At 40.5% G+C, this 144,179-nt stretch overlaps 1 protein-coding gene, 2 long non-coding RNA genes, 1 other non-coding gene and 1 pseudogene across 8 annotated transcripts; 2 read left to right on the top strand and 3 right to left on the bottom strand.

The window, feature by feature from the left end:
• Positions 1–16,826: 16,826 nt before the first annotated feature.
• On the bottom strand, positions 16,827–59,813 carry LOC105864086 (uncharacterized). 4 transcript variants are annotated; one of them, XR_012915996.1, is made up of 7 exons: positions 28,360–41,037; positions 26,770–26,860; positions 21,756–21,793; positions 19,739–19,947; positions 19,351–19,467; positions 18,206–18,374; positions 16,827–17,105 (listed from the first exon to the last, which is right to left on the bottom strand). It is a non-coding gene; the product is annotated as an uncharacterized LOC105864086 (long non-coding RNA). The 4 variants fall into 4 exon arrangements; XR_012915997.1 differs by lacking the exons at positions 19,351–19,467; positions 28,360–41,037 and adding an exon at positions 59,602–59,813; XR_012915995.1 differs by lacking the exon at positions 19,351–19,467 and having other exon boundaries at positions 28,360–41,033.
• Positions 48,911–49,785, bottom strand: LOC109730253 (small ribosomal subunit protein eS4, X isoform-like). The gene has a single exon (XM_075999579.1). The coding sequence runs from the start codon at positions 49,760–49,762 to the stop codon at positions 48,944–48,946; it is 819 nt and encodes a 272-aa protein (XP_075855694.1). The 5' UTR covers positions 49,763–49,785; the 3' UTR covers positions 48,911–48,943.
• A 1,993-nt stretch (positions 59,814–61,806) lies between the features above and the next one.
• On the top strand, positions 61,807–95,032 carry LOC105864087 (uncharacterized). 2 transcript variants are annotated; one of them, XR_012916042.1, is made up of 6 exons: positions 61,807–61,964; positions 62,127–62,214; positions 64,635–64,768; positions 70,396–70,517; positions 91,875–91,941; positions 94,006–95,032. It is a non-coding gene; the product is annotated as an uncharacterized LOC105864087 (long non-coding RNA). The 2 variants fall into 2 exon arrangements; XR_012916041.1 differs by lacking the exon at positions 64,635–64,768 and having other exon boundaries at positions 61,808–61,964.
• Positions 70,883–86,485, bottom strand: LOC109730254 (non-histone chromosomal protein HMG-17 pseudogene; annotated as a pseudogene).
• Positions 95,033–143,523: 48,491 nt separating the features above from the next.
• LOC142866125 (small nucleolar RNA SNORA11) lies at positions 143,524–143,652 on the top strand. Its single transcript, XR_012916185.1, has one exon. It is a non-coding gene; the product is annotated as a small nucleolar RNA SNORA11 (small nucleolar RNA).
• Positions 143,653–144,179: the final 527 nt, after the last annotated feature.

The following is a 144,179-nucleotide window of genomic DNA, read 5'->3' on the forward strand; positions in this document are numbered from 1 at the left end:
AGTGCCGTGGCGTCAGCCTAGCTCACAGCAACCTGAAACTCCTGGGCTCAAGCGATCCTCCTGCCTCAGCCTCACGAGTAGCTGGGACTACAGGCATGCGCCACCATACCCGGCTAATTTTTTGAATATATATATTAGTTGGCGAATTAATTTATTTCTATTTTTAATAGAGATGGGGTCTCACTGTTGCTCAGGCTGGTTTCGAACTCCTGACCTGGAGCAATCCTCCGGCCTCGGCCTCCCAGAGAGCTAGAATTACAGGAATGAGCCACCACGCCCAGCCTAGAAGCTACTTTCAAATATAGTATAATGCAGGCATATAGAAGTCAATGAGATTATGTCAGACAGCATGTTTTTTTTTGTTTTTTTTGAGACAGAGTCTCGCTTTGTTGCCCAGGCTAGAGTGAGTGCCATGGCGTCAGCCTAGCTCACAGCAACCTCAAACTCCTGGGCTCAAGCAATCCTCCTGCCTCAGCCTCCCGAGTTGCTGGGACTACAGGCATGTGCCACCATGCCCAGCTAATTTTTTGTATATGTATTAGTTGGCCAATTAATTTCTTTCTAGTTATAGTAGAGACGGTGTCTCGCTCTTACTCAGGGTGGTTTTGAACTCCTGACCTTGAGCAATCTGCCAGCCTCGGCCTCCCAGAGAGCTAGGATTACAGGCGTGAGCCACCGCACCCGACCTCGTTTTTTTTTTTAAAAGTTTAATAACATATTTTATTAGAACTACCATATCCAGGTAATATCTTTCTAATATATGATAATGATAAAATTAATGAAATTTTTACATTTCCTTTTCATAAATTATGTATTTACATTATAACACATCTCACGTTGGACTAGCCACATTTTAAGTACTCAAAAGCCATATATGGCTAGTGGCTACTATATTGGGCCATGATGCTGTAGGATATTTGCTTTTAAATATTAGGCATACTCTCTATCAAGAGGCCCTAGTCAACTGGAACATGATATCACTTTCTCTTTGAAGGTAAAGCCGTCTAACTTCTGTTACTGGTCCAAATCCACCAAATAATCAATTGAAAGTAATGTTGAGGTTCCTATCTTGGAAAGAATGTACTTAAAACCCACCAAGACCATTTTTATCCAATTTATGGTTGTATTTCTGATTGTCAACTCAAAATTTTTATTTAGCTTTGCAATTTCTTTCTTGACATCTTGAACAGAATTAATTAATCCTGGAAGGTCTGGTAAAAAATAACTGCTTAGGTATAACTGGGTTTCTGGACATACCAGGCTACAGATTTCTCCCTTTGCAGACATTGGCCTTGGCATGCCTAAAACAGGCAGATAAGCTTTTTTCTGTTTACTCCACAGCTATTTAGTATGTGACACTTAGTGCATTGTAAATAGGGCCATCTATTGAAATATACATTTGATTATATTCTACCAAATACCTACTTTAAAACAGTAAACATGAGAGCTTATAGTTAACATCTTACTGTTTTAAAAAACACAATTTCATATTTATATATATATAGCCACAAACATAGTAAAGTGGTCAATATTCAAAGCAAATACTAAAAATTCAAGTAGGTCTGCACAGTTCCAGAATGCATGAATTGTGATTACCATGGTTTAAATAATACAAGTCGACCAATAACAAGGTTTCAATTTCAGTTACAATGGTATAGTGACTGTGATAGTAAGTAAAGTACAAATCTCACTGCTGGGTCTTTAGTTAAATTACTATGTACATTATAGATGTGCATCATGATCAATGACCAATCACATCACATATTTCACAGTCTTCTGGTGATTGGTCCCTGAGCATCTATTCAGTATATGTGTTGAGAGCAAACTATGTGTTTGTGTTGCTTCTTTGTTTCCCAGTGACAAACCCAAGTGACATTTCACAAAAATGTGTAATGAAAAAGGGAATCTGGCCGGGCGTGGTGGCTCACACCTGTAATCCTAGCACTCTGGGAGGCCGAGACGGGCAGATTGCTCGAGGTCAGGAGTTCGAAACCAGCCTGAGCAGGAGTGAGACCCCGTCTCTACTATAAATAGAAAGAAATTAATTGGCCAACTAATAGATATAGAAAAAATTAGCCGGGCATGGTGGCGCATGCCTATAGTCCCAGCTACTGGGGAGGCTGAGGCAGGAGGATTGCTTGAGCCCAGGAGTTTGAGGTTGCTGTGAGCTAGGCTGACACCACAGCACTCACTCTAGCCTGGGCAACAAAGCGAGACTCTGTCTCAAAAAAAAAAAAAAAAAAAGGGAATTGGCCAACAAAGATGAAAATTCCGGAAAGAAACTAAAAGTGATAATGCTAAAAATAAAATTCAAATCAAAGATAAATGAAATTAGAGAAGAAATATCTAACTGTGGGACTGTTGATGCTGCCACTGGTTGGGGAGGCTATAGCTATGAGCCAGACATCAGCATAAATGAGGAATTCAGTTGTGACCATCAACCCCTGTTTTAGACTCATAGCTAGTAGTATCCTCATTAGGGGCTGGGCTGTCAGCATACCAAAACTGTGGATGTTAAGTCTAGCAAAATTAAAACACATCCTTATGTTGACTTTTAGTTCCCAAGCTTACTTATGACTATAATGGCTGTTTTTAGTATTAGATATCACTGCCAATGGTAAATGGTCTGTGGGTAGAAAGTATGAAATTTGCATTCCTCCTTATCCAAATTTCCCAGTAGAGCCTGTAGCCCAACAATGAATACCACTTGCTACTTTCCATTTTTTACAGATATGGGATGGGGTACATGATTATATATATGCCTTCAACCCATATGTTTTCTAGCTAACTCCACCACAGAACAAAGTGGTACTCAAATTATTCTCAGCCTGCAAAATATCCACTCTGGGACACTGTCAAAACCAAACAAAGAGAGACTAAACAAGATAAACAGAGTATAGCCCATTTCTTTTAAACCCATTATCTTGTTATCATATGATACCCTCACTCATTTTATATAGAGTTACTACCGGAATGCATGAGCTAGTTCCAATTCTTATTCTCCCAAGATGTTAAAAGATTAACATAGCAAACTCTTAGACCTCCCCTGACTTGTTTGGATCTATCCCTTCTTCCTAAACTGGTTCTGGATGATCCTTTTGTCTTTTCCTTAGCTATCTTCTCTCTCCCTAGCATTTATCACCAAGGGAAACTATTTCAGACAAGATATTCTTTTTCCTCTGGCCACATGGTTGGAACTGAAGGCCCTACATTCTCTGAGCACACATCTTTCCCCCCTCTACTGTGAACCATAGAGCAGGCCTAAGGGAAGGTTCTAAAAAAGGTAAGGATGGTCTGTATTGTGCCAGCCTCTTTTAATGTCTATTCTCTTCTCTGTCGTACCCCTTCTCAGAGACTAAAGGCCTTCTGTTCGCCAGCTTCTTCATAATCTGCTTTCAAAATAGGATATGCTCTCAGTGATTTCTCCCATAGTGCTAGGATGGTAAATAAATTTTACCTTGCATGCCAACTCTAAATTATCATTAGCAGCTACCTAAAATGCTGTGTGAAGAAGGCTTTGGGGGCTATATCCAGTTGAATTAGTTATAAGGAAAATTGGCTACTTTGAGAAATAGAATCAACAATTCAATGGATTAAAGCAAAAGTTAATTCTTTTTTTTTTTTTTTTTGAGACAGAGTCTCTCTTTGTTGCCCAGGCTAGAGTGAGTGCCGTGGCGTCAGCCTAGCTCACAGCAACCTCAAACTCCTGGGCTCAAGCAATCCTGCTGCCTCAGCCTCCCAAGTAGCTGGGACTACAGGCATGCGCCACCATGCCCGGCTCATTTTTTCTATATATATTAGTTGGCCCATTAATTTCTTTCCATTTATAGTAGAGACGGGGTCTGGCTCTTGCTCAGGCTAGTTTCGAACTCCTGACCTCGAGCAATCCGCCCACCTCGGCCTTCCGGAGTGCTAGGATTACAGGCGTGAGCCACTGCGCTGGGCCCAAAAGTTAATTCTTTCTTACATGACAGCTCCAATGTAAAAAGTTCAGGTGAAAGGGGCAACTCTAAGAGTCATTCAGGGACTTGATTTTCTTCCAAGTCATTGCACTTTCGAAAGGAGTGACTGTCATCTGTATGGCTGAAACTGGGTAGTCATTAAGTCTGAGTTTTAGCTGGTGGGAAAAGGAAAGAATAAGGAGGAGACCATATCCTGTGTCATACCCAGGCATCCAAATGGCACACATCACTTGTACTCACATTTCATGGATTATAACTCTCATTTGTCTACACATAACTGCAAATGAGGCTGGGAAAGGTAATATAGCTGGACAGCCATATGCCAACCAAGAAGAGGAAATTGTATTCTGGTGGGCAACTAGTAGTTTCTCCCTCACTAGGCTTAGTAGGAATAAGTGCCATGATTGATTAATGATATCTTCCATGAATGGGAAGAAACTGTGGCACCCATGCATGTTATGTATTACCTGACCTTGCCTTAATGTGGAATGAAGGTCATGTTTTCTCCTCTAGAGGGCTCTGAAGTTTAAATCTAAAGTTAATTCAACAGCTTTGTTGAGCAGCTACTAAGAGAAAGGCACTCTTGTTAGGTTCTGTGTAGGTTCAAAAATAAAGTAGTCCTTGCTTTATTATAAAATAAAAGATTCACCTCTAGACAATGGAATTTCAGACATCAGCTATTAATACTAAGGACAAATATAGTCTTGAGAAAGAAGGCCTTGTACTTTGGAAATCATACTACACAGTCACCAGATAGCTGTACTTATATATAAGTCTAGCTCTATAAAAATGAGTTTGGGGTGTTTCAGAGATATTAGGAAATGAACAGAGACAGCAGTTGATGGGCAAAAACTGCAAATGCTAAGGTAAGAAAGGATCAGAATATAGGCATTGGTTATAGAAGCAACTAAATGGCATTTGTATCTGTGTAATCAGCCTATCAATTTAAATCTGCCCACTCCCTTCTCTACCAGTTAATATCTGTTTTGGATCTCTAGAATATAGGAATCCCTTGTGTGCCTTGTTTTAAGCCTGATACCATCTTCTGTGCCTTCCTTCACAGGCTTGTTTCCTTTAACACTGGCCATTCTTCCAGCATTTCTTTTTTTTTTTTTAATTTAATTTTAAAAAATTGAAATTAAAACTATAAAAGTACTAGAAGAAAATATAGAGCCTTTTTGGGCAAGACACAAAACCCAGAAGGCAGAAGGAAAAGAATGACAGTTCTGACTAAATAAACAAATGAACAACAATGTCATGCATTCCAGTGTGGTTGAGATAAAGAAAAAAAAAAGTAAATAATTATATTAATAAAAGAAATGTAATTCAAAAAAAAAAGAAAAAAGAAAAAAACAGTGACAACTGTGTGATGAAAAATGCTACAAACAAATGTTAAAGAATGGAACAAAATTTTTTTTTTCATTTTTCTTTTTTTCTTTTCTTTTCTTTTTTTTTTTTATAAATCAGTCAGGAGATAGAGCAGATGGAACAAAATATTTTAAACATACATAATTGACAAAAGTTTAACATCCATGATATACAAAGAGCTGATACATTAGTAAGAAAAAGAAATACCATAGATAAATGAGCAAGGATGACAAACTAGCAAGTCACTGAAGAAGAAATTCATGCAGCATAGAAAGCATGGAATGATGTTCAATCTCAGCAACAATGAAAACTTCCAGCTTTTCGTATTACAAAGATGGACACATAAAGAAACTTTGATAGAGGAAATATTGAGCAGGGATTGGCATTAAAAGAGGCCGCTGAGCACTGTCCCTGGCTCCATTAAAAATAGCATAAAAAAGGATAAGTGCCTGATTTAGCATAACCAGTGCCTGATTTAGCATAATAGAAGGAACTATATGGGCTATTCTGTTCCCCTGTCCCCGCCCCCCACCCCCCGCTAGCTGTAAGCATTGTCTACCATTCACTACTTAATTGAGGGACTGTGAGTAGATTCTGACCATTTCACTCTTTATTTGGCAATGTAGAGAGAGGACAGGAGTCAGAAGCCACTAAATAAACGGATTTCTGGTTCCAGACTATATTTGGAAGGAAAGATGTGGTTGATTGGGACTTCCTCGTAGCTTTTGCTTAACCTTTCCAAAATAGCTAAAATGCATGTTGTGCCTTTCAACCAATCTAGTGCCTAAAAGAGCTATCGTTACTTGAGCTATTTTCTGTGAACCTTAAGGAATTCCAGCAGACTCTTTTCTGCTAAAAATTATGGGATTTGCTGTTCCTTCTGGATTTTCTCTGAAGCCAACCTGCCATCTACAGGAATCAGTGGTCATTTCCATCTGGCTATAGTTCAGGTAAGTGCTATACTTCATGTCTTGCTATCAACCCTCTACTGCTCAGTGCTAGAACCTTTGTCTTAGAACCCAAAAATATGTGTCCAGTTGTGTGCAGTTACTTTACAGAAAATCCCTTCTGTCGAAATCTGGTTGAGCTAATACTAGTCAGTGCCAACTGTATTCTTCTTGGTTCATTCTCTTCCCTTTGGAGGCAACAGATTAATGTGGTGAGGACAGCTAGAATCCATTTCTATACCTTTTCACTACTTACTAAGTGATGAAAGTGGTGGCTCAAAAATCAGTTTAGTCCCTGCTAAGACCTCTTTCCAGTGATTATTCCAGTATTAAAGAGGTAACAGTGAGAAGACAGCTTTGGCATTATAGAATGGCATCATCCAAGGTATTCTAACAATCTGCCTCTCTCTCATGATCTTACTACCTCCCTGCAGACTCAGATATCCTCCTATGTTCACAATCTAAATACCTTGGGTTACCGTGCCAGACAAAACCCCCAGTTATTTAGGCAGTAGCAGCTAGAAATACTGTAGCTCATGATGGGAGCATCACAGTGACTGGAGCATTAGTCATGAGCAAGTACAAGCAGAGGTTTACCTGAGACTGTCTGCTCCCCAGTTCTCCAACCCTTGCCAGCCCCAATCTTTTCTTGTCCTGTTTTGTAGTAGAAAAGTAACAATCACAAAATGGACATGAAAAAAAAAAGTAAGTGAAAAAGTGGAGGGGGCAGATAGTACCTCTGTAGTTTCAACAGGCCAGTAGTAATAGAAGAAAAACTGGTTTTTACTTGGTTCAGACTCTCTCTCTGAGCTAGAAAGTACATGCCCACGGTAGGGGGATAGGAAGCAGTTATACTGTCTTCCTTTAAATAGTTCACATTGCTCCATTTTAGGCACCAGATTTGAGCCACAACCACCCCCACTGGGTGGGTGCAGGAGGCATAATTTGCAGGGTCCTCTACCAACTTAGTCTCTGGGAGACCAAGACTTATGATCCTCTTATAGAGTATGTTAGTGGTCCATCTTTGTCCATGACTTCAGGGCTACAAATTTATTAATATCAATGCCAAAAGGAGATCCCTCAAAACCCCTTTACTTTCAACTCTAGGTTCAATCCTGTTCCAAGATTAGGAGATTAATCTTAACTAGAGATGTCTCACTCTCACAGTGATTTGAGGGTCACTGCATTTGGCTTCCTATTGATCACTATTACAGGGTTTTGCTTGGCAGTCCTCTGCATCTGCTTTGAGTTGAGATAAAATATGATTCACACAAGAAGAGGTTTAAATAATAACTCCAACCTTCAAGTCCTTTCCTTGTTAGGAAGGCTCATATATTTTCCCTAATTCTATCCCCTTGGAACCATGCATAAATAACAGCCTTAGGACCATGAGCAAACTGTCACTTCTCCCAGATTTTCTGGCCCATCCTTTAGAGCAATGTTCACCTCATATGTCTTCTGACCCCAATTGCAATAGAAATTCATTTATAAAAAATTGTACCACCTGTAAGAGCTTATTTACAGAGCCAGGTTGAATCAGAAAGGCGGTCATATTCATTTCAACCATATGTAGTTAAAATTATTATGTCTAACATACATGTTTGCATGCTATGTGCAAACATGTTTACATGCATTTTCTAATTTAATCTCACAACTCTGTGAGGTAGGTACTGTCAACCATCCCCGTTTTACTGATAAGGAAACACAAGCAAAGGGATTTAGTAACTTGTTCAGTTTCTTAGCCAGTAAGTGGCAACAGTAAGATATAAGCATAGGCAATATGATGTCCATGCCTGTTCTCACAATTACTGTAATCCCTCCCTTTGGATATTCTTTAAGACTGTATTTCCCCATAAGCATAAAGACATTATATAGTCTGCTGGAGTTTTTAGCTATAATCAGGGGGAGCTATTCCTAACTGTAAACTATTCATAATCTAAACTTGTTCCTGATGAGAATGGACCCCTTCTCATAAAAGAAGCTATGATGATACACAGTAAGGATGACTTTAGACATCAACTACATTTGGATCTATGTTCACCTCAGCTGTATTGTACTGTGAAATTGAGCAAGTCATTTTCTCTGTGCTTCGGGTGCCTCACCTTTATTTTGTGCATTTATATACACAATTCTAATTACTATAATGAGAATTATTACATGGCTAAAACCCTCATGCACCAAAACAAAATAAAATACAGAGGAATTTAATTGGAGGGAGGGAGGAAAAGAGAATGAAGAGAATTTTGAGGACCAAAGGTACCACAAACACAAGAGTAAAGCACAGGAAATATGACAAAAAGACTGAAGTCAGTCCCTGAGTGAATCAGAACTGCTGAAGGAGGGATGGACAGGCCAGGGGCTCACACCTGTCATCCTAGCACTCTGGGAGGCCGAGGCAGGAGGATTGCTTGAGTTTGAGACCAGCCTGAGCAATAGTGAGACCCAGTCTCTATTAAAAACAGAAATTAGCTGGACAACTAAAAATATATATAGAAAAAATTAGCCGGGCATGCTGGCGCATGCCTGTAGCCCCAGCTACTCTGGAGGCTGAGGCAGAAGGATTGCTTGAACCCAGGAGTTTGAGGTTGCTGTGAGCCAGGCTGACGCCATGGCACTCTAGCCCGGGCAACAGAGTGAGACTCTGTCTCAAAAAAAAAAAAAAAAAAAAAAAGATGGGCAGAGGCAGGGAGGACACCCAAGAATAACTTCAGACATCAGTTTTAAAAGCACAATAGTTTTAATTTAAGTTTAATTTCCAAAAAAGCCTATAAAATACTGCCTACGAAGTCACCAATCCAAAGTTTGGGTATTTAATCATTCAGAATTCTAGAAACACCAAGGATCCTTCTGGGGACTGGACCTTTATATTGAATTTCCAGAACCTTATAATTTATTTATGCCTATTCCTAACCCCACTCTTGTTCCTCAATAGTTTTTTGCTTCTCACATTTTTTTATTGGTCTTATGTTTCTTAGTATCCTGACCAAAGCAACTGAAGCTGTAAAAAATGAGACCTCAAATCAGTTATCCAAACCAGGTAATTAAAGTAGTAAAAGAACAGAAAAAGAAAAAAAAAATTAAGGTAACTAGTGTGGTTAGAAAGGGACAGTGAGTTAGAAACTCTCATATCAAAACACAAAAGTTTTCAAAACAGTACATTTTATTTTACAATACACAATAAACTCCCAATTTGTCTCAGTTGTGACATTCACATGGTTTTAGATTATTTTTGGTGGTCACTCATGCTGAGCAAAATTTTTCAATCTTCAAAACACTAAATACTCAACAGAGATTTTGCATTTCACATCAGTTCACAAGTACAAGTGGCTTCCATTTATCTTAGCATTTTGGCATAGATTCCCTTTGAGATAGAATGGTAGAGATGAAGCCATTTCATTTATGCGACTAAAGCAGGTGACAATAGCATGTTCTTTTATTCTTGTTTAATTAGTAGTGGTAGTGATGCCAGAAACTGCGAAAGGAAGGCTTTATAGTTACTTCTCCTTTCCATTTTCTGGTACTGTATGCCCCCCACCCCTACCCCTACCTGAAAAAAAGGGCATTACTAAGTCCATCTGGTACCACACATTAAAAGCCAAACATTATTAATATTTCAGATGTATCTGATGCCCGATTAAAAATGTACAAAGTGAAAACCAGAAAATTTCAACCCCAAATCTTCAACCTTGCTCCCTTCACCTATTATACTTTGCTATTTATCTATTTCCTACTCCACTTATGGATGTCATTGTTGGCTTGACATGGAAACTAAACTTTAGATGTTTTCAAAGTACGTATGAACTACAATGAACAATAAAGTCCTCTCTCTTTAAAGCAAATTTTGACTTTAGCTTTAAGACAACCTTATGATAGAGAGATCATATTGATTCAATTAAGAAATTCCATTCCAATCTGACCCAAGGCTTAGTTCATAACCATTCAGACAAAATTATTTCTCAAAAACATGTAACAAATTCGTGAGAACAAAGGACTTTCTCCTCATCTCAACAATGATCAGTTATTAGAACTGCATTAAAACTAAAAACAGCAATTCCAAGTTTGACTTGGAGGTAGTAATACCCTAAAGGCCAACCCAGAACAAAGGGAGGCGGCCCTTAGAAACAGGTTTGACCTTTTCCTTCACTCTTCCTCCTGTCCCACCCTCTGTGAGTGATTTAAAAATGGAAAAGGTCAAAGCCCAGTCAGGTCTAGATTTAGAGGATTTTCTTTTCTTTTTTTTTTTTTTTAATTTTTTTTGGGGGTAGTATTTTTCCTTTCAATTTTGGCCAATTATTTCCAATTTTTATTTTATTCTTAAAACTTAAGGTAAAATTTTAAGCTGTTTTCATCCACTGACATTATTCTATTATAACAAGCCCTTCTTGAGCAGATTTTGATGATAAAAAGGATAACATTCCTAAGGTTTAAGTTGAAAAGCTGCTGCAAGAGAAATCATGTCTCCATCTCTAGTTTGCTATGTGCTGAGGATTGTTTCTGAAAGAGATCTATTTAGGCAGTGTGTATGTGTCAGCCTGTAACGGGTAAAGAATTGAAAATAGATAACTTTTAAATGTATTTCAAAACCAACTGTGGCTTGAGTATGGGTGGTTCCCCAAGGCTGATACCAGTGAGACTGGGGGTTAGAAATTAGTTGGTCATCATCCCTCCTTCTGCCCAACAGTGGTCAGACATTTTTCATGACAGATGGGCTAGGAAAATGAATTGTCTATTATAAGGAGGGTACCCGTAGCTTAAGGAGCAAGCATACTACAAAACCTGCTTATCGTAGTGGCCAGAGTGGTAGAAGAGATATGGAGTAGGAATTAAACTACACAATGTTATTTAGGGACTAAGCCATAAGTTTTAGAAGTTCTCTGTGAAGGAATGCACTTTTTTCCATGTCTCTGAGTCAACTGAGAACCTACCAAAGGACCTTATGTCCAATAGGCATCCAAATATACTTGTAGAATGAATTGAATAAATGAAAACAATGAATGAACAGTAACCTTCCTCCTATATTCTAGTCTGTGAGCCAATTAATAAGCAAATATCTTTCAGTCAAGATCATTTTTTGTTTTCTAAGATTTAATACCATGGCTCAGCATAATAACCACTTCTGTTTGATGAAAAATATTACTCCATTTATTGTGTTATTGCATCTCCAAGTCGTACTAAATGCCTTTTGGAACTGAACTATTTCATTTAGCATTTAGTGCCATCTTTATCAATATTTGTATGAATGAAACAATAAAAAGCCCTCTCTTAACACTCTGCAAAGCATGCCAGAAGGTGACCTAATATTTAATCTCACCTTCTCAGTGTCTTACATATCACAGCTGCTTGATGAAGATTTTTCAACTAAAGAAAGAAATGCAGTGTCTTATAAAATTTGTTCTTGTTTCCTCCATAAATTAATGAGATAAAGTGCATTTTGCTCTATGTCTTTTAAGTACTTATTAAGAACAGCACTTAATTTGGATTTAATAATTTTTACTAAATAATGGTAAGAAGAAAGAATCTTTCTTTTGGTAAGATGAAAGAATCTTTTTTTATTGCTCAAGCGTCTTCCTGACACTAAGCCAGGCCAATGAGCAAATACCTTTAAAACCAGTTGCTTCATCTTGAACCATTTAACTGTAATAAAAGCAGATGCTTAACTAATGAATTAAAGGACAAACCCTGAGCCCTTTTAGCAATCCTCTGGCTTCAAATGAGGCCAATGAGCAAGTGATTTTGAGGATTTCTGACACTAGAAAAAAAGCCTCCATTTTATGTTGAAAGGACCTTGCCTTTTTCCTTCTTTTTAATCTCCAAGGCAAGTCAATAGGTCTTCTGAACCAGACCTACTCAACTAACTCATTAAGCATAGTACCTTGCAGAGAACAGGCAATGAAATATTATTTACAAAATAATCAAATCAAAGATATTTTTCTGTCTTCAGCTGGATCAGTAATTTAATGCCTTTTAGACTAGGCACATTTCACCTCTCTTATTATTAGAACCCGAGTGGCATATTCCATATAAAAGATGCTTTGTTTAGCAAATGAATTAAAAAGCAAATGCGAGCTCTTTATTTTTAATCCTTTATTGTCTCTAAGTCAGACCAAGGCAGGCCTAATTCACCTCCATCATCGGCATTCTGCATTTAAGAAACAAACTGGATGGAGGACCACAATATCTTGCTTTTAGAAACATTTTCCATCTCTTCAATCAGGCCAGGGAGCATGTATCCTTCTGGACAGTATTGTCTCTCTCAAATTAGCTCAGCATTTGACACATTGACTTAATAGTAGTTAAGTGCCTTTGGTCTGGGTCTCACACCCACTATTACTTCATTTACTCCTGTGAGCACCCCATAATGATAACATCATTTTTATATCCTAGGGCATGTAGTTCTAAGCCTCATAGAAAGTAATCAGTAATCATTCGGTAAGCCAATAGTTCATTCCTATCTCTATTGAACTGAAGGCTTTGTAAATTTACACACAGATTTGTTGCAGATAATGATAATCACTTTTTGTACCCTCAGTTGCCATCTCTGAGGATAAGAATAAATAATCAATGTTCATTCTGCACATACTGCTTATATATTATGGCAGTTTACAAATTATAAACTGATGTTACACATATTTTCTTCTGTTCCCCAGAAGAGAATAAAAATGGCTTATCTTTGCAATGGCTAGCAATGAGACTAGCACATATTAGATAATTACTATCCATTCTTGCACTCATCAGACTTTGAATCCCATACATATTATATTTAGAGGATTCAGCAGTTAACAATTTTCACCCAAATTTTTCTACTTTATTTGCATAGTATAATAACTATGATATAATTTTATAAAACTAGTACTCAGCACCAAGTAAGAAAATCAATAGTTACACTTACATGGTGCTTTAGAGTTCACCAAATGCTAACATATGTATTGCCACATTCTCAGCTGTGTGCACAATTAAATATAATAATAAATCTGTGCATCTCTTCAGTGCCTTTAACAGTGGGTTCACATACTAGGCAGTTAAAATTGATTAGTTCATTTAACAGATATTTAAACCATTGGTTTGTGTAACTATTTACACTATGCTTCTCTTATTTTTTTTTATTTTTTTGAGACAGAGTCTTGCTCTGTAGCTTGGGCTAGAGTGCCGTGGCATCAGCCTAGTCACAGCAACCTCAAACTCCTGGGCCCAAGTAATCCTCCTGCCTCAGCCTCCCGAGTGGCTGAGACTACAGGCGCACACCACCATGTCTTGGCTAATTTTTCTATATTTAGTAGAGACTGGTTGTCAGTCTTGCTCAGGCTAGTCTCAAACTCCTGAGCTCAAGGGATCCTCCCGCCTCAGCCTCTCAGAGTGCAAGGATTAACAGGCGTGAGCCACTGCGCCCGGCCTATACCACTCTTTCTCATTATGGGTAAAGTACAAAAAGAATTTTGTAGAGACAATGCCTATCTTACAGAAAGTTTACTCATACAGAAATCATCTAATGTCTTACATTTACATAGTGCTTTATAGTTTAGAAAGCACATTCACAGTCATTGCCTATTCCTCTGACTTGGGAAAATATACTGGTAATAATTTAACTTGACTTCGCCAGTAAGGGCTTGATTGATAAATTAACCAATATCTCATTCCTTACATCTAAATAGTATAGAACATAAACTTTCCTCTTATTACATGGGAAATTACTTGGGAAAATTTATGTTGGATTTCACAGTACCCCAAATAATATCTGGTAGGTAAGAGGTGGTTAATATTCATTCATTCATAAATGTGTAGCCCATTGACATCTGCATAGTGCTTTGGCTTACAAAGCACGTCAATCTGCACTCCTTTCCTGAAATCTTCAGTTCTATGAGAACATTTTGGTATAGCCAGTGCCTAGCATGGTATCTGGCACAATAGGTGATCACAATAGCTTAAAAAATGACTTGTGTTTGCAGTATACTTTTAGTTTAAAAGCAGTTTCCATGTGTTTTCTTTTCTGCTACCTGGAATACTGTCTGTATCTTTACTCGAAATCACCAGAGCAGCAGAAACACATTGGCTTCAAGTATAGAAATTATTCATTTATTGAACACTTAATTCCTTATGTCTACATAGTAGATATTCTCTTGACAAAGCACTTTTTTATTCATGCTTCTTTCTTTGTATCCACTGTGCCTTGCAGAGTGCAAGTGCTTTATAGTTTACAAGGCACTTTCCATATTTTCCTTCAGGTAACCTGGATGTGACAAATAATCATTGCATCCTTAGTGCCTAGCACAGGGACAGGCACAGAGAAGGAAATTAATAATATTATTCAGACATATTCTCTGGCATTTACATCAGGGGGTGGTAAACTATGAATGGCAGGCCAAATCTACTTGGCTCCAAAGGTTAGAATAGTTCTTACCTTTTAAAAAGGTTGTTTAAACAAGGAATATGCAACAGAGACCACATGGCCTGCAAAGTCCAAAGTATTTACAATCTCACCCCTTACAGAAAAACTGGGATGGCTGATTTACACAATGCTTTACAAATTACACTGCACTTTCAAATGTTAGCTGTGCATGATTGCCAATACACTACTAATGAGCATGCCTTGCTTTTTGTTAGTACTTGCGTTTTATAGTACTTTCATATATATTATCAATCATTTCAATCAACTTCCCTTATAATAGAGGGAAAATCAAGGAAAGGATTAAACCTGCTAAATAGTCCCGAGTTCTCTCATCTGTAAGTCTAGAGATGTCCATTAAATCCAGGAGTAGGATTGGCACAGTCCACCAAACTATTTGGCCACTACTATGAGCAGGGAGTTCAGCTGTCCCTTTGGGGCCACACTCTGTCCCAGGCCCAATCACCCTTTTTGTAACCATCACTAGAAATCTCAAACCCCAGGAATCCTGCCCACCTAAGCTCAAAGAGGGTAGGTGTTGCTGGCAGGTGCTTCTTAGAAAGCTGGCACATTTGTGTATTTCTTGTCTAATTCTTCTCATTGGCCTGGAGTATCTCTTCACATTTTCTATAGATAGCCTGGCACTTTTAACCCCCAACAGCCTGAAACTTTCGTCTTCTCGCCAGCCTAGGGCTTCTGAGGTTAAAAGAGAAGACTGAAACGTAATGTCACTTATATGGGTGCTTGCTCCTGAGAGGAATAATAAAAGCCAGACTAGATATTGGCTGGATTTGAGTGTGTCTCATAAGTGGAGTAGATGTGAATAGAAATGGAAATTTAAAAAACACTAACACCTTAACAAATAGCTAAAAACTGTAATTAAAAACTTGCTCAAGACTTGCCCAGGAATAATACCATCAATCTAAAGATATGTTCCTTTACAGTAAATGATAACATCAAAAAATTACATCTCAAAAGAAACAGGCTTACATGGAAATAAGAGAACTGGAAATGTCCAAGGGGGTATAACAATAGAAAAGAGACAAGGGTTTAGGGTTCTCATCTTGGCACTTCCTTTGGTCTTGGGGCTTCAACTCTTCCTGAGTTCTGGGTCATGGACCTCCAGCTTTCAGGATTTAGTCTTAAGATATGTTTCCCTTGGTCCTTCTGTCCATCCAGGAAGGTTTAAGTACGTGGTCTTGTTTGTGTCTGGGGTCTTCCATCCTTGTGTCATAGGTCTTCAAAATACAACCTTAGGCTTATCTCAGGTCTTGGGCCTTGTGCCATAGGTTTCAGTTCTCAGGCCTTTCATGTGTCCTGTCCCAGCTCTTAGGCCTTCAGCCTCCCTCCTAGGCTCTGGCCTTCTGTCCAACTCAAGACTTGAGCCTTCTATCCAATTCAGGCTTTCTGTCCAACTCAGGCCACCTTTTGTACATCTTGGCTCTTGAGGCTTTTGTTGGTCTCAGGCCTGAGGCTCCCATCTATCTTGGGACATGGGCTTTCCATCTTAGTCCTCAGGTCTCAAAGCCCTTTGTCCTCTACTTTGAGCCATCTGTCCATTATGAGCCTTCCACCTTCTGTCCATCTTGGGATTTACTTCAGTCTAGACCCTAGGGCCTTGTTTTGGTCGTGGATCATCTCACAGGGCAGCCTGGCACAATGAACAGCTCTGCAATGCTTATTTTGATAGCTGACATTCTGCACCTACTGGGAAGGGGTTAGGAAGCCCCTTTGTCACACATGACGCACACACGTACACATGCCCACATATGCAAAGACATTCAAGAAGAGAGGATTATATGAAATGAAAGAAAGGGAGACATAGACTGACGAAGAGGCTGGAATACTCAAAGATGAGCAGAAAGGGGAAAAAGCAGAGAAGAAGCACAAGCAAGCAGAGAGATTAAGGTTGAAACAGAAAATCACAAACAGCAAAGAGACACTGAGGCACATGGGACCAGGGGGAGAGAAAACAGCCCAAGAGAAGCAGAAAGGAAATCTAGAAAAGAGAAAAAGAGAAATGTGAGATAAGGAGTAGAAATAGAAGAAAGGAGGCCAGACTCAGAAAAAGGTGAAATGTCAAAAGAAAAAGGGAAAGAGTGACAATCAGAATTCACAAAGAGAAAAAGAAGAGAGGCAGGCAGAACAAGAAAACCACACAAAGCACAGAGCATGTGACCCAAAGAAGAGACACAAAAGGAAGAAAGAGTGAAAAAGAAGAGTGAGATCTAGGAGAACAAAGACATAGAGCAACAAAATGAAAAAATGAGATACATCTAAGCCAAGCCACAGAGCACTCATGAGAACTAAGAGAAAATGGGGCAAAGGCACACACAGAAGAAATTAGCAAGAGAAAAAATGGAAATGGGTAAGACACTGTAGGCAGAGAAGAAGAGAAGAAAGAGCAAAGACACTCAAGGAAGAAAGAAATTAGCAAAGCAGTACACACTTGTGAGATAAAAGCAAAGGCAAACATTTAGGAAAAGAGGGTAAGAAGTAGAAAAAACAAGACACAGTGAGGGGCACAACAGACATGAGAACAATCACAAAAAGATTACAAAAAGAAAACAAAAAAATGCCATTAATAATTATTATAAGCAATTATTATACCAATACTACTTATACTATACCAATAATAATGAAAACAACCATGACCACCAGCATGGATGCTCTCCTACTTAAACAGATTTTTTACCATAGGGAATTTCTTATAAAGAACCAAAATGTGCCAACTCTGCGTGCTACCACATAGTGTTAGTGGTCACTTGTATCCAATGAACTTATGAAACGTCTTGGGTTACCTTTTACTTTGCCATGTGTGAGGCACCTGTATTAAGCATTTTACATACATTATTTTATTTAACCCTCACAAACAGACAAGTCTATTTATTGGGACACTCTAAATTGCCAAAATCCACACACCCAATGAATAGCAGAGAGGATTTGAACACAGAATGAGTGCCTCTTAACATTCTGCTCCAACTATTTACTAGGATTTCCATAAGAGCCAAATGAGACATCACAGATGAGTGAATATTTCCATAAAGGACCCTTACACAGCACTTAGTCAATCCCCTCATTTTATACCTTCTCCTTTCCCCCTCCCTTTAGAAAACTGACTTAGTTTTCACACCCTTCACAATTATAATGGTTGCTTCAGGGTCTAAATTTCTTTTTATACTAAACCTTAACTGCAGATATTCTCTCAAAAATGGAGATGAGAAAAGGCCACCTTTTCTGCAGAAAGCAAAAACTGTTTCAGGCTTCTCAGTGTTTAAGCCCCTAAGAATGACAGAGGACCTATGCAATGAAGACATAGGACAGACTAAAAGAGGCTCAATTCCTCTGATACATCTGATAAGCAGACTGTAATGTCTTTGAGTTGTTTCAGTGAACCCAGTTGGGAATAGGGGAGACTGCTCATCTTCCAGTCTCACATTTGGCCCTGCTCCATGTTAGGCCACCACATTCCCATCCAACACCAACTCCCCCAAACCAGCTATCAGTTCTGCAGCAATCCTCACAGGACTGCAGCACCAACAACTTACTTCATCCTGTTATTCTAAAGTGCTAGAGTGCCAGGCATGTTGATCTTCAGGTGGGAAGGCTGACTTCCTTTGGTATGTTCAAATTTCTTGTGCGTGCCGAAAAACCAACTCTCTCCACTGCTTTTGGGAAGGATAATGATTTCGCAAATATGAAAGGAACAATCAAGAGCTAAAAAAAAAAAAAAACAAAAACAAAGAGAAGCCATGTAAACGCTGTAGGTATTAAGACTTACAGAAGATTCAAATTAATGATATAGACAGTGTTTCTACAGAGCTTAGACACTTATAAAGTCAAAGCTTTTAGGTCTTCAGAAATAAAATGAGCGTAATTTCTCATTCAACAGAATAGGAAACTACGACATAAATGGGAAACGGTCTTGCCTGATATTACTTAATGACTCACTAGGAGACACTATCACCTTATACCTTTAGTTGAAGACTGGAATCCTGTTTAACATGCCAGTCAGCTAGGAAGGAGTCCCTTTAAGTGATTAATAACTGAGATCACAAAAACAAATAATATATATGAGGGGGAAAGGGAATAAGATCGAAGAATAGGACCGCCTCAAATTTGCTTTATTTAAGTCTCCTGGTTCAGGACTACCAAAGCAATCTTCCTAGATAACGTTCACCTTAGCATTCTATTATGTTCTGTTACTAACTTCCTTTATTTCTAAATCTATGGGTCTTTCTAGTCAATTATAACATTTCGAGGGTTTTACCCATGAAAACATCTCATGAAATTTACAAGGTATTCTCCACTCCCACTGCTTCACTTGAGCAACCAAAAAAAAAAAAAAAACAAAACAAAACAAGAAAGAAATTTATAAGGCACTCACTCATTATGAAGAATGCTGGACAATGCCTGTACAATCAGAATTTACTACACTGAATGGTCACCTTCATCTGCCAACCCTCACCCACTACTCAGCCTCTTCCATCACTGACCTACAGAACATAGGGTCCCAGTTCTTTAGATCTTGCCTAATGACAGAAAACTTTGTGCCATCTTCGGTCAGGTTTCCATTTATGATTATGAGGTGCCCATCAATCAGCAAACACAGCATAAAAAGACATAACTCTTATTTATCTTCTCAGACAGCCTCTTGTGTGTTATATCCCATGGCCATCCCAAGGCATCTTACATGTAAATAGTTGACAAAGTTCTCCTTTAGGCCTCAAGGAGACTTTGAGGACGAGATGGAATAGAACCATTTGCCCATGAGATCAGTGTCACTGATGTGGCAGTTGTCCATGTTCTCCTAAAAACAAGAACAATTTGGTTGTAGGCCTCTACCACTTACTACATTCCCACACTAGACACTTTTATATCGTGCAACCTGCTATACCCTCTATACATCATCATTTTCACCAATCTCTCACCCATTTGCTTCCCAGGTTAGTTAGGAAGCAGTTTTTACCAAAGCAGATACAGGATAATGATGAATATAACCTCTAGTGGAAAGCTAAGTGCAAGGTATACTGGAAAATAAGATCAATGACTTATTATGCTTTTAGGGACAGCTTACCCACCTTGACATGGGGTGGTTGTCTTCGAGACTTCATCTTCCTATCTGAGCCCAGAAAAGTCTCTTGGTAGCACCTCCTGACCTAGGGTTGTTGCCCAGTGGTAGTGAGCTTTTCCCCTGGAGGATCCTCATGCCCCATCTCCACCTAGAGATCGTCAAAGGGAATGGGTCACTAACACTGTAAAGCAACAAGCCTATTCTTTGGAGGAAGATCTGGAAAAGAAACAAAAGAAAAATAAATTATTGAAATGGAGTACACTGGCAAAGTCTGTCCTAATGGGCAACTAGTGGTTGAATTCAACTCTTTTCTTTGTATGGATTGAGGAGTGGACATTACAGCTGTGTAGAACTCTTTATTCTGGCTACCAGTCTAGCAAAACGAGACTTCTATTCATTCCAGCTTTAGTTTGTGTACTTCCCCTAATCTCCAAGAGCAATTTAGAGCTGAATAATTACCAAAATTTCCACACTGCATTTTATTCTTTAGTCCTTATTAATGAGCAATCCTCTAGAATGTGGATTAACACTCTTGTGTTCTCATCAGAAAATATAGTGAGGGGCAAGAAATTAAGGGGTTAAAACTAATGGAAGGAGAAGCTAAAACTTTTTTTTTTTTTTTTTGAGACAGAGTCTCCCTTTGTTGCCCAGGCTAGAGTGAGTGCCATGGCGTCAGCCTAGCTCACAGCAACCTCAAACTCCTGGCTCAAGCAATCCTCCTGCCTCAGCCTCCCAAGTAGCTGGGACTACAGGCATGTGCCACCATGCCCGGCTAATTTTTTGTATATATTAGTTGGCCAATTAATTTGTTTCTATTTATAGTAGAGACGGGGTCTCGCTCTTGCTCGGGCTGGTTTCGAACTCCTGACCTGGAGCAATCCGCCCGCCTCGGCCTCCCAGAGAGCTAGGATTACAGGTGTGAGCCACCGCGCCTGGCCAAAACTTTTTTAACCAAGATCATGAAGCCACTTAGAAAAGCTCCAATGTGGTCTGCTCCTATGAATTCTGTAAGAATTCTCCTTCGCATTGCCTCTGGCTTCTTTTATAAAATGCTATATTAAGAACTGAGCAATCCACCTCAATCGAAGTGCCTGTCAGCCACCTAGTTTTGCAGCATTCCCTTCTTTTAATTTGTACTGTAAGTATTACCATGCTGGAATACTGCCAAGGTAAACAGAATTGCTTTCTACTCAATCCACACGGTAACATTTCTTGAACAACTTGTACAGTAGGGCACCCCCAGAATTCTAGGATATTCAGAGAAACCAAGAATGGTCAAAGGCATATAGAACCCCAGTTATGACAACAGCTAATCAAATCTGTGCAAAAGGAAAAACGCCGTACAGAAGGCTAGGAATTCGGTTACTAGCTCATACAGGCCCTGGGGCTCTCTTTTACTTTTTAGCAATTTAATTGTTGTTCAAATTAAGAAGCCTTCAATTTCTTAAAGCAAGGAAATGGCAGTGAGAATGGAATTTGCCCTGCCCAAACAGATGGACACAGATCAAATTGGTCCTATTCATAAACAAATCCTAAGAACTTAATACCAGCATGCCACAGGAAGGCAGGAATAATTCAAAGGCCCAATCATCAAAAAGTGTAGATTCATTCTACTTCTCTTGCTAACTAGTTATGTGACGGGAAAGGAAGTAATGTATTGCTCTGAATCTCTCATTCTTCATTTATGGAATGGGGGTCAAGTATGCTTGCCCTTACAGACTTCACAGGAGCCCAGCTGAGGGATAAATGAAGTGACCCAAAATCACTATCGAAAAGTTAAAATATATGTGTATATGCAAAAAATATACTGTGTAGAAACTTCAGAAAACTGGCTTATGCTCTACTTGTAAAAGGAGAGTTGCAGGAAGTTCAAAGCCCTTAAAGGCAAAGATAGAAGTCCTACAACAATAAGCTCCCCAAACTACCTTTTTCTCCAGGTAGCTTGCAAGCCATCCGCTCAGATTAGCTAGAGCCTGTCCCAGATTCTCAAAAGGAAAAGATCTGCTGAATTTGGAGCCTCTTACCTGCTTGCAGTTCTCAGGTTTCACATGCTCAGAATGTCCTTGAGAAGAAAGACAAGGTTCAGTAGGCTACCAAAGCACCAGAAATCACTTATTCAACTCTATTCTCTAGCTAAGATGTCTAATAAGGCCAAACAGTGTTCTGTGATTTCTCAATATGAGCAGAATAAGCTTCAGAATCTCTTGCCAATATCCTTCCCCATCGTTATCTAACCTAAGACAGATACTTCACCCCCATATAAGGCTTCTGGTTAAACATGGCAGTTTATACATATTTACTCTGTTCCTTCCTGAAACTCCATTAATAAAATAAAGGAACACTCCATGTGCAAGTGAATTTACTTGAAGAAATTTTAAATGAATGGATTCTAATTTAAATTCATTTATGATATCTAAAAGGAAACAACCATTCCAGTCTTCCCAAACCTTCTGAGCCATATTTACAGAGCATGGCTGCTGTAGCTCCAAAGTCCTCTGGCGCTGCCTATTACTATGTTAATGACATACTCAAAGTGCATTCTCTTTCCCTTAAAGGGAAACTAAAGCCAGAGAAAGTGGTTACATTCTGGAACTGGTACAAAACCATATAAACATTTCACTAGGGTTCAACATTCATTGAGAATGAATTTTTTTTTTTTTTTTTTTTTTTGAGACAGAGTCTCATTTTGTTGCCCGGTCTAGAGTGAGTGCCGTGGTGTCAGCCTAGCTCACAGCAACCTCCAACTCCTGGGCTCAAGAGATCCTCCTGCCTCAGCCTCCCGAGTAGCTGGGACTACAGGCATGCGCCACCACGCCTGGCTAATTTTTTTGTTTGTTTGTTTCATTTTTAGTTGACTGGCTAATTTTTTCTATTTTTAGTAGAGGGGGTCTCGGTCTTGCTCAGGCTATTCTTGAACTCCTGAGCTCAAGCAATCCTCCCACCTCGGCCTCCCAGAGTGCTAGGATTACAGGCATGAGCCACCACGCCCAGCCCATTGAGAAGAATTTTAAGAATCTGTCATCTCACAGCCCAACAAAATATCAAAATATTTTGGACATAATAACCAAGTGGCATAGCCAGCCATGTGGTCTGAATACTCTAGCACCAGCCAAGTCACAGAATCATCACAGCTAGGAGGGATATAAATAATCATGTAATCCAATATTTTTATTCTCTAAGGAAACTAGCAGCCCAGAAGATGACACTACCTCAGTGTTATATAACTACTAAGTAGCCAAGTAATACTTGAACCCATGTTTTCTCTCAATTTACAGGTCTTTTAACTCTGGGGTCTGTGCATGCATTCTCGGGACTATGGGAGCTTTCCACAAAACTTTTACCGTATTTTCATTTCACTGTAAAGAAAGTCTGAATCAGCTACAGGACTACCTCATAATGGAGGACTGCACTGCCAGATTAGTGGCAAATAGTCTGGTTTTGTTGCCTGGAGCGTGTAGAAAAAAAGAATAGAGGCAAACAGTATATAAATGTGTTTTGTGCCCAATGAAAGCCAATAGCATTGCTATGTGCTATAACAAGGTTTTGTAGCAGTTCAAAAACAGCAGTTTGGTTAAGTACATCAACACAGCACATAACAGTATAGACAGGCACACTCAAAAGAGGCAATACTATAATAGTACCATATTCACATTTTTGTAGCTATTTATTTACTATTAATTTGTATATCTCTATGTTTTATAGCTGTATTATAATCTAGGCAAGATTTTATTCCTGTTTTGTTCATAAACTTTCACTTAACAATACTCCCATAAAACTAAAAGGTCCATAAGAATTTTTTTCTTTTAAAGGTAAAGCTTAATCAAATATAGCAAACTATTAATTACAGAATCTAAGTGGTAGGTTATATAGGTATACACGGAACAATTCTTTCAACTTTTCTGCAAATGTTTATAATGAAATGTTGGGGACAAGGGAAAAGTCTGAGAAAAGTTCCCTTTGTCAAACTTATTACACAGATTTCAGAAACACTGTCTCAGACTAATATGTAACATAAAATACTAAAATTATGTTCAATTTCATTTTATTTTCAATTACTAATTCATATGCAATGTTAATCAGAACATGTTTTTTGTATCAGCACACCAATTTTCTTGAATAAAATAAAAAGATTGAAAATTGGATTTGGGTTACAATTGCCAAGGAAAGCATTTATCTACTCTTTGGTCTTAAATAGACACTTTGGAAGACTAGCTGGCGGTCACTAAATGGACCTTCCCAATTCCACATAAGAACATGCCTTTCCTCTCCCTTCCTACCTCCAGTGTTCTCAGAGTCCTTTAGCTCTTAGAAAAAAAACTGAGGCCGGGCGCTGTGGCTCACGCCTGTAATCCTAGCTCTTGGGAGGCCGAGGCGGGCGGATTGCTCAAGGTCAGGAGTTCAAAACCAGCCTGAGCAAGAGCGAGACCCTGTCTCTATAAAAAAAAAAAAAAGAAAAAGAAAAAAAACTGAAAAAAGAAATGTATACCCAAGGAACAGTTTACCTGGATATATCAGAGTAAGTTAATCTAAAAATGAAGGACAAAATGTGAATTGGGATAGATTCTGGTTCTTAAAACATTAAGTTTGTTTCTGGAACCTATACTACAGTTTCAAAACTGGCAGAAACACATAAGGTAGAACGGTCATTTCTAGTCTCAGGAACTTTTAATCACACTACAGCTAAACTCTCTCTAAGCTTAACCACAAAAGCAAATGTCAAACACTCACTGTCCTACATAATATTAACAGAAAAATCTCCCAACCAAAGCAGGCTTCTCACTGTTGAATGGGAGGTAACAGATAAGCAAGGAGAGGTGGCTATAATAATTCATGTGATAATGATTAGAGCTGAAGACATAGGTATAAATACACATTTAGCTTCATATAGATACAGATGGTTTTATATATATATTTATAGATATGTGCATATACACAAGTTAGAATGCAAACATATCTCCTTGTGCTTGTCAACTGAGACAGTCTTAATGGAATGACACTCCAGTAGTAAGGAGCACACATAGTACCCAGATCTTGATTTCTAATATCATTCTCCAATAAAAGTAATCAAGGCTCCTTGGAGAAATAGCTGATTCTAGGATCAGGCAGGAAATTATAAGTGAGCCTGAAGCATATTGCAATGCCAAATATAAGAAAGTGCTCAAACAAAAAACTCACAACGATGGACTTACTGTCAAAGCCAACTGAAAAAATTCTCAATGGCCAAAGCTGGAGCAATTTGAACAACAATATATAGTACTGGATTATAACCCAGAGTATAAAATATCCATGAGATCTTACTGATATAAACAAATGATTGAATCAATATATAAATTGGGGAGAAAAGATAAACTTCCTATGCAGAAGAATTCCAAATAATTTATGTAGATACTCTGCCCTCAAGGAGAGGGATGATAATTCCCTGCTTCTTAAAGTGTTGGCTGCACATAGACTTACTTCTAAAGAGTACAGCATGGAAAGGGAAAACAAAGAATAATTTCACAGTAGAGAAACCTAACAAACAGTAACCTCAGACAGGTGATTAAGGACAGCATCAACATGATCGATAGCATGTATTCTTGATAAATGATAAGAGTGGCACTCTAAAAAAATAAAAATAATAATAATAATAATAAAAAAAAAGAGTGGCACTCTACCTCTTTGGTCTTCCTCTCAAGTACTAATAAACCCAATTTAATTATGAAAAGAACATGAGACAAATCCCAATACGGAGACATTCTACAGAATACCTGACCATTAGTCCTCAAAACTGCGAAGTTCATTAAAACAAAAAGTATCCAAGAAACCAAGAGGAGCCCAAGGAAACATGTACTACTAAGTACACAAGCAATGAGGTATCCTGGATGGGACCCTATTGTAACATAAAAGCATTAAGGAAAAACTGAGGAAATCTGAGTAAAACATGGACCTTAGTTTAAAATAATGTATCGATATTGGTTAATTGTGACAAATGTACCATACTAAAGTAAGATATTAACACTTAAGGAAAACTGTGTGAAGTATACAGAAACTCTATAACTATCTTCAGAATTGTTCTGTAAATCTCTAAACTGGTATAAAATTAAAAGGTTATTTTTCTTTTTTAAATCTCTCAACCAGGTGCTGAAGACTTCTAAGACACAGTTTTTAAAAAGCAAGCAAAATGAAAAAAAAAAAAAAAAGCAAGCAAAATGGAACCTGAGAACTGGTAAGTCTATGTTCCACATTTTATAACCACAGGCCCCATCATTATTTACGAATCTAATCTAAACACTTGCTCTCTTTTCTGTTTACATGGATTTAATTGTAGTCAGTTTTAAGTGCTTGCTTTTATTGATCTTTTGAAAATTTTCCAAACAACAAAATGTCATGTTTTTTCAGGGATTATGCCATTCAATTTAAGTCCTTATCTTAATTTATCAGCAGTCCTGAGATGCTGAAGTTCAAATTGATGGCAATTTGAACTGAAGTTAGAGTCAAGACTAAAATCTAAGTTTTATTCCCAGTTCAGAACTTTTTCATAACTTTGCCAGTATCTAACTCCCACTCCCAATCCATGAAAAATAGCTATTCGCTCCATGTAAGGGAACATATAGTTCATTAAAATGCACTTGCAAAAAGCAAGATATACTGGAGTAGTGCCTATAAGCCCTTAGCTTACATATCCTGAGCTGACCAACCAAAGGTCACACCTTGCATTTTCCCCATAACTTTGCTCAGTAAGAGTGTTTCTGCCACTCTTCTTCCTATGTGCCCCACAGAACTTCCTAACGTTTTTATGGTACTCAACACACTGCACAACACCACAATGATTTGTTCATTTCTGCATCCACCATAAGAAAGCAAATTCCTTGACAGAAATTATGTCTGGTTTTATAGTGCCTGGCATAATAAATATTTATTGAATTAACACAAGAATTATCTCTGTTTTGAAGATGCCCACATTTCTAGAGCATCCTCTTTTACAACTGCTGAGATTTCTCTTAAGGGTAGAGGTTATTTCAAGCAATGAAGTTAAATCCAACTCCAAGATTCATTCACCTTTGGATGCTGTCTAAGAGGCACCAATCCACCTAAAATCAAGCCATCGTTCCTCTTGAGTTGTGGTACAGAACCGCCTCTGAATTCATCCCTTTAAAACAAATTCCAATAACAGTTATAGTTAAACATTGAGAATGAATAACAATTTGACTAGTAGCAATAGATTTCATAAGCACAGACCAGTATTTCTCAAATTGGGGTGATAAGAACACCGGGGATTTGTGGATATATTCTCACGGATCCCCAAGTTCCACATGAATTGCATAAAACATGTCTTTGACAAAGATAACTTGAAATTGGATAACATGTTTACATTTCAAATAACTTTCTTAAGTCAGTGTTCCTCAAAACACATATCCTTTAGGGTCTCAGAAAATTTTGTTCCTTTAAAAGGTGTTTCATCCTAAAACATTACTTGAGTTTGAGAAATAGTGGCACAGACCATGTTTTCAAGAAGGTTCAGTACCATTATGTATATTACCCTTAGTCAGCCAATGTCATTAGGCATTGGGGGTGGGGGATGGGGGAGATAAGCTAAAAGGAAATATGAGTATGAATTAAAATGGGCAGTAACAAGCCCAGCTCATTTATATGATTCTTGTTGCTCCTGCTAGGATGCATAGATATTCACCAAAAAGAGTTTCAAATTTTATGTTAAAGAATATTTTTTCAGCTGGGCCTTTGTGTTTGTTTTACATCAAGGATGCTAAGCTTCTCTGAAAAAAACACCATTGAAAAAGATGAAGGAAAAGAGGGCATATAAACTACAGCATAAAGTAGGTAAGGAAAGTCAAGGTTTTTTTTCTAAAACGTATATTTCTCCACTGTCCTCTTGGTTCCAAACTAAAGATTCCAAACTAAAAAAGTATCTCTGGTCTGGATTATCCATGGCCATCTGTTTTTGGGCAGAAATATAGTAAAATGGTGCAAAGAGCCAAAGTATCATATTTATACCCCCAATCCTTGAACCTTAAAAGCTCAAGCTTATGAAATTTAACAATCACCAATTTGTCAGTTTTGGCACATAGCCAAACACAATGGTGAGGACATATCTAAACAGATATGGAAAGATACCTCTTTCCATGTTGCCACAAGAGGTAATAAATGACATTGAAATAAAACAACTGCACCACCCACATCAGATGGCTGTAATATTAAGCATATCTATCTTGGCTCAAAGAGAAAAAGCAAACCTATTAAGTTTATCCTATCAATTTCAAACCCTTGTGGGCTCCCTTTTAAAAACTCTATTACCTATAATTCAGCACAAGATAGCACCTGGTTATCATTTCCTAAAATTATTTTAAGTATGCTTATATTATAATATCTCTTCAACAAACAATACAACCTTCTCAGGGGTGAAACTATATAAGATGATATTATTCCCATCCGTCACTTCATTGTAACCTAGCATAGGGCTGGGTACACAATATTAATTCTACAGTTCCATTTGTTAACCCATGAATTTCAGATGAGGTGGGAAGAGGGAAAGAGACTTACTGGACCCTCTGACTTTTCTATGGGTGGCAGTTAAGAGAAAGAAAATAGAATGGGGAAAAGATTACTTAATAACTACAAAGTAGTACTTACAGTAGTTTATAGAGCCAGAGACTCTTCTTACAGCAGTCCAAGGAGCTAGTAGTGTAAACTGCACCCTGAGCTGGGCCAATCTTTTGACATCCTCCTCAGAGAAATGGTATCCTTTTCAAGTGATTAAAAAGAACTGCTGTTGCATTGACTAATTATTTGCTTCAGCAATTCCATATTAAATGCTCCTTTGCTATAAACTCCCTGTAGACTAGAGGCTGGGATATTAATTCATTTTTACTAGGCAGCCATCTCTCACTGTTGAAATATAAATTATTAGATCTTGGCTTATTTTTCTTATAAAATGGGCAAGCTGATTTCATCATTTCTCAGATAAGTATTCACTTCAGGGTGATGTTTCAAACTACTTCAAATTAATAGCATAATTGAATGGCTCATTTTATATAATAGATTAATCAAACAAGGTGACCTACGCTTCTTAAAAGTGCCTCTGCATATATTCTCTCCTTTAATTCTTTTATAGCATTCTTCTTGAAATAAGTAGAGGCTGGTGCTCCAGAGGAAGAAATTTAAGGATTAGAAAGCGTAGGCCATTTTTCTTAAAGAGAAAGGTGTTAAAGCTCAAACAAAGATTGGTTCTAAAATGGCGGTACAGCCCAAACAAAGATACTAGTCTGAAGAGTTCCCCATTCTGGAACTCCTTTGGTAATATTCAAATAGCAAGAGTCACAGTGGTCTATCCACAGACCCACCATCCTCAGTAAAATGAGATACACTGGTCATCAGGTACATAACATAAATGGATTTAGGGGTGTTAAAAAAATGACCAGGTTATCAATTCCACCTTGCAATCTAGACTTCTTTCGTAAAAGATTAAAACATCAACAGCAACTTTTCTGGTTGTATACTAGCAACTGGCACCATACAATAGCAATATACAAAAGAGACAAGGAGAGATTTTCAACCAGGCAATCTCCTCTTAAAGGAAGAATGCAGAAAAAGTGCTAACCTTCCTTGCTGGAGAGACAATTCGATACTATCTATTAAAAACATAAAATAAAGGGCAGCAACCCAGCTTCCTGGGCCTGACTTGCCTTGAGTATTTTGCATAGCAAAGCAATAGCAGAGGTGGACAGGAATATTTCCTGTCCCCAGAATGTGACTATAATTTAAATTGAGATATTAACAAATGAAAGAAAAAGAGTTAAGGTTCATTCACCTAGTTCAGGCCTGCTTTTGATAGTCAACACTGCACAAAGACCACCAAAGTGGTAGGGAGACCTTGGACTGCTGGGCTTCAAAATGGCACAATTAGTACCGTGACCATTAAACAATACAGAGAGGGCTTTGGGTAGTCGGCACTACTCAGAAGCAATGCCAAGGAAATAAAGGGGTTCTTAATGGGCAGGATGAAGGAAAGTGCAACTGCGACATTACAGCAATACAAAGTGGGTAAACCAATGATGTCTGAGATTGTTAACTTTTTTAAGTTCAAGAAAAAGGGCTTTGGTCAGTCAACATTACCCAGCAAAGAGGCCAAAGGGCCGGGACCAGGAAGAAGTGGGGAGAGAGGGAGCACAGTCTTATTTAAAGGCTGGATATAGGGACAACTGAGATTGTGAGCATTAAGAAGGGGCCAAGGGCAGACAGGGGCAGGGAAAGGGAAGATCTTGTATGAAGGGTGAGACCATGGCTACCCAGGATTTTATACACTGGAGTAATACAAAAGGAGTGGGGGTATGGGCCGTTGTTGGATGGACAAGTGCATGGCACATTGCAATGTTTATACTTTATTATGCCATGGAAAACTGGGGGTGAGGGATATTTGCTTCATTAGGCCAGGGAGGGAAAAAAAAACCATCGATAATTGCCATTGTGCTTATTAATAGTCCCAGAAAAGTTTTAGGAAAGGAAGAAATCACTGATAATTGCCATTGTGTCTATTAACAGTCCCAGGAGAAGTTTTGGGTAGGAAGCAGCCCCTGCAGTAATGCAAAGGGGATGTGAGGGCATGATATCCCAGTTTCACAGAAACGGGCATGTATAATTGCAAATATTCACATCACCGGTCCAAGAGGCCTTAGTTGGTCAGTACCCATGATATATGCAAAGAGGATGCCAGGCCCCCATATAATGATCAGTGCTCTTGCTAACTGTTATTTTTTGCATATTAATTATCCAGGAGCTGAGGTTATGAACAGTTAGCACTCCTCAGCAGCAATCAAAAAGGCAGTGGCAGGCGCACAGGGTCCTTTTTTACTATACAGGTCCACAGACAAATACAATTATGCACATTAATATTCAACAGAGAAGGGCTCATTCATAGTTAATATGCCCCTAACCCAAAGGAGCTATGAGGAGATAAAATCCTGGTCCAAAACAAGAGATAGGGAATTGCATTAATGCACATTAAAGTCCAAAGGGGCACTAGGTGAACAACATCCCCTGTTCTAAAGCAAGGAGGGTACAGGAAGGGTGCTGGTGTAAGACATGATTAGAAAATCATGTTTGTTCACGTGAACTTTCCAAGTGAAAGAGTCTGAGTAGTGGGCACTACCTACTGAAAATGTTAAGAAAGTAGGTGGGCTCCTTATCTAGTGCACAAAACAGGAGCTAATGCAACTGCACATATTAACAGTCCCAAAGAATAGGGCCTTGGTTGATCCGCACACCCTGCTGTACTGCAAAGGAAAGGTTAAGGTGTGTGACCTTAGTTTAGTGATGAAGAAAAAAGAAAATTTCAATTATGTACGTTAACAGTCCACTACAAGGGGCCTTGGAGGAAAACAGTACCCCTTGCAGTAATGCAAAGGAGGTACAATGGTCCTGAAAGTTACAGGGTTGTGAACAACTGCAATTATGCACAAATGTTCAAATGTAAAGGTCCTGAAGTGAAGTCTTTTGACTGAATCCAAATTTTATAGAACAAATCCTTTTATTAAAAAGGGGTACAGAGAAAGATGAAGCTTTTCCTGCCTCCTTTGGTCCTTAAAAAAGAACAATCTTGAAATCAGAAGGCCACACTCCCCCTACCCATACTAGGCAGTCAGAAGTGGAGTGTCCTTGTCCAGTGCACAAGATCCCAGGTAAATGCAATTATGTACATTAACAGCCAAAGAAAAGGGGACCTAGGGGTCAGCACCTCCGATAAACTGCAAATGGAGGGCAAGAGGATAGGACTTTGCTTAAACAGGATGAACCACATCACAATTAATGTCCAAGGGACATGGTGGTGGTCATCAAAACCACATACTTTGTACAAATATAAGGATCTTAAAGTAGTGGGCATTCCCTGCTTAAAACCAAAGGGAGTGGGAGGGAGAGTGTCCTTATCTAGTACATAGGAATATGAACAAGCCAAAGAAAGAAGCCTTAGTGATCGACACCCCTGCTGTACTGCAAAAGGGGTCAGAGAGTAGAACCTTGTTCAAATGAGATGCACCAAGTGCAGTTAAGCACATTAACGTTCAAGGTGCAAGGTTGGGGCCACTTCAGTTGTGCACTTTAACTGTCCAAACATAAGGATCTTATGGAGTGGGCACTTCCTGCTGGAAGCGAAAGGAAGAATAGGGGTGGGGTGGGGGGGGCGGGGTGGGGTGGGAGAAGGCTTCCTGTCTAGTACAGAGGAACTCAGACAAGTATCCTCCACATAACAGGCCAAGTAAAGGGGCCTTGGTGATCAGCACCCCTGCTGTACTACAAAAGGGGTCTGAGAGTAGGATCTTGCTCAAATAGGATGAGCCATGTGCAGTTAAGCACATTAATGCCCAAGGTGCATGGCTGTGGTCACTTATAATTGTGCACCTTGTCTGTCCAAACATAAGGGTTTTATGCAGTGAGCACTGCCTGCTGGAAGGGAAAGGAAGATTGGGGGTGGGGTGGGGTGGGGGAGGCTTCCTGTCTAGTACACAGGAACTCAAACCAGTATTATCCACATAAGAGGCCAAGAAAAGGGGCCTTGGTGATCAGCACCCCTGCTGTACTACAAAAGGGGTCTGAGAGTAGAATCTTATTCAAATAGGATGAGCCGTGTGCAGTTAAGCACATTAATGCCCAAGGTGCATGGCTGTGGTCACTTACAATTGTGCACCTTGACTGTCCAAACATAAGAATCTTATGCAGTGAGCACCCCCTACTGGAAGGGAAAGGAAGATTGGGGGTGGGGTGGGGGAGGCTTCCTGTCTAGTACACAGGAACTCAGACCAGTATACTCCACATAAAAGGCCAAGAAAAGGGGCCTTGGTGATCAGCACCCCTGCTGTACTACAAAAGGGGTCTGAGAATAGGATCTTATTCAAATGGGATGAGCCGTGTGCAGTTAAGCACATTAATGCCCAAGGTGCATGGCTGTGGTCACTTACAATTGTGCACCTTGACTGTCCAAACATAAGGATCTTATAGAGTGAGCACTGCCTGCTGGAAGGGAAAGGAAGATTGGGGATGGGGTGGGGTAGGGGAGGCTTCCTGTCTAATACACAGGAACTCAAACCAGTATTATCCACATAAGAGGCCAAGAAAAGAGGCCTTGGTGATCAGCACCCCTGCTGTACTACAAAAGGGGTCTGAGAGTAGGATCTTATTCAAATGGGATGAGCTGTGTGCAGTTAAGCACATTAATGCCCAAGGTGCATGGCTGTGGTCACTTAACAATTGTGCACCTTGACTGTCCAAACATAAGAATCTTATGCAGTGAGCACCCCCTACTGGAAGGGAAAGGAAGATTGGGAGTGGGGGGATGGGGTAGGGGAGGCTTCCTTATCTAGTGCACAGAAACCCCAATACATATAATTGCCCACATAACAGGCCAAGAAAAGCGGCTTGGTGATCAGCACCCCTGCTGTACTACAAAAGGGGTCTGAGAGTAGGATCTTATTCAAATGGGATGAGCAGTGTACAGTTTAGCACACTTAATGTTCAAGGTACATGGCTGTGGTCACTTACAATTGTGCACCTTGACTGTCCAAACATAAGGATCTTATAGAGTGAGCACTGCCTGCTGGAAGGGAAAGGAAGATTGGGGGTGGGGTGGGGGAGGCTTCCTGTCTAGTACACAGGAACTCAGACCAGTATATTCCACATAAAAGGGGCCTTGGTGATCAGCACCCCTGCTGTACTACAAAAGGAGTCTGAGAATAGGATCTTATTCAAATGGGATGAGCCGTGTGCAGTTAAGCACATTAATGCCCAAGGTGCATGGCTGTGGTCACTTACAATTGTGCACCTTGACTGCCCAAACATAAGGATCTTATGCAGTGAGCACCCCCTACTGGAAGGGAAAGGAAGATTGGGAGTGGGGTGGGGTGGGGTGGGGGAGGCTTCCTTATCAAGTGCACAGAAACCCCAATAAATACAATTGCCCACATAAGAGGCCAAGAAAAGGGGCCTTGGTGATCAGCACCCCTGCTGTACTACAAAGGGGTCTGAGAGTAGGATCTTGCTCAAATGGGATGAGCCGTGTGCAGTTAAGCACATTAATGCCCAAGGTGCATGGCTGTGGTCACTTACAATTGTGCACCTTGTCTGTCCAAACATAAGAATCTTATGCAGTGAGCACCCCCTACTGGAAGGGAAAGGAAGATTGGGAGTGGGGGGATGGGGTAGGGGAGGCTTCCTTATCTAGTGCACAGAAACCCCAATAAATACAATTGCCCACATAAGAGGCCAAGAAAAGGGGCTTGGTGATCAGCACCCCTGCTGTATTACAAAGGGGTCTGAGAGTAGGATCTTGCTCAAATGGGATGAGCCGTGTGCAGTTAAGCACATTAATGCCCAAGGTGCATGGCTGTGGTGACTTACAATTGTGCACCTTGACTGTCCAAACATAAGACTCTTATGCAGTGAGCACCCCCTACTGGAAGGGAAAGGAAGATTGGGAGTGGGGGGATGGGGTAGGGGTGGCTTCCTTATCTAGTGCACAGAAACCCCAATAAATACAATTGCCCACATAAGATGCCACGAAAAGTGGCTTGGTGATCAGCACCCCTGCTGTATTACAAAGGGGTCTGAGAGTAGGACCTTGCTCAAATGGGATGAGCCGTGTGCAGTTAAGCACAGTAATGTTCAAGGTGCATGGCTGTGGTGACTTACAATTGTGCACCTTGACTGTCCAAACATAAGAATCTTATGCAGTGAGCACCCCCTACTGGAAGGGAAAGGAAGACTGGGAGTGGGGGGATGGGGTAGGGGAGGCTTCCTGTCTAGTACACAGGAACTCAAACCAGTATTATCCACATAAGAGGCCAAGAAAAGAGGCCTTGGTGATCAGCACCCCTGCTGTACTACAAAAGGGGTCTGAGAGTAGGATCTTATTCAAATGGGATGAGCCGTGTGCAGTTAAGCACATTAATGCCCAAGGTGCATGGCTGTGGTGACTTACAATTGTGCACCTTGACTGTACAAACATAAGAATCTTATGCAGTGAGCACCCCCTACTGGAAGGGAAAGGAAGATTGGGAGTGGGGGGATGAGGTAGGGGAGGCTTCCTTATCTAGTGCACAGAAACCCCAATAAATACAATTGCCCACATAAGAGGCCAAGAAAAGGGGCTTGGTGATCAGCACCCCTGCTGTATTACAAAGGGGTCTGAGAGTAGGATCTTGCTCAAATGGGATGAGCCGTGTGCAGTTAAGCACATTAATGCCCAAGGTGCATGGCTGTGGTGACTTACAATTGTGCACCTTGACTGTCCAAACATAAGACTCTTATGCAGTGAGCACCCCCTACTGGAAGGGAAAGGAAGATTGGGAGTGGGGGGATGGGGTAGGGGAGGCTTCCTTATCTAGTGCACAGAAACCCCAATAAATACAATTGCCCACATAAGATGCCACGAAAAGTGGCTTGGTGATCAGCACCCCTGCTGTATTACAAAGGGGTCTGAGAGTAGGATCTTGCTCAAATGGGATGAGCCGTGTGCAGTTAAGCACATTAATGCCCAAGGTGCATGGCTGTGGTCACTTACAATTGTAAGTGCACCTTGACTGCCCAAACATAAGGGTCTTATAGAGTAAGCACTCCCTGCTGGAAGGGAAAGGTGGGGGATGGGGGAAGATCTTCCTTATCTAGTGCATAGGAACCTGGACAAATACAGTCACACAATTTTTTTTTTTTTTTTTTTTTTGAGACAGAGTCTCACTTGTTGCCCAGGTTACAGCGAGTGCTGTGGCGTCAGCCTAGCTCACAGCAACCTCAAACTCCTGGGCTCAGGTAATCCTTCTGCCTCAGCCTCTCGAGTAGCTGGGACTACAGGCATGTGCCACCATGCCCAGCTAATTTTATATATATATATATATATTAGTTGGCCAATTAATTTCTTTCTATTTATAGTAGAGACGGGGTCTCGCTCTTGCTCAGGCTGGTTTTGAACTCCTGACCTCCAGCAATCCGCCCGCCTCAGCCTCCCAGAGTGCTAGGATTACAGGCGTGAGCCACCGCGCCCGGCTAGTCACACATCTTAACAAGCAAAAAGGCGAAGCCTTAGCGGTCAGCATCTCTGCTGTACTTCAAAGGGAGTGTGAAGGGGAGGGCTCCTAATGGAATTTTCATTAGGCACATTAACAGTTTCAAAAAGGCGCCTTAACTAAACAGTACTCCATGCAATAAAGCAAGAGGATGTGAAGGATCATTGACACCGCAATTACGTACATGTGCAGTCGCAAAACAAGGGCTTTATGTTTGTTAACACTCTGCTTTGATAAGTACAGGAGTTCTGATCTAAAATGCATAATTGTGGACAACTAAAAGCCTGTACAAGAAGACAACTAAGATTGTGCACATTAACTTTACTAGTCTTAGGGTCGTGAGTAGTAATTACCTCCTGTTGGAATGCAAACAGAGTGGGTGAGGTCCTCATCTGGTATAAAAGTACAGGAGGAAATGGAAGTATGCATTAGAGTGAATCTTAGTTATTTAGAAGCTCCTGCAGTAATGCAAATGGCACGAGGAAATGGGATTTCATTCTAAGAGCTCATCAACTACTGTAAATTATGCGCATTTAATCAGTACAGGAAAAGCAGCCATAGCTGCTCCTGCTTTTATGCAAATGAGGTTTGAGGGGGTGGAATCCTAGAGCAATTTTGCACCTTAACAGTGCAAGAGAAAAACTTTAAGCATCCGTACCCCCTGCTACAATACTAGCTTATTAGGAGAGCCCACAGACCACTGGAAATATGGAGATTAAAAGTCATGCCAATTGGAAATATACACAATAAGAGTCTCAAGAGAAAGACTTTGGGTCACCAGCATCCCTTGCTTTAATATAAAAGGAGTGGGGCATTAGTTCAAAGGGGGGAGGGACAATGAATATTTGAATTTTTAACATTCACAGTCCCAGGAAAAAGTAATGAAAGTAATTAATATCCCTTGCTGTAAAATAAGGAGTGTGTAGTGGAACAGATCTGAAAGACAGCTATGATCAATTACCATAGTTCATGTTAACTATCCCTCAGCAAAGATCTTCAACAGAGGTTATTATCCACTGCTGAAATCAAGGGAAGTGAGTGAGGTTTTTTATTAGTACACAGAAAGAGGAAAACATGCTACTGTGCACATTAACAGTACAAAAGGCAGGGCTTTCTTTAGCGGTTAACACCCTCTACGGTAATGCTAAGAAGGTGTGAGTAGGTGGGATCTTAGTTTAATCAAAGGGAGAAATTACAATTATGCACATTTACAATCCCAAGTAGGGGCAGTGAGGGAAAAGGAGTATGAGGGAATGCAATCTCATACTAATGGGAAACAGGACAATTGTAGTTCTGCACTTCAGTAATTTAAGGAGGGCCATTAGGTAATCAGCACCCTCTTTATATACAGCAAGAGGATCCTGATATAAAAGACTCAGTTCTAATCAATCAAGATTATGCATATAAACTATCCAGTGCAGAGGTCTTGAGTAGTAAGAACACCCTGCTGGAATTACAAAGAGAGTGGATGAAGCCAGTACACAAGATCTTGGACAAATGCAATTATGGACATCATTAATTCAAGAGAAGTGGCCTTGGGTGATCAGCCCACATTATATATAGCATGCAAATAAAATACAGCGGCCCTTTCTAATGGACAGGACTCTGGACAATTGCAACTGTGCTGATTAACTGTCCAAGAGCTGGGTTCTTGAATAATTTGCATTCTCTAGCAACATTTCACAGAGGGTGCGATGGGATGAGAATCCATTTCTTATTGCACAGAGCCAAGGTATATGCAATTATGCATATCAGCTGTTTAAGAGAAGGGACCGTGGGTAGTTAAGAATTCAGCAACAATGGCATAGAGGTAGAGGTTTCTGTTAGATAGAACCATGAACAATTATGATTATAGCCATTAATATCCCAAGGGAAAGGGGCTTTGAAAATGAGCATCTCTGCTGTTGTGCAAAAAAGTTGCAAAGGGCCCTGGTGTACTGAGCAGGACTATGGACAATAGATTCTGCTCAAGAATTTAAGAAATGTGGTGTCAGGTAGCTGGCACTGCCTCAGAGCAAATGAAAAGGGAAGTGGAAATACTTGTAATGAATAGATGAAGGAACGAATAATTACTAATTTAATTCTTTAATTGTTCAAGAACAGCAGGACTTTAAAAGAGTATGAGGGTGCCTTTGTTTAATAGACGAGGCTGGAACGGAGCACTTAACTGTCCAACAAATGACTTAAGTTGTATTTGCCCTCAGGATAAATGCAAATGAGGTTCGGACCGGAGTTTAATTCAATGGGCACGATTACCGGCAATTAGAATTTCACTTTAATACAAAAAATTTTGGGTGGACAACACAATATAAGAAATTGTCGCTAAGCACTACTCAGAAAATTGGGACTGTGACTGCAGCAGCAATGACGGAAGAATGGCTTCTCCTTCCTTACCGGCAAGAGACTGAGAAGATGAGTAACTCAAACTATAGGCAATAATGCCGATACGCAGGAATCCTTAATTTTAACTAGTCATCAGCACTGAAGATCGGCAATGCCAGAGGTAGGTAGAATATCCCATTTTAATGGGATTAACAGACTATTTTGAGCGCTGAATCAGTGAAAATTAACATGGCTTTCGAAAGAAGCCGGACTGGGGCTCAGGGGCTGGGGCTGGGGCTGGGCGGTGCGGGCGGGGGCTGGGGCCGGGGCCGGGGCAGGAGCCGGGGGTTAGCGGACTGTGACTCGGGCTCGGGCTGGGGCTGGGGCTGGGGCCGGGGCTTGGGCCGGGGCCGGGGCCGGGGCTGGGGCTGGGGCATTAGGGGCTGGGGAAGGGCCAGGGCTAGGCAGGGTACCACGGAAAATTAAAATGTGGCCATTAATACTCGAATAAGCCTGAATAGGTAGGTCATAAGTCAACTAGTGCAGCACTATCAAGGATGGAAACAAAGCAAGGCCTGGACCAGTGTAGACCTTCCGATACTCTTTTTTACATTCAGTAACTAAGTTAAACATTTAATTAACTGTTTATATGATACCAAATTCTTCAAAAAGCCAAAGGTAAATAGTTCGTTAAGCTAATCTCAAAGAAAATAGTCAGCAGCTTTTTTTTAAAATGCCGAACGATTTAACTTTCAATAGCTACCGTCAAAAAACATAACGAGATTAAGGCATTTAGAGAGAAACTGGAAACTTCAAGCAATTTTTTATAACCCCAAATGAAAACGCATGAAATGTAATTGAAGCCGGTACATACATTTCTATAATAGTCACTTAAGACTTAAATTCAAACAGCAGCAAATCACACGATCAGACTATATCACTGAGATCCAAAAGATAAATATCAATCAAAATCCGACCCCAGCATTAGCCACGGGGTAGGTGTTCCTCTGGAGGAAGGCAGGAATTATTCTTCTCCCACCTGTTGGGCAATGATCATCTGTGATCCACTCTTGTCCTCGCCATGGCTCACCGCCATCTCCACACAGTGCAGAGAAGACTAGCTGGGTGGCGGGAGAAGACTAGCCTCAGGCCATGGCACCAATACAAAGGAATCGGATGTGGTTCACATTTCACAGCGGGACATCCAGCACTGCAGGAGGCAATGCGGGACCGGAAGGGACTAAGGAGATGGGAGGGAGGTGGAAAACCAAATGTCCATCTGCTCTAACTGACTGTGACCAATTCCACCCACATTTCTCATTGGATGGGCCATGCGGCAATCGAACACCGTCCGTCCCACCGTTTCTCCCGGTCTCCTGTGTGCGGCAATAAGCGGCAAGCACGCCATCTTTAACAATGCGGCAAGTCCGCCAAGATCAGACTAAAGGGACACCCGCTGTGACGTCCAGGTGGCAAAAGCCATGATATTAACATAATGAAGTCTGCCATAGCATCCCTGCTGCGAGAGGCAACGTGGAAAGCACGCAGCCCAGACAAAGGGGACCACCACGTTGTACACTGCGGCGAGTCCTTCAGCCGCCATCTTTTACTATGGGATCGCACATGTCCACTGCATGCTATGCGCAGGAACAAAGCCTCCCTCAGCCTGCTGTGGCCTTCCCGCCACTTGAACACTGCGGCAGAACTGGATCCGCCATCTTGGACAAAGCACAGCCTGCCATGCTGAGCAATGCGGCAATGTCAAAACCGCCATTTTAAGCCCTGAGCGGAACTCTTCTCGAAACTCTCTCCTTTTCACCTAGCTCCCGCTAGATGAGATCCTGTTTCTTTGCCTCCCTATGCAAAGCAGGCAAAGCTCCTACCAGACCCCAGATTAGCTCATTCAAACGCGTCTAGCTCCTGCGACGCACATGACTGCCTCTGTCATCCATCTTGCCACCCTAGTTCAGACTCAGCACAAACAACTCCTAAGCCGACTTAGGAGGCGAGTCTAAAATGGCGGCCACGTTTCCTCCAGAACCTGAACGGCGCCATAGCATAACTGCGAAGTCATTCTCCTGTCAAAGCCGTGGGTACACTCACACACCACCAACGGATCAGCAGCAAAAAAATGCGTAGCTATTCCAGATACTGCAACAGCCCAGGAAACCAACGCCTTTCATCCATGGGAAGCCCCGATGGGCGATGGAAAAAAAAAATGAGAGCAGGTATCCGAGGCCCCGATGGGCAAGGAAAAAAAAAATAATAAAAGCAGGTATCCAAGGCCCCGATGGGCAAGGGAAAAAAACAATAAAAGCAGGTATCCGAAGCCCCGATGGGCCAAAAACAAAGATTTTTAAAAACCAGGTATCCGTTGCCCCGATCAGCCAGAGAGGAGTTGGGGGGGGGGGGGCGCGTGGACACATCCACTGCCCCATGGGCTAAGGGGGAAAAAAAAAAAATAAAAAGCAGGTATCCACTGCCCCGATGGGCAAATTTTAAAAAAGAAAAAGAATTAAAAGGCAGGTATCCACAGCCCCGTTGGGCAAAGAAAAAACAATAATGAAACTAGATATCCGCAGCCCCGATGGGCCAAATATAGAAAAAGGGGACACCCTTGGAATACTAAATCACAAATAAAAGGTGTCAACCAAAAGTCATTCCAAAGAAAAAATTCTATAAAAATTAAAAATTGCCTAAAAATACTCCAAATACCAAAAAAATATGGAGGAACTGTCAAGAAACTCCTAAGAGAAAGCATAGAATTTTTAAAATATTTTATGGAATTTTGATGACTTTTTTTCAAAGAAATACACCATAAGGGGTGTTGGGGTGTTGGAAAATGTTCCAAAAGAGCCCCAAAATGCAAAGAGATCTTCGGTCAGGAAGCTAACATTCTAGGGAGAAGGAGAATATGGCTGCAGCAGAGAATTGCAGCGCTTTAAGAACTGAGGGAAAGGTGGGGGTGGGGAAGGCACTAGAGGCGGAGCCTAAAAAATTAAAAGTAATTTGCGGATAAAAAGAACGTTAAAAATTACAAAATGACAAAAAAAAGGAAAAATTTGAGAAGTCAATAACATACTAGAAACAACATTAAGCACCAGGAAGACTTCACCTGTAGTCCAGGAATAACTATAATGGGTTTCTAAGTGCTCATTTGCAAAACAGAGAATACACATTAAATCATCAGATACCTCCTGCAAAAATTTCCGCAAAATGTATAACAAATGCAAATAAGTTAATGGACTTTGGCTTTGAGTTTGAAGGGTGGGGCAGGTAGAGGTTTGTTATGTTAATAAAGTATCCAAATATCCCCTTCAGACCGGAATGTGTAACACCACCAAACTTTAGAATCAAAGAAGCCAGACAAGCTGTAATAGCCTGAGGTTAAAACCATCTTCAAAGGACTTGCCCTCCCATTATCTAATGTATTAGTGAAGGATTAATAAAGCACAATCCTATAAAGGTTATACATACATAATATACATGAGGTCACACACCATGTTTCAGAGTCAGGCCCCAGATCATAAGAGAATGGAAGTGCTTATGGGTCAACTGGTGAACATGATGGAAGAAGGAAAGAAAGGCATTTCACAAATGGCTACTTGGTTCCTAAATAATCAAGAAGTAGTCCTGTTTTTGACCTGTCTGTAATTTTTAAACGTTGAATCCTTAATCTTTACTATTTTCCTACTTCCTCTATGAATCTGATGACACTAACATTGGACCAAACATGATGGAACAGTAGTGATGTGTATCCATTGGCAGTAATCAGTAGGAAAAGTGCTCATATAAAAACCAAAGCTGTCCCCCAGAAAACTGGCTATTTCAATGCAATTAATCTCATAAAGTGTCCTATATTGTTTACCGGAGACATAATAGAGAATGGGAGAGAAACAATGGAAACAAAGTATTTGGTCATTAAATGTGGAATGTCTGACATCAAATCAAAAGTATAGTTCATACCCCCATAATACGCTGAAATAAAAAAAATAAAAATAAAAAAATAAAATAAAATATAGTTCATTATAACTCACACAACAAAAAGTAGGATTAATCAAAGTATATGTGCCTCAACCATCGACAACAAAATCGCAAAAAGGGTTTTCCACAGTCTGTTGAAAATTGAACATTTTTCCTTAAAAGTGGTCCAAAGTGTCGAAGAAGCGGCATTCAGTTTGCCGAAGAAGCAGCATTCAGTTTGCCGAAGAAGCGGCATTCAGTTTGCCGCAAGGTCGAACCAATATGGCGGCTGAGGAGTTAACAAGTCCACCTTCTGATTTGAGAAGCGGCACGTGGTCGAATGCAAACTCAGCATTAGGTCATTAAATACGGAATGTCTAACATCAAATCAAAAGTACAGTTCATTATAACTCACACAACAAAAAGTAGGATTAATCAAAATATGTGCCTCAACCATCGGCAATGAAATTGCAAAAAGGGTTTTCCACAGCCTGTTGAAAATTGTACATTTTTCCTTTCAAGTGGTCCAAAGTGTGAAGAAGTAGTCAGTTGGCGGCAAGGTAGAACCAATATGGCGGATGACGAGTTAACAAGTCCACCTTCTGTAGTTTGAGCAGCGGCACGCGGCAGAATGCAAACTCAGCATTAGGCCATTAACCACTTTGGGACAAGCATCTACTATAGTCCATAGCTACAGATGAACGTGTACGACGACTTTAGCCGACAGCTGTGATGACTTTGCGAATTTTTCATTTATCAAAATAAAATTGTGAACATTTAAAAATAACATAATAAAAACATATATGTATATGTTACCTATTCTGATTTACATTACAAGTAAAGCTGCCTATAAAGTAAAACAAGTTTTCAGTGCTTTCAAGCTCTCCTCATCACAAGAAAGCAAAACGGCTTCGTCGTCAGTGCGCGGCACAAACTATCTTGCCGACTACGAGTGCCGGCTGCGGGCAAGGTTTCGCGGCCGTTAGTGCCGTAATGAAGTGGTGAGATACGGCATGTCTGACATTGAATCAAAAGTATAGTTCATTATAACTCGCACAACAAAAAGTACGATTAGTCAAAGTATGTGCCTCAACCATGGACAATGAAATTGCAAAAAGGGGTTTTCTGCAGCCCGATGAAAATTGAACATTTTTCCTTACAAGTGGTCCAAAGTGTTGAAGTAGTCAGTTGGCGGCAAGTTCTAACCAATATGGCGTATGACGAGTTTCCAAGTCTACCTTCTGTAGTTTGAGCAGGTGGTTGAGGGTTGTCTTACAAGAGGATTGGCCTATCTCTATTGACCAATCTTGGCTGCTTAATCACAAGCATGCTCATCATTTCATCCAATAGGTTGTAGTGGACATCCGCCATATTCAATTGACCAGGCTTTTTGAAACTGTAGTGGATGATACCAGTGCCGGACTACCAAAGAGGCACCATTACCTTTCTTGATGAATAATGGGTTTTGGACCGTGTTTCATCACTTCATCTTTATCCAACACTCGGGATTATCAAAACAAATCCATTTATCATCACACATCCCAATTCGGTGTAGAAATGGTTTGCCTTTGTATCACAATTTCTCTTGACACTTGTTTAATTCATGTGGAATTCATCCATCGAGCTTGGCAAACTTTGCTGATAATTTATGTGTAGGTTGAGATGAATACACTTCCACTGCAGCTTTCAGCTCATTGTTCTCCATCTTGGTTTCAGGTCGCTGACGTGGCTCATGGTCAAGATTGAAATCACCAGAACAGAACTTCTGGAACCATCGATGGGCTGTGTGTTCATTAGCCATATCCTTGCCCTGCGTTTCTGTGGCCACAGGCCCTGGTTCAAGGTGGTAGGCCAGGCTAGCAGATCACTCTCATTGGCTGTCATTGTATTTTTTCTTCACGGAACTCATTAGATTAAGTACCCAAAATGGTGCTGACATGACGATTTGGGGTGACACTTTGAACACGGCATGTTCAGAGCTATGGGCTACCATGGTCTACTGTTGACCCTTAGGCTAAACAAACTGCAGAAGAAATCTACATTGTTTCAATACAAACAGGTTCCAAAGAGCCATTGCATGAGATTAAACAGAAATGGTGAATTTGACAATCACTAACACAAATGGATGATTTCTGGACCAGAAAAGGAAGGGATTCTGCAAGGACATTATGAAGAATTTTCACATGAACTGTTGAATAAGCAAATATGTAAGTGCCTCTTCTCCATCCACTATTCTAAATCTTCATTGATAAATCACTATACTTCACATGGGCCCAGGATTTTTTAAAACACTTTTTTTTTTTTGAGACACAGTCTCACTCTGTTGCCCGGGCTAGAGTGCTGTGGTGTCAGCCTAACTAACAGCAACCTCAAACTCCTGGGCTCAAGCCATCCTCCTGCCTCAGCCTCCCGAGTAGCTGGGACTACAGGCATGCGCCACCATGCCCTGCTATTTTTTTCTATTTTTGGTTGTCTGGCTAATTTCTTTCTATTTATAGTAGAGATGGGGTCTTGCTCTTGCTCAGGCTTGTCTCGAACTGCTGACCTTGAGCGATCCTCCTGTCTCAACCTCCCAGAGTGCTAGGATTACAGCTGAGCCACCGCACCTAGCCTTAGTATACTTTTAATCAAACTGTCTATATAGAAAGGGACTCTCCAAAAATATTTGCCTAGGGTACTGTGTGCCCTGGAGCAGCCCTGCTGCCATTTATCATCTTCAGGCTTTATTTACTCCCCTCCCAAACCAGGCCTCAATCTTCCACTTCACTTCCTCCCCTTCCAGACCTTATCTTTACGTTCACTACTGGTTGGCTCCGTTTTATAAACCCGTTAGGATCATAGGTGTGGAAACTGAGACACTAGAAGGAAAAGTGACTTACTTAAATTCAATTAGCTAGTCAGAGTTGGACCCAAATGGGAATGTTAGATGCATATTTTCTGTGCCCTAGCTGTGTAAGCATACTTTACTTTGGGCTCCTAAAGGCATGGCACACAACAAGAAGAAATCAGAGATTCAGATTATTCTAACTCTAGGTTTGTCACTTTGTTAATCTGTGTGTCCTCTACTCTGCTAAACAAAGACCAACAAAAAAGAAAAAAGTCATGCACTTTCTGATCTAGCCACCAGATGGCAGCATAAAATTATCAAAGAAGCACTAAACCAGAATGCAAGAAAGGAGCCAGTCTTTTTTTTTTCTTTAACAGCTTCCCTTCTTTTTTTTTTTTTTTGAGACAGAGTCTCACTTTGTTGCCCAGGCTAGAGTGAGTGCCGTGGCGTCAGCCTGGCTCACAGCAACCTCAATCTCCGGGGCTCAGCGATCCTACTGCCTCAGCCTCCTGAGTAGCTGGGACTACAGGCATGCACCACCATGCCCGGCTAATTTTTTGTATATATATTTTTAGTTGGTCAATTAATTTATTTCTATTTTTGGTAGAGACGGGGTCTCGCTCAGGCTGGTTTCGAACTCCTGACCTTGAGCGATCCGCCCGCCTCGGCCTCCCAAAGTGCTAGGATTACAGGCGTGAGCCACCACGCCCGGCAACAGCTTCCCTTCTGAGCATGGAGCCAAAGTCTTATACCAAGCAGAACTGGGATCTGATATGAAAGGGGTAAAGTCTGATTCATACAAGTTCAGTATTAGAAAAAAGGGTGACAGAATAGTACTCAATTTCCTCTTAATTAATTAATTAATTAAATTGAAACTCTAACAAAGAAAAAAACCATTCTCTTCAAATAGCACTTCCCTGTATCAGACTCCCATGCAGGGTGGTCTTAAAATTAGAGGAAATTGAATATTTTTCACAGATCTAGAAAAATTAAGTCTACACTTTATTTGGGACCAGAAAAGAGCCTGAATAGCCAAAGCAATCTTAAACTAAAAGAACAAATCTGGAGTCATCACATTACCAGACTTCAAACTATTCTATAAGGCTATAGTAACTAAAACAATATGGTATTGTTAAAAAAAAAACAATAGAGACACAGACCAATGGAACAGCATAGGGAACCCAGATATAAAACCATCTACCTACAGCCGACTGATCTTTGACGCAGACAACACATGCTAGGGAAATGAAGCCCTATTCAATAAATTGTGCTGGGAAAATTGGATAGCCACATGCAAAACAGGACCCCCATCTCTTGCCACTCACAAAAATTAATTCAAGACGGATAAAGACTTAAATGTAAGGCACAAAACCATAAGAATTATAGAGGAAATGTATTTCTAGGAAATATCTAGAAATAACTCTTCTAGATCTCTACCTAGGTGGAGAAATCAGTTTAAAAAATCTAACAGATATTCTTGAGCTGAAAAAAAATTTTTAATTAAATGAAAAATGCAATAGGAAGCATTAAAGCAAAACTGATCAAACAGAAGAACTCAAAGAATTATTATTTTAAAATATACAGCTAGAGGAGGAAAAAATAATGAAAAGAAATGAAGAAAGCCTAATATTTATGGTACAGCATCCAAAGAGTCAATATTTCCGTTATAGAAATTCATGAAGGAGAAAAGGACAAAATGATAGAAAGCTTATTTAAGGAAATAATTACAGAAAAAACTCCAAATTTGGAAAGATATAAATGTCCTTGTACAGGAAGGTCAGAAGTTTCCAATCAGATGCAATCCAAATAGGACTACAGCTAAACATATTATAATGAAACTGTCAAAAATCAAAGACCAAGACAGGATTCTGAAAGCAGCAAGAGAAAAGAAGCATATAAATAAGGGTGTTTCAATAAGCCTAACAGGAGATATTTCGGCAGAGACCTTATAGACCTTACAGGCTAAGAGAACACATGCTGTGGAGTTAAGCTCCTTGTATATTCTGGGTATTAGTCCCTTATTGAATAATGTCTTAATCTGTTTTCTGTTGCTTATAACAGAACACCTGAGACTGGGTAATTTATAAAGAAAAGGAATTTATTCCTTATAGTTCTAGCAGCTGAGAAGTCCAAGGTTGAGAAGCTACATAAGGTGAGAGCCCTCTTGCTAGTGGGCACTCACAATGAAGTCCTGAGGTGGTGCAGGGTACAATATGTTGAGGTTGCTGAGCATGCTAACCTGCTAGCTAAGGTTTCTCTCCCTCTTATAAAGCCACAAGTTCTCTGCCCACAATAACCCATTAATCCATTAACCTCTTAATCCATTAATTTATGAATGGATTAATCCCTTCATGAGGGCAGGGCTCTCATGACCCAATCACTTCTTAAAGATCTCACCTGTCAATACTGCCACATTGGAGATTAAATTTCAACATGACTTTTGGAGGGGACACATATTCAAACCATAGTCAATGGATCATTTACAAATATTTTCTTCCATTCTACAGGTTTTCTCTTTACTCTGTTGATTGCTTCATTTTCTATGCAAAAGCTCTTTAGTCTAATATAGTCGTATTTATCTATTTTTCTTTGTGTTGCCTATGCTTTTGTAGTCTTACGCATAAATTCCTTGCCTAGACCAATGTCCTGAAGCATGTCCAATATGTTTTCTTCTAGTAGTTTTTTTTTTGTTTGTTTGTTTGTTTTTTTATATATATATATATATTTTTTTTCTTTTCTTCTAGTAGTTTTATAGTTTTGGGTCTTATGTTTAAGTGTATGATTTATTTTGTGCTGATATTTGTATATAGCGAGAGATAGTGTCAGGGTGGCAGTCTGCTCTCAGTTCTTGGTGTGCTCTTGTCCAAAGAAATCCAGACACACTAAAGTGTCAGGTCCAGCCTCTTGGTACATTGTTATTTAGTTCTTTGGGTCCTTGCTTGGGAAAACAATCACAAGGAGGGCTGGTGTGACACAGTGACCACAGCAGGAAACAGTTTCATACCAGTGGCTTTTTGTTATAAAATGAAACATGTCTGTCTTCACGAGTGGAGAGAGACAGACAGACTTACTGACTGATTCTCTCTGGGAATTTTCAAGTTGTTTCCTTTTATCAGCCTGTTACAGGGAAGGGCTTTTGGGAGGTGTAGGACATTACCAAGTGATAAACAGGTGTTCTCAAGGTTATATCTGTGTATGAAAGCTCCTTCTCTAAAAACCCTACAGGGGAGGGGGGAATGAGCGACAATGTAGATTTTAGCTAATAATATTACATTTGCCATTAGGTTACACTGGGTCAGTTTTCAAATCCTATTATCCCTCGATGATATCCAGGATTGGTAAAATGTTCCCTCCTTCGCCAGATGTAGTAGTTGCTCAGGATAGGATTGAGAGGCACACCAAAATGGAGTGCAGGGCCATTATCCTTCTTCCCAGGTGGGGCAATTGCTTGAGGCAACACCAAAGCAGGGCACCCTTTTCAATAGAAGAGCTAGAGATCCTAGCTATTTACCTAACAGTAGGAATACAGTTTCATTATTCTGCATATGAGGATCCAGTTTCCCTTCAGCAACATTGATTAAACAGTATGTCTTTTCCCTAAGGTATGTTATTGGCGCTTTTGTCAAAATTCAGTTGTCTATAAAAACATGGATAAATTTCTGGGTTCCTTATTCTGTTCTGTTGGTCGGTGTGGGTTTTTATGCCAACACCATGCCATTTTGGTTGTTACAGCTTTGTAGTGTATTCTGAAGTCAGGTAATATGATGCTCCCAACTTTGGGTTTTTGTTTTGCTTTTGCTTTTTGCTTTTTTATTTTATTTTATTTTGTTTTGCTTTGTTTTTTTTTTTTTTTTTTTTTTTGCTCAGTATTGCTTTGGGGATTCAGGATCTTTGTGGTTTCATATGAATTTTAAAATTGTTTTTTCTTTATCTGTGAAAAATTTAATTGGTATTTTGATAGGAATTGCATTGAATCTGTAGGTTGCTTTTGTAGTACAATCTTTTTTTTTTTCACACTGTAATATCTTTAATTAAGTACAAATAACTTTTTAACATGTTATTGTGTTACATGGAGACCATTGAACCCACTGCTCTGTTTGGCTGCCAGTCTCTTATCCCTCTCTTCAGCAATGGTGAGGCGGATACCTTTTCCTCGAGGAAGAGAAATCCATGGTTTGTTGCCTTTGCCAATAACGAAAATGTTGGAGAGGCGAGTGGCAAAGCTGTTGCCGTTGGCATCTTTCACGTGAACCACATCAAAAGACCCGGGATGTCTTTCTCTGTTGGTGATCACACCAATTCTTCCCAGGTTAGCGCCTCCAGTCACCATACACAGGTTACCAGTGTCAAACTTGATGAAATCAGTAATCTTGCCAGTCTCCAAATCAATCTGAATGGTGTCATTCACTTTGATGAGTGGATCAGGATAGCGGATGGTGCGAGCATCATGAGTCACCAGGTGAGGGATTCCTTTTGTGCCCACAAAGATTTTTCTCACTTTGCACAACTTGTACTTGGCCTCCTCAGGTGTGATACGATGAACAGCAAAGCGACCCTTGGTGCCATAAATCAGACGGAAATTCTCTCCAGTCTTGTCAATGCTGATGACATCCATAAATCCAGCAGGGTAGGTTATATCAGTTCGGACCTTGCCATCGATTTTAATGAAGCGCTGCATGCAGATCTTCTTCACTTCATCTCCTGTCAGGGCATGCTTAAGCCTGTTTCTTAGGAAAATGATGAGTGGGAGACACTCTCTCAGCTTGTGGGGACCGGTGGATGGACGAGGAGCAAACACACCACCGGTCAGCTTATCCAGCATCCAATGCTTTGGAGCTGCTACACGCTTCAGATGCTTCTTGGGACCTCGGGCCATGGCTGCGCTAAGCACGGAAAGAGAGCTTTTTTTTTTTTTTTTTTTTTTTTTTGAGACAGAGTCTCCCTTTGTTGCCCAGGCTACAGTGATTGCTGTGGTGTCAGCCTAGCTCACAGCAACCTCAAACTTCTGGGCTCAGGCGATCCTCCTGCCTCAGCCTCCTGAGTAGCTGGGACTACAGACATGCACCACCTTGCCCGGCTAATTTTTTCTATATATTTTTAGCTGTCCAAGTAATTTCTTCTATTTATAGTAGAGACGGGTCTTGCTCTTGCTCAGGCTGGTCTTGAACTCCTGACCTTCAGTGATCCTCCCACCTCGCCTTCCAGAGTGCTAGGATTACAGGCGTGAGCCACCATGCCTGGCCTGTAGTTCAATCGTTTTAACAATTTAATCTTCCAATCCATGAACATGAGATGTTCCATTGTGTGTGTGTATGTTCTCTTTACTTTCTTCCATCAGGGTTTGATAGTTTTCATTATAGAGATCTTTCACCTCATTGGTTAAGTTTATTCCTAGACATTTTATTATTGTTTTAGCTATTGTAAATGGGATTGCTTTCTTGATTTCTTTTTCAGCTAGTTTGTTATTGATGTATATAAATACTAATAATTTTTGTATGTTAATCATCAACTTTACTAAATTTTTGTATTTCAAAGTATTAAGAGAGTACAAATGTTTTTGTTACATGGATAGCTTCATTCATCTGCATGTGGCTATCCAATTTTGCCAGCACAATTTATTGAAGAAGGCTTCTTTTTTCACCAGTGTTTATTGTTGTCTGCTTTGTGAAGTATCACTTGGCTGTAGATGGACGGTTTTATATCTGGTTTCTCTATTTTCTTCCATTGGTCTATGTCTCTATTTTTATACCAATATCATGCTGTTTTGGTCATGAGAGCCTTGTAGTATAGTTTGAAGTATGGTAATATGACACCTCCGAATTTGTTCCTTTTGCGCAAGATTGCTTTAGCTATTTGGGCTCTTTTGGGGTTCTGAAATTTTTTATCAGTTCTAAGACTTTTTTTTTTTTTTTGAGACAGAGTCTCACTCTGTTGTTCGGGCTACAGTACCGTGGCATCAGTCTAGCTCACAGTAATCTCAAACTCCCGGGCCTAAGCAATCCTCCTGCCTCAGCCTCCCGAGTAGCTGGGACTACAGGCATGCGCCACCATGCCCAGCTAATTTTTTCCATATATATTAGTTTGCCAATTAATTTCTTTCTATTTATAGTAGAGATGCGGGTCTCACTCTTGCTCAGGCTGGTTTCGAACTCCTGACCTTGAGTGATCTGCCCACCTCAGCCTCCCAGAGTGCTAGGATTACAGGCGTGAGCCACCAGGCCTGGCTTCTAAGACTTTTTTGATTCACTCTTTAGGTTTTTCCATATATGGAATCATGTCATTTGCAAAGAGAGACATTTTGCCTTTCTCTTTTCCAATGTGGATTCCCTTTGTTTTTTTCTCTTGCCTGATTGCTCTGGCTAGGCCTTTCAGTACTATGTTGAATAAAGGTGGTGAAAGTGGGCATCCTTATTGTAAGGTTTTTTGGAGGTGGTGAAAAGAAAAGACAGACAAAGAGTGGGGCCAAACCACGTGGCTGTATTTAGTCCTCCTGGAGGAGGTTCTGGGGCCCCAAAAGAGGGGGGCCCCAGACGTTGCCTCCGTTTGAAGGGGGTGCAGCCTTTTATACCATTTGGGGTGGCCTAGGGACTTTTGGCGGGAAGAGCTGGGGTGACCTTTGGTGGTCATTGAGAAATAGGAGGGGCTGGAAGTATTTGTGGAATCCAGGAGCCAAAACTCTCTTATGAGGTGTGGTAGTTCTCAGCAGGTCAGTCGTCCTTGGCAGGTTCTTGGCGGGTCTGGTCTCATGAGCCTTTTCTTTTCTTACCTAAGGAAAGGAGGGGGCTCGCCACCAGCCTTACACTTATCTTGTTCCAGTTCTTAGAAAAAAGGCTTTCAACTTTTCCCCATTCAGTATGATGTTAGCTGTGGGTTTGTCATATATGGTCTTTATCATGTTGAGGTATATTCCTTATATACCTAATTTGTGGAGAGTTTTATCATAAAGCAATGTTGAATTTTATCAAATGCTTTTTTTGCATCTATTGAGATAAATATATAATTTTTATCCTTCATTCTTTTGATGTGATATATCACATTATTGATTTGTGTATGTTGTAGTATACAAAATGATAAATTTTATGTTATGTTTATCACAAAAAAATTTTAACCCCCACTATATATATAGGGAAATGTGCATCAGAATAGTATACAACATCACAAAGGTAGTCAGTATGGAATTTGATATTCTTTATAAGCTTCTGTCCTTGTTAATGGTGCTCCTGTCTCACACCTCCTAGAACTCCAGAATTTGGAGTTTCCTGTTGGTCACATATAGTGACTTTATATAACCACATCTCTATAAGATTTTCATAGATTCCTTGGGATTTTCTACATAAACATTCATCTCATCCATAAAAGGGGACACTTTTCATTTATTTGTCTCCTATAGAGGTCCCTTTTATTTCTTTTTCTGGCCCAATTACAGTGGCTTGAACTTCAAGTTCTATGCTGAATAAGAGTAGTAAGACCAGGAATCTTTTTATTTTTCCCACTCTTACGGAGAAGTCTTCGTCATTAAGTATAGTATTATCTGTAGGGTTTTGATAGATGTTCTACCACGTTCAGGAAGTTCTCTATTCCTCATTTTCTGAAGATTTTTATCATAAATAAGTGTTGTACTTTGTTCTGGAGGCACTGGAAAATTATTGATGAGTTTTTTATCAGCACATTTTAGTGCTTTAGGGTGAACAATCTGGCAGTTCTGTTAAGATGGACTGATTGGAAGGAGAGAGGCACCAGGTAGGAGGTTAATAATTGCAATCGTGGTCACCTTCTGCCTCCTAGTACTACCCTTATTACTTTAATTCAGATCACTGATGAATGAGGAGGGCTCTGGAGGTTAGGAGCTGACAAAGAGGAGAAGGTAATAAGAGCCTCTACGAAGAGAAGCCATTTCCAAGCATGGTTACAAAAGAAAGTCCAAGCTCCTTAGCTCCCATGAAAGGCATTCATGGCTGGATCTCAGAAGCTTATCTCTTAATTCAGCAGCAGTAAATTTGAGATAACAGAATAGAAACTCGGTGCATGGCAGTGAGCATACTGGAACCTCAAGTGTCTTACATACTAGGACCTCAAATTGCTCACAGCCCAGCTGGGAAAGCAGTCAACAAAATTAACTATTAATATAATATCATGCAGAAAGAAATAAGTGCTCCTTGGCTGGCCGCAGTGGCTCACGCCTATAATCCTAGCACTCTGGGAGGCTGAGGCAAGAGGATCGCTCAAGGTCAGGAGTTCAAAACCAGCCTGAGCAAGAGCGAGACCCTGTCTCTACTGAAAACAGAAAGAAATTAATTGACCAACTAAAAATATATATATAGAAAAAAGTAGCTGGGCATGGTGGCATATGCCTGTAGTCCCAGCTACTCAGGAGGCTAAGGCAGGAGGATTGCTTGAACCCAAGAGTTTGAGGTTGCTGTAAGCTAGGCGACGCTATGGCACTCACTCTACCCTGGGCAACAGAGTGAGACTCTGTCTCACACAAAAAAAAGGAATCAGGAGACATATCCAGTTCTACAACTTGTTGTGTGACACCTTGGGCAAATCACTTCCCAGTTATGGAACTCATTTTCTAGATAAATATTGAGGGAGCTAGACACACAATTTCTAAGAGTTGTCAGTACTGAAACAGCTTAGCTGCCTAAGTGGGAAAAGAGTCCATAATCTATTAATAGTTAGGAAATGGGTAAGGTTTCAGATGTCTGGTAAGGAAGTTGGGGTGGGGTGGAGTTGGACAGCGTGCCTGAGACGGATGCCTCGCTCAGGCAAAGAGGGATGCAAGGATTCAGCTTAACCTGCTTTCTAATTTTTTTGAAGACTGACTTCTCCCTTCCTACCAATGCCACCAACACCCTGACTTTGGTTTAGTCTCAGGATTGGATACCTGGCTATCTTCTGGGATGTAAGGCTTGGGATACACTTCTCAGAATGGTCTTAAGATAATTCACCTCCCCGTGAATCTGTCACAGAAAATTCAATGGATCTTGGTGCTGTGATCAGATCAGAGCCAGAGTTCAAGAGAAGAAGTCTTCATAAGGGAGAGAGTTAGCTGAGCCTGGCTGTAGAGAGTAGAGAGCCTACCAGTAGACTTTGCCCCTGAGGCTTCTACAATACCTGTCTTATCTTTTGGCAGTGCCAGCAGATCTTTTGCCAGCTTACCAAGGTACCAAACTAGAAAACCTGAGAAAAATAATTATTGGGGCCTATTTAATTACTTTTTGGAATAATGATTGGCATCACTCCTAGAGTCCCAGGAAAGCAATACTATGTACAACTTAGTTTAAATTTTTTCTCTCAAAACCGCATATGCTATACATACTCTACACACATGTACACACATTAGATACATATTCACGCACAACAGATAGAAATACACCCAATGAATATATACACATATTCTATATCTTTTTTTATACAGCCCTATCTGACTGAAAAACTGTACTTTTGTGCAATTCAGACAAAATTTCAGTTCCCCAAAACCTTCGCGCATGGAGGAAAACTTTTTGTAGTAAAATAGCAGTTTGAAGCTCTGTACTGACAGAGCTCAACATCCACTGACTCACAGATGTCACGGCCAGTTGTGTCATTTCCCATGTAGGCCTACCTCTTAGTTGTTAGGAAGTCTTGGCTATTGTACCAGTTGCCTGTGTGATGGTTTGCCTAACCCCATCCTCACTCTCTCAGAAGGTTTCCCCCATAACGTCACACCATTGGGTGGATTTTATGAGGGAGAGAGGCCCATGGAGATCTGGGGAAATTGCTCCTCCCTTAGAATGTTCAGGATTGGATGGGTCACCTCTTTTGATGCTTTGGTTCAATCTGAAGGGCAGAGACAAAAACTGGAAAAAAGAAGGGAAATAAATTGGAGGAATTCCAGGATGGAGGGTGTGGAGAAGACACTAAAGGGAGTTTTTGTTTATCCACGAAGGATCTGTTTCCTATTTTTTGAAGAGAGTGAGGGTAAGGAGAGTCAGGTGTTGCACTCAACATTATTGGGCTCATATTCTCCAATGAAATGGTGGGTGACGGACCACCAGAGCTATATAACAAGGTGAAGACAACACTTATGCTACCCTCTCCTCTTTTTGACTTCCCTCTGCAGGAGCCCTTAAAGGAAGGACAGTTGCTTGGGGTAAAGGATTGGCTTTTTTTTTTTTTTTTTTTTTTTACTTCGAATTAGCCTTTATTAATTTCCAGGACATACAAGTTTTGGAGTATGATTGTTTTCCTAAAATTTTATTAGCTAAGCCCCAGGAGAAAGAATAAGGAGAGGGAGGAAGGTACTAGAAGCAATAGGGAAAGCCACACATCTCCCTTCCTTGGGAAGGGAGTTCTAGGTGGGTAGACAGCATGCTGAATTGCAGTTCTCTTTCTGCCAGGCAGCTAAGCCGCCTGTTCAGTGAATTTGGGACAGGGGAGAGACCACTATTCCATCTTTCAAAGATACTGCCTCTTGGACCAGACTCAAATATCTAAGTCTCCCTTTGAGCCCAAAGCCCCCATCTCTCCGTGTTTCCTACACTAATAGCCTACCTATAGGCCCTGGGACCTTACTAACCCCTTCAACCCAACTGGCAGTATCTCTCAGTGAGATTCCTTTGCCTTAACCCAGGGGTCCTCAAACTTTTTAAACAGAGGGCCAGTTCACTGTCCCTCAGACCATTGGAGGGTCATTGGAGAGTGGCGCACATTCCACACATGCGCACTGTGGGCCCGGGACAAGTCAGCTGTTAAGGAGGACAGGCAGCAGCAGCAAAAACACCCAGCGGGCTGGATAAATATCCTCAGTGGTCATTCATCATGGCTAATTAAGTACCCAGCCACTGGGACACTTGCCCTTGTGAGGAGATATGGCTCCAGGATTCCACTGCCCTCCCCAAAACAGATATACTCCCCAGGTAATCCTTCCCTGTCTTTCCTACCTGGCTACCCTCATGCACCTTGATGCTCCTACAGAGCAGGCTACCCAGGAAGGGATATTCTCTAATAGGCACTAGGAGAAAGTTGCTGGGAAACTAGGACATGGCTGAGGTGAATATGGGCCACATGGCTGCAGAGCAAAGAAGAAGGGTAAGGGTCAAAGATCTCCCAGAGCTGCTGTTACTACTACTTTTTTCCTTAAGTGTCACTTATTCACTTTCACCTCCTGTACCCAATCCCACTTCCCTTACTTGCAGCTGGCAGGCGATCCAAGCAATATTGATCAGTTTTCTTCTGTAAAGGCAACCATGTTCTCTGACTGATGTCTAAGTTGGAAGGAAAAATTTTTTCTCCAGTGAAAGCTGACTCCTCTGAATTTGAGCCAATCCAAAGTTAAGTGAGGCTGTTTCCAGGCCCCGGGATGGGAGGGAATGCTGGCATGGGTAACAAAAAAATGAACCATTCATACCCCCACTTCCTCAGCCCAAGTCTAAATACAGAATGATTCAGTTGAAGGGCATTTAGAGATCAGAATCCAAGCCCTTTGTTTTTACAGTTAAGGAAACTGAGGCTGAAGAAACTAGGCTCTATCTAGTATGGTTTAGTTTATTTTTTTATTTTATTTTGAGACAGAGTCTCGCTTTGTTGCCCAGGCTAGAGTGAGTGCCCTGGCGTCAGCCTAGCTCACAGCAACCTCAAACTCCTGGCTCAAGCAATCCTCCTGCCTCAGCCTCCCGAGTAGCTGGGACTACAGGCATGTGCCACCATGCCCGGCTAATTTTTTCTATATATATTAGTTGGCCAATTAATTTCTTTGTATTTATAGTAGAGACGGGGTCTCGCTCTTGCTCAGGCTGGTTTTGAACTCCTGACCTGGAACAATCCGCCCGCCTCGGCCTCCCAGAGAGCTAGGATTACAGGCGTGAGCCACCGCGCCCGGCCCAGTTTATTTTTTTGAGGGAAAAATTTGACCCCGTTGTAGTTTTTATTTTTCTTCAGAAGAGCTAACTAGAGTGAATACTTTGTCCTTAGTGGATACATTCTTTTCTAAGACGGCCTCAATGTGCATTACAAAGCCATTTCTTTTTTTTTTTTTTTTCTTTTTTTTTTTTGAGACAGAGTCTCACTTTGTTGCCCAGGCTAGAGTGAGTGCCCTGGCGTCAGCCTGGCTCACAGCAACCTCAATCTCCGGGGCTCAGCGATCCTACTGCCTCAGCCTCCCAAGTAGCTGGGACTACAGGCATGCACCACCATGCCCGGCTAATTTTTTGTATATATATTTTTAGTTGGTCAATTAATTTATTTCTATTTTTGGTAGAGACGGGGTCTCGCTCAGGCTGGTTTTGAACTCCTGACCTTGAGCAATCCGCCCGCCTCGGCCTCCCAAAGTGCTAGGATTACAGGCGTGAGCCACCACGCCCGGCACAAAGCCATTTCTCACTAGTCAGTCACTCCCTTTCTTATTCTAATTAGTGAATTAGTAAATTAATTAGTGAAGTCTTAACTGAGCACTGAGTAGGGGAAATACAGAGTTTAAAAGACTTAGTCTTTCTTTTTTTTTTTTTTGAGACAGAGTCTCACTCGGTTGCCCAGGTTGCCCAGCCTAAAGTGCTGTGGCGTCAGCCTAGCTCACAGCAACCTCAGACTCCTTGGCTCAAGCGATCCTCCTGACTCAGCCTCTCGAGTGGCTGGGAATATAGGCATGAGCCAACATGCCCGGCTAATTTTTTCTATATAGTTTTAGTTGGCCAATTAATTTCTTTCTATTTTTAGTAGAGACAAAGTCTCACTCTAGCTCAGGCTGGTTTCGAACTCCCGACCTTGAAAGATCCTCCCGCCTCGGCCTCCCAGAGTGCTAGGATTATAGGCGTGAGCCACTGCGCCTGGCCAAAACTTAGTCTCTTTTTTTTTTTTTTTTTTTTTTTTGAGACAGAGTCTCGCTTTGTTGTCCAGGCTAGAGTGAGTGCCTTGGCGTCAGCCTAGCTCACAGCAACCTCAAACTCCTGGGCTCGAGCGATCCTTCTGCCTCAGCCTCCTGAGTAGCTGGGACTACAGGCATGCGCCACCATGCCCGGCTAATTTTTTATATATATATATATCAGTTGGCCAATTAATTTCTATTTATAGTAGAGACGGGGTCTCGCTCTTGCTCAGGCTGGTTTTGAACTCCTGACCTTGAGCAATCTGCCCGCCTCGGCCTCCCAAGAGCTAGGATTACAGGCGTGAGCCACCGCGCCCGGCCAAAACTTAGTCTCTTAAGCCCCTTCTGATCTAGGTGAGGAGAAAAGGCTAAAGTGAATAAAAACCAGCTTCCACACAAAGCAGTTGTATTCCAAGGGTGAAATGAGTTCTATATTTCAGAGAAGGGAACACTTTATGTGGTCAGGAGAGGTTTCAAGACTAGGGTCCTGAAGGATGGATAAAATTTAGAAGGGTGAAGAAGAATGGAGTGGGGGTGGGGCAGGGAGGCTAAGGCAGCCTAGGCAAAGATAAAGATACACAGAAAAGGTATGGTAGATTACAGTGTAAATTGGTTTGGGGTGAAATTGAGGAAGGGTAGTGAGAAATGAGGCTGGAGCAGCCATAGGCACATAGGCATAGCTTGACTTCCAGGGTAGAGAGCTTAGACCTTACCCAAGAAGTAGGCAGATGTTTGATATTTACAGCCTCAATTGCATTTTTACTTCCTTGTGTTCTAGCTCTTCTACTGGGCTATAAACTCCTTCAGAGCAGGAATGGTATTTTATATTTTTATAACTTCAGAGTGCCTAGCAGTGTAAATGAAAAGACAAGAAATATAAAGGAGTTGGCAGTTAGTTTATGAGTTAAATTCCTGATTTTGCTTGTGGTCATATGTAAAACTCAGTGAAAAGAAATAGGTTCCAATATCCACTTGAAAATTCAGAAGAAGAGAAAAAGAACTGAAAGCTTGACTTGAACTTTGACTGAGAGTAATGAACATTCCTTTCCTTTGTATAAAATGAAAGCCTCTCCAGGGGATGACAATTGTTCTTGAGGAATTCAAGTTTTCCTCTCAAAGCCCAAACTAAAGATAATAAAAAAGGTCTTTCAGCATAAGCATTTGGGAACCATTAAGTGAAGTTATTTATAGTGCAAGGAGATTTCCTACAACCTCTGAAGTCAAGCTTTGGATAGTCTCTATATTATAAAAGCTCGTTTCACAAATGATACTTCCATGGAAATAATAACTACATCTCTGCTTTTCTGTCTCTTGCTTTCCTCCCTCTTCTCCCAGAAAAGAGTGCCCAGAGACTGGGATTTGATGCCTGAGAAGTTCTCTGTTGCTGGTTTAGAAATGGAGAGAGATAAGTGGAAAGGAACATGGGTAGCCTCTTGGAGATGAAAATAGCCACTAATTGACAGCTTTCAAGAAAATGAGGACCTCAATCCTATGTATGAAAGGCATTGAATGAATATTGCCAACAACCTGAATGAGCTTGGATGAAGCCCCTGAGACCCAGATGAGAACTGTAGCCCTGGCTGACACCTTTATTTCAGCCTTGTGACACCTGAGCAGAGGATCCGGCTAAGCCATGCCAGACTCCTGATCCACTGGAACTGGGAGCTGTTAATTTAAGCCATTAAGTTTGTATTATTTTGTTATTCAGCAATAGAAACGAATACAATACAAATACATACCAATATGACAGATGTCACATAATTAAAAAAAAAAAATACATACCAAAACGAATACAATGTGATCTCCTTGGATGACCTTAGCTTGTCTGGGAAGAGGACCTGTATAAAGCAATGGGCTACTAAAAGCAAACTTACCTGTTTGAATATTTTGCTGAAGAACTGGCTCTCTGCCCAAGAAGGTAGACGGTAATTCTCTTTCTTTCCTCTTTCTGTTTCACCCCATGAATAACAGGACCTTCTTCCAGAACCCAGCACTCAGATCAGCACTGTTATTTCTGTGTTCATTAGCGTTCCTCTGTCAAAAGAAGCACTCTTTTATAGGAGTTCAGTAGATTTTTACAGCCTGGCCGGAGAACTTAACTGCCACGATGTGATGATTAATTTCTTGTGTTAACTTGATGGGATCAAGGGGTCCCCGGATATTTGGCTAAACATCAATTCTGGGTGTGTCCCTGCATGAGATTAGCATTTGAATCAGCAGAGTAAAAAGCAGATTGCCCTCCCCAATGTAAGTAGGCATCAGCCAATCTGTTGAGGGCCTGAACGGGACAAAAAGACAGAGGAAGGATGAATTTGCTGTCTCTGACTCCTTGAATCAGGACAGCAGTCTTCTCCTGTGTTCAGATAGAAAATTCTACCATTGCCTTCCCGTGTTTCTCAGGCCTTAAAAATTGGACTGAACTACACCACTGGCTTTTCTGGGTCTCCAGCTCACAGACAGAAAATGATGGTGAGACTTCTTAGCCTCCATAATTGTATGAGCCAATTCTTCATAATAAATCTTAGGCCAGGCACGGTGGCTCAGGCCTGTAATCCTAGCACTCTGGGAGGCCGTGGTGGGCAAATCACTCAAAGTCAGGAGTTTGAAACCAGCCTGAGGAAGAGTGAGACCCCCATCTCTACTAAAAATAGAAAGAAATTAGCTGGACAACTAAAAATATATAGAAAAAATTAGCCGGGCATGGTGACACGTACCTGTAGTCCCAGCTACTCAGGAGTCTGAGGCAGTAGGATTGCTTGAGCCCAGGAGTTTGAGGTTGCTGTGAGCTAGGTTGATGCCACGTGCCGGGGCAACAGAGTGAGACTCCAAGTAAAAAAAAAAAAAAAAAAAGCCAGGCGCGGCACTCTAGCCTGGGCAACAGAGTGAGACTCCAAGTAAAAAAAAAAAAAAAAAGCCAGGCGTGGTGGCTCACGCCTGTAATCCTAGCTCTCTGGGAGGCCGAGGCGGGCGGATTGCTCCAGGTCAGGAGTTCGAAACCAGCCTGAGCAAGAGCGAGACCCCGTCTCTAGTATAAATAGGAAGAAATTAATTGGCCAAGTAATACATACAGAAAAAATTAGCCGGGCATGGTGGCACATGCCTGTAGTCCCAGCTACTCGGGAGGCTGAGGCAGGAGGATTGCTTGAGCCCAGGAGTTGGAGGTTGCTGTGAGCTAGGCTGACGCCACGGCACTCACTCTAGCCAGGGCAACAGAGTGAGACTCTGTCTCAAAAAAAAAAAAAAAAAAAAAAAAAAAAAAAAAAAATATATATATATATATATATATATATATATATATATCTTCTTCTAGCTTTACCTCTACCTCTTTCTGTATCTGTCCATCTATTTTTCTATCTATAATATCTACCTACCTACCTATCCCCCCATTGGTTCTGTTTCTCTGAAGACCCCTAACTAAAACAGAATTTGGTACTGAAAGTGATTCCTAGAGGAACAGAATGTTAAACTCATGTGTTTTCTGAACTGTTTCTGGGATTTCTGGAATTGGCTCTCTAATCTGATTAGATTTTAAGATGCTAATGACTATTTCCAGTACTAAAGTATCTTAGACTATTTGGGCTGCTATAATAGAATACCATAGACTGGGTGATTTATAAACAAAAAAAAAAACAGAAGAGGAAGAATTAAGTTCTAGTTCACTCTAACACTTACCAACTGTTGGAACTTTTGGGAAGTTGGACCACCATTCTGGGTTTAAGATTCCTTATCTATAAAACAGGGAAAATCAGTCCTCAGCTTACCCTATGTTGCAATACTTTTGTGAGATAACAGAAGTGAATGACAGCTTTGTGTATTATAAAGTGCTCTACGTTTGTGAGATGGTTATTGAGAGCGAGAGATCTGGAAATAGGGAAGGTAGGAAGGAATCAAGGCAAAGCTAACAGAAATTTGGGATGGAAAAGGAAAAAAGAAATGCAGGGAAAGAAAAGGAGAAAGAACTAGGGTATTTTTAAAAAGATAACTGAGGCTGTGAGAGAAGTGCCACCAGTGGGGACAACTGGGGGAGGGGCTGCAGGGCGGCTGGGTCACGTTGCCGGGGGAGCCATTTCGGTAGCGCACGGCGGCCGGGCGGTTTCATTGGCCTGCTGTAGGTTAGTGGAAGACCTAAGATGGCGGCGTTTGCGTACAAGTGTTGCATGCTTCCCTGGGGTGGCCAGGCGGCCAAAGGATGAATCTACTAACGAAAGTCCAGAAACTCGTTAGTTTTTGTGTTGTGGTGAGTGCTAACCTTCAAGTCGGCTAGAGGAGTGGCAGTTGGCCGGGCTACACAGTTCGGGATGGCGTAGCCTGCCTGGGGGTGGGAGGAGGGGGAGGGGGGAGGGGGGAAGGCTGGGAGGAACTGACCTGTATTTCGTTTTTCTCTTTCCCGTCTCTTCAGAATATCGGAGAATGATTTCTTAGCCTCCGGATCACCTTACCGCTACGGTACCTTACACAAAGAGGTTGAGGAAGCTAGCTCCTAGGAGGTATATCTGAGTCGTTCTCTTGTTTTCCCTTGTCTAAATGACTATTCCTTTGCTCTGCCATTCAGGTCCAAACTTTTGTAGTTTTGATAAACTAACCCGTTTGTAACGTATTCATTATGAACTAGATTAAAAATATTTTTTATACCCTTTGTATCTACTCCAAATGTGGACTTTTGGGCTTAACATTTATTAATATAATTAACATTTGTTAATATAATGCTTAACATTTGTTTTTGAAATATCTCAGAATTGTGTGTGTGCGTGTACGGGTAATATTTGGGGGACTTGCCACATTATGTAGATTGCTAAGTTGATTATTCAGTAAGAAAACAGCTAGATTTCCTGTATTCAGATCTTTCGGTGAAAATAAATTTATGTTAAGCATAATGCGCTCACTATATGGGAGGCCAGTGAAGAATGACATTTAATCTGTTGTTAAATGCTTATGTGGTTAAAATTTTTTCACTTAAGAAGTGCCCATATTTCACTCATGTATTCCTGGGGAAAGTATGAATTTCTGCAAACTTTTAGGAAAGTAAGCTGGCAATATTTAGGGAAATAAAAAATACAGTTATCACTTGACCACATACTGGGACCCAATAGTCTGACTTTTAATAATCCATCCTGCAGAAATAAAAGTACCAGTAAATAAGAACATATTACCAAGGATATTTGTGAAGCTTTGTTCTTGTGATAAGTAACTGGAAACAACCTGTGTATCCATCAGTAGAATATTTGAATAAATTAGGTACATTGATATTATGGAATATTTTGACTCTTGACCCAGAGGATGCTATGAGCAATTGTTATGTGAGAAAAGTAAGTTACAGAATAGTATGATTCTGTTTTTTATGGTGGTCAGGGGGTGATGAGGAATGTAAGATTAACTTTTCTTTATCTTTTCAGTGGGACTTTATGTATTATGAAATACTTAAGTCATATATAAACATATAAACACTTATAATACAGTGAACCTCTGTACTCACCACCCAACATAAAAAATCAGGCATACCATTTCAGTTGCAGTTCTCTGTATACCCATCCCTGATTGCATCTCTCTTCCCTCATCTCCAGAGGTAACCATTATTTTAAAGTTAGTGATTATTTTTAACATGCATTTCTTAAACTTTTGTGACATATGAACTTCTAGCATGGGTTATTTTTTGTAAATGTTGAAGATGAATTTAAATAAAAAAGTCAATGAGAAAAAAAAACCTTAAGTGTCTGACTGTTAATCTGGATTACTCTAACAGAGGCCAATAGAAATTTCCACTTTGTTAGTGGAACAACCCTGTGGACATAAAGCATTGGTAATTCTAAACTTTCAACCCTTAGGAGAAGGCAGAACACTTGAGGAAATCTACATAAAGAATAAAACATTTTCCCTTTTTTGCACTGTTTGAAATTGCGTTGGTGTTCATTTTGTATATATATATATTATTTTTTATGAAAGCAGTGTTTGATACCATTTAATTTTTACTAGCTTTTTAATTGATTAGTGATTGGTTCATTTGCAGGAACTGTCTTTGACTATTCTTTTTTTTTTTTTTTTTTTTTGAGACAGAGTCTCGCTTTGTTGCCTAGGCTAGAGTGAGTGCCATGGCGTCAGCCTAGCTCACAGCAACCTCAATCTCCTGGCTCAAGCAATCCTTCTGCCTCAGCCTCCCGAGTAGCTGGGACTACAGGCATGCGCCACCATGCCCAGCTAATTTTTTATATATATATATATTAGTTGGCCAATTAATTTCTTTCTATTTTTATAGTAGAGACGGGGTCTCGCTCTTGTTCAGGCTGGTTTCGAACTCCTGACCTCGAGCAATCCGCCCGCCTCGGCCTCCCAGAGTGCTAGGATTATAGGCGTGAGCCACCACGCCCGGCCTCTTTTTTTTTTTTTTTACACCTACATGCTAACAAAGTGACTATTCTTACCTTAGTGTTCAAGGGTGCATATTGTTAAGAGAATATGTTATAGAGAAAACTTAACAAGCTAGACTTAGATTTTGTCATTACAGATAATTATTTGCAGGATGTAAAAGATTTATTTATATGGAGTTACATTAAATAAAATATTTTATAAAGATTTAAGAGGCTACTAATTTGTAGACCAGACCCATTCCTCAAAATGTGTTTATAAATATTATTCCTATTTTCCCATTGACTCTCTTTGTAAAATTAAGAGATAGAGTTCTTTTATTAAAATCTTTTTTTTTTTTTTAGATAGTCTCACTCTGTTGCCTGGGCTAGAGTACCCTAGCGTCAACCTAGTTTACAGCAACCTCAAACTCCTGGGCTCAAGCAATCCTTCTGCCTTAGCCTCCTGAGTAACTGGGACTACAAGCATATGCCACCATGCCCGGCTAATTTTTTTCTCTATATATTTTTAGTTGTCCAGCTAATTTGTGTCTATATTTTTTTAGTAGAGATGGAGTCTGAGTATTGCTCTTGCTCAGGCTGGTCTCCGAACTCCTGAGCTCAAAGGATCCACCCACCTCGCCTCCCAGAGTGCTAGGATTACAGGTGTGAGAGCCACCACACCGGCCTTAAAAATCTTAAGGTATAATAAAATTATACTTGTGAAGTATATCTTTGGATAACATTTAAAAACAAACTGATACTTTTCAGATAATTGTCAACCTAACTTTTTAAAAAGAAAGATAATTTCAGTTCTTCTTTCCCAATGTGTATACTTTTTGTTTCCTTTTCTTGTCCTGTTGCATTAACTGGGGCATCCAGTATAATACTAAAAAGGAGTAGTGAGAAGAGATACCCTTTCCTTGTTCCTAATTTTAGTGGGAAAGTGTTTAGTTTTTCACCTTTAGGTATGATGTTTGTGGTAAGTTTTTTGTGGTTTTTTTTTTTTTTGAGACAGAGTCTGGCTTTGTTGTCCAGGCTAGAGTGAGTGCCATGGCGCCAGCCTAGCTCACAGCAACCTCAGACTCCTGGGCGATCCTCCTGCCTCAGCCTCCCGAGTAGCTGGGACTACAGGCATGCACCACCATGCCAGGCTAATTTTTTCTATATATATTAGTTGGCCAATTAATTTATTTCTATTTTTATAGTAGAGATGGGATCTTGCTCTTGCTCAGGCTGGTTTCGAACTCCTGACCTGGAGCAATCCTCCCGCCTTGGCCTCCCAGAGTGCTAGGATTACAGGCGTGAGCCACCGGGCCTCTTTGTTTAGTGATTTGCTGGGGCTTTCAGTGATGATTTTTCAGTGATTTTTTTCAGTATTTTTAACTGCACTGTGCATCCATCCTCTGATGTTCCTGTTTGGAGGGAACAGCTTTGGGCATAAGCATACTCACTGTGGAATGACCAGTTTTAGCAGGGCTATGTTTCACAGTGTCTTTTCCTAATTTCTCTGTTAAACTGTCTGCCTCTGTTGCTGTCACACCTAACCAGTAGTTTGCACTAATTTCAGACTGATTGCTTTGTTGGTTTTGACCAACATAAATTGCTCCACTGTGGTCCCAATAAATTGGGCCCTTTTGCAGAGATCATTGCATTTGAGTCCAATCTTAGAGGTTGGTTCAGACCCCAGGTAGGCTCTCTTTCTCTCAGACTCTGGTAAACTTCTAGCTGGTATTCCTTTAGCTTGTTGCTCTCAGGAAGTTACCTGTCTCCTCTTAATTGCTTACCAACAAAATCTCTATTGTTACTAGAAGCATCCTTTGGCTTTTATTTTCGCCTATTGTGTTCTAAATTAAGTCACTTTGTGCTACCTTCAGAGTGCTATTACCACCTGCCTCTGCCCTGGGGCAAAACCTCTGCACTGATGCTCTGAAACTGAGGGCAGGGCAAGTGGCTCACTTTTCTTACAGTGACACCTCTACTTTGTGAGCAGGGTGTCTGGCAGGGCTGGTAACCTCTGGTTTTCCTAAATGACTGTGTCACCCTCAGGTTAAGTCTTCTATTTTTGCTGTGTCTCAGAGAATGTCTCTTTCCACATTGTCCTTCTTCTGTCCCTTTCTCAGTAGTATTCCTTTATTACTTGCTATTGCTGTATGATATTTTTAGCCTCGTGGTTGGCAGGGGGTTTGCACCTTATCTATTGTTTTATTTATTTAGGTTTAATCTTAGGTACCATGTCCTTGGGTATCATGATTGTGTCTTACCCAGTACTCCTGCCCCTTTTGGACCAGATGTGTATTTTTGGACCAGATGTGTATTTTTTTGCCCTTCAGGGCTAGTTCCCCCCCCCTTCCATTACTCTAGGGTCCCAGAGTTTTTACTACTGTCCTGAGGCCCAAAGTGTTTGTTGCCCTTTCTCCCAGTGAATAAGGGTTTTGTTCTGTAGATGGGTATAGGATCTGAGCCATTTCTTTGACCCTGCACAACCTGCTTTTGTTCCCCTTCCCCAGGTATTTACCTTCCAATTATTTTCTCAGGACTCTCACCTCTCTTGTGTGTGATCTCTTGAATGGGTTAGTGGAGAAAGTCTCTGAATAATGAATAGACCCCTCAGTTTCTGTGCCCCTCCATAGGCTTCATCCTTCCCACCAGTTAACACTTGTTCTTGACAAATTGACAAACCACTTTATTTGGTCTCTTACTGATGTCTGATTGCATCTACTTTCACAGTTAAGCCAGTGGTTGTGTCTCTTTACTCCCTTCAGGCACCTCAATTCAGGTTTTGGCCATTTGGCTCCCACAAAACCTGGTGTATCTATGGAATTCAAGAAAAGGTGTGAACTTCTTGTTTCCCATCCTCTCCCCTTTTTCTGGGAGAGTGGAAATAATGTTCTTTCTAGCTTTCTACCTACCAAAAACAGATGATGTTTTTAGATCTAGCCTGGCACAATATCTTTCATTGTATTACTGTGTGAAGCCCATTGATATTAACTGTGATTCTTGATATTGTTAGATTTATAACTCTAATTTTAAAAAATACTGTTTAGTTTGGAATTGTTTTAAATTTACAGAAATAATTTCAGGATAGTTTAGAGAGTTCCCAAATTTCCCTAATGTTATCATCCTATATTTATCACAATGCCTGCATCCTAGCTAAGAAATTAACATTGGCACAATGTTATTAAGTAAACTATAAACTTTATTTGGATTTTGCCAGCTTTTTTCCTTTTTGTTTTCAGGATACAATCCAAAATATCATGTTGGACTTAGTCCTCATGGTTTCTTAGTCTTTCTGTTTTTCATGACCTTGAAAGATTTAAAGTATACTGGTCAGGTTTTTTTGTTGTTGTTGTTGTTGTTTTTTTGAGACAGAATCTCACTCTGTTGCCCTGACTAGAATGCCAGACTAGAGCGCCCTGTCCTCAGCCTAGCTCACAGCAACCTCAAAACTCCTGAGCTCAAGAGATCCTACTGCCTCAGCATGTGCCACCATGCCCGGCCAACTTTTTCTATGTATTTTTAGTTGGCCAATTAATTTATTTCTATTTTTAGTAGAGATGGGGTCTCACTCTTGCTCAGGCTGGTTTGGAACTCTTGACCTCGAGCAATCCCCCCCCCCCTCGGCCTCCCAGAGTGCTAGGATTACAGGCGTGAGCCACCACGCCCAGCCCCCATAGGTTTTCATATACTGTATTTTGCCTTTTAGTTCAATCCATGTTTTAATTTCCCTCGAGACTTTCTTTTTGACCTATGTGTTATTTGAAAGTTTTTTGTTTAGTATCCAATTATTTGGGAGGATTTTTCCAGACATCTTTCTGTTGTCGATTTGTATTTTAATTTTGTTGTGGTCTCAGAATGTACCATTTATTTTTTCTTTTTAATTCATTAAGGTTTATTTAGTAGACCAGGACATGATCTGCCTTTGCAAATGTTACATGTATAATTGAGAAGACTAATCATTCTGTTCTTCTATAATTAAGTGGTTTGACGGTTTCATGCAGGCTTTCCATATCTTTTCTGATTTTCTGATTGTTTTTATTCTAAGAGAGCAGTGTTGAACTTTCAAACTGATTTTACATTTGCCTACTTGTCTTTTCATATCTATCATTTATTGTCATGCATTTTGAAAACTTTCAAACTGATTTTGCATTTGCCTACTTGTCTTTTCATATGTATCATTTATTGTCTTTTGCATTTTGAAAACTTGTGGTTAGGTGCATACACATATAGTAGTATTATGTGTTCTTCTGGAAATCACTTTATCATTTCATAAGGTTTCTTTATCTTTTGATGACCTTTTTTGTTCTGATGTCTACTTTGTTTCATATTAATAAAGATTTTCAGCATATTTCTTTGGATAGTGTTTCTTGGTATATCTTTCTCCATCCTTTTAATCTTTTTGTCTGTATAGTTGGGGTGTGTGTATGTTTCACAGTAAATAGGTGAGTGGTTGGGTTTTTAGGTAAAGTAAGGAGGTAGGTAGGTTGGCTTGTGCTTTATCCCATATGAAAATGTTCATCATTTTTTTTCTGATGTTGTTTAGACCATTACAATATTTGAAAACCTTATTCAGATAAATTTTACATGTGTATAATTTACTTATTTTAAGTATACAATTAAACTATTTTTTCATAGCAGTTTATAGTTAATCTCTGTTCTCATCCTCAACCCCAGGCAATCACTGACCTACTTTTATCTCTGTGGCTTTGCCTTTTCTAGACCTTCTGTACAATCGAAATTACACACTATAGTCTTTTGTGTATAGGTTCTTTTACATGGGTTAATTATTTTGAGGTTCTTCCATATTATTATTAATATATATGTGAGTATTTTTATTTTATTTGTGTGAATAATATTCAGTTGTATCACTATATCACATTTTCTTCATTAAACACTTGATGAGACTTGGGTTTTGTCTGTGTTTAGCAATTTTGAATTGTGCTTCTGTGAACATTGATGTACAGATCTTTATACAGACGTGCTTTCATTTCTCTTATGTAGAGATTGTTGGATAATATGGTAATGTATATTTAACTTTTTAAGAAACTTCGAAACTATTTCCAAAGTGACTGTACTACATTATATTCCTATCACCAGTGTATGAGGGTTTGTGATTTTCCATGTATTTGTATTTGTTACTGTCTGTCTTTTATTAAAACCATTCTAGTGGAAGTAAAATTGTATCCCATTTTGGTTTCATTGCATTTCCTTTATGACTAGTGAAATGGGAATCTTTTCATGTTATTAGCCCTTCTTATATCTTTTTTGGTGAAATGTCTATTTAAATCTCTTGCCTGATTTTTTTTTCCCCCCAAGCCAAACTATCCAGCTTTATTAAAGATACTTCTCATAAACAATCATGGTATTGCAGGCAGGACATGGGCAGACAATTGTTAACAATATACAACAACTTTCTTTTCTTTTTTTTTTTTTTGAGACAGGGTCTCACTCTGTTGCCCAGGCTAGAGTGAGTGCGGTCAAGCCTAGCTCACAGCAACCTCAAACTCCTGGGCTCAAGCAATCCTCCTGCCTCAGCCTCCGGAGTAGCTGGGACTACAGGCATGTGCCACCATGCCCGGCTAATTTTTTTTTTTTTTTTTTTTTTTTCTTTGAGACAGAGTCTCGCTTTGTTGCCTGGGCTAGAGTGAGTGCCATGGCGTCAGCCTAGCTCACAGCAACCTCAAACTCCTGGGCTCAAGCAATCCTCCTGCCTCAGCCTCCCGAGTAGCTGGGACTACAGGCATGCACCACCATGCCCGGCTTATTTTTTCTATATATATTAGTTGGCCAATTAATTTCTTTCTATTTATAGTAGAGACGGGGTCTGGCTCTTGCTCAGGGTGGTTTCGAACTCCTGACCTTGAGCAATCCGCCCGCCTCGGCCTCCCAGAGTGCTAGGATTACAGGCGTGAGCCACCGTGCCCGGCCTAATTTTTTCCTCTCTATATATTAGTTGGCCAATTAATTTCTTTCTATTTATAGTAGAGACAGGGTCTTGCTCTTGCTCAGGGTGGTTTCGAACTCCTGACCTTGAGCAATCCGCCCGCCTCGGCCTCCCCGAGTGCTGGGATTACAGGCATGAGCCATGGCGCCCGGCCTACAACAACTTTCAAACTGTATTTCAGGCAGGGCATGCGCAGACAATTGTTAACAGTATACAACAACTTTCAAACTCCCTTCTTCAATGGTCTGCCAAAATCAGAAAGCCACTATAAAACCCAATGCAGTCTTCATTTGATGCTCTGAACAGGGAAAGTTTAGAGTGAGGGTTGACATTTCATATTTAACATGTTGTTTAACAACTTTTCACAAGCCGATTGTGACTTTCAGGAAATGAACTGAAAATGGCAGAATTTATCTGAAGATCCACAGTCTACAAATGGAACTGCTGCTCTTTTGAGGGATGCCATCTCAGCGGTGCCACTGGAAAGCCCAGATCACCTGACATACTGGTAAGCAATGATTGGAGGGCAGGCCCCAAGAGGTGTCTGGGTTTAAGGAAGTGCAGACTATGCTGAAGGCAGAGAGGGAGAATAGGACATAAAAACAAATTAGTTTTTCCATACCACAAGGCATTTGTGCCAAGGTGGCTACATGTCAACGTCAGGGAATCCCTCCTCCTGAGAGCCAAGAGGAGGTCTCTCAAAACTAGAAGGGAAAGGTGTTTTCCCATATCGATCCAGCTCTGGAGACATTCTATTAGTGACATGTGCCCCTTCCCCAAAAAAACAATAATGAAGTGTTCCTTGTGCTAACAATATAGCTTTAAAAAAGAAAAATTCTGCATTTTTATAAAACTTGATAAAAAACAGTATTTCAAACTGTGCAGTCACCAGAAGTACACAGCTATCAAAATTGCGTACACTTCACTTGGCATCTCCAGCACCTTCAGCTTTCTGTGCCTGGTCTGTTTTGGCATCTCCATTTTCTGCAGGGTTATTCCCCTCCCCGCCAGCGTCAGCTTTTTCCTTTTTCCCTTTGGGTACCTTCTCTCCCTTCTTTGCAGGGGCTTTTTTAACCTTGGGCTCTGGCTTTGGAGGAGCAGGTTTAGCAGACAACCTCCTTGATCTTCTCTGTGTTCATCCTTTGCCTTGGCTTTATATCCTTTAGCATGATCCCCTTTGGCCTTTCTCTTGCATGGCGGGACGTAGGGAGTGGATGTGGGAGTGCGGTGGCACGTGGGCTTTGGTCAGTCCAGGGTCATTCTCCCCTCCTCTTCTTCACACTGGCTCTTTTGCCTGATTTTTAAAGTAGGTTATTTGCCTTATTATTGAATTATATAAAAGTTCTTGGTGCATTTTGGATAATAGCTTCTTATCAGATATGTGATTGCAGATATTTTCTTCTAGTGCTTGCCTTGTCTTTCTCACTTTCTTAATATTGTCTTACAAAGCAAAAATTATTTATTTATTTATTTATTTTTTGAGACAGAGTCTCGCTTTGTTGCCTAGGCTAGAGTAAGTGCCATGGCATCAGACTTGCTCACAGCAACCTCAAACTCCTGGGCTCAAGCCATCCTCCTGCCTCAGCCTCCTGAGTAGCTGGGACTACAGGCATGCGCCACCATGCCCGGCTAATTTTTTCTATATATACTAGTTGGCCAATTAATTTCTATTTTTAGTAGAGATGGGGTCTCGCTCTTGCTTAGGCTGGTTTTGAACTCCTAACCTGGAGCAATCTGCCCAGCCAGTATTGATTTTTGATGAAATCTAATTTTCAGTTTTCTGTTAGGGATGATCCTTTTGGTATCATATTTAGCAATCTTTGTCTAACCCAATGTCTTAAAGATTTACTTGTGTGCTTTCTTTGAAAAGTTTTATAGTCTTAGCTTTTACAGTTAGGTTTCTGAATATATTTTCAATTAGTATTTATATATGTTGTGACATAAGAGTCTAAGTTCATCTTATTGTTTGTAGATATCCAGCAATTTCATGACCATTATTTGAAAAGACTGTCCTTTCTTTACAGAATTTCCTTACCATCTTTGTTGAAAATGAACTGACTATAAGGATAAAAGTTTATTTCTGGACTCTCAAGTCTGTTTGATTGACCAATATCTTTGTTTCTGTAGCACGTTGTCCTGATCACTGTAGTAGTTTTCGAATCTGGCAAAGGAAGTCCTCTAAATTTGGAATTTTTTTTTTTTTTTTTTGAGACAGAGTCTCTGTTGCCCAGACTAGAATGCCTTGGAGTGAGCCTAGCTCATAGCAACCTCAAACTCCTGGGCTCAAGCGATCCTCCTGCCTCAGCCTCCTGACTAGCTGGGATTACAAGCATGCTCCACCATGCCTGACTAATTTTTTCTATATATTTTTAGTTGGCCAATTAATTTCTTTCTATTTTTAGTCGAGATGGAGTCTTGCTCTTGCTCAGGCTGGTTTGGAACTCGTGACCTTGAGCAATCCTCCCATCTAGGCCTCCCAGAGTGCTAGGATTATAGGCGTGAGCCACCGCACCTGGCCCCAACTATCCTTTTTAAAATAAGTTTTAAAATTGTGTAGTGGAAAGTCTCCTATTTCATTACTTTTCAAAATTATTTTAGGTATTTTGCATCCTTCCCATTTAAAATCATCTTGCCATTTTCTGCAAAAATGCCTGCTTGGAATTTGATAGAGATTGCACTGAATTTATACATCATTTTGATGAGACTTTTGTTCATAATATATTGCATTGTCTAATCCCTGAATAAGGGTTTCCATTAATACATCTCCTTCAATTTCTCCAAGCAATATTTTGAAGTTTTTAATGTATAAATCTGTCTTCTTTTGTAATTTATTAAGTATTTTGTTCTTTTTGATTCTATTCAGAATGGAATTTTCTTAATTTCAGTTTATTGCTAGTATATAGATATACAATTGATTTTTGGACATTGATCTTTTATCCCTTTACTGTCTAAACTTTGTTATTTGGAATAGTTCTGTTGTGGAATTCTTTGACTAAGGATTTAAGGATTCTGTAATAGAACTGCAAATAGGATCATTTCACATGCAAATAAAAACAATTTACTGCCTAGGACTCCTAGTACAATGTTGAATAGAAGCAATGAAAATGGGACTTCTTGTCTTATTCCCATCTTCTGGAGAAAGTATTCAATCTTTCTTCATTAAGTATTATTTTAACTATAAGTTTTTTTTGTTTTGTTTTTTTTTTGGAGACAGAGTCTTGCTCTATTGCCCACGATAGAGTGCCAGTGCCGTAATGTTAGCCTAGTTCACAGCAACCTCAAACTCCTGGGCTCAAGCAATCCTCCTGCCTCAGGCTCCGGAGTAGCTGGAACTACAGGCATGCGCCACCATGCCCAGCTAATTTTTCCTATATCTTTTTAGTGGTCCAGCTAATTTCTTTCTGTTTTTAGTAGAAACAGGGTCTCACTCTTGCTCAAGCTGGTCTCAAACTCCTGGCCTCCAGCGATCCTCCTACCTCGGCCTTCCCGAGTGCTAGGATTATAGGCCTGAGCTACCATGCCCAGCCTAGCTATAAGGTTTTATTATTGTTTTGTAGATTTCTTTTATTAGGTTAAGTAAGTTCTTTTTCATTTTTAGTTTTTTTGAGAGTTTTAAAGTCTTGAAGAATGAATTTAAAGTTTTGAATTTAGCCAAATGCTATTTCTATGTCCATTGAGGTGATAATATATATATATATATATATATATATATATTTTTTTTTTTTTTTTTTTTTTTGAGACAGAGTCTCACTTTGTTGCCCAGGCTAGAGTGAGTGCCCTGGCGTCAGCCTGGCTCACAGCAACCTCAATCTCCGGGGCTCAGCGATCCTACTGCCTCAGCCTCCGGAGTAGCTGGGACTACAGGCATGCGCCACCATGCCCGGCTAATTTTTTGTATATATATTTTTAGTTGGTCAATTAATTTATTTCTATTTTTTGGTAGAGACGGGGTCTCGCTCAGGCTGGTTTCGAACTCCTGACCTTGAGCAATCCGCCCGCCTCGGCCTCCCAAAGTGCTAGGATTACAGGCGTGAGCCACCACGCCCGGCTATATTTTTAAATTTAATATATTGAACTACATTGATTGGATTTTAAATTATAAAGTACGCCTACATTTCTGGGTTAGACCATACTTTGTCATGATACGTATAATCCTATTTATATATTGTAGGATTAGATTTGCTAAAATTTTTTTCAAGAATTGTTGCATTTGTCTTCATGAGAGAAATTGGTTTGTAATTTCCTTTTCGTATGTCTTTGTGAGGATGCTTGTGCCCTCATTAAAATGGATTGGAAAGTAAGTTATACCTCTTTAGTTTTCTGTGATAATTTTTGTAGAATACATATTGTTCCATCCTTAAATGTTTGGTGGAATTTACTGGTAAATTCACCAGTGAAATGGCCTAGTGTTTTCCTTTTGGAAGGTTTAAACTACTAATTCAGTGTCTTTAATAGATATAGGAGTATCCAGGTTGTATATTTTTTGAGTGAGCTTTGGTAGTTTGCACCTTGTAAGGAATTTGACAGTTTCTCTCAGTCATTGAGTTTATTGACATAAAGTTGTTAATAAAATTCACTTTTTTTTCTTTTATATCCATGTCCTCACTGACGATGTCACCTTACTCATTTGTGATACCACTATCTTGCTTTCTCTCTGTCCATTTCCTGAGCAATGTGGCTAGATGTTTATCAGTTTTATTGATCTTCTCAGAGATACAAATTTTGGTTTACTTCATTTTATTATATTTTAAGTTATTTCATTAATTTTTAGTGTTATGTTTATTTTCTTTCCTCTACTTGCTTTCTAATTTGTTCTTCTTTTTATAAGTTTCTTTTTTTTTTTTTTTTTTTCTGAGACACAGTCTCACTTTGTTGCCCAGGCTAGAGTGAGTGCCCTGGCGTCAGCCTAGCTCACAGCAACCTAAAACTCCTGGGCTCAAGTGATCCTCCTGCCTCAGCCTCCCGAGTAGCTGGGACTACAGGCATGCGCCACCATGCCCGGCTAATTTTTTGTATATATATTTTTAGTTGGTCAATTAATTTATTTCTATTTTTGGTAGAGACGGGGTCTCGCTCAGGCTGGTTTCGAACTCCTGACCTTGAGCAATCCGCCCGCCTCGGCCTCCCAAAGTGCTAGGATTACAGGCATGAGCCACCACGCCCGGCCTTTTTTATAAGTTTCTTAATGCCAGGTCAGGGAATTAAGACTTTTCTTTTTCAAATAAGCATTTAATGCTATTTTTTCTATATGCATTTTTGGGATCACCCCGTAAGTTTTCATTCTTATCCTGTTCAAAATACTTTCTAATTTCCCTGTTGTTTTTTTTCCTTGATTTGAGAATGTGCTATTTAGTTTGCATATATTTGGGGATATTCCAGAGAGTAATTATTACCTATTTTAATTCTCATGTGGTCAAAGAACATATTAACGTTTCATATGATTTGCATTAAATTTCTTTAGGATTGTTTTATGGCACAGAATGTAGTCTATCTTGGTAAATGATCATTGTGTTCTTTTTTTTTTTTTTTTTGAGACAGAGTCTCGCTTGTTGACCAGGCTAGAGTGAGTGCCATGGCGTCAGCCTAGCTCACAGCAACCTCAAACTCCCAGGCTCAAGCAATCCTTCTGCCTCAGCCTCCCGAGTAGCTGGGACTACAGACATGTGCCACCATGCCCGGCTAATTTTCTATATATATTAGTTGGCCAATTAATTTCTTTCTATTTTTTTATAGTAGAGACGGGGTCTTGCTCTTGCTCAGGCTGGTTTCGAACTCCTGACCTCGAGCAATCCGCCCGCCTCAGCCTCCCAGAGTGCTAGGATTACAGGCGTGAGCCACCGCGCCCGGCTCATTGTGTTCTTTTTTAATTTTTTTTTTTTAAATTTAATCATTGTGTTTTTAAACAGAAGTGTTATATAAACATCAGCTAGGTCAAGTAAGTTGATTGAGTTTTTAAAGCCGTCTGTATTCTTCCTGATTTTCTATGCACTACTTCTATCAGTTATGGAGAAAGATATATTGAAATATTTCAATATAATTGTGAATTAGTGTTTTTTCTTGAAATTCTGTCTATCTTTACTTAATTTACTTTGAAGCTTTGCATAAACTTGCAACAGTATTAAATCTTTCTTAACCCCTTTATCATTATGAAATGGTCTTCATCCATGGTAATATTCTTTTTTCAGAAATTTGCTTTAGACTGGGCACAGTGGCTCACACCTGTAATCCTAGCACTCTGGGAGGCCAAGGCGGGAGGATTGCTTGAGCCCAGGAATTTGAGGTTGCTGTGAGCTAGGTTGAGGCCACGGCACTCTAGCCTGGGCAGCAAAGTGAGACTGTCTCAAAAGAAAAAAAAAAAAAAAGAAATCTGCTTTGTTTGCCCAAAGGGTCATTGATCTCTAGCCAGTTAAACCATGGAGAAAAGAAAACTTGTAAAATAATTGTAAGTATGATCCAAATGATTTTTTTTTTTTTTTTTTTTTTTTGAGACAGAGTCTCGCTTTCTTGCCTAGGCTAGAGTGAGTGCCGTGGCATCAGCCTAGCTCACAGCAACCTCAAACTCCTGGGCTCAAGCGATCCTCCTGCCTCAGCCTCCTGAGTAACTGGGACTACAGGCACGAGCCACCATGCCCGGCTGATTTTTATATTATATATATTAGTTGGCCAATTAATTTCTTTCTATTTTTATGGTAGAGACGGGGTCTCGCTCAGGCTGGTTTTGAACTCCTGACCTTGAGCGATCCTCCCGCCTCGGCCTCCCAGAGTGCTAGGATTACAGGCGTGAGCCACCGCGCCCGGCACCAAATGATTTTTGATGATAATTTGTTTAGGCTATGTTAAGAGTTGCATCAATTTTTTTTAATAATGGGTGAAATAGAATTGATGAAACTGAAGACTAAAATTTTTAATGTCTCTGATAGTTAACTTTTTTTTTCAGTTTGGATAATTGTAGCCTCCCACTAAAACAATCTAGAATGCTTTTTAACGTTAGACTTATATATATGAAGCTTAAAAATAAGAATTTTATGATAAAATACAGCACTATTGGCAGTGATGAAGGAAGGTTACTTTTATAAGTTGCTTGTGGAACTGCGAATTGTCACTTTCATTTTGGGATAGAAAGTGCTTTGTCTTTATGTAGGGAGTCCCTGCCTTAAGATCCTCCCCATGCTTGGAGACCTTATTTCTTGCCCAGGCTTCAGGACAGTGGCTTTGAGTGCTATCTTTGGTTCTGGTACCTGAGGAATTTCTTTTCTTCCTTTTCATACTTCTTATATATTTTTGTTAGTATGTTCTGTTTTATCCAGTGTTTCTACTTTGAGTTGGTTAGGGTGAGGTTTTTCATAGCATTTAAGTTCATCATAGTAACTGGAACTTGCCACAATTTTTTTTTATAACCAGACAGATGGTCTTGCAAGTATTAAGGAAATAGGCAGAAATTGTCCAATATAAAATAAATCATGGAATTAGCATCCATGAACCCTACTTTATTTTTGAAACAGGGTCTCACTTTATTGCCCAGGTTAGAGTGCAGTGGCACGATTGTAGGTCACTACAACAACCTTAAACTTCTGGGCTCAAGAGATACTCCTGCCTCATCCTCTCAGAGTGCTGGGATTACAGGCCTGAGCCACCATGACCGGCATGAAGTTATTTAATGGCAAAATACAGTCAACCAAGAAGTAAATCAAAATAAGAAACACAGGAATAGGTGAGTTATGACAAGAGAGCTAGTGTTAAGCATTGAATCCATGTAAGCATTGAACTAGAACAACTGAGAGAGTTAAGGTTGCACAACAAAATGCTCACCTATTTCTGCAACAAAGTACTAGAAGTATGTGATCCCACAGACATTTGTATTTTGGGAGATGTAGGAGTAATATTGAGTACTAATCTCATTCTTCCTTGTATCATGTCAATATTTCAAAGTAAATATATGGTAAAAATATATTTAATATTTTGTCCTCTAATTATTTTTCATGAAAAAAAAACCTTTTCGGCCTAGCGTGGTGGCTGACGCTTCTAATCCTAGCACTCTGGGAGGCCGAGGCGGGTGGATCCCTCAGGACCAGGAGTTCGAAACCAGCCTGAGCAAGAGCGAGACCCCATCTCTGCTAAAAAATAGAAAGAAATTAATTGTCCAACTAAAAATATATAGAAAAAAATTAGCCGGCCATGGTGGCACATGCCTGTAGTCCCAGCTACTCGGGAGGCTGAGGCAGGAGGATGGCTTGAGCCCAGGAGTGTGAGGTTGCTGTGAGCTAGGCTGACGCCATGGCACTTTAGCCCAGGCAACAGAGTGAGACTCTGTCTCAAAAAAGAAACAAAACTTTTCAGAAGTCCTTCTTTTTGGGCAGTTATATTTCTTGTGAAATAGCATTTATCTGAACTTTAGTAATTCCTTAACTGTCATTTTGCTGTCATTGCCTTCTATTTATATCACGTAAAATAAAATGGAATAATTTAAAACCAATTTTAAGCCATTTAAAAACATTGAGGTGTAATTCACATACATTATTAAAATGCATCATAGGTGTTCCATTTGACAAAGTAGAATACATTTCCTTTTCCCTAATAGCCACTTTGTGGTATAATCACAGGTTAATGAAATTATGTCTACTTATGTTTTTAATGGACTGTATTTTCCTTTCTCATTTATATGCCAATAAATATCCAAAAGATGTTCAATAAATGTTAAATCTGTTTTTAGATCATAGCATGTTAGTAATTTATTGCTTTTTTTGTACTTAGAAAAGTTTGATTTATTTATTTTTTTTTTTTTTGAAGAATTAAGTCTTACGTTATTTTTGTTTTTGAAAATCTGACTATTTTCTTTTTTTTTTTTAAAGACAACGTCTCACTCTGTGTGCCTGGACTAGAGTGCCGTGGCGTCAGCCTAGCTCACAGCAACTTCAAACTCCTGGGCTCAAGCAATCCTCCTGCCTCAGCCTCCAGAATAGCTGGGACTACAAGCATGTGTCACCATGCTTGGCTCATTTTTTCTATATATTTTTAGTTGGCCAATTAATTTCTTTCTATTTTTTTTCAGTAGACACAGGGTCTTACTCTTCCTCGGGCTGGTTTCAAAGGAACTCCTGACCTTGAGCGATCCACCCTCCTGGGCCTCCCAGAGTGCTAGGATTCCAGGCATGAGCCACCGCACCCGGCCTCATTATTTCTTAAATAAGGAAAAATTGAAATAAGAAAAGGAAAGCCTGCAAAGCAGAACTGTTTTTGATCTTAGGAAAGATATGGACAACAAAAAAGCAGAATCAGAGAGAAAAAGGATAGGAAGTGTTTCTTAGATTGGCACTTATTATAATTTTGAGAGATGATGTTATGAATCCCTTACATAGAGTAAGGAAAATTGCTGGAAAAACCCAAACAAAACAAAAAAACTTTGCAGTTTTCACAGAGTTGGTGTTAATATTTTTCTGTTTTCTTTTTTTTTTTTTTTTTTTTTTTTTTTTGAGACAGAGTCTCACTTTGTTGCCCAGGCTACAGTGAGTGCCTTGGCGTCAGCCTAGCTCACAGCAACCTCAAACTCCTGGGCTCAAGCAATCCTCCTGCCTCAGCCTCCCGAGTAGCTGGGACTACAGGCATGTGCCACCATGCCTGGCTAATTTTTTCTATATATATTAGTTGGCCAATTAATTTCTTTTTATTTATAGTAGAGAGGAGGTCTCGCTCTTACTCAGGCTGGTTTGGAACTCCTGACCTTGAGCCATCCTCCCGCCTTGGCCTCCCAGAGTGCTGGGATTATAGGCAGGAGCCACCACACCTGGCCTTCTTTATTTTTTTTAAATAAAGAGATGAAGTCTCACTTTGTTGTCCAGGTTGGCATTGAACTCCTATGCTCAAGCAGTCCTTTTGCCTCAGCCTCCTGAGGTCCTGGGAATACAGGTATGCTTCACCATGCCCAACTCTTATTGCAGCTTTTTGGTCAACTGGAAAGAGCCCAGATGGCCCGCAACGGAGTAGTAGATGTATAATGTAATATTACTCATTAATGGATGACAATGAATTGTTGATACATGCAAAATTATGGATGAATCACAAATGGATTTTGGCCAGTGAAAGAATGTATACTTAAATGCCTATATACCAGAATTTATAAATTTTATGTAAATTTAAAAGTACATTTTTTTTTGAGACACAGTCTCACTTTGTTGCCCAGGCTAGAGTGAGTGCCGTGGCATCAGCCTAGCTCACAGCAACCTCAATGTCCTGGGTTCAAGCAATCCTACTGCCTCAGCCTCCCAAGTAGCTGGGACTACAGGCATGCGCCACCATGCCCAGCTAACTTTATATATATATATTTTTTTTAGTTAGTCAATTAATTTCTTTCTATTTTTAGTGGAGACGGGGTCTCACTCTTGCTCAGGCTGGTTTCAAACTCCTGACCTCAAGCAATCCGCCCGCCTCAGCCTCCCAGAGTGCTAGGATTACAGGCATGAGCCACCACGCCCGGCCTAAAAATACATTTTCAAAAATAAATGAGGAAAACAATATTCTTCCTCTATACCACACTGTCCTAATTTCTATTGCTTTATAATAGGTTTTGATATTTCATTGTTTAAGTCTTCCAATTTTTTGATTCCTCTTAAATAGCCTTTTAATTATAGCATAGTATACATATTTTTGTAATACATGTGATAATTTAATAAATACATTCATATAATTTATAAAGATCAAATCAGTGTACTTGGGATATCCATCACCTTAAATATTTGTCTTTTCTTTGTGCTAGAAACATTCAAATTAGGCCGGGCGCGGTGGCTCACGCCTGTAATCCTAGCGCTCTGGGAGGCTGAGGCAGGCGGATTGCTCAAGGTCAGGAGTTCGAAACCAGCCTGAGCAAGAGCCAGACCCCATCTCTACTATAAATAGAAAGAAATGAATTGGCCAACTAATATATAGAGAGAAAATTAGCCGGGCATGGTGGTGCATGCCTGTAGTCCCAGCTACTCGGGAGGCTAAGGCAGTAGGATCACTTGAGCTCAGGAGATTGAGGTTGCTGTGAGCTAGGCTGATGCCACGGCACTCACTCTAGCCTGGGCAACAAAGTGAGACTCTGTCTCAAAAAAAAAAAAAAAAACATTCAAATTATTCTCTCAGAAACTTTTATGTACAAAAGCACATGATTAAGAAAGTCAGGCCGGGCGCGGTGGCTCACGCCTATAATCCTAGCACTTTGGGAGGCCGAGGCTGAGGCGGGCGGATAGCTCAAGGTCAGGAGTTCGAAACCAGCCTGAGCGAGACCCCGTCTCTACCAAAAATAGAAAGAAATTAATTGACCAACTAAAAATATATATACAAAAAAAAAAAAAAAATTGGCCGGGCATGGTGGCACATGCCTGTAGTCCCAGCTACTCGGGAGGCTGAAGCAGGAGGATCGCTTGAGCCCAGGAGATTGAGGTTGCTGTGAGCGAGGCTGACGCCATGGCACTCACTCTAGCCTGGGCAACAAAGTGAGACTCTGTCTCAAAAAAAAAAAAAAAAAAAAAAAGAAAGAAAGTCAAAAGAAAACCCAAGGCCGGGCGCTGTGGCTCACGCCTGTAATCCTAGCTCTTGGGAGGCCGAGGCGGGCGGATTGCTCGAGGTCAGGAGTTCAAAACCAGCCTGAGCAAGAGCGAGACCCCGTCTCTACTATAAATAGAAAGAAATTAATTGGCCAACTGATATATATATAAAAAATTAGCCGGGCATGGTGGCGCATGCCTGTAGTCCCAGCTACCCGGGAGGCTGAGTCAGAAGGATCACTCGAGCCCAGGAGTTTGAGGTTGCTGTGAGCTAGGCTGACGCCACGGCACTCACTCTAGCCTGGACAACAAAGTGAGACTCTGTCTCAAAAAAAAAAAAAAAAAAGAAAACCCACCGAATGGGAGAAAATATTGAGTACAGACCCTAGTATAAGTACAGGAAAATTGAAAAATAGTAGAATCTTTAGTCATTGTAAAGATAATATAAATCACAAAGCTCTTAATCCTCTTTACCTCCTTTTAGGAATGAACTTCCATACTGGGTAAGTGAAAAGAAAATCGGCAAATTCCTAGTTTCCAGCTTGTAAAATTTGATCGTCACTTTGAGGGAAGGTAGCCACTGGTCTGTCCTGTTTATTGTCTGACTGTAAGATTTTCCCAAGTGCGACAGACATGCAGGATATAAGAACCATTATAAGTATCTTAGAAGAACTAGAGGAAACCATGCTTCAAGAGGTAATGATAGGGCCGGGCGCGGTGGCTCACGCCTGTAATCCTAGCTCTCTGGGAGGCTGAGGCGGGCGGATTGCTCAAGGTCGGGAGTTCGAAACCAGCCTGAGCGAGACCCCGTCTCTACTAAAAATAGAAAGAAATTAATTGGCCAACTAATATATATAGAAAAAATTAGCCGGGCATGGTGGCACATGCCTGTAGTCCCAGCTACTCGGGACGCTGAGGCAGGAGGATTGCTTGAGCCCAGGAGTTTGAGGTTGCTGTGAGCTAGGCTGACGCCACGGCACTCACTCTAGCCTGGGCAACAAAAGTGAGACTCTGTCTCAAAAAAAAAAAAAAAAAAAAGAGGTAATGATAGGATTACAGTATATCCTCACATGGAAAATATCAGTAAGTAGGTTGGAATTATAGGAAAGAACCGTATGGAAATCGGGAGTTGTAAAATACAGTAGCAAAAATTAAAATTTACTCTCCTGTGAAGCTAGCTATATTTAAAACACGGTCAGGGAATATCAAGCTTAATGGCAGTCCTGAGAATGATAGCTATTTTGATGGGAAGCAGTTAGGAAGCTGGTAGCTTCATTTCAACAAAGTGCTAGACTGCAGGCTACCTACCAGGAAAAGAACTAAGACAAGAAATCCTGGGGTCAGATCAAAGGTGGGCCTCAGAAATTACCAGTGCAAAAGTCCCTGAATTAATTGGATTATGCTGTGAGCATTATGTTCCCTAGGGCATTGCTGTAAACAGCAGAAAGATTAGCTAGCAGTTAATGCAGGCTAGCAGCTCAATGTGATTAAAGAGAAAAAGTGAGCCCTGGTAACCCAGTGTCATCCCAGTTTAATTGTGCTGTGCCCTCTGGGGAGTGACATCATAGGTTCCAATTAGTAAACATAAGAGAAAATAGTAACACTCTGCCTTCAAGTGGTGGTGGGTTCTAAGTAGCCAGTATTGTTACCATATATCACTGAAAAATGTTTAATTTTCAACTACAAAAATACTTGAGACATGCAGAGAAACAAGAAATGTGACCATATGTGAGAAGAAAGGAGGCTAAAAAAACCCTTCTTCTTCTGAGGGCCTAGTTGTGTTACTAAGCAGACAAATATTTCCAATCAGCCATTATAAATATCTTAAAAGAACTAGAGGAAACCATGCCTCAAGAGATAATGTGTGGCCGGGCGCGGTGGCTCACGCCTGTAATCCTAGCAGTCTGGGAGGCCGAGGCGGGCGGATTGCTCGAGGTCAGGAGTTCGAAACCAGCCTGAGCAAGAGCAAGACCTCGTCTCTACTATAAATAGAAAGAAATTAATTGGCCAACTAATGTATATATATATAAAATTAGCCAGGCATGGTGGCACATGCCTGTAGTCCCAGCTACTCGGGAGGCTGAGGCAGGAGGATCGCTTGAGCCCAGGAGTTTGAGGTTGCTGTGAGCTAGGCTGACGCCATGGCACTCACTCTAGCCTGGGCAACAAAGGGAGACTCTGTCTCAAAAGAAAAAAAAAAAAGAAAGTAGCTTCCAGAAGAAATAGAAAAATTAACTGGGTGTTGTGGTGTCCACCTGAGGTGCTACCTATGGGAGGCTGAGGTAGGAGGATTGCTTGAGCCCAGGAGTTTGAGGTTGCTGTGAGCTATGATGACCCCACTGCACTCTAGCCTGGGAGACATAGTAAGACCCTGTCTCAAAAAAAAAAAATAAATAAAGTAATAATAATAATAATAATAATGACGACCCATGTACAAGTAAATTCTAATAATGCAGTAATAATGGAGGCCAGAATGGAGGGGTATGACATTAATAATGTAGAATAATTAAACTAAAATTATTACCTGAAATATGACTGTCCAGTCAAGGTAAGGACATTTTGAGATAATCAAAAACTGGAAATTTGCTGCCAACAGACCTACCTTACAAGAAAAATGTATTGAGTTTTTCAGGCTGAAGAATACTGACCCCAAGCCATAATTGAAATTCCTGTGAAAAATCAGAGAGCACTAATCATAGTAATTATGTAATTACAAAAGCATAAATGCATAGTTTTCATGCATTAACTGACATTCCTATATACTATATATTTATAAATATTTATGTTTTATACATAATTTCCATATTTGTGTTTTGGAGCCTATAAAAATATGGCCAGTCTTCTTTCAGCTTAAGTATGGCATTTTTGGGATTTTTTTTTTTTTTTTTTTTTGAGACAGAGTCTCACTTTCTTGCCAGGCTAGAGTGAGTGCCATGGCGTCAGCCTGGCTCACAGCAACCTCAATCTCCTGGGCTCAGCGATCCTACTGCCTCAGCCTCCCTAGTAGCTGGGACTACAGGCATGCGCCACCATGCCCGGCTAATTTTTTTTTTTTTTTGTATATATATTTTTAGTTAGTCAATTAATTTCTTTCTATATTTTGGTAGAGACGGGGTCTTGCTCAGGCTGGTTTTGAACTCCTGACCTCGAGCAATCCGCCCGCCTCGGCCTCCCAGAGTGCTAGGATTACAGGCGTGAGCCACCACGCCCGGCCCATTTTTGGGATTTTTATCATTTATAAATGTATCATATAGCAATAATGGCTCAAAATGGGGAGAAGTTACAGGGATATATAGAAGTAGTATTTCTATATTCATTAATATAAATATAAAGTGGATTCTCTTAGGATACCTAAGAAAAGCCTTAGAGAGTGATGTCAGCAACTTGGTAGGATTGGTAGTGCCTATCTATCTCTCCTTCCATGGATATACTAAGTAAATACATACGAATCAGTTCTATCTTAAGAAAAACTAAAATGTAGTTGAATGATTCCTACATAGTAGACAACTAAGAAAATACCCACAATTGGTAGATTAAGTGGAGATATACTGATGTCCAAACCCTTTCTTGAGCACAGGTCTATACAGTTGGGAAGGAATCCCTAACTCCCACCCTCTTCCTGTGGGTGACAGGTTAATAACACACATATGGTGTCCCAATTCTTATATTCCCTATGAGAGGGCTTGCTTGTTAAATCGGTCACCTGATATGCAGAGCATAAGAACATGCCATTGGAGGATTTCCTAGAAGAACAATGAACAGAAGAGTGTGGGGTAGGGGAAAGTTGAACTGCATGACCACTTCCAGCAGCTTTATCTTCTGAGATCAGTGTAGCCTCTAGCTTCTCCTTGGAAACAGTTTGGCTATACTTGTCCTCCAGCTTGCTGTGATTGTCTTCTAAGTAGCCTGCATATAGGAGCCTAGGTAGCAAATGAAGAATAAGTCTCCTCAATCCTTAATGGGAGGGATTGCACTCTCTGTACCTTTTTCCTTAGATGGCTTCCATGATTAATCAAGGCCTATAGTTTCCCTTGAACGAGGTTGGACACTTGCACAAGCAAAAATGGAAGAGTCAGAACTCCCCATGCCTTCTTTCTAGCTTGCTGCAGATATGTGTTTCTGTATTCTTTCCCTGGAAGGAGACTGGGAGACAGACCTCTTTGAGCCTATATAGGAATAAGGGTAGTTCCCTTGCCTTCTTACCAGCCTTTTTCCAGTAATATGTCCTGGCCTGGAGATTTATGTGCAGTTTGTGAGACTTCTAGGAGCCTTAATGAGAGAAGGGAATTCTTGCAGTTTTTTCTCCAGATTACTATGGGGATAAGTTCAGGCTTCGAGATCCTTCCTGGAAGGAGGTTATGTGACCTCAGTGAACCTGAATGGGAGACTGGGCACTTCCCATTCCTTTGTACGTGAGCTTCTCTGGTGACAAATCCATTTCTGAGACCTTCCCTGGGAGTAATTTGTACCCTCATGAAGTGCTTCATATTTTACATCTTTGACTCCTAGCTCCTAAATCACCTAGATTGGTGAGTTAAAGAGACTCTTCATACCTGAGTCTTGTAGACCACTGGTAACAAATAGATGATTTTCAAACTTGGAAACATTCAGTAGCTATTTCCCAGAATGAGTGTACAGGCATCTGCTGTGAATTCTCTATTTGGTGTGGTGCAGAAAGAGTGGGAGATAAACTTTGTCTCTTAGCTTCTTCAAAAGGAAGGAAAGAACTGAGACACACATGTAACACTGACTCTTCCAGCTGCATTCTGAGGGCCTAGTTTGTGTCTCAGGGCAGTATTAGGACTTTATACGTTCTAATCTCTGGGGGCCAGTAAAAACTAACAAGTTGTACAAGAACAAGAAGTTGGAAAGCATCTTGAATCTTTCACTGGGGTGACTGGAGAGAAATATCTCCTACTTGAAGAAGTTTAATAAGACTGCCAGAGATGGTCATCTTATCTAATGAACAGAAACCATCATATTAAGTTAAACAAAATGAAGAGACAGGGAGATATATTCCACGTAAAAGAACAAGATAAGTCTCAAGCCAACCCTAATGAAATGGAGATATTTTATTATCCTGACAGGGAAGTCAAAAGAACGGGCATAAAGAGGCTTACTGAAGTAAAGGGAGCAATATATAAATAAACTGAGAATTTTACTAAACAAGTAGAAAATATCAAATTGATATTTGAAGAATATGATAAGTGAACTCAAAAATTTAATACATGGATCCAACAGCAGACTACATGAGAGGGAAGAAAGCACTGGCATACTTTTAAATTTATTTATTTATTTATTTATTTTTTTTTTATTTTTTTTTTTTTGAGACAGAGTCTCACTTTGTTGCCCAGGCTAGAGTGAGTGCCGTGGCGTCAGCCTGGCTCACAGCAACCTCAATCTCCGGGGCTCAGCGATCCTCCTGCCTCAGTCTCCCGAGTAGCTGGGACTACAGGCATGCGCCACCATGCCCGGCTAATTTTTTGTATATATATTTTTAGTTGGTCAATTAATTTATTTCTATTTTTGGTAGAGACGGGGTCTCGCTCGGGCTGGTTTCGAACTCCTGACCTTGAGCAATCCGCCCGCCTCGGCCTCCCAAAGTGCTAGGATTACAGGCGTGAGCCACCGCGCCCGGCAACTGGCATACTTTTAGATAGGTCACTGGAAATTATCCAATTTAAGCAGATAAAGGATAAAAGATTGACAATAATTTAACAGACTTATGGGGCTCCCTGAAGGGGGAATAATTTACCCATTGTCAGAATACCAGAAGGAGAAGAGGGAGAGAAAGGGACAATAAAGTATAGTCAAAGAAATAATGGCAGAAGACTTCACATCTAGGGATGGAAATAGAAATTTAGATCCAGGAATCTCAACACACATCAAATAGGAAGAATCCAAAAAGGCTCACACAAAAACATATTCAAGTAATCAAAGAAAGATAAAGGCAAAGAGAATATTGAAAGGAACAAGGGAAAAGTCACTTATTTACATGACCTGCATAAATCTTTCAGGCCAGAAGTAAGTGGGATGATATATTGACAAGCTGAAAGGAAAGAAACCTGCCATACAAGGATACTTTACTCAGTAATCATGTCCTTCAAAATAGGCCGGGCACAGTGGCTCAGGCCTGTAATCCTAGCTCTCTGGGAGGCCAAAGGGGGCAGATCGCTCAAGGTCAGGAGTTGGAAACTAGCCTGAGCAAGAGCTAGACCCTGTCTCTATAAATAGAAAGACATTGATTGGCCAACTAACATATATAGAAAACATTAGCGGGGCATGGTGGCGCATGACTGTAGTCCCAGCTACTTGGAAGGCTGAGGCAGGAGGATCGCTTGAGCCCAGGAGTTTGAGGTTGCTGTGTGCTAGGCTGATGCCCCAGTATTCACTCTAGCCTGGGCAATAGAGCCAGACTCTGTCTCAAAAAAAAAAAGAAGTATGTAGTGTTTCTTTTTCTTTTTTCTTTTTTTTTTTTTTTGAAACAGTCTCACTGCGTTGCCCAGGCTAGAGTGCTGTGGCATCAGCCTGGGTCACAGCAACCTCAAACTCCTGGGCTCCAGCGATCCTCCTGTCTCAGCCTCCCGAGTAGCTGGGACTACAGGCATGTGCCACCGTGCCCAGCTAATTTTTTCTATATATTTTATTTTATTTTATTTTATTATTATTATTTTTTTGAAACAGAATCCCACTTTGTTGCCCAGAATAGAGTGAGTGCCATGGCATCAGCCTAGCTCACAGCAACCTCAAACTCCTGGGCTCAAGCAATCCTGCTGCCTCAGCCTCCCGAGTAGCTGGGACTACAGGCATGCACCACCATGCCCGGCTCATTTTTTCTATATATATATTAGTTGGCCAAATAATTTGTTTCTGTTTATAGTAGAGATGGAGTCTCACTCTTGCTCAGGCTGGTTTGGAACTCCTGACCTCGAGCAATAGGCCCACCTTGGGCCTCACAGAATGCTAGGATTACAGGCGTGAGCCACTCTGCACCTGGCCTCAGGCAATTGATTTTTGATAAAAGTGGCAAGAACACAGAATGGGGAAAGGACTGTATATTTAATAAATTGTGTTGGGATAGCTGGATATCTACATGCAGAAGAATTAAATTGGACCATTTTCTCATAGGGTGTAGGAAAATCAACTAAAAATGGATTAAAGTCTGAAATGACAGAACTACTGGTAGAACATTTGGAGAGAACACTTTAAGACGTTGTTCTGGGCAATAATATCTTAGGTCCCCAATAGCACAGGCAGCAGCGCCTTAAGTAGACAAATGGGATTTCATGAATCTCAAAAACTTCTGCATAACAAAGGATAGAATTAACAGTCAAGACATAACCAGTGGCCGGGTGTGGTGGCTTAGGCCTGCAATCCTAGCACTCTGGGAGGCTGAGGTGGGCGGATTGCTTGAGGTCAGGAGTTCAAAACCAGCCTGAGCAAGAGCGAGACCCCGTCTCTACTATAAATAGAAAGAAATTAATTGGACAACTAATATATATAGAAAAAATTAGCCAGGCATGGTAGGACATGCCTATAGTCCCAGCTACTCGGGAGGCTGAGGCAGGAGGATCACTTGAGTCCAGGAGTTTGAGGTTGCTGTGAGCTAGGCTGACGCCACGGCACTCACTCTAGCCTGGGCAACAAAGTGAGACTGTCTCAAAAAAAAAAAAAAAAAAAAGACAACCAATAAGATTTTGAGAAACTCTTTTCATATCATACACCTGATAAGCTTCTCATATCGGAAATATATAAGGTATTCAAATAACTAAATGGTAAGGAGACAACTTGATTAAAAGATGAGCCTTGGCCGGGCGCTGTGGCTCACGCCTGTAATCCTAGCTCTTGGGAGGCCGAGGCGGGTGGATTGCTCAAGGTCAGGAGTTCAAAACCAGCCTGAGCAAGAGCGAGACCCCGTCTCTACTATAAATAGAAAGAAATTAATTGGCCAACTGATATATATATAAAAAATTAGCCGGGCATGGTGGCGCATGCCTGTAGTCCCAGCTACCCGGGAGGCTGAGGCAGAAGGATCACTGGAGCCCAGGAGTTTGAGGTTGCTGTGAGCTAGGCTGACGCCACAGCACTCACTCTAGCCTGGACAACAAAGCGAGACTCTGTCTCAAAAAAAAAAAAAAAAAAAAGATGAGCCTAAAGAGACATGAATTGTCAATAAACATGAGAAAATACTCAGCATCTCTGAACATTAGTGAAATGTACCTCAGTACCACAAGATACTAATACCATTTCACACCTGTTAGAATGGCTATTATCAAAACATTGAAAGATCACAAGTGTTGGCAAGGATTCAGAAAAAGGAACCCTGACATTCTCCTAGAATGTAAATTAGTATAGCCATTTTCAGAAACAGTATGGAGATTGGTTTAAGAACGTGAAAATACAATTACTATAAAAATATGTGACCCAGCAATCTAGTAATGTATATTTCAGAATTGCTGTGTATGGATACTAAAAGTTGTCACAACAAAAAACAAGTAGGTGAAGTGACGGATGTGTTCATTTTCAGATTTAATCATTATACAGTGTTTATATATATCAAAACAGCACATTTTACCCTATAATTATATGCAATCATTTGTCAATTACAATTTTTTAAAAGCCCCAGTGTGACCACTAAGACAATATTCCCAGAAAATATAGGGAATAAGTCATTAAAGATAAGATGCTAAAATAGGAAATATTAACTCAGTAAAGAGTAGCATAGGAGAAATGCAGGAAAGTAAGCTAGAATATAAAATGAATAATGTAAAACTTAAATCTGTCTGTATCAATTGATTAAATAATCCAAAGTACAAAGACAATGACAAAATACTAAATAATTTTGAACAAAACAGTATATGTGTATTTATCCTAAATTAGCACCTATAATTTTGCAGTATTTATGCTAGTATCTAATTTATGTGGGGGAAAATATGCTAATGGTACAGAATAGAGTGTAGAACAAGTCACATGAGGGTGGAAATTTGTCATATGGTAGATGAGGCTATATATCCAGTTGACAAGTGGTTCTACTGGCAATATTTATCCCTATAGGAAAAAAATTAAGAATAGATTCTTTCACAACATACTTTTTTAAAACATAGGTTGAAAACCCAAATATGAAATATTTATCTGTTTTAATAAAATATAAAAATGTTTATGATCTCAAAGCATGCAGCTAATTTAAATAAATACCAATATTTAAAAACCGTAAACTATAGTGAATATTTTGATATATTTCAACATTTAAAAGTTATATTGCACAGAAAAGAACATAAACAAGGTAATTTTAATCTAGAAATTGGTAGAATGTACTTATGTCTCCTAAGAAATGAAGGATTATGGTTGAAGGCTTATTTTTAAAATATGTATACTAGTAAAAAATAGATAAGTAGATAAATTATATAAAATTATATTAAAACATTAGTTAAAACATGGAAATAATATTGGATAATAATTTTGGAAGTATTTCCAATCTCACTAGTTACCACTGATGTGTAAAATTAAATGCAATGGCAATTTGGTCTTTTTTTTTTTTTTTTTTTTTTTTTTGAGACAGAGTCTCGCTTTGTTGCCCAGGCTAGAGTGAGTGCCGTGGCATCAGCCTGGCTCACAGCAACCTCAATCTCTGGGGCTCAGCGATCCTACTGCTTCAGCCTCCCGAGTAGCTGGGACTACAGGCATGCGCCACCATGCCCAGCTAATTTTTTGTATATATATTTTAGTTGGTCAATTAATTTATTTCTATTTTTGGTAGAGACGGGGTCTCGCTCAGGCTGGTTTCGAACTCCTGACCTTGAGCAATCCGCCCGCCTCAGCCTCCCAAAGTGCTAGGATTACAGGCGTGAGCCACCGCGCCCGGCCAATTTGGTCTTTTGATAACACCCAATTTTGCTAAGACTAGGAAAACATAGTAACATTTATAAATCATTCCTAAGTATAAATTTGCATAAAACTTTATGGGATAATTTTCAATATCTATGTAACACCAGGTTTCCTGTGACAAAAATTTTATGCATAGTTAAATGAAAAATGTTTACAGGGAGGTTTATGAGGTTTTAAATGCAATGTAATTCATCTTGAATCCTATAAATTATTAATCTTATCATGGAATTTTGTCTCCATTAACTGATTCGAAGTACATTGTTTAATTAATTAAAAAGGAAGTTGCAGAATGATATGTTACAATAGCATACCATTTATTGTGAAGTTTATTAAGAGAAATGTTTATGGGTACATACATGTGTTATAAATGTACAATGTCATGTTGAATATTGAGAAACAGGAATGAATTTGTAAATGGATGCCTGAGGGTTTTTAACCTTATCTTAATCATTTTAAAGGTAAAATCATTTCAGCACATCCACAAGTGTGCCATATGTTCCTTGGTGTATGAAGTGACACATGTAGGTAAGTGGAAAATAACCATATGTTTTAGAACTTTATAATATACTTTTAAAAACACAGCAAACACCTTAATGTTGAAATATTATAAGAATTACCATTAATTTCAAGAATAAAACATGGATTCCCATATTCTTTCATGCTTTTTAAGACACTATACTGCAGCGACTGGTAAATGCAGCAGGATAAAAGGTTTCATGCTATAGTGTTAGGATTTCAGAGATTAGGGCCTGGGCCTTGTGGCTCACGCCTGTAATCCCAGCACTCTGGGAGGCTGAGGCAGGAGGATCGCTCGAGGTCAGGAGTTTGAAACCAGCCTGCGCAAGAGCAAGACCCCGTCTCTACAAAAAATAGAAAGAAATTGGCTGGACAACTCAAAAATATGTATAAAAAATTAGCCAGGCATCATGGCGCATGCCAGGTACTTGGGAGGCTAAGGGAGAAGGATTGCTTAAGCTTAGGAGTTTGAGGTTGCTGTGAGCTAGGCTGACGCCACAGCACTCTAGCCCGGGCAAAAGAGTGAGATTCTGTCTTAAAAAAAAAAATATTTATGGACCAACCATATTAGCTCCTAGATACTGTAAAAAAAAAGCTAAAATCTCTGAAAATTTGACAACATGTAGATTTGGGAGCCAAACCCAGGTTTTAAAGAGTGACTTATACAGGGTCTACTTAATGAAATTTTTTCTTTATCTCTCTGGTGACCAAAGGGCCTAAGGGCATTCCTAGTTCTAAACTGTAATGAGTAGGGTCACCAGAAACTGAGAGGGAACCTATCATTTTGCCCAGTTGACTGGGAAATGGACCACCTGTGAACTGGAGAGTGTAGGTAGAATTTTTTATCTCCTAGCTTTGCCTTAAGCATAGCTGCTGTTGTGGAGTTTCTTCGTGCTGGTGGCACAAGCACTGAAGTCCACAAGAGAGAAAGTCATCTTTATTTAAATAACATGGTAATGTTAACCTGGTGGATAGAGGAGTGCGTAGAATCTCTGTTATTATTTCTTATTTTTTTGTTGCTTTTTCACAGTGGTGGTTGCAGTCATACAGATCCTTGTGATAGCAAGGTGGCTTAAATTCCCAGAGAACTATTGTGTATCTAGTGTAATATAGGTTGAATAAAAATGTCCCTCGGAGCTGAAGACTTGGGTAATCTCAAAGCAGCAGCTAAAGAAGGGTATCTCCTCAGTTTTTACGTGATCCAACCCAATTCCTGAGCTTACCTACAAGCTGATTATGCATGGGATAGTCCAAAAGAAATACAGCAATGTTTCTCAAAATCATAAGAATTTAGGGAAAAAAAGGAAACTGGTTGAAAGTTTCAAGTAGTTATTTATAGAACTGAAAAATAAGTGTGTGAAGTTTTAAATAAAGTGTATGAGTTCAGTAACAAAATAGAGATAACACAGGATAAATGATGAACTTAAAGACAAATAATTAGTAACCAATTTGAATAACAGAGAAAAGTATTGCTAAACAAAAAGGTAATAGTGTTTCAGGGACCCATGGGACAATTGTGTGTATGTGTGTGTGTGTGTGTGCGCTTTTGGAGTCACAAAAGAAAAAAAAATCTTTGAAGGACTAATTGCCAAAATTTTGTGAAAGGAATAAATTTACAAATTCAAGAACCTCAGATCTCAAGAATCGTAAACTCTAATGCATACAGATATATAACAAAATCCAATTATGAAATGAAAAGATTAAGAAAATATATTGGAGGCTCCTGTCAAAAATCAAACTATTGTTTACAGAAATAGCAATTAGAATGGCTTTGTATTTCTTTTCAAACTAGAGTCTAGAAAATGGCACCTAAAGTGCTGGAGGAAATGAATTTTCAACTTTGGAGTCTGTAATAAGGAAAAGTATCCTTTGAAATGAATTCAATAAAAAGTTATTCTAAGACTTGCAACTTCTTCCAAGTATTAACCCATTTGTCTCATTCTTAGGGTCTACCCATTGCTCTAGTTTTTGCTCCTTGTCTGTTTATAGCAACATTACTACCTCAGACCTTGTAACCCATTTTGGCGGTAATTAGCGGTGCCTTACCAATGTTGTTTTTTGTTTTTTTTTTAGGATATGGTGTTGCTGTTCCAATGTGGTTCTCTAATTCTGGTTACTCCATTGTAGCCCTTGAAACTAATATGTGTCAAGTTTTTATTTTCCACACTATTTGTCATCGAATATTAGTGTAACTTTTCTCAAAAATGTTACTCAACAACATGCCTGTATATACCTCACCTCTTCTTTCTCCAACATCTTAGTAAAGCTGTTTGGTGATTGACTGTGGCTCTCCCCATAAAGAGATCATCTCTAGACTGCCTTTTGGTTAATAAATAAGACAAAATTACTTAGACCTAATTTGAGAATCAAGGATTCCCTCTGACCATTATTTTGTATAATGCCTCTTTCTTTCACCTAACATTTACCCCTCACTGCCTTGTTTTGCGCACCTTCTTGGTTGTAGCCCTACCAAACATTGGCATTGGGGATTCGATTGGAGTGGAACGTACGGATTTCATGGAAGTGCTGAAAAGAGGAACTAACAAGGGAACATCATTGATCTATGTAGCATGGGGTAGGGACATGAATTGATAACTTGGCTTTCAGAACCAAACCCAAGAGTCTTAATTATGAGAGAAAATGCTCTGCTGTGGTTCTCCAAAATGGTTGGAAGCACCTGTAATTTAACTGACTGCAGAATTTGCCTTTTCCTACTAGGTGGCTTTGAAAATAATTTTGTCACCTGAAGTTAATGTATTTTTCAGCAATAACCATAGGGCATGTTCCCCATTCTTGCATCTCTTATAAAAACAGCTAATCTTTAGATAACTTCTCTAATCCCATTCTTACCACTGTCATAGAAGCATGCCATCTGGTTAGAGTCATGGGCAAATTGGACAGGATATATTGATTTTCCTCTGGTAGTCCCTATAGAAATTTTGTCGAACTGGACTGTGCACCCTGACTTTCAAACTTGGTGGAATATTGTATTTAAACACTGTTACTTCGCACCTTGAAATATGCGTAGGTCCCATGTGTACAAGGGGATACAATAATAAACATGTTAAGTGAAAAAAAATAAACATGTTAAGTGGTACCATGTGCGCTCTAGGATTTGTATTTCTCACATGTTAGTCATCCATTAATGTGTCTTCATCCTGTTGCCTTACGCCTTAGGGCTGGTCATGATATAACTCAAGGGATTTAAGGATATACCACAGTAGATTGTGTACCTCTTCTTGATTTCTCAGAATGATGTTATTTGGGGAGATTCCTGGAGGGATCATTGACTTATTTGTATGAAGCTTTCCCTACATTGAGAGAAGTCCACTTATAAAATATTTATGTGAAATTTGTCCTTAAAATCAACTGAAGTGATCAATGATGTCACTTATTTCCTACAGAGTAGTCATGTTAGCTTCACCTCATTATCTTTTTTACAGAGGATAAGATTCCTCTAGAGTTTCAAAATTAAGGCAGAGGCCGAGCCTCTGAAGTCAGTACATCCTGCTGTATCTAAATTAATGCCTTGGACCTAATAGACAAGTCAATATTGAAACTGAAAAAGCTACCTGGCTTTATAAGGCATTCCTTTGTACCTTTGTGATTTCTTTATATAGCTGGGTCTCTATTTCTGGGTTACATAGTTGAAGTTAATACTATAAGTGGTGTCTTTCTGCTGCTTGAAGGCCTTTTGTTTCAATGTTATGTAAGATATTACACTTTTTGCCTGGGTGCAGTGGCTCACGCCTGTAATCCTAGCACTCTGGGAGGCCAAGGCGGGAGGATTTCTCAAGGGCAGGAGTTCAAAACCAGCCTGAGCAATAGCGAGACCCTGTCTCTACTAAAAATAGAAAGAAATTAATTGGCTAACTAAAAATACATAGAAAAAATTAGCCGGAGGCCGGGCGCGGTGGCTCACACCTATAATCCTAGCACTCTGGGAAGCCTAGATGGGCGGATTGGATTGCTCAAGGTCAGGAGTTCAAAACTAGCCTGAGCAAGAGGGAGACCCAGTCTCTACTAAAAATAGAAAGAAATTAATTGGCCAACTAATATATGTAGACAAAATGAGCTGGCATGGTGGTGCATGCCTGTAGTCCCAGCTATTCAGGAGGCTAAGGCAGAAGGATCTCTTGAGCCCAGGAGTTTGAGGTTGACGTGAGCTAGGATGAGACCACGGCACTCTAGTCTGGGCAACAGAGTGAGACTCTGCCTCAAAAAAAAAAAAAAAAAGAAAAGACATTAAAGTTTTGGATCCAGCCTGTTTGATAATCACAGTGGCCAACAGAGTAGTGTATTTATGGGAAACTTTTCCAGGAGCCAAGCTAGTTTAGAATCAATGCATCGATGTTGTTGGCAGACAATCATCCATAGGTCTCTCTTTTACCACATCTTATGAGCAAATGCACTGGCTATCTTTTCAACGATGTTTGTATATTGAACAGCTTTGAAAGAGTATTCTTCCAGAACAGAGTGCAGGTTTGTTTACTGTCCAGTATAAAAAAAGAAGAAAGGTTAGGTTTGCTCACAGGTCATTGTAAAAGATTCTGATTTCCTATGCTTCAGGTTCTTTACTTGTATGTAAATCGAGTGAATGTTTCCACCTGGGTCACTTTTCCTTGCCCTTTCAGAATATTGAGGGCATGAAGAACCAGTACAAACCATTCATGAATTTACTGTGAAGATGCTCATCCTGCTTATTGTGCCATGAGTTATAATGTTTTGCCTCATGTCTTCTGTAAGAATTTCCAAAAATATGACAGGCTTATATGTTAGCTTGAAAGTATGACAAAGTCACAGGCATTTCACAGCTCATGACAGGGCAGATTATAATGGGACCTGTATAGGTTTTAATTGAAGTAGTCCTAATCTTTAGGAGATAGGAAAACATTAGGTAGGTATATCTTAATTCTTAGAACAACCTAAAAATATTATAAAAAGATACAGAAAATATTAAATAAATTGGAGGCCGGGCGCGGTGGCTCACGCCTGTAATCCTAGCTCTCTGGGAGGCCGAGGCGGGCGGATTGCTCGAGGTCAGGAGTTCGAAACCAGCCTGAGCAAGAGCGAGACCCCGTCTCTACTATAAATAGAAAGAAACTAATTGGCCAACTAATATATATAGAAAAAATTAGCCGGGCATGGTGGCGCATGCCTGTAGTCCCAGCTACTTGGGAGGCTGAGACAGAAGGATCGCTTGAGCCCAGGAGTTTGAGGTTGCTGTGAGCTAGGCTGACGCCACGGCACTCACTCTAGACTGGGCAACAAAGTGAGACTCTGTCTCAAAAAAAAAAAAAGAAAAAAAAAATAAATAAATAAATTGGAATACTAAAAACGTTTTTATATACCAGTGAGTAAAGAGGGTAGAGTTAAAAAAAAAAAGGAAGACAAAAATAGTAATGAAAGGATAGACCTAAATTTAACAAGGTAGATAAATATACTAATTGTACATGGTATAATGTTTTTGGGTCAAGATTGTTAGACTAGGTGCTTATTTATCTGAAAATAGATCTATCCTACTAAGTACATTAAAAGTCTGGACATTATATATAAAACAAATATAAGAAGATCAAAGAAATGAGGGCAGATTGGTTGGATACATTGGCAACCAAGCAAATTCATAGTGCTTAATGCCTTTGTTTTTCTATTATCTGTATCTTGGGTTAGATGTTAGCAAAAGCTAGGTAGTAGAAGGGAAATGGGTACAGAACAAATAAAAAGAAAAATTAGAAAACAAGAAATACATGCTCTCTCTATCATAGCCTACAACATCCCATCAATTTGCAATATTAATTCCATTTGAAGACAGATAAAAAGACAACTTTTAGAAAATAATGCAGTATCCTAACTAACCAACAGGATGAAAATCACAGGCAGAAGCATCACTTGAGCCCAGGAGTTTGAGGTTTCTGTGAGCTAGGCTGCCACCATGGCACTCTAGCACCGTCAACAGAGTGAGACTCTGTCTCAAAAAGAAAAAAAAAAAAGAAAAGAAAAGAAGCAATATTTGCTCTGGATAAAAATGAATCAGTGAAAGAACTCTGGAAGTATGAAGAATCAGAGTGAAAAGTCACCCCCAAAGGGAACACCAGCTCTCTAGCAATGGATATGGATAATCTGTATCAGGAAGAAGAGGTCAAATCATCCATTTTGTAGGTAGTTTGATCTTATATCTAGAAAACTCCAAAGATTCCACAAAGATACTCCAGGAATTAATAAATAAATTTAACAAAGTATCAGGTCACAAAATCAATGTACACAAATCAGTAGCATCCCTATATACCAATAACAGTCAAGCTGAGCATCAAGTCAAAGAATAACATTCAAGAAAATAAAATACCTAGGAATATATTTAACCAAGGAAGTGAAAGATCTCCACAAAGGGAACTGCAAAACACTGAGGAAAGAAGTTGCAGATGATACAAACAAATGGAAAAGCATATACTCATGGATTGATAGAATCAATTTCTTAATATGTCCATACTACCCAGGGTGCTTTATAGATTCAGTGCAATCCCCATCAAAATACCAACATATTTCTCAGATATAGAAGAAATAATTTTCTTTGTGTGGAAACAGAAAAGAGCCCAAATATCCAAGATAATTTTAAGGAAAAGGAACAAATCTGGTGGCATCACATTAGCAGACTTCAAACTATACTATAAGGCTATAGTAACTAATTCAGCATGGTATTGGTACAATAACAGAGACATAGACAATGGAATCAAACAGAAAACCCGGGTATAAAGCCATTCACAGTTAACTGATCTTTGACAAAGCAGGGGAAAAGAATCCCTATTCAGTAAGTGGTGCGGGGAAAATTGGATAGTCACATGCATAAGAATGAAACAGGATCCATATCTCACACCACTTACAAAAATTATTTCAAAATGGATAAAGGACTTAAATATAATGCATGAAACCATAATAATTCTAGAAGAAAATATCAGAAAAAATCTTTACATATTGGCCTAGCAGAGAATTTATGAAGAGCTCAATGGCAATCACAGCAACAACAAAAATATTAATAAATGGGACTTGATTAAATTAAAAAGCTTCTGCACAGGCAAGGAACTAATTACCAGATCAAATACCCTACACAGTGGGAGAAAATATTTGCAAGCTACACACCCAGCAAAGGAGTAATAAGCATAATCTACAACGAACTTGAGCAAATCAGCAAGAAAACATCAAATAACCCCATTAAAAAGTGGGCAAAAGACACCAACAGAAGCTTTTCAAAAGAAGATAGATAAATGCCCAATAAACATGAAAAATGTTCAATATCACTAATCATCAGGGAAATGCAAGTTAAAACCTTACCATGGTCAGAATGGCCTTTATTAAAAAGTTTAAAAAGAATAGATGCTGGCATGAATGCAGAGAGAAAGGAATGCTGATGCATTGCTGGCGGGACTGCTAATTAACGTAGAAATCTATGGAAAACAGAATAGAGATTTCTCAAAGTACTAAAAGCTGACCTATTTAATCCAGCAATGCCACTAGTTGGTGTTTAACCACAGGAAAAGAAGTCATTTTAACAAAAGACACCTGCACTTGAGTGTTTATTGCAGCACAGTTTACAGTTTCAAAGATGTGGAATCAACCCAAATACCTATTAGTTGATGAGTGGATTAACAAAATGTGGTATATGTACACCATGGAATACTACTCATCCATGGAGGTTGACTTAATGCCTTTTGCAACAATTTGGATGCAACTAGAGAACATTATGCTATGTGAAGTATGTAAAGAATGGAAAAACAACCACCACATCCACTCACTATTAAATTAGAACTGAAGAGCACACATGTGCATAGAGGGAAGTAAAACTCAATGGAAATTTCTTGTACTATGTCTCCGTAAAAAAAAAAAAAACTCAATGGAAATCAATCAGGGAGCAGGGGTAGGAGAGGACGAGCAATAACCTACGTAAGGGGTACAGTGAACTCTATTTGGGTGATGGGAACGCTTATAACTGTGACTCAAGCATTATAAAAGTGATCCATGAAACCGAAAATATTTGTATCCCGTAGTACTTTGAAATGAATCCTCCATAGTAAAAGGAAGTGATAAAATTTCTTAGAATATTAGGAAGTTTCAACAAACAAGAGGAGACAAAATATGGAAAAGCACGAGAGACTTTTTACCTTATTTGAAAGTATGTCTAATGTTTGAACAAAAATCACATTCTAAATACATATAGTGACATTAAGATAATTATAAACAGGCTGGGCATGGTTGCTCATGCCTGTAATCCTAACACTCTGGGAGGCCAAGGCGGGTGGATAGCTCAAGATCAGGAGTTCGAAACCAGCCTGAGCAAGAGCAAGACCCCGTCTCTACTAAAAATAGAAAGAAATGAATTGGCCAACTAAAAATATATAGAAAAAATTATCTGGCCATGATGGCGCATGCCTGTAGTCCCAGCTACTCTGGAGGCTGAAGCAGGAGGATTGCTTGAGCCCAGGAGTTTGAGGTTGCTGTGAGCCAGGCTGACGCCATGGCACTCTATCCTAGGCAATAGAGTCAGACTCTGTCTCAAAAAATAATAATAATAAAAAAAATTATTTTAAAAAGATAATTATAAACAGATATGGGAAAAGAAAGAAGTATATTTCCTATACTGCACTCAAATTGGGTAAACGTTACCAACAATAGATTGTGATAATGTGTGCATTTATAGGATAATACTAGGAACTAATGAAAAACTTTGTTAAGAGATATACTCAAAAATGTTATGTCAAAATGGAATTCTAAAATATGTTCAAGTAACAAAAAAGGAAAAATAAATGAGAAATAGAGCCAACATAAAGCAAAATATAAATCACTGCATTAACTGCTAACATATTAACAATTACATTAAAAGTACATGCTTTCTTAATATATTCATCAGTTAAAAGAATGACAGAGATCATGAACTTGACCAACCATCAATATATATTGTATACCAGCAGATTGTTCAGAAGTATTGAAAGTGGGAGATTGGATTTTAAAAGATAGAAAAACCTAGACTTAGCAAATATTACTCTAAATAAATCAGGAGCTCCTATAAAGTACATTTTACATCAATTGGACAATAAAGCACAATACATAATGATAAATTAATTGCTTAATCAACCACGAATTCATGTCTTGAATTATATACATCAAACAGCAGAGATCCAATTTACAGAAAGTAATAACTGGTGTATAAATAAATCAATAAATTGACGGGTTTGCTTCACTCCTCAATCATCACATTATGTGTAAAATTAATAAGGGTATATATATATATATCTGTTCTACAAACTATGAACTTCTCAAATTTAACTGAAATATAGAGCACTCTACCCATAAAAATTGAAATATATCTTCCTTTCAAATGTACATGGACCACTTGCAAAGATATGTGATATTCTGGGCCATGAAACAAACTTCAACATTTTGTTATAGCGTTTGTATTCTAACTACAATAGAATCAAAATAGAACTATATAAGAGAAAAATAACAGGAACATTTCCAAACCATGGGAAACTCAGCAATATACTTCTGAATAACCAACAGGTCAAAGAAGTTTAGAAGATGTTTAAGATAAGTAAAAATACATTAAGGGCCAGGTATAGTGGCTCACGCCTGTAATCCTAGCTCTCTAGGAGGCCGAGACACCAGGATTTCATGAGCTGAGGAGTTTGAGACGACACTTAGCAAGAGTGATACCCTGTCTCTACTAAAAATAAAAAAGCTAATCTGAAAGGAAAAAATTAAGCGGTGTCGTGGCACATACCTATAGTCCCATCTACTCGGGAGGCTGAGGCAAGAGAACTGCTTGGGCTGATGAGTTTTAATCATCAGCCCAAGCAGTGAACTACAATGATTCCTCTGCACTCTACCCAGTGTGACAGAGACTCTGTCTCAAAACAAAAGAACATTAGAATGAATTATGGAAATATTTGTGAGACACACTTAACACAGTACTGAAAACAACTTGTATGTCACTGAATATACTAGAAAATAAAAGTTTAATATCCATTAACCATAGAATCCCTTTAAGAAACTGGAAATTTGAGATCCAATTAAAGTCAAAGGCATAAAAGTAAGGGTATAATATTAAAAAGTGCATTTATCAATGAAAATAAATGTAGAGAACATTAGAGAAAGTCAATAAATTAACAACATGTTTCTTTTAAAAGGTAAATGAATTTGACAAACTTATGATATCAGAAAGGCCACAAGTCAATAATAATGTTAAAATTGGATTTAACTATAAACCAAGTCGTTAAAAGCATATAAGCAAAACCTATTAAGATCGATATGTGTTTTAGACTTGTTAGATTAAATGGACCAGTCTATCAAGAATACTAACTACCCTAGGTAACTTGCAAAAGATATTTTGAGTTGCCTAATACCTATTAATTACATTCATAAGTTGCCTCCTTAGGGCAGTAGGCAGCGTGTCAGTCTCATAAATACATTCATAATTTTATCACTTTTGAAAAATTAACATCTATGCCTCTCTGGTTGCACTTTCAGTCTCTTCTAATTGTTTAAGGAAACCCTCATGGTGCTTCTGGAAAATATTACATAAATTAATTACACTTTCTAACTTATTTTCTAACAATAGTCCTGCCAGTATACCAAAACTAGGAAAAGGCACTATGAAAAATGAAAAGTACAGAATATTATCCCTTGTAAACATTTGTGTGAAAATCTTTAATAATTGGCTAATCTTTAGCCAATTTGCGAAAGCATATATCTATTTAAAATATTAAATCAATAATATCTCTGTGCAATAGGCAGCACTATCCCTTGTTGTATTTATTTTGGATTCTATCAAATATTTAATGAAATTATACAAATTATCTACAATGTCTTCCTGAAGATGCATGTAGAGCTAATATATCTTAACTCATTGTATGAGTCCAGATTTATATTAATTCAAAAACCACACAAAGACATTACAAGAAGAGTTAACCAAAGACCAATATTTCCTAAATACATATTTTAAAAATCATCAAAAAAATATTAGGAAATTGAATCTGACGACATGTGAAAAGAATTATACATCAGGCCGGGCGCAGTGGCTCACGCTTGTAATCCTACCACTCTGGGAGGCCCAGGCGGGCGGATTGCTCAAGGTCAGGAATTTGAAACCAGCCTGAGCAAGAGCAAGACCCTGTCTCTATTATAAATAGAAAGAAATTAATTGGCTAACTAATATATACAGAAAAAATTAGCCGGGCATGGTGGCACATGCTTGTAGTCCCAGCTACTCAGGAGGCTGAGGCAGGAGGATTGCTTGAGCCAAGGAGTGTGAGGTTGCTGTGAGCTAGGCTGACGCCACGGCACTCACTCTAGCCTGGACAACAAAGTGAGACTCTGTCTCAAAAAAAAAAAGAAGGCCGGGCGCGGTGGCTCACGCCTGTAATCCTAGCTCTCTGAGAGGCCGAGGTTGGCGGATTGCTCGAGGTCAGGAGTTCGAAACCAGCCTGAGCAAGAGCGAGACCCCGTCTCTACTATAAATAGAAAGAAATTAATTGGCCAACTAATATATATATATATATATATAAAATTAGCCGGGCATGGTGGCGCATGCCTGTAGTCCCTGCTACTGAGGCTGAGGCAGAAGGATCACTTGAGCCCAGGAGTTTGAGGTTGCTGTGAGCTAGGCTGACGCCACGGCACTCACTCTAGCCTGGGCAACAAGCGAGACTCTGTCTCAAAAAAAAAATGCTGGTGAGGATGTGGAGAGATAGGAACACTCTTACACTGCTGATGGGACTACAAATTAGTACAACCTCTGTCGAAAATGATTTGGAGGTACCTCAAAGAGCTGAAAATAGAAATATCATTTGATTCAGCAATGCCATTACTGGGCATCTATCCAAAGGAAAAACATTGTATAATAAAGACATCTGCACTCGAATGTTTCTGGCAGCACAATTCACAACTGCAGAGACGTGGAAACAACCCAAGTGCCCATCACTACATGAGTGGATTAATAAAATGTGGTATATGTATACTATGGAGTACTACTCAACTACAAAAAACAATGGTGATTAGCACCTCTTGTATTATCTTGGATGGAGCTTGAGCCCATCCTTTGAAGTGAAGTATCACAAGAATGGAAAAATAAGCACTACATGTACTCGCCATCAAATTGGTACTAGCTGATCTGCACTAAAGTTGCTCATATGGTAGTAATATTCATTTGGTGCCAGTCAGGTGGGGGTTTTGGGGGGGTAAACTCACACCTAATGAAGACGGAGTGCACTGTATGGGGGAGGGGCATGTCTCTAGCCCTGGCTTGGGTGATGCAAAGGCATTACTTATAACCAAAATGTTTGAACCCCCATAATATTCTGAAATGAAAAAAGAAGCCAAACTCAAAAAAAACATTAATAATACGCTAATGTAATGATACACTAATGTAATAATACATTAATGTAATAATACACTAAGTAATACATTAATGTAATACACTAATGTAACGATAAAATTTGGTTTTCTCTTTTGAACAAGATTTCTGTGTAATATTAATGGGAAATAGTAACAGATTTTTGTTTACCTTTTGAGTAAACTGCAAAAAAAAAAAGCAGGGGAAGAGAGAAAAATTCATTTTTCTTTCTTATTAGTCTGTCTGTCTTTTTTTTTTTTTTTTTTTTTTGAGACAGAGTCTCGCTTTCTTGCCTAGGCTAGAGTGAGTGCCGTGGCGTCAGCCTAGCTCACAGCAACCTCAAACTCCTGGGCTCAAGCGATCCTCCTGCCTCAGCCTCCCGAGTAGCTGGGACTACAGGCACAAGCCACCATGCCTGGCTGATATATATATATATATATATATATATATATATATATATATATATATATATTAGTTGGCCAATTAATTTCTTTCTATTTTTATGGTAGAGACGGGGTCTCGCTCAGGCTGGTTTTGAACTCCTGACCTTGAGCAATCCGCCCGCCTCGGCCTCCCAGAGTGCTAGGATTACAGGCGTGAGCCACTGCGCCCGGCCTGTCTTTCATTTTTTGTTAGGTCTTATGATTGGGAAACTGAGTCTCCTCTCTGTCAAAGAATAAAGGTTTTTGCTTTTTGAAATCTTTGGTTTATCACATTACCTAAATGAATAACTATTATTTTCCTGTGACCTGTCATCCTATTTTGAACAAATATTTTAACCTTGATATTTGATGAACTTTCCCAAATGAAAATTTACATATTAGGCTTATTTTCTATGTTAAAATTATATGAGAAGCATTGTCAGATATGAAACAGCATTTAAGTGTCTTTGAGTTATATTTTATTGGTAAAAAATGTGTTATTAATACCTGTTCCAAAATTGTATGAGATTCCTAAAATTCTGATCTCTTGGCATGTTTTCTCAGTAATAATTATGGTTATTATGATAAATCATTGTATGCCACAGACATAACCAAATTTTGTTGTCAGTTGAATCTTTAACCATGACAATTCTAAGACTTTTGTCATTAATAATTTTTGTCTTACTTTGATTCTTCTCAAAAAGTAGTTTATAATCTGCCACAGTCCAAAGTTTGCTTCTTGAAGGAAAGTAATGGAAAGGACTATGATAAGTACTCTTGAATAATAGTTTCTGATGACTTTGAAGAACATACCTAATTGGACTAAAGAGAGAAAAATCTTCCAGGACTCTAATTAAATAGCTGATATGTTGATGATGGTTGCTAATCCAACCTCAAACAGAGCAAAAATTAATTACATGGGACTGAACTAATAGAGGACAGAAAACATAATTTATTATATTTTGGGGGTTTTATAAAATAATATTTTTATTTGAAACATTAGTGATTCTTTCTGTTTTTTTCCCATAGTCAAGAAACCTGCTTAATAAAACTATTTATAGGGCCGGGCACAGTGGTTCACGCCTGTAATCCTAGCATTCTGGGAGACAGAGGCAGGTGGATTCCCTCAAGGTCAGGAGTTCGAAACCAGCCTGAGCAAGAGCAAGACCCCGTATCTACTAAAAATAGAAAGAAATTAATTGGCCAACTAAAAATATATATACAAAAAATTAGCCGGGCATGGTGGCGCATGCCTGTAGTCCCAGCTACTCGGGAGGCTGAGGCAGGAGGATCGCTTGAGCCCAGGAGTTTGAGGTTGCTGTGAGCTAGGCTGACGGCACTGTGCTCTAGCCCTGGCAACAGAGTGAGACTCTGTCTCAAAAAAATAAAACAAAATAAAACTATTTATAGCTTACAACAGATTGTTAAAATACATTTTTGTGAGCAAAATCTGAAGCATTTATCATTTTCTCTATGTGATTTCTCCAGAATTTGGAAACTCTTTGTGTCCAAATATTCCTAATTTATAGCAATATAGTTATTTGCATAAGTACAATAATAATATATTTTCTTTTGTAACAGGACACAACTGGAGACACTGATTATTTTACCAAGGCTTTGACTGGATTGGCATATTTTCAAATATGTCTGGACTGCTTTGAGGAATTGAGATTGAGTTTATAGAGCCAATAAAAATCTCCTTGGGAAGACTGGCCTGGTACTCTGTCTTTTACAAGTTTCCCAACCTGTCGTAGGTAAAGTATGTCACTTTCTGTCAGGCCCAGGAACCTCAAGTTATTTAGGTGCCTCAAAAAGAGGAATTTGGCCGGGCGCTGTGGCTCACGCCTGTAATCCTAGCTCTTGGGAGGCCGAGGCGGGCGGATTGCTCAAGGTCAGGCGTTCGAAACCAGCCTGAGCAAGAGCGAGACCCCGTCTCTACTATAAATAGAAAGAAATTAATTGGCCAACCAATATATATATAAAAAATTAGCCGGGCATGGTGGCGCATGCCTGTAGTCCCAGCTACTCGGGAGGCTGAGGCAGTAGGATTGCTTGAGCCCAGGAGTTTGAGGTTGCTGTGAGCTAGGCTGACACCACGGCACTCACTCTAGCCTGGGCAACAAAGCGAGACTCTGTCTCAAAAAAAAAAAAAAAAAAAAAAAAAAAGAGGAATTTACCCAATTCATTCATGTATTTACAGTCTGATGGCAAAATCTTGCCTTGGCTAGGCTTTTAAAGTTCTAATCTGAGACCGGCGTGGTGGCTCACGCCTTTAATCCTAGCTCTCTGGGAGGCCTAGGTGGGCAGATTGCTCAAGGTCAGGAGTTCAAAACCAGCCTGAGCAAGAGCGAGACCCCGTCTCTACTATAAATAGAAAGAAATTAATTGGCCAACTAATATATATAGAAAAAATTAGCCGGGCATGGTGGCACATGCCTGTAGTCCCAGCTACTCGGGAGGCTGAGGCAGGAGGATCGCTTGAGCCCAGGAGTTTGAGGTTGCTGTGAGCTAGGCTGACGCCACGGCACTCACTCTAGCCTGGGCAACAAAGTGAGACTGTGTCTCAAAAAAACCCAAAAAACAAAAGAAAGTTCTAATCTTTATACAAAATGCAAGCAAATTCAATTGAAAAAGAGCCTGCATAGCCAATAATTATTCTTGCTGCACTTCATGCAAATAATCAGGCTTAAGTGTAATAAGATTAAAAGTTATTTTGCAAATAAATAGGTTCTACAATGATTTGTATTTGGTAAAAGTAGGGGTATGGAGAAAGGAAAATTGTGTTTCTGAAGAAACTATAGTACATCTGTTATTAGATTCTACCCTTGTTCATTATTTTTGAGTTTTTATTATTTGCCTACAGTTTGGACTGGATCCTGAATTCTTCCCTGGCTGCAAGTCTGCAAATTTTTCTGACATGGAATCACTAAGTTGGACTGAAAATAAAACTGTGCTCTTCTTACAGCCCTGCAAACCGAAGCAGGACAGCTTAGACTTCAGAAGAAATAACAGCAAGCCCTCATGCCTGCTAATAAGTGGACTTCTCAGAAATTTCACTGAAACAACTGATTCCAACTACAGTCCAGAAAAATATGTCATGTTGCCACTGAAATCTGAAATTATTCTTCAGAGACTCCAGAAAAAAAATTAGCCTATAGACTGCTGCAGATATTAACCTTTGTTTTTCTTCTATTTCTGTAGAAATGCTTATTAGAAATTTGTTTACCTGCATCATGTATAGAGACCTAACCCATCTACAATGCCACCTCCTGAAATGGAACATAACCGTTAACTGTTTTTTGTGGGGTTTTTTTTGGGTTTTTTTGAGACAGAGTCTCACTCTGTTGCCTGAGCTAGAGTGAGTGCCATGGCGTCAGCCTAGCTCACAGCAACCTCAAACTCCTGGGCTCAAGCGATCCTCCTACCTCAGCCTCCCGAGTAGCTGGGACTACAGGCATGCGCCACCATGCCCGGCTCATTTTTTCTATATATATTAGTTGGCCAATTAATTTCTTTCTATTTATAGTAGAGACGGGTCTCGCTCTTGCTCAGGCTGGTCTCGAACTCCTGACCTCAAGCAATCTGCACAGCTCGGCCTTCCAGAGTGCTAGGATTACAGGGGTGAGCCACCGCGCCCGGCCCTAATCTGATTTTTAAGTCATCAGTGGGGTCCAATAGTAGGGAGCTATGTTGGGGTTTGAATGTCATATGCTCAACAGTCTAAACTTCACACCAGGTTCCCCCTACCCACCTCCATGGCTTCCTGCCTTTCTTGACATAGGTTACATTTTGTATTCCCGATTTAGAGGATGCAACACTTAGCTTGAGCACCTAGGAATTAGTTCTCAGGTCTGTTTCTTCTCACCCATGATAAGCAAACATTAAACCCACTTAGAATCAGAGGAATTTAGAACATGAGAGTACAAAGAGATCTTAGAGGTCTGGTCCAATCTCCTTTATAACAGATAGGAACAGTGCGCCTGAGCAGGGCGGATGTTAATACGCCTTATCACAATGTGACATGATGGGAAATCCAGGATCAGAATCAACGAAGACCTCCTGACTACTATTCTAGTGCTCGGGAATACTTAACCACCATTCCTAGCTCACTCTGTGAAATAGAAGCGATTTGGCTTAAATGTTATAATTACTATACACGACTAAGGCTCTACCAGCAGTCTCAAAATAATAGTTTTATAATTAAAGAAAAAAAAAGAGAGTGATTTTGTTCTAAAGTAAAATGAGTTGTTCCAGAATAGGAAAGACTGTGCTAAAGGACAAAATCTGAATGGATGTAGAAAGCTATAGAAAGTTTGTAGAAAGAGAATATGGAAAGGAACAGAATTTTGTTTAAAATGTTGCCAAATCTGGGTCAACTTTGATGGGTTTATTCGCAGGATTTTCAAAGACACTGGGGGTCCTTTAGAATCAAATATTATATGGCAACGAACTTAGAATATAGAATATAATTCATTTTCTGTAAAAATGACTGAGTTTCTTTTACAATATCTGCTCTCAATGTTGTAAAAGGTTATTCTCCAGTTATGTTATGTTTTCTATGCCTGCTGTGACAAGTTACCAGAACATATTGGCCTAAAACCACACATTTGTTCTCTCCTAGTTCTGAATGTCAGAAGCCTAAAATCAGTGTCACTGGGAAACTAACCCAGGTGTTGGCGGGGCCAGGCTCCCCCTGGACGCCCTAGGGAAGGAGCTGGTTTCTTTTCTTATTTATCATCAAGAGCTGCATTCCTTGAATTACTTTAGCTTCCTGGTTCCTCCACTTGCAAAGCCCGCAGCATACCATCTTCCTTCTGTGCTCACAGCATCTTCTTGCCGTATAACCCAGTCCCTCCTTGCTTACCGCTTATAACCTCATTTGTGATTACACGAATAGCCCGCTCGAGTAAGCTACAATTGTGTCCCCATTTTAAGATCCATATCTGTGAAACCCCTTTTGCCATTGTCTCAGTCCCTTGTCTGCTGTTATAATAAAGTATCATAAACTGAGTGGCCAGGCGCGGTGGCTCAAGCCTGTAATCCTAGCACTCTGGGAGGCTGAAGTTGGCGGATTGTTTGAGGCCAGGAGTTCGAAACCAGCCTGAGCAGGAGTGAGACCCTGTCTCTACCAAAAATAGAAAGAAAATAATTGACCAACTAAAAATATATATACAAAAAATCAGGCCGGGCGCGGTGGCTCACGCCTGTAATCCTAGCACTCTGGGAGGCCGAGGCGGAAGGATTGCTCGAGGTCAGGAGTTCGAAACCAGCCTGAGCAAGAGCGAGACCCCGTCTCTACTATAAATATGAAGAAATTAATTGGCCAAGTAATACATGTAGAAAAAATTAGCCGGGCATGGTGGCGCATTCCTGTAGTCCCAGCTACTCGGGAGGCTGAGGCAGGAGGATCACTTGAGCCCAGGAGTTTGAGGTTGCTGTGAGCTAGGCTGACGCCATGGCACTCACTCTAGCCTGGGCAACAGAGTGAGACTCTGTCACAAAAAAATAAAATAAAATAAACTGATTTATACTGAAAAGAAATGTATTGGCTCACAATTCTGGAGGCTGGGAAGGCTAAGATGAAGAGGCTGAGATCGGGCAGGGACATTGTTGCTGCATCATCTCATGACAGAAAGGCAAAAAGTGACAGAGAGCAGGAGATCAAACTTGCAACGTCAAGCCCTTTTACAACAGGCCTTAATCCGGCAATCCAGATGGAGCCTCTTCTCCTAAACACCTCTCAAGAGGCCCCACGTCCCAACACTTGCTTTGGGGACTAATTTTTCAACACATGCTTTCTGGGGGACACATCCAAACCGTAGCATTTTGCTTTTTGCCTTCAAATTTATGCCCCCATCACTTACAAATGCATTCATTCCATCCCAATAGCCTCAAAAGTCTTAACTCAGAGCAGCACCCACTCAAAAGTCCAAAGTCCAGAGTCTCCTTCAAACCAGGATTGGGTGGGGGCAGAGTTCACCCTGAGGCAAATGCACCCCCAGCTGTGCAAATTGTTGCCAGTTGGCCACCGTCCCAGCGCAAACAGTCCCAAGGCAGGATTGTCACAAGGGATATGAAAATAAGAAATAAAGAAATGATATATTATGGACAGAGAAATGATTGAGACAGAGAGGAAGAGAAGTCTAAAAGATGGGGGAGTAGCTGCATACTAGGTACTAAGAATGTAAAGAAAAAAAGAAAAAATATTTTTTAAAATTTAAATACAAATTTATAAATAAAAAAAAAATAAAAGATGGGGGAGGCTGGGCGCGGTGGCTCATGTCTGTAATCCTAGCACTCTGGGAGGCCGAGGTGGAAGGATCACTCCAGCTCATGAGTTCAAAACCAACCTGAGCAAGAGCGAGACCCTGTCTCTACTAAAAATAGAAAGAAATTAATTGGCCAACTAATATATATAGAAAAAATTAGCCGGGCATGGTGGCCCATGCCTGTAGGCCCAACTACTGGGGAGGCTGAGGCAGGAGGATCGCTTGAGCCCAGGAGTTTGAGGTTGCTGTGAGCGAGGCTGACGCCACGGCACTCTAGCCCTGGCAACAGAGTGAGACAGTGTCTCAAAAATAAATAAATAAATAAATAAATAAATAAATAAATAAATAAATAAATAAAATAAAAGATTGGGGAGTCAGAGGTTCTCAGCTTCCCGCAGACTGAGACCCCAATGAAGTCCCGCATCAGTATTTATCAGTACAGCAAATAATTGTCTTTTGTTAGAGAATTACCTATACAGCTCATTTGCTGAGGTTTCCAGGGGAACCTGACCTAATTCTGTCTACAAGAATAGACGGTTACACAATTTTTCAAAGATAAGCATGTTAAAGCTCTAAGTTAGAAACAGACCTAGCTGAGCATACAATTTAAAGAAAACTGGATAAAATGAGAACACTGAGTCTGTGCACTACTCTAATGTACTTCTTCTAGACACAGAGACAGGCAGTCGGGAGTGCAGCAGGAATAGCCGTGAGGTCTAGGGTAGCTCCAGCCGCACGTTCTCTGCTGGGCAGGCATCGCGATCAGCTTTTCCGCCACGGGCCCAAACCCAGCTTCTGCCTTGCAAAACACCTCAACGTGATGACCGGCAGCAAGAGAAGAAACGTTGCTTTGCCAACGTTCTCTGACAAAGCCCCCCTGGCTGGGAGCAGCTTCTGCTTTGTGAACTAACCTGTCCACAGATTCCTTCAAAGCAAAAACCTGCAAAACCCTGGAAACTTCTCACATCTCTTTTTTTTTTTCTTTTTTAAAATTTTATTTTCCTTTATCTTTTATTTTTTGTTTATTTTTTTTGGAACATCATGGAACTGAATCTCACATCTCTTAGTGTATTTCCCAACACAAACAAGTTGTGGACTTCCCACATACAATGCTGGGGACAGGCCGGGCGCGGTGGCTCACGCCTGTAATCCTAGCACTCTGGAAGGCCGAGGTAGGCTGATTGCTCGAGGTCAGGAGTTCGAAACCAGCCTGAGCGAGACCACATCTCTACTATAAATAGAAAGAAATTAATTGGACAACTAAAAATATATATACAAAAAATTAGCCGGGCATGGTGGCGCATGCCTGTAGTCCCAGCTACTCGGGAGGCTGAGGCAGGAGGATCGCTTGAGCCCAGGAGTTTGAGGTTGCTGTGAGCTAGGCTGCCGCCACGGCACTCACTCTAGTCTGAGCCAACAGAGTGAGACTGTCTCAAAAAAAAAAAAAAAAAAAAAAAAAAAAATGCTGGGGACAAGCATAGGGTGACATGCCCATTCCATAAGGGAGAGACAAGCAAGAGGAAAGGGATAACTGGTCCCAGGTAAGTCCCAAACCAAGAAAGCTGAACAACATTAAACCTAAGGCTCCAGAATAATCTTCCTTGAGTCCACGTCCTGACCTGTGAGCACACGGGGATGGGGGTTGGGCCCTCAAGGCCTTGCAGAGTCTGCCCCTGTGACTTGGCTGGGTGCAGCGCACACAGCAGCTCTCGTGGGTGGGAGTTGGGTGCCTGCGGCTCTGCCGGGCGGGTGTGGCATGCTGACAGTGCCACAGTTCTGGGGGGTGTGCGCGCCCTGCCCCCACAGCGCCCCTAGGACTTGCCCTAGTGGGAAACCTCTGCAGTGGCTCCCCCAGCAGATTCCACTAGGCCTTGCCCTGGTCGGGCTCTCTCAAGTGTGCCTGCCCCATGACACATCTCTGCCTGGTCCCCCAGGCTCTTAGTAACATGCTTGGAAATCCAGGTAGAGCAGGCCATGCCCCGCAGCTCTTGCGATCCCAGACTGTGCCTGCACACTCACTACCACCCGCGCACTGCCCAGCTCGCCTCTCGCACCTTCTGGAGGTGTAGCACGAATCACACCTGGGCCCCCTGGAGCAGCACTTAAGGTTACCACGGAGTGCTGCCCTGGAGTACAGGGGGCAGAGAGTAGAGGTGGCCCTGGACAGTGAGCTCCAGGTTCTAGAGGGTGCCCTAGGCCTGTCCTTTGACATACGTCCTTCCCCTAGTCCTTGGCCCTGTGGGCCTGTGATGGGAGGGGCAGCACTATTAGTAACCATCTTGTTTTTTTTTTTCTTTTTGAGACAGAGTCTCGCTTTGTTGTCCAGGCTAGAGTGAGTGTCCTGGCGTCAGCCTAGCTCACAGCAACCTCAAACTCCTGGGCTCAAGCGATCCTCCTGCCTCAGCCTCCCGAGTAGCTGGGACTACAGGCATGCGCCACCATGCCTGGCTAATTTTTTCTATATATATTAGTTGGCCAATTAAATTCTTTCTATTTATAGTAGAGAGGGGGTCTGGCTCTTGCTCAGGCTGGTTTCAAACTCCTGATCTTGAGCAATCCGCCTGCCTCGGCCTCCCAGAGTGCTAGGATTACAGGCGTGAGCCACCGCGCCTGGCCTATTTGTTTATTTTTGTTGCTGCTGTGATTGCTTTGGGGTATTTTTAAAAAATTATTTGCCTAAGCCAATGTCTGAAAGGGTCTTCCCAACATCTTCTAGGATTCTTAAGGTTTCATGCCTTAGGTTTAAGTCTGTTGTCCGTCTTAAGTGGATTTTTGTGAGAGTGAGAAGTAAGAATCTAGTTTCATTATTCTGCATGTAGCTATCCAGTTTTCCCAGCATCATTTATTAAAAAGAGATTCTTTTCCCCTATTATATATTTTTGTCTGCTTTATCAAAGATTAGATTACCTTATGCAGATGGTTTCATCTCTGGAATCTCAGTCCTGTTCCAAAGATCAATTTCTCTGTTCTTGTGCCAATGCCAGGCTGGTTTTTTTTGTTTGTTTGTTTGTTTGTTTTTTATTTCGGCATATTATGGGGATACAAATTTTAAGGTTTCAATAAATGCCCTTTCCCCTCCTCCCCCCAGCCAGGCTTTTTAAATTATTATTGCTTTATAGTACAGCTTGAAGTCAGGAAGACTGATGCCTCCCAGTTTGTTCTTTTTACTTAAGATTGCTTTGGCTATACAAGGTCTTTTCTGGTTCCATACAAAGTGAAGAATTTTTTTTTCTAGATCTGTATAGAATGATGATGGTACTTTGATGTGGATTGCATTTATTCTGTAGATCACTTTAGGTAATATTGACATTTTAACAATATTGATTCTACCAATCCATGAACAAGGTAGATTTTTCCATCTTTTTCCATCTTCTACAATTTCTTTTTTAGCATTTCATAGTTCTTCTTGTATAAGTCTTTTTTTTTTTTTTTTTTTTTTTTTTTTGAGACAGAGTCTCACTTTTGTTGCCCAGGCTAGAGTGAGTGCCGTGGCGTCAGCCTGGCTCACAGCAACCTCAGTCTCCGGGGCTCAGCGATCCTACTGCCTCAGCCTCCCGAGGAGCAGCTGGGACCACAGGCATGCACCACCATGCCCGGCTCATTTTTTGTATATATATTTTTAGTTGGTCAATTAATTTATTTCTATTTTTGGTAGAGACGGGGTCTCGCTCAGGCTGGTTTCGAACTCCTGACCTTGAGCAATCCGCCCGCCTCGGCCTCCCAAAGTGCTAGAATTTCAGGCGTGAGCCACCACGCCCGGCCTATAATATTGTTTTATAGTCTAATTTTCTTCATTTGAAAATGGACAAGCATATTTCTGTGTTATTGTTCTTTGAAAAACACAATATTAAGTGCTATATAATATTATGAGTTTTTTTTGTTTTGTTTTGTTTTTTGAGACAGAGTCTCGCTTTGGTGCCCAGGCTAGAGTGAGTGCCGTGGCGTCAGCCTAGCTCACAGCAACCTCAAACTCCTGGGCTCAAGCGATCCTCCTGCCTCAGCCTCACGAGTAGCTGGGACTACAGGCATGCGCCACCATGCCCGGCTAATTTTTTCTATATATCTTAGTTGGCCAATTAATTTATTTCTCTTTTTAGTAGAGACGGGGGTCTCGCTCTTGCTCAGGCTGGTTTTGAACTCTTGACCTTGAGCAATCCTCCCGCCTCAGCCTCCCAGAGTGCTGGGATTACAGGGGTGAGCCACCAGGCCCGGCCTGCAATGACTTTTTAGGTGCACCAAAGGCACAATCAATGCAAGAAACAATTGAAAAATGGAACTTCATGAAAATTAAAAACTTCTACTCTGTGATACTGTCAACAGAATGGGAAGACAAGCCACAGACTGGAAGAAAATATGTGCAAATGACGTATCTGTTAGAGGACTTTTATCTAAAGTATACAAAAAACTCTTTAGACTCAACACAAAGAAAATAATCTTATTTTTTAATTTTTTTAAAAATAAATTTTATTATTTATATTTAGAGTATAAAACATGATATTAAAGGATACATGTATAGCCTGTAATCCTAGCACTCTGGGAGGCCGAGGTGGGCGGATTGCTTGAGGTCAGGAGTTCAAAACCAGCCTGAGCAAGAGCGAGACCCCGTCTCTACTATAAATAGAAAGAAATTAATTGGCCAACTAATATATATAGAAAAAATCAGCCGGGCATGGTGGTGCATGCCTGTAGTCCCAGCTACTGGGGAGGCTGAGGCAGGAGGATCGCTTAAGGCCAGGAGTTTGAGGTTGCTGTGAGCTAGGCTGACGCCACGGCACTCACTCTAACCTGGGCAACAAAGTGAGACTCTGTCTCAAAAAAAAAAAAAAAGATACATGTATATAGTAAAATGGTTACTATAGTGTCATAAATTAACATATCCATCATCTCACAATTACCCATTTTACACCCTGTGGCAAGAGCAAGTATAATCTACTCATTTGGCAAAAATCTTGAATACAGTACACTATTATTAACTACAATGTTGTACATTGGATATTTTGACTTCTTCATCCTACATGTTTGCAAGTTTGTATCCCTTGACCTACATCTCTCCATTTCCTCCCTCCCACCCTGACCCCGGTAACTACTGTTTTGTTTTCTATCTCTATCTATTGGACCTTTAAAGAAAAAAAAGATTCCACATATATGTGAGATCACGCAATATTTTTCTTTCTGTGTCTCGATTATTTAACGTAGCATAATGTGTTCTAGGTCCACCCTTGTTATGGAAAATGCCAGGATCGCCTTCTTTTAATAGGCTGAATAATATTCCATTGTGAATATATACCACAATTTTTTTATCCATTTGTCCACTGATGGACATTTAGATTGTTTCCATATCTTGGCTATTGTCAATAGTGCTACAATGAACATAGGAGTGCAGATATCTTTACAAGGTGATGATTTCACTTTTTTGGGGTAAATACCCAGAAGAGGAATTGGATTGTTGGGACATATGGTAGTTCTATTTTTAATTTCTTTAGGAACCTCCATACTATTTTTCATAGTGGCTGCACCAGTCTACATTCCCACCAACAGTACGCAGGGGTACTCTTTTCTGCACGTCCTCATTAAGACTTGCGCCTGGGGTTTTTAATGTTTCTTTCGTTTTCTGATAATGATCATGCAGACAGGTATGAGGTAATACCTCATTGTGTTTTTTATTTGCATTTTCCTAATGATTATTGATGTTGAGAATTGTTTCATGTAGCTATTGGCCAATTTAATGTTATCTTTAGAAAAATGTCTATTTAAGTCTTTTGCCCAAAATTTGACCAGGTTATATGTTTTCTTGCTATTGAGTTTTTTTTTTCTTTTTATGTATTTTTAATCTCTATTTCTATTTTCTTTTACTCAGCTACCACGTGTGCTGCATGCACTAACCTGCTATTGAGTTCTATGTGTTCTTTATGACTCTTGGACATATGGTTTGATCTGATATATTGTTTGCAAATATGTTTTCCCAATATGTACTTTGCCTTTTCGTTTTGATATTTTCTTTTTTGTGCAGAAGTTTTTTAGACTTTTGTGTATGGTATAAGAAAAGGGTCCAATTTCGTTCTTTTGCGTGTGGAAATCCAGTTTTCCCAACACCGTTTATTAAAGAGACATGATTTGGGCTGGGCATAGTGGCTCACACTTGTAATCCTAGCATGCTGGGAGGCCGAGGTGGGAGGATCGCTCAAGGTCAGGAGTTGGAAACCAGCCTGAGCAAGAGCAAGACCCCTTATCTATTAAAAATAGAAATAAATTAATTGGCCAACTAAAAATAAATAGAAAAAAATTAGCCGGGCATGGTGGTGCATGCCTGTAGTCCCAGCTACTCAGGAGGCTGAGGCAGCAGGATTGCTTGAGCCCAGGAGTGTGAGGTTGCTGTGAGCTAGGCTGACGCCACGGCACTCTAGCCTGGGCAACAGAATGAGACTCTGTCTCAAAATTAAAATAAAATAAAATAAAATAGAAACCATTTGTGCTTTTTGATCCCCTTGTCAAAAATTAGTTGAGTATATATGTTTGGATTTATTTCTGAGCTCACTATTCTGTTCGACTGGTATATGTCTTTGTTTTTATACAAGTGCCATACTGTTTTGATTACTATAGTTTTGTATTATAATATTAAATCAGAAAGTGTGATGCCTCCAACTTTTGTCCTCAGAATTGCTTTGGATATTTGGGGTCTTTTGTTGATCCATACAAATTTTAGGATTTTTTTCTCTTTCTGTTAAGAATGCCATTTGAATTTTGATAGGGATTGTATCCAATCTATATAGTACTTCAGGTAATAAGGATATTTTAACAATATTAATTCCTTCAATCTATAAGCATGGAACATTTTTTCATTTATTTGTCCTTTTAAATTTCTTTCAGCAATATTTTATGATTTGTAGTGTACAGGTTACACTGATAGACTTTCATTTACTTGGTAATGTTTATTCCTAAATATTTTTTGATGCTCTTGTAAATGGGTTTTGTTTTCTTTTGTTTGTTTCCTTGATTTCTTTTCTAGCTAGGTCATTATTTATGTATAAAAATGTAATGGATTTTTGTGTGTTGATTTCACATCCTACAACTTTTCTGACTTTATTTATTCGATCTAATATTTGTGGAATTTGGGGGGATTTCTACATAAAAGTATGTAGATTTTATGATTATCATCTACTAATAGAGATCAGTTTACTTCTTCCTTTTTTATTTGAATTCCTTTTTTATTTCTTTTTCTTGCCTAATTACACTTGATAGTACTTCCATTACTACGTTGAATAGAAGTGGTGGGAGTGGGTAACAACTGATTTTTTTTTTTTTTTTTTTTTTTTGAGACAGAGTCTCCCTTTGTTGCCCAGGCTAGAGTGAGTACCGTGGTGTCACCCTAGCTCACAGCAACCTCAAACTCCTGGGCTCAGGCGATCCTCCTGCCTCAGCCTCCTGAGTAGCTGGGACTACAGGCATGCGCCACCATGCCCGGCTAATTTTTTCTATATATCTTAGTTGGCCAATTAATTTCTTTCTATTTTTAGTAGAGACAGCGTCTCCTCTTGCTCAGGCTGGTCTCAAACTCCTGAGCTCAAGCAATCCTCCAGCCTTGGCCTCCCAGAGTGCTAGGATTACAGGCATGAGCCACCGTGCTGGGCCATTGATCTTTTTAAAAAAATAAATGTTAAGACTTTTGAAACGCTAAGGATAGATCTTAGAGGTTTATTCAGTCTATAGTCAGGTGATGTCATATCAGTAAAATTTTTTTTGGTGGGGGGGATCCTGGTATATTTAAAAGACTTTGTGAAGTAAAATAAAAATCTTAAGGCTCACTCCTCGCCATCTAACTGAATGGACCCCCTCCTGGCAAAGTAAATATCCTAAAACTAAATGGCCTGCCAAGAGGAGGGAGGTCTGACATGCCTCATAATGCGCCATCTCCCTTCTTGGGGACATCCTTTGTGACTTATTAACAGGCCTAAGGCTATGCAGGACAAACCTGCTGGCCCTCAATTTACACAACAAATATATGTCCTCTGACTTGTCCCTGATTAACTTCTCCTTATCCTAAAACATTCCATACCTTTAGACCTTAGTCTCAAGTCTTTTTTTTTTTTTTTGAGACAGAGTCTCACTCTGTTGCCCAGGCTAGAGTGCCCTGGCATCAGGCTAGCTCACAGCAACCTCAAACTCCTGGCCTCAAACAATCCTTCTGCCTCAGCCTCCTGAATAGCTGGAAATACAGGCATGCACCACCATGCCCGGCTAATTTTTTCTACATATTTTTGGTTGGGCAATTAATTTCTTTCTAATTAAAGACGGGGTCTGGGCCGGGCAAGGTGGCTCATGCCTGTAATCCCAGCACTCTGGGAGGCTGAGACGGGTGGATTGCTCCAGGTCAGGAGTTTGAAACCAGCCTGAGCAACAGGGAGACCCCGTCTCTATTATAAATAGAAAGAAATTAATTGGCCAACTAACATATATATAGAAAAAATGAGCTGGGCATGGTGGTACATGCCTGTAGTCCCAGCTACTCGTGAGGCTGAGGCAGGAGGATCGCTTGAGCCCAGGAGTTTGAGGTTGCTGTGAGCTAGGCTGATGCCATGGCACTCACTCTAGCCTGGGCAACAAAGTGAGATTCTGTCTCAAAAAAAAAAAAAAAGAAAAAAAAGAAAAAAGGATGGGGTCTTGCTCTTTCTCAGGTTGGTCTCGAACTCCTGACCTCAAGCGATCCTCCTGCCTTGGCCTCCCAGAGTGCTAGAATTACAGGGGTGAGCCACTGCGTGGGGCCAAAGCTTCATGTCTTTAACCAATTACAACTGAAAGAATCTTTAAACCCATCTATAACCTGTAAGCCCCCTCCTCCTTCAAGATGGCCCACCTTTTTGGGCCAAACCAATACATGCCTCCCATGTATTGATTGATGACTTTACCTGTATCCCCTGTCTCCCTGAAATGTATAAAACCAAACTGCAGGCCGGGTGTGGTGGCTCACGCCTGTAATCCTAGCACTCTGGGAGGCCGAGGCGGGCGGATTGCTCGAGGTCAGGAGTTCGAAACCAGCCTGAGCAAGAGCAAGACCCCGTCTCTACTATAAATAGAAAGAAATTAATTGGCCAACTAATATATATACAAAAAATTAGCCGGGCATGGTGGCGAATGCCTGTAGTCCCAGCTACTCAGGAGGCTGAGGCGTGAGGATCACTTGAGCCCAGGAGTTTGAGGTTGCTGTGAGCTAGGCTGACACCACGGCACTCACTCTAGCCTGGGCAACAAAGGGAGACTCTGTCTCAAAAAAAAAAACAAACAAACAAACTGCAAGCCAGCCACAGCAAGTCCACCTGCTCAAGGCTTCTTGGGCTGGGCTCCAGGTCATGGTCCCCGAATTTGGCTCAGAGTAAATCTCTTTAAAATTATTTTACAGAGTTTGGCCATTTTTCCATCAACAGTGGCATTAGTTAACACCTTTTGGCAAGATGCATTCTAAAACGTCTATGTTTATAGAACTTAAAAATGTTACATTATTCAGTATAGTGAGTCTTACTAAAATACTTACATTTGAAGTAATAATTAAACTCTACTTTGTAGCTAGGCACAATGGCTCAAGCCCATGATACTACCATTTGGGGAGGTGGAGAGGGTTGGAGTGCTTGAGGCCAGGAGTTTGAGACCAACCTGAGCAAAAGTGAGACCCTGTCTTTATAAAAAAAAAAAAATACAAAAATTAAGCAGATATGGTGGCACATGCCTGGAGCTACCCAGGAGGCTGAGGCATGAGGATTGCTTGAGCCCAGCAGGCAATGGTCCACCGCCAAGAGACAGACATGGGAAGCCTCATGTGTAGCAAAATGCTACTTATTTAGAGCATCTGGGTCCAGATGGGTGGAGGCCAAAAACGGCATCCACTAGCGAAAAGGGGAGAGCCTTGGGTTTTATAGAGGGTTTTTCTGGGAGGAGTAAATAAATTTTGTTGAAACTACCAGTAGGGATAAGGAAAGTAAGTTCTCTCTTGCATTCAATTCCTTTACCTCCCTAGGGATAAGTATAGTCCTTATCAGGAGGGCTGAAGAAAGTAAATTCTCATTTTGCATTTCATTCCCTTATCTCCCTAGGGTCTGGCAAAGGCCACCTGCCTAATACACCCCTAGGAAGGGGAGAGGGGTGGGTTTTATAGGAGGTTTGGATGGAAGTTAGGGGAGGGTGAATTCTTTAAACCTAACACCCAGGAGGTTGAGGTTGCAGTGAGCTATGATGATGCCACTGCACTCTAGCCCAGGTGACAAGGCAAGACCCTGTCTCAAAAAAAAAGGGGAAAAAAAGGCAGAAGAAAACTGTATTTTATGGTTTTTTTCTTTTGTTGGTCTATGTTTGAAAATGCTTTTCCTTCTCTTTTTCCCCAATTTTAAGAAAATATATTTAGATACTAAATTTGTTTATACATTGAATGACTTTGTTGAGGACACAATCATATTAATTATGTATCTAATATTCACAAGCTATAAAAATGGTTAACAGAAAATAACTTTATTTTATTTTTGAGACAGAGTTTCACTTTGTTGCTCAGGTTAGAGTGAGTGCTGTGGTGTCAGCCTAGCTCACAGCAACCTCAAACTCCTGGGCTCAAGCAATCCTCCTGCCTCAGCCTCCCGAGTAGCTGGAACTACAGGCATGTGCCACCATACCTGGCTAATTTTTTCTATATATATTAGTTGGCCAATTAATTTCTTTCTATTTATAGTAGAGACGGGGTCTCCCTCTTGCTCAGGCTGGTTTCCAACTCCTGACCTTGAAGAATCCGCTGGCCTCAGCTTCCCAGAGTGCTAGGATTATAGTCTTGAGCCACCGCGCCCGGCCTAAATTAAATTTTTATTTATTTATTTATTTATTTTGAGACAGAGTCTTGCTTTGTTGCCCAGGCTAGAGTGAGTGCCATGGCGTCAGCCTAGCTCACAGCAACCTCAAACTCCTGGGCTCAAGCAATCCTTCTGCCTCAGCCTCCTGAGTAGCTGGGACTACAGGTATGCGCCACCATGCCTGGCTCATTTTTTCTATATATATTAGTTGGCCAATTAATTTCTTTCTATTTATGGTAGAGACGGGATCTCGCTCTTGCTCAGGCTGGTTTCGAACTCCTGACCTCAAGCAATCCGCCCGCCTCGGCCTCCCAGAGTGCTAGGATTAGGGCGTGAGCCACCGCGCCCGGCCCTAAATTCAATTATAAATAAAAAAAATTAATAAAACAAAAAATAAAGAAAAAAAAAGATGCTCTAAATAAACAGCATTTTGCTACACGTGAAGCTTTGCGTGTCCCTCTCTTGGCTCAAGACCTGTCTTTTGGTGCAGAAACCCAGGAGGGCACAGCAGAGGGGCACGACCTCTGGGACTCTAGCAGGCAAGGCCTGCAACTTTGAAGCAGTAGACAGCAGTAGCCCATCCTGAGTTCACTCCCGAATCCAGCCTTTAGCTAAGCCCCTGGGTCATTGGTAAGATTTCTTTCCTGAGCTGTGCAGGGGCCTCTCTCTAAGTTGCCTCTGATCCTACAGTGTAGGCAGAATATTCTAGCTCAGCCGAGGTAAGGGCAGGTAATTGTCCACGGGGACCCTCCTAAACCAAGCTGAGCCACAACCACCCAGACCAGCACTCGGATCTTCCTTCCTGACCTCCCAAATCCACATGCTGAGACATCCTGTTCCCTGTGGGTAGGGAGCTCATCTTTCATTTCCGGATCTTTCCAGATCCTTCTCGTTCTCCCTTCATCATCTCAGTTGAAAAGTCCTACTGGTAAGCTGGAGGATCCTCGGCCACCAGGGCCTTCATTGGACACAGGGACGCCTGTTCCAACTCATTACTGGCACTTGTCACTTGCTCCTTACTCCCATGCCATTCCCTCATTCTAGGGACACCTAGAATTAAGTATAATCGGCCCTGGGTGACCCCTACTCCTTCCAGAGAGGTGGGAAACTCTGATCAGTCTACTCCTCTCAAAACTACCCTTTTGAGGAGCCTCCTCTGAGGTCTCATTATAATTTCTGTCACCCCAATGGCAAATGGTCCAAGATTCCCTGTCCAAGCCAATTTTTCTTTTCTTTTTTTTCTGAGACAGAGTCTCGCTTTGTTGCCCAGGCTAGAGTGAGTGCCATGGCGTCAGCCTGGCTCACAGCAACCTGAAACTCCTGGGCTCAAGCGATCCTCCTGCCTCAGCCTCCTGAGTAGCAGGGACTACAGGCAGGTGCCACCGAGCCCGTCTAATTTTTTTCTATATATATATTCGTTGGCCAATTAATTTCTTTCTATTTTTAGTAGAGATGGGGTCTCCCTCTTGCTGGTCTCGAACTCCTCAGCTCAAAGGATCGCCACAGCCTCCCAGAGTGCTAGGATTACAGGCCTGGGCCACCGCACCCAGTCTTGTGTGGAATTTTTTTGTCCTAAAATGACTGGTTTGGTCCAGGTCATTCCTTGGGGAGATCAAGCTCTGACCCCAGTTGTTTTGGCCATTTAGGAAATGGGAAAGTTAGGATAAAACAGAAAGTTTTAGGCACGTTTTCTGGATGCTTCGTGCAGGTTGGGATAAAGTTGATTAGCGAATTTAGTATGTGATCCAGTTGGCTATAATTAGACAGAAAATTTTATTTTGTTTTTGAGAAAGAGGCTCACTCTGATACTAGAATACTAATGTTTTCTTTTTCTTTCTTTTTTTTTTTTGAGACAGAGTCTCGCTGTGTTGCCCAGGCTAGAGTGAGTGCCGTGGCGTCAGCCTAGCTCACAGCAACCTCAAACTCCTGGGCTCAGCGATCCTCCTGCCTCAGCCTCCCGAGTAGCTGGGACTACAGGCATGCACCACCATGCCCGGCTAATTTTTTATATATATTTTTAGTTGGCCAGTTAATTTCTTTCTATTTTTAGTAGAGATGGGGTCTCGCTCTTCCTCAGTCTGGTCTCAAATGCCTGAGCTCAAAGGATCCTCCCTCCTCGGCCTCCCAGAGTGCTAGGATTACAGGCGTGAATCACCCCACCTGGCCTAGTTATGACTTTTTATTTAAAACATTATTAATTCTCTTGCTTTATTTTCTTTTTTCTTTTTTTTTGAGACAGAGTCTCGCTGTGTTGCCCAGGCTAGAGTGAGTGCCGTGGCGTCAGCCTAGGTCACAGCAACCTCAAACTCCTGGGCTCAAGCGATCCTCCTGCCTCAGCCTCCCAAGTAGCTGGGACTACAGGCATGCGCCACCATGCCCAGCTAATTTTTTGTATATAAATTTTTAGTTGGTCAATTAATTTATTTCTATTTTTAGTAGAGATGGGGTCTCGCTCAGGCTGGTCTCGAACTCCTGACTTTGAGCGATCCTCCTGCCTCGGCCTCCCAGAGTGCTAGGATTACAGGCATGAGCCACCACGCCTGGCCTCTTGCTTTATTTTCAAAAGCCATTGAAGGCCAGGTGTGTTGTCTCATGCCTATATTCCTAGCAGTCTGGGAGGCCAAGGCTGGTGGATCATTCGAGATCTGGAGTTCGAGACCAGCCTAAGCAAGAGCCAGATCCCCTCTGTACTTAAAATAGAAAGAAATTATCTGGACAACTAAAAATATATATAGAAAAAATTAGGCGGGCATGGTGGCACATGCCTGTAGTCCCAGCTACTCGGGAGGCTGAGGCAGGAGGCTCGCTTGAGGCCAGGAGTTTGAGGTTGCTGTGAGCTAGCCTGATGCCAGGGCACTCTAGCCTGGGCAACAGAGTGAGACTCCATCTCAAAAAAAAAAGAAAAGCCATTGAAGTAGTATTAAGTAAATGACAAAGTTATCTCCAGAATTTAAACTATGAAACTCTACCTGTCCCAACCTTATTCATCCTCTCTAGGCCTAAGGGCTATTGCAAAAGAGACAGGCATATTGTTAGGTTTGTTCTAGGTGGAAGCAGAAAAGTATGTGGTTAATCAAAAACTTAGGCTTAGGCCTGTGAGGTGGCTCAAGCCTGTAATCCTAGCACTCTGGGAGGCCGAGGCGGGTGGATCACTCAACATCCGGAGTTGGAAACCAGCCTGAGCAAGAGCGATACCCTGTCTCTACTATAAATAAAAAAAAGAAATTAATTGGCCAACTAATATATATAGAAAAAATTAGCCGGGCATGGTGGCACATGCCTGTAGTCCCAGCTACTCGGGAGGCTGAGGCAGGAGGATCGCTTGAGCCCAGGAGTTTGAGGTTGCTGTGAGCTAGGCTGACGCCACGGCACTCACTCTAGCCCGGGCAATAGAGTGAGACTCTGTCTCAAAAAAAAAAAAAAACTTTTCATGGTATCTTATGTAAACATGGATAAAAAATAAAGTAAAAATAAAATTTAATAAATATATTTAAAATATTTTTAAAAAGGAAGAAAAAAACCACTTAGGCTTGTAAAACAATAGCTGCAGGAGTCTGGAGAGTTCCTGGACCTCGTAAATCTAACTGACCAGTGCAGCCAGCATTCCTTCCCCCTCCCCCTCCACTGGGACGAAGTTTATCTGTCCCTAGCTCTCCTGATAAGCATGACTTGGGAGCTGAAGAATGGCTGCCACTGGGGCAGAGGTCCTAGGAGCTGGTTGTTTGAAAAGAATTTATTATAAACAGCTGTTCTGTCCCACTTGCCTACTCCTCTCAGAGAAACCCTCTATAAAACCCAAGGCTCTCCCTTTTTTGTCTCATGGACTCCTGTTTCGGCCTCCACCCATCTGCACCCAGATGTTCTAAATAAACAGCATTTTGCTACCCATGAGGCTTCATCTCTCTCTCTCACTCTCTCTCTTTCTGCTTGGGACATAACATTCGGGACATTGCTCTTTTTTATTTTTTTTGAGACAAAGTCTCACTGTGTTGCCCAGGCTAGAGTGAGGGCCGTGGCATCAGCCTCGCTCACAGCAACCTCAAACTCCTGGGCTCAAGCGATCCTCCTGCCTCAGCCTCCGGAGTAGCTGGGACTACAGGCATGCGCCACCATGCCCGGCTATTTTTTTCCATATATTTTTAGTTGGCCAATTCGTTTCTTTGTATTTTTAGTAGAGACAGGGTCTTGCTGTTCCTCAGGGTGGTTTTGAACTCCTGACCTTGAGCGATCATTCTGCCTTGGCTTCCAACATTTGCTCTTTTTGAGCCTGCCTGCTCTCTTTCTTGAGAGCATACTTTTGCTTCTGCACAGCCTTTCCTAAACATGTCCACTTCACTCAATAAACAAGCCAGTATTTCCGGATTTTGTGTGCATTCTGAAATTCCTTTCTGCAATGTTAGCAAGAACCTTTACCCCACGGTGACCAAGGCAGTAATCTAATTAAGCTAAATTGGAAAAAAACGCCTATCAAACTAAATTGGTCTAGAGTTGGGTTTTCTTTTGAGACAGAGTCTCACTGTGTTGCCTGGGCTAGAGTGCCGTGGCATCAGCCTAGCTCACAGCAACCTCCAACTCCTGGGCTCAAGCGATCCTCCTGCCTCAGCCTCCTGAGTAGCTGGGACTACAGTCATGTGCCACCATGCCCGGCTAATTTTTTTCTATATATTTTTAGTCGGCCAATTAATTTCTTTCTATTTTTAGTAGAGATGGGGTCTTGCTCTTTTTCGGGCTGATTTGGAACTACTAACCTTGAGAGGGTCTACCCCCCCTTGGCCTCCCAGAGAGCTAGGATTACAGGTAGAGTTAGGTCTTTGTAAGAGAAATTTTACCTCTAAAAAAATAAGATTTCCATTTCTAAGGATACCTTCCTCTTGGCAGGTAAACCATTAAAAATGTTGAGGCTAAAAAGAGGAATGACTCAAAGCCTGCATAGCAAACCTTTGTTTAATTCTAAGTTATGTGCCTTGAAATGCAAATTTTCTACTTGGTTTCCTGCTTTTGGAAATGCAAATTTGGAGTTGCCTAGCAACAACTGCTTAGGGCAATAGAACAGAAAATCACTTGTCCACAGGAAGAGGAGAAAGTATTTGAAAAATGGCAAATGAAAAATCTTAGAAATCTATAAGATCTGCTTCTGACTGTGTGTCTGTATATCAGAGTTTCAAGAAATCTTAAAGTAAATTAAGTAGTAAATTATCATAAAATGGTTGAGTCATTTCTGGAAATATAAGTTTAAGTTCAACAGTTTAAAATTAGCTATGGTCTAAGATTTGCTTCTTTAAGAAAAAGTTGATGCTGAAATAAAAAAGAAAAAGTTGGCTGGGCGCGGTGGCTCACGCCTGTAATCCTAGCACTCTGGGAGGCCGAGGCGGGTGGATTGCTTGAGGTCAGGAGTTCAGAACCAGCCTGAGCAAGAGGGAGACCCCATCTCTATAAAAAAAAAAAAGAAGAAGAAAGAAAGAAAAAGAAAAGAAAAGAAAAATAAGCTGGGCATGGTGGCCCATGCCTGTAGTCCCAGCTACTGGGGCGGCTGAGGTGGGAAAATCGCTTTAGCCCAGGAGTTTGAGGTTGCTGTGAGCTAGGCTGACGCCACTGCACTCTAGCCTAGGTGACAGAGGGAGACCCTGTTCCAGTCAATCTATCAATCAAACCATTTCTCCAAATTGTGGGGGAGATGGATTTGAGAACTTCCTGCCATCTCCTTGCATGACACGTGCCATATTAAACTCTTTCTCTGGTGTAACCCTTGCTGTCTCAGTATATTGGCTTCCTCTTCAAAAGCAGGCAATGAACTTGGTAAGATTGTAAGAAAATGGGGGGTCATGTAGGATCTCCCTTGTGGACACTTGCCCATGGTTCAGCAGCCTCTCACTGGTAGGGCCAACTTAGAGATAGAGGCTCAGTTTTCTTGTACTCCGGACCATCCCTGGTGACATCCCTACTGGTGAGCCATTGTTGACGCATGATGCTTGGACCAGTTTACAGTGCAGAAATGGTTTCTGGAACTAGAAGATGTCCTAGTGATTATTCAAAGTGCACCTAGCACCCCCTTCCTTCTCCTGATTGTTGCCATCTCTGGACAAATTGTTGCACCATTGTAGGTCTTCCTTGGCTTTCCCTATAATATAGGAAGAGTCTTGTCTTGGAGAGATTTCCCCCCTTTATGTCCCTGGGAGCTTCTTCTGTGACCATGTGAGAACACTCCCTCTAGGTTTCCACCATCTGGTAATACAATTGTCAAGTTGCCTTCAGTGAGCAGCTTATAAATAACTGGGGATCCAAGAGTTTTTATTCTGAAGATGGCAAGTTCTGGAGAGTGTTTGTTATAAAATGTCCTTTTCTGCCCCATGTGGTCCACCATGCCTGTAATCATAGCACTCCGAGGCCCAGGCCAGAGGATAGCTGGAGGTCTGGAGTTCAAAACCAGCCAGAGCAAGAGCGCCACCAAGTGTCTACTAAAAATAGAAACGAATTAATTGTACAACTAAAAATATATAGAAAAAATTAGCCAGGCATGGTGGCGCATGCCTGTATTCCCAGCTACTCGGGAGGCTGAGGCAGGAGGATGGCTTGAGCCCAGGAGTTTGAGGTTGCTGTGAGCTAGGCTGACGCCACGGCACTCTAGCTGAGGCAACAGAGTTAGACTCTGTCTCAAAAAAATAAAATATAAAAAAAGATTACTAAAGTCATGTGAACTAAAAGGCATTTGAGTTAATTTTTATTCTGATAAAATATCTAATTTAATGGCTTACTTTTTTAAGCCAATTCATTAGAACTTTTTACATATTGTGGTAGTGAAATGTCACATACACATGACATATGTGGACACATAGACATACAGACAGAGGCAGGTCTTATAGCTTTTGTAAAGAATTTTTCTTTGCCAGCTTTTAAATATACTTTTTTCATTCAGCCTATCAATCTTTTAATCTCCTACTTTATTGCCCTGAGCAATCATTAGCTAGGCACAGCTTGCCTTTTAAAAAGATGACTCCTAGATGAAACAGGGCAGAAAGTGTATATTTCAAACGCACAAGGCCAAGACTTTAGGCCTAAACTCTGTACCTTCATTTGCACATAGCAAAGAAAAAGAAAAGTTGTAAGTGAAGTCCCAGTTAAGATAAGATGGCCAGGAAATGTACCTTAACAAAGGTAAAACTTGTCATGCAAATTTGAACAATGGTAAGAGTGCCCAGTGACTGAGTCCTCCATCTCAGCACTCTTATAAATGGAAATTTCCTTTATAGATATCAATTTCTTTTATAAAAAGGTTTTAATATCTGCAATTAAGGGCCTGGAGCAGGGGCTCTTTCATGCAGTGCAAGCACTCTGGGAGGCCAAGGAGGGAGGGTCACCCAAGGCCAGGAATTTGAGACCAACCTGAGCAACAAAAGGAGGCCTTCTCTCTACCAAAAAAAAAAAAAAGAAAGCAAAAGCAAAAGAAATCATAATGGCATGGTGGCCCATGCCTGTAGTCCCAGCCACCTGGGAGGCTGAGGCAGGAGGATCACTTGAGCCCAGGAGTTTGAGGTTGCTGTGAGCTAAGATGATGCCACTGCACTCCAGCCCAGGCAACACAGCAAAAAAGATCTGTCTCAAAAAAGATATCCAGGCCAGGCATGGTGGCTCACGCCTGTAATCCTAGCACTCTGGGAGGCTGAGGCAGGAGGATCATTCAGGAGTTCAAAACCAGCCTGAGCAAGAGCCAGACCCTGTCTTTACCAAAAATAGAAAAAATTAGCCTGGCACAGTGGCGCATGCCTGTAGTCCCAGCTACTCGGGAGGCTGAGGCAGGAGGATTGCTTGAGCCCAGGAGTTTGAGGTTGCTGTGAGCTAGACTGACGCCATGGCACTCTAGCCCGGGCAACAGAGTGAGACTGTGTCTCAAAATAATAATAATAAAAAAGATATCCAATTAAATGCCAGAGAGGTGCGTTTTAAGTAGGCAGTCTTTTAAACTTAGCTACCATCTTCTAGCTAAAGTTACTGAGTTCAGTGTGGAGTCCACTAAAAAATAGGTTAAAAAAATGCTTTTCTATACCTGGATTCAGCATGGATAAATCTAGGGGAAAAAAAGCAAGTGCAGGCCAGGTTTCTTTTTGCCTTCAGGGAAGGATAGTAATGAAGGCAAAAATTTAGCAGACTTAATTTTTCATATTAATTAGTCCTTTAAACTTTTTATTTGCCTCTTGTGAAGAGACTTCTAAATCTTTTTATAAGTTCCTGCACATCAGTCGAGGATCCTAGATGAGACCAATTTAAGGGCCCTCATTTTTTTTTATTTTCTAATAAGACTAAATGTATTCAATACCCTAGTAAAATTTTTAATCATAAGTATCCAACAGTATAAAAAATACAAAACAGATCTGTAGATTTCTAATATATTAATACAAAGTGCATGACTACATATAGTATATCCTACAGGCAAAGAGAGGTGGAAGGGAAAAAAGAAGACTGTGGTTGAGGGCTAGTAATAAATAAATAAATATAGAAGTAGAGATGATCCATATTATAGTATATTCTACCACCAATACTACAGCCAAAATGTACAAAAAAAACAATTTCAAACTAACTCAGGAGGATGATAATAGGGCCCTCATTTTTAAGTGCACTTTATTTTATTTTATTTTTTTGAGACAGAGTCTCGCTTTGTTGCCCAGGCTAGAGTGAGTGCCGTGGCGTCAGCCTCGCTCACAGCAACCTCAAACTCCTGGGCTCGAGCGATCCTCCTGCCTCAGCCTCCCTAGTAGCTGGGACTACAGGTATGGGCCACCATGTCCAGCTAATTTTTTTTTTATATATATATTTTTAGTTGGCCAATTAATTTCTTTCTACTGATAGTAGAGACGGGGTTTCACTCTTTTTTTTTTCTTTGTCTTTTTTTTTTTTGCTTATTATGGGGGTACTAGTGTTAAGCTTACATATATTGCCCATGGCCCCCCTCCCCCCTGGAGTAAAAGCTTCAAGCATGTCCATCCCCCAAACGTTGCACGTCACAGTCATTGTGTTTGTATATACCCATCCTTGGGGTCTTGCTCAGGCTGGTCTCGAACTCCTGACCTCAAGCAATCCTCCTGCCTCGGCCTCCCAGAGTGCTAGTATTACAGGCGTGAGCCACTGTGCCCGGCCTAAACTGACAAGTCTTAACCCAGGTTATAACTTAATCAACAAAGCAAGAGCTGTCTCCAAAGAGGTGGAAAACCGTTTTCACGAGTTCCAAAAAAGTCAGGAAAACAGCTGAAAGAAAGGAAAGAAAGACTCACTAAACTGGGCATCACCTGCATTTCTGTCTGGCCATATTTTCTAGGGTCTCAGCTTCTCAACTGACCATTTATACATAAATCTCTAAAAGCCCCATATGCTCCCACAGAATACAGGAAATCAAAAGCTGTGCATAGAAAAGAGAAAAGAATCAACAAATGGCAAATGTTACACAAACATCAAACTAGAACAGGCTCATTCCCTGCCCAGGATGCTGAAGTGGGAGAATAGAACTTCAACCATTAGGCTATGAGGTAAATTAGCCTCTGCCATTATTCCCACAGGGGACTGTTGATTTTAATCTTTGTCTTAGATCAGATATTTGCACTTTCAATTTTGTCAAGAGAATTTTGAAGGCTTTTTTGTTTTGTTTTGTTGTTTTGGGGTTTTTTTGGGTTTTTTTTTTGAGACAGAGTCTCGCTTTGTTGCCCAGGCTAGAGTGAGTGCCCTGGCTTCAGCCTAGCTCACAGCAACCTCCAACTCCTGGGCTCAAGCAATCCTCCTGCCTCAGCCTCCCGAGTAGCTGGGACTACAGGCATGCGCCACCATGCCCCGCTAATTTTTTCTATATATATTAGTTGGCCAATTAGTTTCTTTCTATTCATAGTAGACATGGGGTCTCCCTCTTGGTCAGGCTGGTTTTGAACTCTTGACCTCGAATGATCCACCCACCTCGGCCTCCCAGAGTGCTAGGATGACAGGTGTGAGCCACCCTGATGTACTTATTTTATTTTATTTTAATTAATTTATTTATTTTTATTTTAGCGTATTATGAGGGCACAAATGTTAAGGTTACTTATATTGGTGATGTACTTATTTTAATGCTAGTTAATGCAATAGCCTCCCCAGATGTAATCCCAAAGATCCCCTCATTCTCCCAGAAACAGAATAAGATAGCAATGAAAGTTGAGACGACAAAAACCGCTTATGACAAGGACAATTTTTTTTTTTTTTTTTTTGAGACAGAGTCTCACTCTGTTGCTCAGGCTAGAGTGCCGTGGCATCAGCCTAGCTCACAGCAACCTAAAACTCCTGGGCTCAAGCAATCCTCCTGCCTCACCCTCCAGAGTAGCTGGGACTACAGGCATGCGCCACCATGCCCGGCTCATTTTTTCTATATATATTAGTTGGCCAATTAATTTCTTTCTATTTTTAGTAGAGACGGGGTCTCCTTCTTGCTCAGGCTTGTTTCGAACTCCTGAATGATCCTCCCACCTCAGCCTCCCAGAGTGCTAGGATTACAGGTGTGAGCCATCATGCCTGGCTGGGATATCTTTTTTGAGACAGAGCCTTGCTCTGTTGCCTGGGCTAGAGTGCCCTGGCATCATCTTAGCTCACAGCAATCTCAAACTCCTGGGCTCAAGCGATCTTCCGGCCTCAACCTCCCAGGTGGCTGGGACTACAGGCATGCTCCACCATGCCATTATGATTTCTTTTTCTTTCTTTCTTTCTTTCTTTTTTTTTTTTTTGGTAGAGAGAAGGCCTCCTTTTGTTGCTCAGATTGGTCTCAAATTCCTGGCCTTGGGTGACCCTCCCTCCTTGGCCTCCCAGAGTGCTTGCATTGCAGGAAAGAGCCCCTGCTCCAGGCCCTTAATTGCAGATCTTAAAACCTTTTTATAAAAGAAATTGATATCTATAAAGGAAATTTCCATTTATAAGAGTGCTGAGAGGGAGGACTCAGTCACTTGGCACTCTTACCATTGTTCAAATTTGCATGACAAGTTTTACCTTAGTTTAAGGTACATTTCCTGACCATCCTTTTTTTTTTTGAGACAGAGTCTCACTGTGTTGTCCAGGCTAGAGTGAGTGCCGTGGCGTCAGCCTAGCTCACAGCAACCTCCAACTCCTGGGCTCAAGCGATCCTCCTGCCTCAGCCTCCCGAGTAGCTGGGACTACAGGCATGCGCCACCATGCCCGGCTAATTTTTTCTATATATATTAGTTGGCCAATTAATTTTTCTATTTATAGTAGAGACGGGGTCTCGCTCTTGCTCAGGCTGGTTTCCAACTCCTGAACTCAAACGATCCGCCCAGCTCGGCCTCCCAGAGAGCTAGGATTACAGGCGTGAGCCACCGCGCCCGGCCTGGCCATCTTATCTTAACTGGGACTTCATCACTTACAACTTTTCTTTTTCTTTGATATGTGCAAATGAAGGTACAGAGTTTAGGCCTAAAGTCTTGGCCTTGTGCTTTTGAAATATACATTTTCTGCCCTGTTTCATCTAGGAGTCATCTTTTTAAAAGGCAAGCTGTGCCTAGCTAATGATTGCTTAGGGCAATAAAGTAGGAGATTAAAAGATTGATAGGCTGAATGAAAAAAGTATATTTAGAAGCTGGCAAAGAAATATTCTTTTTTTTTTTTTTTTTATTTTTTTATTTTTGAGACAGAGTCTCACTGTGTAGCCCAGGCTAGAGTGAGTGCCGTGGTGTCAGCCTAGCTCACAGCAACCTCAAACTCCTGGGCTCAAGCAATCCTCCTGCCTCAGCCTCCCGAGTAGCTGGGACTACAGGCATGTGCCACCATGCCCGGCTAATTTTATATATATATATTAGTTGGCCAATTAATTTCTTTCTATTTTTAGTAGATATGGGGTCTCGATCTTGCTCAGGCTGGTTTCGAACTCCTGACCTTGAGCGATCCGCCCACCTCGGCCTTAGGATTATAGGCGTGAGCCAAAGAAATATTCTTTACAAAAGCTATTAGACCTGCCTTTGTCTGTATGTCTATGTGTCCACATATGTCATGTGTATGTGATATTTCACTAACAAAATATGTAAAGAGCTCTAATGAATTGGCTTTAAAAAGTAAGCAATTAAATTAGATATTTTATCAGAATAAACATTAACTCAAATGCCTTTAGATTCACATGACTTTAGTCATCTTTAGCAAATAAAACTAGTTTTAAAATTGTTATTAAAATTGATGGCCAGGCGCTGTGGCTCATGCCTATAATCCTAGCCGTCTGGGAGGCCGAGGCGGGCGGATTGCTGGAGGTCAGGAGTTTGAAACCAGCCTGAGCAAGAGCGAGACCCGTCTCTACTATAAATAAAAAAAAGAAATTAATTGGCCAACTAATATATATATATATATAAAAATTAGCCAGGCATGGTGGCGTGTGCCTGTAGTCCCAGCTGCTGGGGAGGCTGAGGCAGGAGGATCACTTGAGCCCAGGAGTTTGAGGTTGCTGTGAGCTAGGCTGACACCACGGCACTCACTCTAGCCTGGGCAACAAAGCGAGACTCTGTCTCAAAAAAATAAAAAATAAAAATAAATAAATAAATAAAATTGTTATTAAAGTTGATATGTTTTAAGGTCATAAAACTTCTGTTTCTGTAATATTGGTAATATTTGCTGGATTTGACTGTGAGGTTGTTTTTGGTTTTGAGCTTTTGGATTCCGGGGTTTGGGTAGGTGGCCATGGTGAGGCCTGGCGACATGTCCTCAGTACCTACACCAGCAGGTACAAGGCACGATCTAGCCCAATATGGCTCCTGGATCCCAGCCCCAGCTTCACCTCCTGGCTATTCTGAGAGGAATTGGATCCTCCAGGCATTTGTCTTCTGTCTTGAACTCTGTACCTGGCATATAAATTTAGGACACAGACAGGTCCTGTCCTTCATAGCCACCTTCAATGCCATATAGCTATGTCAGACCTAGAAGTACGGGGAAAGATATTAGGAACCAAACCTATATTGTACTTTAAAAATTCTATTCAGTAGGCCAGGCACAATGGCTCACAACCTGTAATCCTAGCTCTCTGGGAGGCTGAGGCGGGCGGATCGCTCAAGGTCAGGACTTCGAAACCAGCCTGAGCAAGAGCGAGACCCCGTCTCTATAAAAATAGAAGTAAATTAATCGGCCAACTAATATATAAAGAAAAAAATAGCCGGGCATGGAGGCGCATGCCTGTAGTCCCAGCTACTCGGGAGGCTGAGGCAGGAGGATTGCTTGAGCCCAGGAGTTGGAGGTTGCTGTGAGCTAGGCTGACGCCACGGCACTCACTCTAGCCTGGGCAACAAAGTTAGACTCTGTCTCAAAAAAAAAAATTTAAAATAATATTTTTTAAATTAACTTTATTTTTATTTAATATAAGTGATGAAGTTAACAGACAAATATTTTAATGTAACAAAAAGTCATAATTAATAAGTTTATCTACATTTTAAAGGTTTTTTAGTATAGCCAAGGACTTAATATTTGAATTATATCCATGTTTGAAATGTAAAATGCACAATTATAATATCCATACTATTAATACATATTTTAAAATTTTTAAGTTTTAGCTAAAACATTTGAGTCTCTGCATGTAAAAGCAAGAATTCTCCTACACCTAAGATAAATAAAATGTATTACTAATAAAGTGCCACTGGATTAGACAACACCATTTCAAATATTTCCTTTTTTGGGAGAAGGGATAAAGTACATAATAGAACTAGTCATTTTCATTATACCAGTATAGGACTAGTAATTTGTATTATACTTTGTAAGAAGCACAAGAGTGCTTATTTTTATAGTAGATATTAACCACAATAAAGAGTTCCTCTCAAGAAAGTTCACAACTATAACTTATGACAACCTCTTTGGTCATTGTTGAATATAGTTTAGTGTCCAGAGTTTTTAAAAAGTACAATCTAGAACTAAGATACACTTAAGTCTACCAATACCAAGAAATAGTTTTAGGGACTTCATATAAATAAAAGAAACTTTTTTATTGTAAAATAGATCTCTACCTGTTCAAAGGAGGGGAATAGTGGTGGATGGCATAAAATAATATTTTTTAAAAAATTCTTTTCAGTAACTTAAATTCTTAAAGTCATGTTATTATGTTAATATGTTAAGTTAAAGAAGATAATCATAAAATTTCTGAGTCATTTATAAAATACTAAAATATTAATTGTTAAACATAACTTGAAATTTATATATTTTGACATCTTATTTTTATATAACATAGAAAACTAAATATATTTAGGTGTGCTAATAAAAATTGGGGACTGATAACAGTTCATAGTGAGTATAACTCACTGGGTTTTTCTAAAAGTTGGCATTATGTTTAATATATGTAAGTAAAACTACTAGACAGAAGAAAAACAATTCCAAATAAAAAAGAAGATATATTTTTGATAAAGTTATGACAGTTTTTATTAAAAAAGATAATTTTGTCTAATTTAAAAATTAGTCTTAGCCGGGCGCGGTGGCTCACGCCTGTAATCCTAGCACTCTGGGAGGCCGAGGCGGGCGGATTGCTCGAGGTCAGGAGTTCGAAACCAGCCTCAGCAAGAGCGAGACCCCGTCTCTACTAGAAATAGAAAGAAATTAATTGGCCAACTAATATATATACAAAAAATTAGCCGGGCATGGTGGCGCATGCCTGTAGTCCCAGCTACTCGGGAGGCTGAGGCAGGAGGATTGCTTGAGCCCAGGAGTTTGAGGTTGCTGTGAGCTAGGCTGACGCCAGGGCACTCACTCTAGCCTGGACAACAAACGTGAGACTCTGTCTCAAAAAAAAAAAAAAAAAAATTAGTCTTGCCGGGGCGCGGTGGCTCACGCCTGTAATCCTAGCACTCTGGGAGGCCGAGGTGGGCGGATTGCTCGAGGTCAGGAGTTCGAAACCAGCCTGAGCAAGAGCGAGACCCCGTCTCTACTATAAATAGAAAGAAATTAATTGGCCAACTAATATATATATATACAAAAAAAAAAAAATTAGCCGGGCATGTGGCGCATGCCTGTAGTCCCAGCTACTTGGGAGGCTGAGGCAGAAGGATTGCTTGAGCCCAGGAGATTGAGGTTGCTGTGAGCTAGGCTGACGCCAGGGCACTCACTCTAGCCAGGGCAACAAACCGAGACTCTGTCTCCAAAAAAAAAAAAAAAAAAAAAAAAAAATTAGTCTAATTTAAAATTTTGTCTAATTTAAAAATTTGTCTAATTTAAAAATATTTCAAAATAAAATAAATAATTAAAACTAAATCAAGGCCAGGCGCGGTGGCTCACGCCTGTAATCCTAGCACTCTGGGAGGCCGAGGCGGGCGGATTGCTCGAGGTCAGGAGTTCGAAACCAGCCTGAGCAAGAGTGAGACCCCGTCTCTACTATAAATAGAAAGAAATTAATTGGCCAACTAATATATATAGAAAAAATTAGCCAGGCATGGTGGCGCATGCCTGTAGTCCAGCTACTCGGGAGGCTGAGGCAGGAGGATTGCTTGAGCCCAGGAGTTTGAGGTTGCTGTGAGCTAGGCTGACGCCACGGCACTCACTCTAGCCTGGGCAACACAGTGAGACTCTGTCTCAAAAAGAAAAAAAAACTAAATCGATATGTGTGGAAAAAATGATGGTTATAAAAGGTTTATGAAAATCTTGCCTCATGATTAAAACTAGATGGATTTGTTTATAGGATTTTATTTTGTTTTTATTTTTATTTTTTATAGGATTTTATTAAGATTAGTTTTACCATTAATAATACACTAATGCAAAGGTAAAATTTGATTTTCTCTGTTGAATAAGATTTTTATTGCTATTAATAGAAAGAACAGAATATTTTTGTTCACCCTTTGAATAAACTACCAAAACGGGGTGGGGGAGACAGAGAGAGAGACATTCAGGTTGCCCCCTTATTAGCTTGCCTTTCAGTTTTTCTATATTAGGTTGTATAAGGGAAACTAAGTCTCCTCTTTCTCAAAGAGTCACATTTTTCATGCCTGTAATCCTAGCACTCTGGGAAGCCCAGGCGGGCGGATGGCTCAAGATCAGGAGTTCGAAACCAGCCTGAGCAAGAGCAGACCCTGTCTCTACTAAAAATAGAAAGAAATTAATTGGCCAACTAAAAAGATATAGAAAAAATTAGCCGGGCATGGTGGCACAGGCCTGTAGTCGCAGCTACTCGGGAGGCTGAGGCAGGAGGATCGCTTGAGCCCAGGAGTTTGAGGTTGCTGTGAGTGAGGCTGACGCCATGGCACTCTAGCTCGGGCAACAGAGTGAGACTGTGTCTCAAAAAACAAAAAAAACAAGAAAAATACAGGAAGCATTGTCAAATATAAAATGGTGTGGCCGGGCGTGGTAGTTCTCATCTCTAATCCCAGTACTCTGAGAGGCCACGGCAGGAGGATTGTTGAGGTCAGGAGTTCGAAACCAGCCTGAGCAAGAGTGAGACCCTGTCTCTACTATAAATAGAAAGAAATTAATTGGCCAACTGATATATATAGAAAAAATGAGCCGGGCATGGTGGCGCATGCCTGTAGTCCCAGCTACTCGGGAGGCTGAGGCAGGAGGATCACTTGAGCCCAGGAGTTTGAGGTTGCTGTGAGCTAGGCTGACGCCACGGCACTCACTCTAGCCTGAGCAACAGAGTGAGACTCTGTCTCAAAAAAACATAAAAAATAATAAAAAAAAATAAACTGGTGTTCCACTTTCTTTGAGTTATATTTACATAAACATGTCATTAAAATATGTACCAATATTGCATGAAAGTCCTAAAATTCTGATATGTCTTGGTGTATCATATCAGTAATACTTATGATTATTATGCTAAATTAAATTGTTGTATGTGACAAAAATAACCAACTTTTTTTGTCAATTGTCTGTTTACCCATGCCTATTCTAAGACTTTTGTCATCCGTGGACAATTATTGTTTTACTTTGATTCTTCTCCAATAGTGATTTTTTTTTTGAGACAGTTTTACTGTGTAGCCCAGGCTAGAGTGCCCTGGCGTCAGCCTAGCTCACAGCAACCTCAAACTCCTGGGCACAAGCAATCCTCCTGCCTCAGCCTCCCGAGTAGCTGGGACTACAGGCATGAGCCACCATGCCCGCCTAATTTTTTCTATATATTTAGTTGTCCAGCTAATTTCTTTCTATTCTTTAGCAGAGACGGTGTCTCGCTCTTGCTCAGGGTGGTCAAACAGTGGTTTTTAAACTGGCTACAGTCCAAAGTTTGCTTCTTAAGGAAAGTCATGGAAAGGACTAACAAGTTCTCTTGAATACAGGTTTCTGATAACTTTGGAGATTATGTACCAGTGGACTAAAACAAAACAAACATCCAGGACTTTACTTAGAACGCTGGGCGAAGGGTGGTGGCTCACGCCTGTAATCCTAGCTCTCTGGGAGGCCGAGGCCAGTGAATTGCTCGAGGTCAGGAGTTGGAAGCCAGCCTGAGCAAGAGCGAGACCCTGTCTCTACTAAAAATAGAAAGAAATTAATTTGACAACTAAAAAAATGTATAGAAAAAATTAGCCGGGCATGGTGGCGCATGCCTGTAGTCCCAGCTACTCGGGAGGCTGAGGCAGGAGGATCGCTTGAGCCCAGGAGTTGGAGGTTGCTGTGAGCTAGGCTGACGCCAGGGCACTCTAGCCTGGGCAACAAAGTGAGACTCTGTCTCACAAAAAAAAAAGAAAAAAAATACAGTATATCATCATTAACTATAGTCACATCACTGTACAAGAGATCTCTTGAGATTTATAGTCCTATCTAACTGAACAGACACTTCACCAAAGATGATATTTAGATGGCAAATAAGCATATGAAAAGATAATTATAAAGATTTGAGAAGACAGACAAGCTAACTACTCTGATTTATTCATTATACAATATACATATGGGCCGGGCGCGGTGGCTCAAGTCTGTAATCCTAGCACTCTGGGAGGCCGAGGCGGGCGGATTGCTCGAGGTCAGGAGTTGGAAACCAGCCTGAGCAAGAGCGAGACCCCGTCTCTACTATAAATAGAAAGAAATTAATTGGCCAACTAATATATATAGAAAAAAAATTAGCCGGGCATGGTGGCACATGCCTGTAGTCCCAGCTACTCGGGAGGCTGAGGCAGGAGGATTGCTTGAGCCCAGGAGTTTGAGGTTGCTGTGAGCTAGGCTGACGCCATGGCACTCACTCTAGCCTGGGCACCCAAGTGAGACTCTGTCTCAAGAAACAAAACAAAACAAAAAAACCCCATAATATTATATAGCACTTAATATTGTGTTTTTCAAAGAACAATAACACAGAAATATGCTTGTCCATTTTCAAATGAAGAAAATTAGACTATAAAACAATATTATACAATATGTCAATTTTGTTATTAAATTGTGTTATATACATTATTATTATTATTATTTTTTTTGAGACAGAGTCTCGCTTTGTTGCCCAGGCTAGAGTGAGTGCCGTGGCGTCAGCCTAGCTCACAGCAACCTCAAACTCCTGGGCTCGAGTGATCCTTCTGCCTCAGCCTCCCGGGTAGCTGGGACTACAGGCATGTGCCACCATGCCCGGCTAATTTTTTATATATATATCAGTTGGCCAATTAATTTCTTTCTATTTATAGTAGAGACGGGGTCTCGCTCTTGCTCAGGCTGGTTTCGAACTCCTGACCTTGAGCAATCCGCCCGCCTCGGCCTCCCAAGAGCTAGGATTACAGGCGTGAGCCACAGCGCCCGGCCCATTATTATTTTTTTAAAGACAGAAAGGCAATACACCCAAATTTAAATCACTGTTTTGTGGCTTATAAAATTATAGGTGTTCTTTTACTTTTTAATTTATACTTTCTACTGTATTTTTTTTAACATGATCATCTGTTATCTTTATCATCAAAGAAAAAACTCTTCAAAAAAAATAAGCCCAGCCCAAGGCAGCCAAGGCCATGATCTTTTCAGTTGCTGTCCTCACGCAAAACGCCACACTGTTGTGCACTGGGTGCTTGTCTTCTTTCTCCTTTGGGTACTGACTCAATGGTGGCAAACACCTGCCAAAGTGAGAAAGAGGGTGGCAGCATCCTCCCAAGATCATGAAATGTTTAAATTAAATTGGCCTAGGAAGCCACAGGCTGACAGTGGGACCCATCTCCATAACCCCTATAGGGAACAGATGTCTTTAAGAGCTGGTGGCTCACGCCTGTAATCCTAGCACTCTGGGAGGCCCAGGTAGGAGGATCTGTCAACATCAGAAATTCAAAACCAGCCTGAGCAAGAGTGAGACCCCGTCTCTACTGAAAATAGAAAGAAATTAATTGGCCAACTAAAAATACATAGAAAAAGTTAGCCGGGCATGGTGGCACATGCCTGTAGTCCCAGCTACTCAAGAGGCTGAGGCAGGAGGATTGCTTGAGCCCAGGAGTTTGAAACCAGCCTGAATAAGAGCGAGACCCCGTCTCTACTGAAAATAGAAAGTAATTAATTGGCCAACTAAAAATATATACAAAAAATTAGCCAGGCATGGTGGTGTGTGCCTGTAGTCCCAGTACTTGGGAGGCTGAGGCAGGAGGATCGCTTGAGCCCAGGAGTTGGAGGTTGCTGTGAGCTAAGTTGATGCCAAGGCACTCTAGCCAGGGCAACACAGTGACACTCTGCCTCAAAAAAAAAAAAAAAAAAGAAAGTAATGCCCCCCAATTGGCAGTTTCCTCTTTTCTAAATGTCTTCAGTGAAAGAATCTTTTATAATGCTTCTCCAAAGCAATTCCTCTTTAGTTTAGATATTCCATCCTGCCCTGGAGAATCACAAATGATAAGCGGAAGGAGTCACCTTTCATTTCTGCGTTTCCATCTGCCACCTGTGGTGTTTGGGGCTGCCTGGAGCCATTCTGCCTATTGCCCCTGGCCCATCTATTCTATCTTTTTAACTGGCAATTTAGCACTACTTCTGCTATGTCCTCTGTCCTTGACCCCTTCAACACTCTGTCTCAGAATGGGAGAATTCACTTAAGCTGCAAAGCTTATTCTGGTTTTTTTTTTTTTTTTTGACACAGTCTCGCTTTGTTGCCCTGGCTAGAGTGATCGCTTGAGCCCAGGGGTTTGAGGTTGCTGTGAGCTAGGCTGATGCCATGGCACTCACTCTAGCCTGGGCAACAAAGCAAAACTGTCTCAAAAAAAATTTATTTTTTACAACTTTTTAATTCTTTTTTTCTTTTTCTATTTTCTTTTTACGAGTAGTGACTGCCACTAAATTATTTGGAATTTTGAATCAACAGTGCATTAAGCTTGTAATACTAAAATATAATCCCTCAGACATTTTTCGTATATGAAGCAACATATTCCCAACGAGATCAACTTATTTAGGAGAAACACGAACTTCAGTAACTGATGAAAATAAACCATCAATATATATTTAATTTACTGGTAACAAAAAAGCAGACTCATGCAACTCATAGGGGTATTGAATGAAACAAGAAATTGTACATTAACACACTTACTACACAATATTAAATACTTAGGTCAAACTATAAATAAATCAGTACCTGTAGCTACCCAAATTCAAAAAAATAAATCAAGTGCCCTTGGAAGTCATCTAACAGCAGTTTTTGGCAACAGGGACTGGTTTCAGGAAAGACAATTTTTGCAGGGGTGGGGGTGGGGGGCGGAGGCGGAGGCGCTCTGTAGCCTGGTCCCCAGCGACACCTGATGGACGACTGAGGTACCACAGATTTTCCAGCAAAAGAATCCACCAGGTAGGGACAGTAGACAATGCAGGGTGGGCCCGGATATGCCGGAGGCGGAGACGGAAATGCTTAAAATCACAATACACTCCCATTATCTGTGCTTCTGCTTTTGGAGTTTCACCCCGGGCCAAAGGTGGTTGAAAACATTAAATGAAAAAGCCTTTGTGTTTTTTTTTTTGTTTTTTTTTTGAGACAGAGTTTGGCTTTTTTGCCCAGGCTAGAGTGAGTGCCGTGGCGTCAGCCTAGCTCACAGCAACCTCAATCCTGGGCTCAAGCGATCCTCCTGCCTCAGCCTCCTGAGTAGCTGGGACTACAGGCATGTGCCACCATGCCTGGCTAATTTTTTCTATATATATATTAGTTGGCGAAATAATTTCTTTCTATTTATAGTAGAGACGGGGTCTCGCTCTTGCTCAGGCTGGTTTTGAACTCCTGACCTGGAGCAATCTGCCCACAGCCTAGGCCTTCCAGAGTGCTAGGATTAGAGACGTGAGCCACCTCCCCTGGCCACCTTTTTCTTTTGAATAGGGTGATATCTTAGGCTGGGCAGGCAAGGTGGTGGCTCACTCCTGTAATCCTGGCACTCTGGGAGTCTAAGAATGGAAGATCGCTTCAGGACAGGAGTTTGAGGTCAACCTTGGCAATGGGGAGATCCCAATCTCTTCAAAAACTTAATAAAAAAAATAGGCATGGTATGGTAGCTCAGGCCTGCAATCCTAGCACTATGGGAGGCCAAGAAGGGAGGATCACTTGAGGCCAGGAGTTTGAGACCAGCCTGAGCAGGAGGGAGACCCCGTCTCTACCAAAAATAGAAGAAAAAAATTAGCTGGACAACTAAAAATAGAAAAAACCAAATTAGTTGGGCTGATGGTGCATGCCTGTATTCCCAGGTATTTGGGAGGCTGAGGCAGGAGGATCGCTTGAGCCCAGGAGTTTGAGGTTGCTGTGAGCTAGGCTGACAACACGGCACTACAGCCTAGGAGACAAGAGGAAGACCCTGTCTCAAAAAAAGAATTTTTTTTTTTTAATGTAAGGGGTGTGCTCAGAGCAGGGGGCCTGAAGAATGGCTCTTCTGTTTACAATACGCCCAACAGGAATCTTGGGACACTGTGATAAGGGACACAAAACTAGTGGCCTCCCTATGAACAAATGCCCTACATGTGAAGAAGAAACAAAGTTATAGAATCTAGGTGGTTGGTGTATGGGTGATCACTGTATACTTCTTTCAACTATACTGTATGTTTGAAAAATTGCCTAATAAAGTATTAGAAAATTAAAAAAAAATATGTAACTAGCTGGGGGCAATAGCATGCACCTGTAGTCCCAGTTCATTGGGAGGAGGTTAGGGTGAAAGGATCACTTGAGCCCGGGAATTTGAGGTTGCAGTGAGCTAGCTATGATGATGCTACTACAGTCCAACCTGAGCAACAGTGAGACCCTGCCCTCATAAAATAAAATTGATAATAATATCTTGAGATATTAATAATATCTGGACACAGCTTTGCCCTGCCTGGGATGAAAACCATCCCTTTGAGCAGCGAATCCCACTATGTATATTACCCCGTCCGTTGGCCACTTAGAAGCCCTATGGCTTCTCGGATTGACAGTTGTCATATCACAGTGCTTGTGTTCAAGTAACCCTTATTTGACTTAATAGCCCCAAAGTGCAATGGTGGTAATGCTGGCAAT

The sequence above is a fragment of the Microcebus murinus genome, chromosome X, assembly GCF_040939455.1.
Source record: "Microcebus murinus isolate Inina chromosome X, M.murinus_Inina_mat1.0, whole genome shotgun sequence".
NCBI classification, from domain to species: domain Eukaryota; kingdom Metazoa; phylum Chordata; class Mammalia; order Primates; family Cheirogaleidae; genus Microcebus; species Microcebus murinus.

Coding starts and splice junctions, on each gene's coding strand:
- LOC109730253 (XM_075999579.1), bottom strand. CDS start 49,762: ATGGCCCGAGGTCCCAAGAAGCATCTGAAGCGTGTAGCAGCTCCAAAG.